Genomic DNA, 144179 nt, shown 5'->3' with positions numbered 1-144179 from the left:
CAGAAATTATGAATGTGTTAATTTACATGGCAGAAAGAATTTTGAAGATATGGTTAGTTGATGGATCTTCCGATGGACAGATGATCTTGGATTGTCCAGGTGGGCACAATGTAATCACAAGCATCCTTATTAGAGAGAGGCAGCAGGGTCAGACTGAGAGGAAAATGTGATGATAGATACAGAGGTGAGAGAGAAGATATTTGATGATGTTATAATGTTGGTTTTGAAGATGGAGGAAGAGGCCACTAACCAAGAAATCAAGAAATGCAGGCAGTCTCTAGAATCTGGGTAAGACAAGGAAATAGATTCTACCCTAGAGTCTCCAGAGGAAATGCAGTCCTCTTGCTATCTTGATTTTAAGGCTTCTGACTTCTATAACTGTAATATTAAATTTGTGAGATAATAAACCTATAAAATAATAATTTATGGTAATTTGTTACAGTAGCAGTAGGGAACTAATAAAATGACTTTCAGTTCTCATCCCTGTGGGAAATTATACTTGCCTACCACATTGACAGCATTCTTGACAATGTGACTTGTTATAATTAATGATTCACGAGCAGAAGTGACATGCCACTTCCAAGGAGAAATTTTAAGAGCCATCACATATTTCCACCATGTTTGTTTGTTCTGCCTTGGCCACAAAACCAACAATGTCCCAGATAGGAATAGTTTCATTCACCTGGGCTCCAGAATGCAAATGTATGCAGTAAGACCATAACTGATCCACAATGGACCAAAAACATAAATGCAAAAGAAGCTATTGCTGCTGTAATTTACATGTTATACAGCTATAGTTTAATTTGGACAGAATGGAAATTTTTCTCCAAAATGTCTAAAGTCTGTCAAACATTAAAGATTTTTTTGTATTACCTTTCACATTTTAAAAATTCTCCCAGTACAATTGTCAAAAGCTTCATTATATATGTTATACACATTTCTTGAAAATTTCTCTAGATTTGTTATTATTCTATATATATATATTTTTAAAGATTTTATTTGTTGATTTGAGAGAGAGAGAGCGTGAGAGTGTGTGGGGAGGGGCAGAGGGAAAGGGATAGGGAGAAACAGACTCCCTGATGAGTGTGGAGTTCCACAAAGGGCTTGATCCCAGGACCCTGAGATCATGACCTGAGCCAAAGTCAGATGCTTACCAACTAAGCCGGGGACCCCTATTCTTTATATTTTAATGAGTAATTCTTGGTATGTAAGGAACACGGAACATGAGTATATTGTCATGTAATTTGAAGCCTATGTGTGTAAAAACAGATTATGAGCCCTTGAATTTCTTTTTTTTTTTTTTTTTTTTTTAAAGATTTTATTTATTTATGTGACAGAGAGACAGCCAGCGAGAGAGGGAACACAGCAGGGGGAGTGGGAGAGGAAGAAGCAGGCTCACAGCAGAGGAGCCCAATGTGGGACTCGATCCCGGTAGGCGGGGATCACGCCCTGAGCCGAAGGCAGACGCCTTAACGACTGCGCCACCCAGGCGTCCCATGAGCCCTTGAATTTCTTTAAATCTCTTTTGTGTTGGTTTTAATTCTGTATTTGGCATAAAGTCTCTGGGTTATATAAAAGGTGTCCCACTGACTTCTGAAAATTATTATATTAAAGAATACTCTAGCCAGATGAAATTCTATTATATGGATATATATAGTATATTATATATAGCATATAAGTTTCACATGTATATATTTTTTTACAAAGTTCAATCACAAATATGTTCAAGATTCTGGTGGTAGACTGAATCCTTTTTCCAATTCTTATCTCCTTGTTGCACAGTTATACTTCCACATTCTTGCCAGTAACTGTTAGGGGCATCATAGCAGAATAGATAGAGAATACATTCCTATCTATTGGCTTTGAGCTGAGTCATGTGTCTTGCTTTGATCAATAAATGTTAGTAGACATGATGTGAAGGGAGGCTTAAATGTGCTTGATCGGCTTGGCATTGATTTCTTGTACTTCTGAATTCCTTTATGAGAACACCCGGCTGTGTAGCTACTGATGCCACAAAGGAGATACACGCGGAGCACACCTGTCCACACTGACAGTGTGAAGCCAAGCTCAGCTGATCTTAGCTGAGTTCAACAGAGCCACATTTGATGTGTGTCAATAAGAAAAATTAATGTTGGCTGCTGTTAGCCATTGAGAGTTTAGGATTGTTGATCAAAGAAGGTTATTTTAGGATTGTTGATTAAAGAAGGCTATGAAAGCAACTGCTCATTCAATTGTTATATCATGTCATTTTAACCTGTTGGGTATATATCTTTTAAGCCATTTAAATTATTATTTTATTAAATTCTATTTTCCTGGTATTAAAATTATTTTATAAAAAATGTTAACCTTGCTTTGTTTGGCTCACACTGGCCTTGAATTCTATTTTTTTAATAAATTTGTCCATGGTATCAGTTTAAGTGTTTTTATTTTTTGGGCGACTCCTTGATGAATTATATTCACTATTGTTCTGGTAGTGGGGGTAATTCTTTTTGCACTCTTTCAGTCTTAGTTTTCTAGTGATGAGCTTTAAATATATTAATGCTTTATTCTGAATTAGTTCTACCCCAATTTTTATAGATATTCAAAATAGTATGCTTTTGTGTTTTGGTTTCTTATTTTCTATATTTTTGGGGGGGGGAGAGGGAGGTATTTTCAATGACTTGTTTACTTATGGATTGTTTTGTTCTCTATTTTGGTTTAAATGTTATACCATGTTTTCTAACACTATTGCTGTCGAGGTACACTGATTATAGCCCTGACAAAAACTAAAGAAAAATAATTTTGATAACATATTTAAAATCTCCATAAACAAATACCTGACCTGGTAAGAATAGAAGATAAATACAAAAGGCCAAATGAGATTGAAAACTGTGACCTTGGGATGAAAGGAAACTCCAAATATTCACTTTGAAGACACGAGGGAAATCATGCAGGAGTTTCCATTTTGAAGGCGTATCCACATTCCAGAGACAGTACAGAGCCTGCCCAAGGTGAAAAGTCTAATAGGAATGTTCCCCACAAGGCTGACAGATGAATAAGAACTAATCCCATCCACGAAAATGGGTCTTGACTTAATTTGGTGCTGAGTGATAATAGAAAAAAGAAAATTCTCTTCAGAATTTGGTAATAAAAGCTGGGATATCAAGAAAATGAAAGCCCAAATTTGAGCCACATGTGTGATTTCCAAGTATAAGCAAATCATTTAATTCAAAATGTTCCAAGATGGATAGGGTCCTCCTCAATACGAGTAAACAATCTCTGAATAGATGCAACCATAACTCATTCCTAAGGAACTCACACAAACAACTTCAAAAATTATGAGCAGTATGAAACTTGTTTAAAAAATGGGCACCGCACACAAAAGACAAAAGTAATACAAGCAGAGTTAGGCCTTCAAAGACTACATAATGAAATCATTAAACTGTAAGAAAATTATATTCAATAGGATTTCATAAATTAAATTTTGAAAGTATGATCAAGAGACAAGAGTCCAATACAAAATGACCAGATAGATTTGATACAGGACTAAATATTACTAGTTGAAATGCATGTATCTCTAACTATCTATATAAATCAATCAAAGAATTTCAAACTGATTAGTCATCACTAAAGAGAGAATAAGTGGCTGGAAGACAGATACAAAGAAATTATTCAGAACATATCCCAAAGATAAGAAAAATGGAACAAATTTTAAAAGGTTATGAAATATGTAGGATATAATGAACAAGTATAACATATAGCTACTTGAATGTCTACAATGATAAAACACAGACAGAAGATAAGAGAAAGTCTTTGATATTACAATGACTAAAAATTTTTTAGAACTGTCCAAAAATGTCATATTCAGCTTCAGAAACCTCCAAGGAGGGGCGCCTGGGTGGCACAGCGGTTAAGCGTCTGCCTTCGGCTCAGGGCGTGATCCCGGCGTTATGGGATCGAGCCCCACATCAGGCTCCTCCGCTATGAGCCTGCTTCTTCCTCTCCCACTCCCCCTGCTTGTGTTCCCTCTCTCACTGGCTGTCTCTATCTCTGTCGAATAAATAAATAAAATCTTAAAAAAAAAATAATAATAAAAAAAAAAAGAAACCTCCAAGGAATCTCTACCTTGGCATATGAAAAGAAAGCCACACATAGATTTATCCTTCAAAACTGCAAAAGAGAAACAATAGAGAATCTTAAAGACAGTCAAATAAAAATGCTGATCACCTAGGAACAAAATTAATCTGAGAGTTGATTCATAACAGCACCCTTTGGAAGCCATAAATCAATAGGATACCATGAAAAATGTGTTGAGAAGAAAAAAAAAAGCTGTCAATCTAAAATTCTGTACCAAGCAAAACAATTTTGCAAGTTCAAGAGAAAATAAATATTATTCAAGCAAATAAACTGGTTACATTTATTGCCAACACCACCTCATTTAAAATATATATAAAGAATGTGCTGCACAATTTTCTGTAACACTCTGAATATAAAGTATATTTCTTGTTCACTCCCTTCACTAGAGACTTTTGGCTTGAACACTTTTTTTAAAAAAAGATTTTATTCATTCATTTGGGAGAGAGAGAGCACAAGCAGGGAGAGCAGCAGGCAGAAGGGGAGAGAAAAGCAGACTCCCATGGCTAGATCCCAGGAATCATGACCTGAGCTGAAAGCAGATGCCTAACCATCTAAGAGACCCAGGCCCTCCTCCTCCCCCACAGATGAACACTTTTTAATAGTTTTATATATATATATAAATATATATATAAATATATATAAGTATATATAAATAAAAAATATATAATATATATAATAATACATAAATAAATATATATAATAAATAACATATAAATAAAAATATATATAATATATACAATAATATATATATATGCAATGTAAATGCCTTACATTAAACTTTTGATTGTGGAGGCATCCACTTCAAAGACATCCATCTTGAATAAACGCATCGCCAGATACACAACGAGATAGAGAGCCAACCTACCTTACCCGTGAAATTCCTGTTTTAGCCCTGGGTGACGCAGATTACTCATCAATTCATTGACCCTGCTTTTCCCTTCCTGTGCTTTAATTCCCATTCTTACATTTTAAATTCACCAAAAAAAGTCAACCTGTGAAACCCTAGGCACCCCATACTTGATTCCAATAAATGCAGACCCCAGGTTGCAACTCTCTCTCTCTCTACCCCATGACCTTATTGCATGTGCCCAAGTGTTCTGTGTATCATCTAGGATTTGTTAGTGATGACTCTTATTTCTGCAAAGCTCCCCAACGGTTGTTGCTAAGGTCTATCTTGTGATCATAAGAAGAACTACAAGGGCCAGTCCAGCCACAACCATGGACCTAGTTGGGGAAAATCTGTTGGAATTTGCCACAAGTAGTATGGTCCTAGTGTGTGTCTCAGGCATTCCAAGCTGACAGCACCAGCATGGACAGGCTGAGACTGATACAAAACGATATTTTATTGTGCACTTTTAAATGCCTTAAAAATTTCAAAGTTGATATAAAGTTTTCCCTTCTGAAAAATTATTTTAATAAAATAAGTGAGTCAATTGGGAAAAAAAAAAAAAAAGAATGTGCTGCAGTCATGAGGAAAATGATCCCAGATAGACAACATATGCATGAAGTAAAGAGTCATAGACAGAAAACAAAAAACACACAAAAAACAAAAAAACCTGCCAATAGGTAAATATTCCCAAGGAAATACTGGTTGAGTAACGAGGATGTTTAATTGTAAGTTTAAAAATCATGGATAGATATGGACAAAAATTACATATATGCAGAGAAATGACTTCAAAGTTAAAGGGTTCTAAGGAATCTAGTTTTGTTTAGAAAATATAAAAAGCTTTTGCACCGCAAAGGAAACCATCAACAAAATGAAAGGCAACCTACAGAATGGGAGAAATATTTGCAAATCCTATATCTGATAAGGGACTAATACCCAAAATATATTCTTAAAACTCATACAACATCATTAAATAGCACACACAAAAAATCTAAGTTAAAAAATGAGCAGAAGATCTGAATAAATATTTTTTTCCAGACAAGACATACAGATTGCCAACAGGTATATGAGAAGATGCTCAATATCACTAATCATAAGGGAAATGCAAATATAAACCACAATGAAAACTGATTGAAAATGAAGAAATGAAACTTTTTTTTCCAGATCATATGATTATCTATGCAGAAAACTCAAAAGAAATGACATGGAAATTTTAGAATTAATAAGTAAATGTGTCACGTTTTGTGGATTATTAATGTACAAGCGAATTGCAGTGTTAGATACAAGGAACAGGAACTTTAAATGTAATCTAACCATGGCAATCACATAACAATATTACAAATTACCTAAGATATGCAAACTCTTCTAGGAGAATATTTACTTAAAGAGAATAAAATGTTAATAAAAGACATTGAAGCAGATGTAAATAAAGAAAGAAGTTTACTATGATTTTGATTGCAAGGGTCAACACTGTGAAGTTGTCAATTCTCTCTACATGTGAATGCAATCATAATCACAACCTCGGTGGTATTTTTTAATTTTTTAAACTACAGTAAGATGACTCTAAAATTTATTAGAAAGGATAAAAAGTAAGAAATAGCTAAGCCTTTCCTGAAAAATAAAGAACAAGAGTATGGACAGTATTAAGAGTATGTGGTATTGTGGAAAGAGAAAACAGACAAAACATGATTAGAAGGTATTATAAAAGTGTATTCTCTCCTCCTTGGGTAGTAAGGATTTCCAAAATCAAATGTAAATGGTACAAACCAAAACAGAAAATATTGATTACTTTTTCTGTATCAAAATTAACAAACTTCTTTTCATTAAAACAAAACAAAACAAAACAAAACAAAACAAAAACCACTACCATATACAGAAGGGCTGGGATGTGGTATAATGAATATTCCCATTATACACCACTGATTTTAGACAGTAAACAGGTACAGTCACATTGAAAAACAATTTAGAAACCCTTAGTGAGGTTGAACCAAATGCACTGTCAAAATTCCACACACATTAAAAATTAAAATCAATTCAGTTAAATAGTATTTAATAAGAGTTTACTGTACAGAGAACAACAGTTTGAGAACAGGAAGTCTTCAAATGCAAAACTGATACGAAACTCAGACGCATGACAACACAGGAAGGCTTATAAAGTGAGAATGGAGAAGTTATTTAACCTTTATAATGACTATTATAATGGGGGTTTGCAGGTGGCAGGGGATTTGTTAAAAATGATTATCTTATATCATTTTACAGAAGATGATTTAAGTTTATTTTATGATTATCAGGGACATTTATAAGAAATGACCTATGTTTTGCCTACGTTCATGAAACAAGCTACATTCAGTTTCGCTTAGGTGGCTTAAACAGCTTTGTCTGCTAAGGGAATTTTCAAGTTTGGTGTCCATTATGTATTTTACTTTAATAGTGTCCTGTGGTAAAATCCCTACGAAAAATCTTGTTCTTGGGCACTAGAAGCCCTATATCTGATCAAAATAGGGGGAGGAAAAAGCAGCTGCCTAAATTTACATTAGTAGGATAGTAGAATGTATGGAAGAGTAGAACAAGGATTGCATTATGGTATAATCATACCACAGAATACGATGTAGCAGTAAAAATGAATGAACTAAAGCTGTATGCATGAACATGATTGATGCTCAAAATGTACTATAACTTTAGAAAGCAAGCAGGTTATATAAGTTACAGGATTCCATTTATACAAACTATAAAAAAGCAACAAACCTATTGGTGGGTGATAGATCAATCAACTGATACATAAAGACATATGTGTCAGAACCATAAAACCAAGCAAAGATTAAGAATTCATGGTTATGACTATATTCCAAAGTGAAGGAGAGGTATGAATTAAGATCAAAGGACTATAAAGGTCCAGCTAGTGTTTATCTTTTAATTCGGGAGGGGAGAATATGAATGCTCATTTTATTAGTATTCCTTAAGCTGTGTAATTGTGTGTGTGTTTGCAATTCTTTTTGAAATGTGATGAATTTCACATAATTAGCAATTTTTAAAGGTAAATTTTCACGCATTATATTCTTCTAATTTTTTGACCTGCTTTTCTACTTTTTTCCTTATCAATGTTAAAACTTATTATGTTCACTGTCTACATTAAAAACCTAACATATCTTTTATATTTTTCCAGTGATCCTAAACACTCATGTCTGATGTTTATATTTGTAAGTCATTGCCTATTTATAAAATAAACGATTTTTTTCCTTCCAGATATGTTCTATGTACAGTAAGTTTTCTGAGAACTTGAATGCCTGAAGTCTCTTTACTTGGCAGTTATGCATTTAAACGATACCGTAAAGTGCTTTACTTACAGCAATTTAGGGATATTGCTTCATTTTATACTTCCATTCAGTGTTGTCTTTGAGAAACCTGATGTTGATCTTATATTCTTTCCTTTTATGTGATGTATTTTTGTATTCTTTCTGGGAGATTGTCGCTGATATTCCTAAATTCCCCCAGCATGTGTATAACACAAGTTATTTCTTGTTTCTCCTTTTTGGGTTTTATGAGCCAGCCATTTCAGTGTAAAGGTACTACACACACTTTTTAGTCCTAGATAGCATCCCCTCGATTTCAACAGCAGTGACGGTAGACAGTCTCTTGGTGTCTTGGCAGCTACTCATCTCAGGAGCCTAGCATCTCTGCTTCTCCGTCTTAGGGAAAGGGCTTATTCAGACCGTAGGGCAATCCACAGGTTTCAGGAGTGAACCCCGAAAAGGCCACTCTGGGAGTTGGTGGCTGTAAGTCCCAACTTTCTGTCTTTAGGAAAGACATGTCTGAAGGACGTTCCATGGAGGTCCTCGGGCTCTCCATTAAAAAGAGGCCTCAATGGCTCAATAGCAAAGCAGCTTCTCCCTGTCCCAGCTCACCCACTTCTTTCCTTTTGCTTCCTGGGATTGATGCACCAATTTGGTTTCGGGGACTGTTTTATGGGGAACACAAACTGTGACATTTATATTAAACTGCTTTTCTGTACCTCTGGAATGCTATGCTTGGTATTATTTCTATAAACACACACGATCCTTTCCTGTTCCTTCCTTTATTCAAAGGCTCCTCTTAGAGAGAAATTAATCCTTTGAATCATATCCTTTGTATTGATTATTTTTCTCGTATTTTGTTTCTAAGATTTCTTTAAAAAATTTCTGAGAGAGTTTCTCACCTCAATTTTCCAACTCACTAATTTTCACTTTGCCTGTAGCTCATGAGAATTTTAATTAAAAAATGAGCTTTGAATAGCTGATGTAAGGTCTGACATAATGTAATTTGTATTGTTAACATTACATAAAAGATAATCATTTGTCAAAAAGAAAAATGATGTGCTTTAATTTATTCTTTGTCAAAAAGGAAATTATTGTGTCTCAATTTCTTAGGCCACTTAGAAATTCTAGACATCCATAACCACCATAAATTTTTTCATATCTTCAATTATTACAGAGATTTTAGAATTTTCTCACATGTTCCATTAGGTTCTTCAAACACACATATGTTTGTATGTCTGGGTGTGTATGTGTGTATGTGTGTGTTTATGAGTGCATTTATATATCAATTTTAGTAGTCCTATTTTAAAAAAAACTCAAATTTTTTGATTCACATGACAGGATTTTTTTTTTCCTGGACTTTAGAAAATTATCCTAAAGAATTATGTTTGAATCATATTTTATTCATTGAAATCTCAACTGAGATCTCAAAGAAAATCATACTTGAATGCCCGAAAATATGTATTTCAATTGACCTGGAACAGTGAAGCCATTTCATATAGTATAGTTTGTTATTTTTACCCTTTCAATTTGCACTGCTAATTTTAAAGAGCTGTTTTGAAGCATAATTGCACGACTCTCCTTTAAAGCTTTGGCAAGGGGGTAGAATGGAGTAGAAAAATTCATGTAATTGTAAAAGAGAGCATCACATACTTTTGCCCTATGGCTTTTGAACAAAGTTGCTTGGGAATACTTCTCCACACTGTGAATCTGCTGCTGATTTTATCAGTAGCCTTTGCCATAACCTCTGGACTTCCCTATTTGTCACCTGAATTATGGAGATAATAATGCCTAACTGCTTCACGGCGGGGGGGGGGGGGGGATGGAAAAGGAAGTGTATTCTTATTAATAAAATGGAGAAAAATATGTATTCATAAAATTAAAACTATTTTGCCCATGTATTTTACCTTTAGATGTTCAAATTCTTTAGAGTATATCAAAATCCACCAAAGAACCTTGAAACACAGTTTCAGTAACTGACTTTGTTATGTGTCCTGTCTGTGCACTTCAGCTATAAGCATTGTCTCAGAAGGTAAGTTTCTATGTTCAGTGCAGCATTAACCTTAATTTTTTAAAACTTCTACATTAAATTATTCATGTTAATTCAAGTTTGTTCACCTTTGTGTGTCATAAAACAAACAAAACATACCATTTATAAGTCTGGGAATTTTTAATTTTATAGTGAATTATTATATAGAATTGCAATTTCAGGTTTTATTTTTCTATCCAAAGATGTATTGTGTTTTCTATCAAAATCACTTAACTTTAAATATTTAAAAACTCAATAATTTAATGGCTAAAAGTGGCAGTATTTTGATTGGCAATCCTAACTACAGAGGGAATAATTAAACATAAAACTGACTCTCGTTTTGCAATATCACATCAGCTTATTACTCAAAAGGTAATTTCACCTTGAGTCAGTGCTCATACTTCATTGAACTTTAATCCATCATTGCACATTGCACACAATAAAATGAATATATATATTTGTTTTTATATATATATATATATATATTTGTTATATATATGTAATTTGAATAAATAAATGTATGGAAGGTGATAAGAAATGTCAGGACTTGTGTTGTTTGGTCAACTAAGAGCTCAAAAAAAGAGTTCCTGTTTGATGGGTGCAAATAGCTAATTGAAGCAGCTATTTCCATGTACATGATCCCCATCGATGATTTAGTGCGACATAGCTATCTCTTCCATTGCATTTTTCTCAATTACCTTCTTTTACTGCATTTCTGAATCATAGGTCATGCTATATAATCTACTTCTATTCAATGTAGATTTTCATGAAACACTTCAGTATCACGGATCTGGATATCTCCATTCTTTACTAAAATCTTTCAAGGACTGTTTAAACTTGACACAAATCCCTGGTGAAATTCTCACAACTCTACTATGTATAATGGCAATAAAAATCAAGATTTAAAAGATATAGCACATATTTACAGCTGTACTTACAACATTGTGTAAAGAGCATCTTGACATTGAAGTTACCAGCAAATTGTGCGTGACATAAACAAAGTATATCATGTGTAACTATTTCTACTCCAAATCACTTTGCACTGTCTCCATCTATGAAATCTGTGGTCATAAGGGCATCATTATAATTCCTATGCTCAAGAGCTTTAGTTTAGCATTCATTTTTTAAAATGAGATTTTACTTAGATTTGGGCGTTTATACTTGGTCATATGAAGCCCAACTTTTGTACCATGGCAAAAGAAGAGATCAGATGGGATTTGAACTAAGAAATCCAGGATGCCCTAGTTTTCAACCTTTCCTTTTATCCATACAGGTCTCACAACTCCATTACTTTAAATTCTCCATTCTGGTTTAAGCAAAGGTGAAAGCACAAGTTTAGCTAAAGGGGAATTGTACTTAGTTTGGTATAGATTCACTTACGGGGTATGTTAAATATGAAAAAAAAATTAACGCAATGATAATAATCACTTTGTTATTGCAAATTTTCTATGCAACTCAGGGAAATGCTTCAAAGAGAAGTTTGATTCTCAAGGCAAGTCCTATTGAAAACCTGCAACAATATTCTTTCTCCTGTATTTTTAGGTTAAAAAAAATGAGTTTCAACTAAAAATATGCCCCACACAGGTATTTCCCCCCCTAGTTTGAAAAATGTACTTAATTACCTTTAGGATATTTCCTTTCAAATATGCCCCCTGAGGTTCATCCACTTATTCTATACTTGTCACAGAAAGGTCAGGTCTCCCTAGTTTTTGTGGATACTTGGTTCCACTTAAAGAGTTTAAAAGTCAAAGAAGAGAAAGAAGATGAAAATAATACTTCTTTCTTGTAAGATAGCTCTTTCGTTTTTATCCTATAAAAATATATTTATCTCAAAATAAAGTACAGATGATTTTTGCTTACTGAATGCTTGAAATTAAAATAAATATTTCCAAGTTACATAAGTGAAATTATGTGCTACTATTAACCAGTTAACGAAAACACTCTATCGACTGCAAGAATCCACTTAGGCTGAATCACCCAAAATCACGAAGGTGAAAAATAACACAAAAATTACTTATTAAAACCCATTTTCACCCATTTCATACAATATGCTTCTGTGACAAATTCTGAGAGAAGGTACTGCATAAATTATCATATCACCAGAATTTTTTTAATGAAAATCTAAGAGCTACTAAAATCAGCAAGTTATAAATAAAAGTTGTCAATATCTGGGAAACACTCCTCAACACTTGCATCAGTTTGTTTGTCTGCTGGTTACAGGCATTAGAAATTGACTCTGGCGGGGTGCCTGGGTGGCTCAGTCGTTAAGCGACTGCCTTCGGCTCAGGGCATGATCCCGGCGTTATGGGATCGAGCCCCACATCAGGCTCCTCTGCTGGGAGCCTGCTTCTTCCTCTCCCACTCCCCCTGCTTGTGTTCCCTCTCTCGCTGGCTGTCTCTATCTCTGTCGAATAAATAAATAAAATCTTTAAAAAAAAAAAAAAAGAAAGAAATTGACTCTGGCCATATATGTAGAAAATCAATTTAGAAATATACGAAGTTGTTCATAGAGTAAGAAGCAGATTCTGAAATCTCACTGGAATCAGAGGCATCAAGAGACCAGAAGCTTGGCAGCTCAGCACTGGCATGGTTAGAATGTTTTCATTGTTGCTGGCACTACCGGACGTTAGCCATTGTCAGTCCTGTCTTCGATTCCAACAGAGCTGCCAGAAGAAACCTAATGTCATTGCCTCTTTGTATCCCACCTTCTGATTCCATCTCTGTGAGTGACAGCGTTGTATTGACTCTGCCTCTACCAGGTGCCACTGCACTACTTGAGAGGAGATGCCTGGCTTTGAAGATTTCTGTAATCATGTTACCAACTAAATCATACAGTGCTGCTTTCTCTAAACAAAAAGAGTCCTCACAGCCTTGCAAAAGATGTCCTCTCCAGAATAATCTTTCTTTTTCTCTCTCTCTTTCTCTCTCTTTCTTTCTTTCTTTCTTTCTTTCTTTCTTTCTTTCTTTCTTTCTTCTCTTTTCCTGTACTAGAATGCAGACCAGTGGATTTAGCAATATTAAATTTTTGGTGAAGTTACATGGCCAAAGAGAATGACCGTGGGATCATTCCTTCATATCCTCATCACATTTGTAATTAAGTTATTAAGTTATGGTAAGAAATAAGGGAGAAGGGAGGGAGTTGTTTGACATTCAAATGCCTTTTTATTGGTTATGCACAGCAGTTGCCTACATAATCTCACCATCTGGACAGAACTTCTGGATTGTGTTCAGTGTTTAAGCACTTCTGTGACTGCGCATGAGGAAAATGGAAGGGGTGCCGGATGAACCTGGGTTTTATGCTCTTCTTATGTCAGCACATTTTCTATCATTTATCTCCCCTTTTTGGATTTTCAAAGTCTTGATCATTTCTATATGTTGTAATTCTGAAGTTCCTTGCTTAACTTTCCACTCTTTTCCCTAGCCTTTATATTCTATCTATAAGGAAGATAAATGGATAGGTAGATAGATAAGAGACTCAAACCTTATACCTTAAATCTTATATCTCAAAACAATTTGATTTTTATTAAAGTGATCCTAACTTTTTCTAGCCTTTCCTAACATATTCTAAGGAAACTTATATTCATAAATTCTCTGTAAATAAAAATATTCTCTCCCATTTTCTGAGTCTTCATTAAACTGCCTAAAAATTTTTTGCATGTTTTCCACTTTCCATGAAATCATAAAATAATCAATTCACCCTTTTTAGCTTCTTGAACTGATTTGTAAAGTTCGTCTAGTGTAATTGTTATTTGTATCAAATAGAATCTCGAGAATGATATTAACTGTTCAAAGAACTAACCTCATCATTCCACAGTATCCGAATAACCTTTGACAGAAAGTAATACACTCTACAATACTTGTTTTTGATTTTCTACTATATAGATTAAAATTTTTACAAGAACAATGTCTCATACAACTGCAAAAATAAGCACCTACAGCTGAAATGCTATAGAGTACTTGCAACTTCAAATAAAAATCTATTGACTTAGCTAACCTTTCAAGGACAAAACTTTTCTAAATGACCTCTGCAGAAAAAAAAAATCTTTAGGGAAAGTTTAAGAGTCTAGAAAAACTTTTCTCCTCAGACCTTGAAGAAATACCTCATCTAGATTCGGAAGCAGAACAGAGATTCTTTTACACTACAACGATACATTCAGATGCCTTGAAGATTAGACCAAATTCTTTCCTAGTTCAATGTTCACTCTCGCATGACCAATGACATCTTCAGTCAACTGTCAGATAGCAGTACTGTTTTAACCTTTAATATCCATCAGTCATCTTTTAGGTATAAAAAATAATTTCTTGAGTAGGCTGGACTTTTAGTGAAATCATTTCAAGCATGGAATACTATTGTAAGCATTCATGAAGCTAGAATCTTCATTTATTTTACAAATATATGTTTCTATATATTGTCCCTTTTAAGAAGTGGAGTGAAAGTCCACTGCTTCCTTTCCATGTGCAGACTAGCAATATACAAGCACACCTCTTCCCACAAAGCATGCACCACAACAAATAAAAATGATGTATCCTTAGACTCATTTTTAGCTTTGTATTCACATGCATCACTCTCTGTGCTGTACTTCCTCAAGTATGATGCCAGAGTGGTCTTTTAAAACATGTCAGATCGTAGTATTCCTCTGAGGAACACCATCTCCTTTCATATAGAGTAAAAGCCAAAGACCTCACAATGGCCTCTACGTGAGCTGTCCACATCCTTCTCCTGTTACTCTGAGACATCTCTATTATTTTCCCCTTATTCATATTACTGTAGACATATGAAGTCCTCCGCTTTTCCTCAAACAACCTCAGACATTGCCTTTGGGTCTTATTTCCCTCTTCCTCCAGATTCTTCATGGCTTATTCCTCATAGTCACTACTTCACCTTTTTTTTTTTTTTTAAGATTTTATTTATTTATTTGACAGAGAGACAGCCAGCGAGAGAGGGAACACAAGCAGGGGGAGTGGGAGAGGAAGAAGCAGGCTCCCAGTGGAGGAGCCCCATGTGGGGCTCGATCTCAGAACGCCGGGATCACGCCCGGAGCCGAAGGCAGACGCTTAGCGACTGTGCTACCCAGGTGCCCCACTACTTCACCTTCTTAAAGTATAGCATCAACTATTATCTTACTAGGGCCTACCCTGGCCATCTCTTTGCAAGTGCAATCTCCCCCAACCTCCAGAACTTCATAGTTTCCTTTCTCTGCTCTATTACTGTCCATTGAAATTTATCATGTTTTAACATACTGTAAAATTTAGCAAAATATAAATAAATGAATTGAAATTTAATTTAATTCTCCAAGTTTTTAAATAAAAATAAAGCTATTCGCAAATAATGAATCATGGAACATTGCATCAACAACTGGGGATGTACTGTATGGTGACTAATATAACAAAATAGAAATTAAAAAAAATAAAGCTATTCATGATTCTAGCATTCAATGTCATTCTGGTTGCTGAGATTAAGAACCAGTATCACATTTTACACGTTACTTCAGCAATCCCAATCACAGGTATTGAATGCAGAAGAAATCCTATACATATAGAAGAGAAGACATGTACAAGAAAGATGACAGCAGTACTCTTCACAAGACATAACACAGTGAACCTAAAACAAGTGAGTATATGAAGAAACTGTGATATAATGCAAGATAATATGGCAAAGTGAATGAACTAACATGGCACGCAAAAATAGGGAGAGTTCTCAGTAACATAACATCTAAAGAAAAAAGAAAAAGAAATATCTGTTCAATTTACAAAATTTTCCTCAACTGCCAACTTCAGTTGAGTAGAATACTTTGGTAATTACCGAATACCCGCATACTGGGACAAATATGGGTAAACAAAAGGACTTTTGACCCTTCCAAGAAAAAAATACTTCGTTAAGAAAGATCTATTTCATTCATTCAGAGAAGAACGTGATCTTATTTAAGCTCTTTAGCTGTTCGATCCCTCTCTGCACTCCAAATTAGAGTCTATCTTCAACTAAATTGATATCTTCATATCAATTTTAGTTAAGATAATTAGTATATATTATATATAGCTCTTAAGATTCAACAAGGGTGGAACCATAAGCCAAAAAAGGTCATGGCATTTAGACATGTAAATTTTTGTTTTGAGGACAATGGGCAAAACATTTGAGAAACATTTTTATGGACCTGAAGGTCTACAAGTTGCTCTGAACCATCACTGAATACTGAATCCCCAGTGATAGAAATATCCATGTGAATTTAAAAATAAATTTCTGTGTATGTGCATGTTTATGTGTGTTTTATAACTTAATATGTGGGATTTTCTTTCTTAGTCTCAGCACTGCTGAAGCATAACTCCCTATACATCTGAGCAACATTTCCCCAAGGATTTTTTTTTTTTTTTGCATTCCTTTCCATAAAAAGAAGGATGTACACCAAAGTACAAAGGAATCATTAAATGGAATCAGGATCTTTTTTTTTTTTTTTTTTTGTCTTATTCCAAGTTAACCTAAGCACTCACTTAACAAGCTAATACAGTTTCTGTTTTTTGTTTGGTTGTGTGATGATCCCACAGAGACTTCAGAAGTGACTAAATGATAGGTAGCAAGCTAACGTTACTGTCTTCTTCTAAAAGAACAATTTCCATAGTGAAATTTGATGGAATAGAGGAAGTCAGTGGTAATAAATTATTCAAGATAACAATAATCTTAAGGCATCCATAAGTTATCTTTTCAAATAGTAGCCTGTAGCTGAGCTGCATGTCAGAATATAGTTAACTTTGTGCTTGGGGTTGAGATTATCCTGTTGGTAAGGTTAAATAACAATTATGCCATTTTTCTTAACATCATATATTTTTCTACCTTTAATTCATCATTAAACAGGCTGACCAAATTAAGACCATACATTCAATGAAGTAATTTAACTAATATATCTTTTAGCACCCTGTATTGTTAGTCAATAAAAAGTTACTCTACATGGAGTCATTGGTGGACTACAACTTCAAGCAAATTACAAGGTATCTCTAACGAATCAGATTTCTGAGAGCAATACTTTAATTTGTCCTAAAATTCCACTTTGAAATTTCCAATTAACTCTTCTGTTTGACCCCTACCTCAAGAGGTGCAAGTAGAAAAGCCTTTAAGGTCATTACCTTAATTGGATACACACTTTCTAAGCTAGAAGTTTGAAGAAGTACTTTTATAGCTAATTCTTTGGAAACAGACATCTATATATAACTTAGGTGTTTTAGTCTAATTTCTGTATTTTGCATTATAAATAGCTGACCTTCTTTATGGTTTTCTCTTTGAAAAAATGATTTTTAAAAATCATGTCATTTCAATTAAGAAAAATTATTAATGTTTGTCTCCAATTTACAAAATGAAGACGGTAGGAGAGGCTAGAAAGCCATCTTTGTTGTTAATTTCTTTCAGAGTTTTTTTTTTTTTCCTGCTGTTTTTAGAAAAATGTTAGAATGAATAAAGTGTTATAAATGCAGTTATAAGGTGGTATGATGGTTTTCTTATAATGACTAATCTGGTTAAAGATTTTGCAGAAATAATGACATAATAAATGTATGGTTTGATTACAGCTCCTACTTCAAACATATCAATTTTAGTTAAGATAATTAGTATATATTATATATATCTCTTAAGATTCAGAAATTATATCTTTGTATATTAGGCAAAAAGGGAATAAATAAAGTGGTGATTGAGACTGAGCAATGAGTCTACTGTGCATACAGAAGGAAAGTGTCGTAGTGGTTTGAATCAAGTAGGTTAGAAGGGGAATAGAAGGGATCCATTTAAGACTTGTCTCGAGGTGTGGAGCTGGGATGTGCTTGCATTGTTACTCAGTAAGTAGCCTGCGGCTATAGAACTCTGAACCTAGGGAAGAAGGATAATGCAGAAATAAACAATAATTATCAGCTGTCACAAAAATTCTACCTATAACATATGACTGTCACTGTGAGGCTAGAAAAGTGTAATGTGACAGGAAAGTAGTTGTCTTTGAACATGGCAACTCCATAATCCCTATATAAAAAGGGGTGAGCACAGAAGAACAGACTGAGAAAAACAAAATAAAAGTGAACTGGAAAAGTAAATACTTCCCACTTAAATGAGCATGCAAAAGCAAATAGAAAAAAATCCAATTGTATGAAAGATAAGTAATTATAACAGAGCACTAACATGTTTTTGCTCATGAATGCTCATGTAAAGAAAATTCTAGTATTTTAAATTCATTATCAAAGAAATAAATGAAGACATCACAACCATAAAAAACAAGAAATGATGAAACACAAACACAATTGAATGAAGCAGGCTAATTGAAATAAGAAAGTGAACAAATTAAATTTTTTCCACATGAAAAATGTAGCCTTTAAAATTTAAAAATGCATAGAAGGAATAGACTTTAGACAGTATAAAAAATAGCAAATTGGAATATAAAATTGAGAACAATCACATTGCATTAAGTATCAAAAGATAAAAGATTAAAAATGTAAAAAGTAAGAAAGAGGAAGACATAAATTCAGAAGCCAATATTTTTCTGAGAAGTTTGAGGACAGAGAATGGAGGGAACAGCAAAGAAGTGATATGCAGAGTTAAAACTCAATTATTTCCAACATTAGTGTTTTTTTAGGAAAGCATGATGTTGAAATAGCACTTTGTATATAATAGTGAAAAAGATCCACATAGGCAGTCGTGTTGAGAAACTGAGCACAAGGAATAAAGAAGCATTTTAAAACAAATACCAGAAAGAAAAAAAAATATTAACAAGTATAATGATAACTAGGCTTACAACATTGTTTTTACAGCAGCAATTAATGCTGGTAGATAATGGGGTTACATAAAACAATAATGACAAAAATGGATAGCAACATAGGAGTAATTACCTTGCTAAACAGTCATTTAGAACATACAACAAGCTTCCACCTCCTTAGACAACACAGTAATTAGGGTGGAATTTACAATTTCCACACCTACTTTTAACAATTAAAAATCCAGATTTTTTATATGAACTATTAAAAAGAAGCAAGAGGCCCAAATCAGAGTTACCTATGTTAAGCAAACTAAGATTTAATACCTGACCTAACAGCAGTTTCAGTCTTCCCCAGGAATATGATCTTAGCCAGTAAGTCTGGAGTTTTCACCAGCAGAAATGAGGTAACCTGCCACATAGGCCCTTTCTACCAGCCCCCCACCCTCAAAGGAAGATGAGATAATCTCCCTAATAGAGCCTTTGGTCCCCCAAAGAAAGATACCTCACCAGACACAATCCTTTTTTTGTTTATGACTTCCTTACCCTGCCTTTAAAATGTTTTTCTTTTCTGTAGCCTTTTGGCATTCCTTTCTATTGTTGGATAGGATGCTGCCTGATTCATGAATCATTCGATAAACCAATTAGAGCTTAAAAGTTTACTCAGTTGAATTTTTGTTATTGTGGCTTTCCAGAAATTAGAATTCAGGCAATGAAATATAGTGATAGGGAATAAACAAACAGAGTCCTACAATTTCTCTAGTTTACTGCCTACAGATATTTGAGGTCATGGGATAGACCCTGGACTCCTGGACACTGAACTGAGTATGTTGGCAAGTCCAGGCATCTACAGTGTGCAGGTCCAAGTACAAGATGAGGAAAAGTACATGGAGAAAGAACTCCAGAAATCTACAGAGGGTCCCCTTCAAGTACACAATCCTGGCTGATCAGCACAACTGTGTAAGGAAACAGAGGTTGGCAAGTGAAACACCTGAAAGGATTATGGGGAATAGTGTCTGACGTTCATACAAAGCTTGGACTAGTGCCTGTACCCTCTGACTGGAATGCAAATTGCCCAGTTAATGACACAATAAAAAGAGTAGTGAGAAGATTTTTGTCTCAGTAGCAGGGAAAACACCCTACACTTACACTATATCTGCTTTGATCTGACCTAAGAACACTTACAGGCAAGACCCAAAAGAATGAAATTGTTTCCACATAAATTAGCAAACAAAGCTCAAGAATCTTTACAGTATTAAAAAATATCCAGGACACAAACATAAAATTAACAGCATCTGGCACTTAATTAAAAACTATGAATCAGGCAAAAGATATAGAAAATTGTAACTAATCGTGGGGAGCAAAATCAATCAAAATTGATTTAGAAATGGCACAAATAATAGAATAGATAAGCACTTTTTAAAAAACATTTTATTTATTTATTTATTTGAGAGAGAAAGAGAGAGGGAGCATCAGCCGGTGGGAGGGGGGAGGGAGAGGGAGAAGCAGACTCCCTGCTGAGCAGGGAGCCCACCATAGGGCTCAGAGGACCCTGAGATCATGACCTGAGCTGAAGTCAGATGCTTAACCAAATGAGCCACCCAGGCACCCCCTAGACAAGGACTTTAAAAACTAGATTATTACTCTATTGTATATTTCATCAAGAAGCTATATCAAAATGGAACATGTTACACAGAGATATGAAAGAAATAACAAAGGACCCAAATTGAACTTCTAATCATGAAAACTACAATGTCAGAGACGAAAATACACTAAAGATGGGGCACTTGGATGGCTCAGTTGGCTAAGCAGTCGACTTTTAATTTCAGCCCAGGTCATGCTCTCAGAGCCTGGAGATGGAGCCCTGTGTTGGGTTCTGTGCTTAGTGTGGAGTCTGTTTGAAATGCTGTCTCTCCCTCTCTCTCTTCCCCTTTCCCTGCTCACACATGCTCTCTCTCTCTCGCTAAATAAATAAATACGATCTTAAAAAGAAGAAATAGAAAATACATTAAAAGTGATAAATACTAGATGAGATACATCAGAAGCAAGATTAGTGAACTTGAAGATATAGCAAAGAAATCTAACCAAAACTGAACCAGAGGGAAAAAGATTGCATGGGAAGAAAAAATTGAACAAAGCATCAGTGAAGTGTGGAACAACTGCAAGCAGCCAAGTATGTGGATAACGAGTTCTACAGAGTGTGTTTGTGAGGGGTGGCATGGTGGGGGTAGCAATAAATATTTAAAGATATAATGGCAAAATTTTCCAGTGCAAGTGAGAAGACAGTAGTACAACATCTCTAAAATACTAGGAAAAAAATGGAAAAGTCACCTTATAATCTTGTACTAAGAGAAAATATCTTTTAGAAAATAAAGGTGAAATAAGGACTTCATTCAGACATACAGAAGATAAAAAAAATTCATCACAAGCTAACCTTCTTTGAAGGAAATATTAAAGGAAATCCTTCAAACAGAAGGAAAGAAACCACATGAAAACTTGGATCTATATAAAGAAGCAAAGAGCATCAAAAATAGAAAATCCATGAGTAAATACAAAGATTATCATTATTATTTAAATACTTAAAATTTAATTCACTGTTCACACATACACACAATCCAATGTATTGTAGGGTTCAACATCTGTTGAACTAACATGTATGGCAACAGCAAAGTAAAGGCTGGGAAGGGATACACAGAAATATATTCTTATAATGATATTATGTTTTATGTTAAGTAGCATACTATCTTTTGAAAGTAAATTGTGAGGAATTAAAATGTATATCATAAATATTATAAATACCATATATACCAAATATATAAATACAATAACTACTATATAAATAGCATAAGCCACAACTACCAAAATAATACCAAAAAGGTATAAATCAACACAGGAAATAAAAAAGAATCAGAAAAAAATACAAATTATTTCCAAAGAAAGCAGGATAAAGAGAAAATGGAACAAAAAGTAGATGGGAGAAAGAGAAAAATGAAAGACAATACAGTAGTTTTAAACACAAACATATCAATAATCACGTTACATGTAAATGGTCTTACCATCTCGTTTAAATGGCAAAGACTGTCATATTGAAATTAAAAATAAGCACCAACTACATGCTGCCAAGTAAGAAACCTACTTCCTGTAAAGACACAAAGTGGTTAAAAGTACAAATATGTAAATAGATACACCATACTAACATCAGTGAAAATAAAATTTAGGTTGGCTCTATTATTCTATTAATAACAAAGTAGATTTCAGACAATGATAATATTTCAAACAATGATAATAGAGAAAAAGAAAATAATAAAATCATGCTCAATTCTCCAGGAGAACATAGCAATCCTAATCATTCATTTAGCAAGTAAGAGAAATATAAAATATATGAACCAACTCTTATAAAGCTGAAAGGAGAAATAATCCACAATGCCTCGCTCAAAATAATTGATAGACTACGTAGACAGAAAATTAGGATATAAAATATGTGAAAAATATTATCAACCAACACTTCCTAATGACATTTTTTAGAATGTTCCACTCAACAATCACAGGATACACATTCTTCTCAAGTGCATACAGAACACTTGCCAAGACAGATTCTAGTTTGGGCCACAAAATCAATAATTTTAAAAGGATATAATTTTTACAAAGTAGGTTATCTGACTATAGTTGGGTTAAATTATAAGTCAATAACAAAAAGGATATCTATAAAGTCAGCCAATATTTGGACATTACATAATACCCAACTGAGAGCTGAGTCACTTTGGGAAGCAACCAGCAATACTAAAGGAAGCTGAAGATGTGCATAGGCTATAATCCAGAAATTCTGATTCTAGATAAACACTCAGACCCGTAGAGAAGATACGTACAATAATATTCACTGTAATATTAGTTAGAAGGGGTAGAAAACATTAAACCCATCTAAAGGAATAAAGAAGTTGAGGTATTGTCATCCCATGAGTAAACTAGGATAAAGTGTTGTAGTTCAACTAAACCTATAAACAGCAACACAAGTAACTAAAAAAAAAAAAAAAAAAAAAAAACAAGATGCAAAAAAGTATAGGTTCAAATGCACTCCCTATCAAAATACCAACAGCATTTTTCATAGAGCTAGAACAAACAATCCTAAAATTTGTATGGGACCACGAAAGACCCTGATAGCCAACACAACCTTAAAAAAGAAAAGCAAACCTGGAGGCATCACAATTCCAAACTTCAAGTTATACTACAAAGCCGTAGTGATCGGGACAGTATGGTACTGGACAAAAACAGACACAGGGATCAATGGAACAGACTAGAAAACCCAGAAATGAACCCACAACTAGTCTTTGACAAAGCAGTAAAGATTATTTAATGGGAAAAAGACAGTCTCTTCAACAAATGGTGTTGGGAAAACTGGACAGCAACATGCAAAAGAATGAAACTAGACCACTTTCTCACACCCTACACAAAAAGAAATTCAAAATGGATTAAAGATCTGAATGTGAGACCTGAAACCATAAAAAAATCCTAGAGAACACAGGCAGTAACCTCTCTGACATGAGCCGTAGCAACTTCTTTCTAGATATGTCTCCTGAGGCAAGGGGAAAAAAGCAAAAACAAACTATTGGTACTACATCAAAATAAAAGGCTTCTGCACAGTGAAGGATACAAGCAACAAAACTAAAAGGCAACCTACAGAGTGGGAGAAGATATTTGCAAATGACATATCTGATCATGGATTAGTATACAAAATATATAATGAACTAATAAATTTCAAAACCCAATAAACAAATAATCTGATTAAAAACTGGGCAGAAAATATGAATAGACATTTTTCCAAAGAAGATGTCCAGATGGCCAATAAACACATGGTCAACATCACTCATCACCAGGGAAATACGAATCAACTACAATGAGATATCACCTCATACCTGTCAGAATAGCTAAAATAAAAAATGCAAGAAGCAACAAATGTTGACGAGGATGTGGAGAAAAAGGAACCCTCTTACACTGTTGGTGGGAATGCAAACTGGTGCAGCCATGTGGAAAACAATATGGAGGTTCCTCACAAAGTTAAAAATAGAACTACCCTATGATCCAGCAATAGCACTATTAGATATTTACCCAAAGAATACAAAAATATTAATTCAAAGGGATACTTGCACCCCAACGTTTATAGCAGAATTACTACTAACAGCCCAAGTATGATGAATGGATAAAGAAGTGGACTATATAGTGAAATATTACTCAGCCATCAAAAAGAATGAAATCTTGGCATTTGCAACAACATGGATGGAGCTGGAAAGTATGATGCTAAGCAAATTATGGCAGGCAGAGAAAGATAAATACCACATGATTTTACTCATATGTGGAATTTAAAAAACAAACAAACAAAGGGGGAAAAAGAAACAGAGAGGGAGGCAAACCAAGAAACAGACTCTTAATTCTAGGCAACGAACTCATGGTTACTGGAGGGGAAGTGGGTGGAGGGATGGATGAATTAGGTGATGGGGAATAAGGAGTACACTTGTAGTAATGAGCACTGGGTGCTGTATACAAGTGTTGAATTACTATATTTGTACACCTGAATTTAAATTACACTTTATGCTAACTTACTGTAATTTAAATAAAAAAGTTAAAAAAATAAAAAAATATAGGTTCAGTACAATGATGTTTACATAAAATTTCAAAACAATATAAATAGTGTTTATGAATATGTATACATATGGGTATATAAAAACTATGCAACTAATACAAAATGGTGATTTCCTCTGGAAATGGATATAATGGGATTGCAGAGGATTGATTTTATCTGAATTGTTTTTTTTTTAGAAAAATCTTAAAGAAATACGGAATATGATCAGATTTGGTTTAACTGGTTGATGGGTATGGAATGAAAATAGGTATCCTCATACTTCCTTTTTCCTCTTTTAAATATGTCATCATGAAAGGAGAGAATATATGAAATATTGGTTTATCTTATCATTTGAATATAAACAGATAATATTTAAGGGATATTATGGCACCTGAATGAGGCATTTTAACTAATGAAATTTATATTATTAACTCATTAAAGAAATATTTATATTGGTTGAATATAATTTATACTCCCATAAATGCAATGTGAAATTTGGCTTTTTAATATGTATAAGCTCCATACAATGCATCACTGGTCTTAATTTCCTTTTCTCTATAATATTTGTTGAAATTGAATTATGCTGTAAAACTATTCACCTTCAATAATTATAAAATATTTTCTTAAATAGTTATAAAATACTTTCTTAAGTATAATGAATATACTATTTCATATAAAGAAAGTGGATTTTTTTTGCAGCAAATGTTCCTACAAGTACTTCTTGAAATTTATTCATATATCTAAGGCACTCTTATTTGATATTTTTCAAATTCATCAAAAACATTTATTTATCTTGAAGTTTAGATTTATGAAATACATAATAGGGATATTAAAAAATAAGTAAATACTTAAAAGATTAAGTGATAAATGTATTTTCAGACAATTTGCCCATGCTATAGTCATACTAAATTATTTACAATTGACTTATAAAAACATTTTAATAAATAAGAAAAATTTATGTTTTCTAGTGAAATCTGGATACATTTCATATAGTTGAGAAAATCTTATTTAAAGGACAATTTAGATAATAGGAAAAGCATAAAAATATTTAGTGGGCTAAAATTTTATTTTCCAATGTTTTTGTTTCTTGAGATCATCTTCACCTTTGGTTAATGTTTTAGAAATTTAAAAGAGATTTTTTAAAAAGTTTCATAGAGATACTCCTCACTTTAGCAATATATATTTTTTCCTAAAAGCTTCCCCCCTCCACAGTCACACACACAGAGCTGTCTCTTATTATGGAAATGTTAATAGCTGTTATCATCAATAGTGAAATATCTTTTACACATTATTCATTAGTAAAAATTCTAAACTCTAACTTTCTTTTGTTAAGTAATCAGAGTGACATTCATGGATGACTGGAAATATTTGAAGTGATATCTTCTATATTTGAAAATTAGCTTTTTGTGTTGATAATATAAGCTTAGTGATGCCAGACTGCTTTAATCATGAAGGCTTTTCAGCAATGAGACTATTCAATCTGGGCTCATGATTTCCCTCTGTCTCAATCCATGAGCATAGTTTTGGAAAAAAATTTCAAATAGGAAAGAGAAGGTTAAGAACAATGAGTGCATGTATTTTAATGTTTAAAATAGTTTTAGCACACAAAGAAATAAATTTAATATTTTGTGGGCGTCTTCTGAAGGCTAATTTGTTTTATGGAGGGCTTCGTATTCAGTGATATTATTCTAATTAAACAGAAAAAAGTTTGAAAGATCTTACAATTGTAATTAAGAATAGTTATTTTTGTGTTTTAATATTGTGGCTTGAAGGAAAACAGAAACAAAATGGTAGAATACATGAGACAATCAAAAGTGACCATCAGCAAAATTGATTAAATTTCCATTGTTCCAATGGCATTGGAGAGGGTCCCTAGGCTTGTCCTTGTTAAAAAGACTTACGTATTTCAGTTTGTTGGCTAAGACGACAGTGATGACATGATCAGACTTGGGTTTCAGTAAAATTATAGCTTCTTTTTTGGGGGAACTCAGTGAAGTTGCTACAGCGCTGTACAGAGGAACCAAAGGCTTGGTAAGGTTTTCCTCAACCTGTTAACTACACTAGTGCAGGTGATATTTGAACCTAAGCAAATGCCTCATGTTTGTAGCCTTTGATTGATCAACCATGGCTGGATATGGCAACATCAGCAGAAATCTGACTGGCTAAAGCATATATTAATTTTGAGATCCTTCTAATGCCAATTAACTATTCTTTGTGTCTATTCCTTATTTCTACATGAGGATTGTTCCTATTTTGTAAAGCATAATAGAAAGGGGTTAAAGTAAAGCACTGGGTTAGTTCAAGGTAAGAGATTCTATTTGATCTAGGGTGGTGATAAACAGGACTTGATACATCATGCAGGGGAGAGGGCATGAGACAGGTCCTCAGAGAAGCGAAGAGTGGACAGAAAACGGAAATTCAGAGCACAAGTAGAGGGAGTCTTTAGTCTGATAAGGGCTGTCTCCTCATTAATGCACTTTTAATAAAACTGTTACAATTGAGATAGATAATGGAATCTTTCTTTTGCCACTTACTGGCTTTGCAATTTTTGGCTTGCTGAAGCTGTGTGACTTCGGCAAGTAATTCTCCTTCTGAATCACTTTTTCATTAATATGGAGGGAATTATAGTGCTATTATAGATTTGTTATGATCAATAAAGCTAACATTTAAAGTGCTTCAAACAACTCCCAGTCTGCAGTAAGTACTTAACAAATGCTATTTATTATTATAATTATCATTGTATTAGCTTCTAGCCTATCTTTCATTTTTGTTGTCCGCATATATATGTATATATGCATACATTCATATCCATACTTAAATATATAATATTCATAGAAATTATGCATTCTCAATAATAATAATGTGAAATTTATGTACTTACCCCAAACATATAATGTATATTATATGTATCTTTGAAAAATCCACTGTACCCACTATGATTACTTTTCCAAACTTGTCTCAAAATACCCACAATGTTTACATTTCTATTATTCATCCCTATGTTTTTCTTTTTTTAAAAAATTACATTAGTCACCATACAGTACAACATTAGTTTTTGATGTAGCGTTCCATGATTCATTATTTGTGTATAACACCCTGTACTCCTTGCAATATGTGCCTCTTTAATACCCATCACAGGGCTAACCCATCTCCCCACAACCCTCCCCTCTGAAATCCTGATTGTTTCCTGGAGTCCATAGTCTCTCATGGTTCCTCTCCCCCTCTGATTTCCCCCCCTTCATTTTCCCTTCCTTCCCCTAATACTCTCCATCCTGTGTTTTTCTTTTATTCATTTATTTATTTTTTCAGTGAGAGAGAATGGGAAGCAGGGAGGGGCAGAGAGAGAGGGAGAGAGAGAGAGAATATTTTTATTTTTTTAAAGATTTTATTTATTTATTTATTTATTTATTTATTTATTTATTTTTAATTTTTTTTTTTTTATATTATGTTAGTCACCATACAGTACATCCCTGGTTTCTGATATAAAGTTCCATGATTCATTAGTTGCGTATAACACCCAGTGCACCATGCAATACGTGCCCTCCTTACTACCCATCACCAGTCTATCCCATTCCCATAACCCCCTCCCCTCTGAAGCCCTCAGTTTGTTTCTTAGAGTCCATAATCTCTCATGCTTCATTCCCCCTTCTGATTACGCCCCCTTTCTTTATCCCTTTCCTCCCCTACCGATCTTCCTAGTTCTTATGTTCCATAGATGAGAGAAATCATATGATAATTGTCTTTCTCTGCTTGACTTACTTCACTTAGCATTATCTCCTCCAGTGCCATCCATGTTGCAGCAAATGCTGAGAAATCGTTCTTTTTGATAGCTGAGTAATATTCCATTGTATATATGGACCACATCTTCTTAATCCAGTCATCTGTTGAAGGGCATCTCGGTTCCTTCCATGACTTAGCTATTGTGGACAATGCTGCTATGAACATTGGGGTGCATATGGCCCTTCTCTTCACTACGTCTGTATCTTTGGTGTAAATACCCAGTAGTGCAATGGCTGGGTCATAGGGTAGCTCAATTTTTAACTTTTTAAGGGACCTCCACACTGTTTTCCAGAGTGGCTGTACCAACTTGCATTCCCACCAACAATGTAGGAGGGATCCCCTTTCTCCACAACCTCTCCAGCAATTGTTGTTTCTTGCCTTGTCAATTTTGCCATTCTAACTGGCGTAAGGTGGTATCTCAGTGTGGTTTTGATTTGAATTTCCCTGATGGCTAATGATGTTGAACATTTTTTCATGTGTCTGTTAGCCATTTGTATGTCTTCATTGGAAAAGTGTCTGTTCATATCTTCTGCCCATTTTATGATTTATTTGTTTCTCGCGTATTGAGTTTGAGAAGTTCATTGAAGATCTTGGATACCAGTCTTTTATCTGTAGCATCATTTACAAATATATTCTCCCATTCCGTGGGCTGCCTCTTAGTTTTTTTGACTGTTTCCTTGGCTGTGCAGAAGCTTTTTATCTTGATGAAGTCCCACACGTTCATTTTATCTTTTGTTTCTCTTGCCTTTGGAGATGTGTCATTAAAAAGGTTGCTTTGGCCGATGTCGTAGAGGTTGCTGCCTATGTTCTCTTCTAGGATTTTGATGGATTCCTGTCTCACATCGAGGTCTTTCATCCATTTGGAGTTTATTTTTGTGTATGGTGTGAGAGAGTGGTCAAGTTTCATTCTTTTGCATGTAGCTGTCCAATTTTCCCAGCACCGTTTATTGAAGAGACTGTCTTTTTTTCCACCGGATGTTTTTTCCTGCTTTGTCAAAGATTAGTTGCCCAAAGAGCTGAGGGTCCCTTTCTGGGTTCTCTATTCTGTTCCATTGGTCTATGTGTCTGTTTTTGTGCCAGTACCATGCTGTCTTTGTGATCACAGCTTTGTAGTACAGCTCGAAATCTGGCATTGTGATGCCCCCAGCTTTGTTTTTCCTTTTCAACAGTTCCTTGGAGATTCAGGGCCTTTTCTGGTTCCATACAAATTCAAGGACTATTTGTTCCAATTCTTTGAAAAATGTCATTGGTATTTTGATCGGGATAGCATTGAAAGTGTAGATTGCTCTGGGTAGCATGGACATTTTAACTATGTTCATTCTTCCAATCCATGAGCATGGAATATTTTTCCATCTTTTTGTGTCTTCTTCAATGTCTTTCAAGAGTGATTTATAGTTTCTAGAATATAGGTCCTTTATGTCTCTGGTTAATTCCAAGTAAACGTATGGTTTTTGGTGCTATTGTAAATGGGATGGATTCCCTAAATTCTCTTTCTTCAGTCTCATTATCGTGTATAGAAATGCAACTGATTTCTGAGCATTGATCTTGTATCCCGCCACATTACTGAATTGCTCTAAATGTCTAATAGTTTGGGCGTGGATTCTTTGGGTTTTCCACATACAGTATCATGTCATCTGAGAAGAGATACATTTTGACTTCTTCTTTGCTGATTTGGATACCGTTTATCCCTTTTTGTTGTCTGATTGCTATTGCAAGGACTTCTAGTACTATGTTGAATAATAGTGGCGAGAATGGGCATCCTTGTCGTGTTCCTGATCTTAAGGGAAAGGCTTCCAGCTTTTTCCCATTGAGAATGATATTTGCTGGAGGCTTTTCATAGATGGTTTTTATGAGTTTGAGGAATGTACCCTCTATCCCTACACTCTGAAGGGTTTTAATCAGAAAAGGATGCTGTATTTTGTCAAATGCTTTTTCTGCATCAATTGAGAGGATCATATGATTTTTGAATTTTCTTTTTGGATAAAATCTAAGACACTGATAGATTTGCAAATGTTGAACTACCCTTGCATCCCTGGGATGAATCCCACTTGGTCATGATGGATAATCCTTTTAATGTAATGTTGGATTCTATTAGCCAGGATCTTGTTGAGGATTTTGGCGTCCATATTCATTAGGGAAATTGGTTGTAATTCTCCTTTTTGATGGGGTCTTTGCCTGGTATGGGGATCAAGGTAATATTGGCCTCATAGAATGAGTTTGGTAGCTTTCCTTCTGTTTCTATTTTTGAAATAGCTTTAGGAGAATAGGTATTATTTCTTCTTTGAATGTTTGGAAGAATTCCCCAGGAAAACCGTCCGGGCCTGGAGTTTTGTTATTTGGAAGGTTGTTTATCACTGACTCAATCTCTTCATAATTAATTGGTCTGCTTAAAAAAATCAATTTCTTCCTGTTTCAGTCTTGGTAGTTTATAGGTTTCCAGGAAGGCCTCCATCTCTTCCAGATTGCTTAATTTATTGGCATATACCTGCTGATAAAAGTTTCTAATAATCCTTCCAATTTTATTGGTGTTGGTTGTGACCTCTCCTTTTTCATCCATAATTTTATTAATTTGGGTCCTTTCTCTATTCTTTTGGATAAGTCTTGCCAGCGGTCTGTCAATTTTATTGATTCTCTCAAACCCAGCTTCTCGTTCTGTTGATCTGCTCTACTGTACTCCTGGTTTCTAATTCATTGATTTCTGCTCTAATCTTAGTCAACTACTTCCTCGTGCATGGATTAGGCCTGTCCCTCTGTTGCTGTTCCAGCTTCTTGAGGTGAGAATATAAAAACTGCATTTTAGATTTTTCTATTCTTTTGAGTGAGGCTTGGAGGGCTATGTCTTTCCCCCTTAGGAATGCCTTTGCAGTATCCCATAGGTTTTGGACCGTTGTGTTTTCATTCTCGTTGGTCTCCATAAATTGTTTAAATTGATTTTTGATTTCCTGGTTTATCGAATCATTCCTGAGCAGGATGGTTCTTAGCCTCCTAGTGTTTGAGTTTCTTCCAAATTTTTCCTTGTGGTTGAGTTCCAATTTCAAAGCGTTGTGGTCTGAGAATATGCAGGGAATAATCTTTTGGTATCGGTTGAGACCTGTTTTGTGTCCCAGAACATGGTCTATTCTTGAGAGTGTTCCATGGGCATTAGAATAGAATGAGTATTCTTTGGTTCTGGGGTGTAGTGTTCTATATATATCTACGAAGTCCAACTCATCGAGTATGGCATTCAAAGCCCTTGTTTCTTTGTCGATTTTTTGCATGGTTGTTCTATTTCTGATAGTGGAGTGTTGAGGTCCCCTACTATTAACATATTTTTATCTATATGTCTCTTTATTCTGGTTAAGAGTTGGCTTGTGTATCTTGCTGCTCCCCTGTTGGGGGCATATATATTTATAATTGTCATATCCACTTGTTGGATACATCCTTTAAGAATAATATAGTGCCCTTCTGTGTCTCTAACTATAGTCTTTAGTTTAAAATCCAATCTGTCTGATATGAGAACTGCTACCCCAGCTTTCTTTTGAGGTCCATTGGCGTGAAAGATGGTATTCTATCCCTTTACTTTCAGTCTGAATGTATCTTTAGGTTCAAAATGAGTCTCTTGTAGACAGCAAATGGATGGGTCATGTCTTTTTATCCAGTCTGGAATCCTGTGTTATTTTATGGGAGCATTTAGGCCATTTACATTGAGATTGAATATTGAGGGATATGATTTTAATGATGCCATGTTGCCAGTAAAGTCTTTGTTTGTATCGATTGTGACTTTCTGTTCTGTATCATTCTTGGAGCCTTTTTACCTTTATAGAACCCCCCTTAATATCTCCTGTAGGGCTGGTTTCGTGGTTACGAAATTGGTCAATGACTGGCGATTCTGGAAGGTCTTTATTTCTCCATCCATTCTGAATGACAGCCTTGCTGGATAAAGGATCCTTGGCTGCATGTGTTTCTCTGAAAGAGCTTTAAAAATGCCCCCCCCCCCAACCCTTTCTCTCATTCCAGGTCTGTGTAGACAGGTCTGACGTAATTCTGATATCTTTGCCTTGGTACATGAGAGATTTCTTTGCCCTGGCCACTTTCAATACTGTATCCTTGGATCTAATATTTGCGAATTGCCCTATGACGTGACGTGGCGTAGGTTTCTCGTGGTTGAGCTTGGGAGGGGTCCTCTCTGCCTCTTGGACACGAATATTTGTTTCCCTTGCTAGATTAGGGAAGTTTTCAGCTACAATTTGTTCAAATATCTCTTCTAGACCTCTCTTTTTCTCCACCCCCTCGGGGATGCCGATGATTCTGACATTGCACGTTTCATGGAGTCAGTAATCTCCCATAACCTACATTCTTGATAGTGGATTTTTTTAAGTCCAGATTCTATTTCAGCTTTGTCTTCTACTAACCCATCCTCCAATTCGCTGATACGGTCTTCTGCCTCATTCACCGTGGCCGTCAGAGCCTCTAGTTTTGACCGCATTTGGCTCATAGAATTTTTAATTTCTGACAGATTCGCTCTCATTTCTGCCCTTAGATATTCTATATTCTCATTAACATTTTCGTTAATACTTTTTTCAAGTCTACACAACATCTTGACCATTGTTACTCTGAATTCCATTTCTGATAATTTGGTTATATCCATATCCATTAGTTTTGTGGCAGAGGCCACAGACTCATTGTCTTTTCTTTGCTGGGGGGGATTTCTCCTTCTTGTCATTCTGATGAGGAGAGGTTGCAGGGTTGTCCAGAGCCCAAATTATTGACCGGGACCCAGGCCGTGCGCCCTTGTTTTATAGGGATCTTAGGGATGTGGGCTTCTTGATTTTTCAGCCTGCCTTCTGGGGGAGGGGCCTGCCGCGCCGATACTCAGGCAACCCTGTTTGGGTAGAGTCTCTGTGTCCCCTGCGAAGGGGGATGGGGGTGGGCACACTGTGAGCCGGTATTTCCAGGCTTTTGTTCTCTGGAGGCTTTCCCTGGCGGTTTGCTGTGCCTCTTCTGAGAGTCAGAGCAGTGGTCGCCAAATCTTAGCCTCTGTCTCAGAACAGAGGGATCGCGGACCATTCTCCACTGATGTTCTGGCCATTTTAACTCTGTTTCTGTTGGTGCTGCTCAACCCTGCAGTGTCCCGGGATGTGCACCCCACATCCGGCATCCCAGCCCTCACTTCCAGGGCTGGTGCGTCTCTGTCCTTTGTGTTTCTAACACCGCCAGCCACCATCTGCCATCCGCCCCCGCGCGCTCCCAGAGCTCCCAGTCTCAGTCTGGTTCCAGTGAGCACACCAGAGCTCCCTTTAAGTCTGGTGGCACGCGTTCCCCGGCTCATGGTCTCAGTCTGCTCTCTTGTGGGTGCCCATCCACCAGTCCGCCTGCTCCTTCGTGTAGGTGGCTACCGCTTCCCGGCAGCTGAAAACGGCGGCTCCCTCCCCCTTCCGTTTATCTTCTGATATCTGTGCACTTTTTCACGGCTCCCCGCTTCGTACCTCAATACTCAGCACTGGTAATGTTCATTTGTAGAGATCCAGATGTATCTTCCTGCGTCTCATGCTGACTCTGTGGATGTTCAGGCTGGTCTGGTACCTATCCAACTCGACTCAGGGGACCAGCTGAAAAAGGGGTCCCCTACTCCTCCGCCATCTTAGCTCCCCTCCATATTTTATTTATTTGAGAGAGGAAGAGAGAATGAATGAGCACAAGCAGGGGAAGCGACAGAGAGAGAGGGAGAAGCAGGCTCCCTGCCAGAAGCCTGATGCTGTGGGGCTGGATCCCAGGACCCTGAGATCATGACCTGAGCCTAAGCAGATGCTTAACTAACTGAGCTCCCCAGGTGCCCCTAGAGAGAGAGAATCTTAAGCAGATTCCAAGCTGAGTGCCGAGCTCCCGTCCTGAGATCATGACCTGAACTGAAATCAAGAGGTGAATGCTTAACCGACTGAGCCACCCAGGCGCCCCACTATGTTTTTCTTTTGAGATTTTATAACAAAGTGGTTTCACCTACAGAAGAAATGTGTGCTCCCTTGTTCGGTATAAAGTTATCTCTAGGCAGTGGCTGCCAGTTCAGGGACTCTATCTCCCAGCTCCCTTGTGTGTAGGTGGGGTGGTATGACAAGCCCTTGCTTAAACTGTTAATGGTTGGATTCCATATGGATCATTTCTGAATCATGGTGGTTAGGAAGTGGATGTGTCTCTCCATGTTCCCTTTTCCCATCAACCAGATGGATGAAAATAAATATGTAACTCTAGAGGATGATGAAGTCACAATGTAAACAGAGTCACCATGCAAAGTAAAGCTACCCGTTCAAGAGGAACGCATGTTCTAGATACTTAACATGAGAAGGAAATGAATTCTCAAAGTTTGGGTTTTGGGTATTGAGGGCAGCTAAAAGTAAGCTAACTAATAACAGGTTTATAGTCATAAGGAATGTGTTTATTTTTAAAAATTTTGCTGGTTTTCTCACTTTACAGAAATACTTGTAACATGGATCATTCTGAAGCTTGCTTTTATTGTTCAGAGTTACATTTTTGCTATTTGACATTTTTCATGCAGTCGTCTATAGTTCTTTCACTTTTATTGCCATATGCTATCCTGTTGTATAAACATACTACATTACAGCTATTCACTTTATCTTTTGATTCAATTGGGAAAAATTGTCATTTTTATGATAGTTAATGGTATTTCTCTTTCATATGGTTCAATAAAGTTTTATAATTTTGTTCCTAAAGGCCTCTCCCATCATTTGCTAGATTTACTCCTAGATACTTCATATCTTTTATTTCTGTTGTAAAAAATATTGATGTTGACAAGTATGGAAACATACTTTGGAAATGTTAGAAAATAAAGAAATAATTGTTGACATGTATTGATTTTTTGTTAATCGATCATGCTAAACTCTGTTATTAACCCAAATAATTGATAAATTCCTGCATGTGCTAAGTATGCAAGAATTCCATTTGCAAGTGATTATAATTTCATTTCACCCTTATAAATCTTTCTTATTTTTTTTTCCTGTAAATTGCCTAGGATTTCCTGGGAAAAAGATGAACAGAAGTGTAAATAGTTTGCATCTGTGTCTCAATCCTAATCTTTAAAAAATGCAGTAAAATTTAACTAGGAAGTATAATATTTGTAGTAAATTTTGTGATACAGTCTCTACTTCATAAATAAATAACTTTTATTCTTTGCTTGCTGAGAGATTTTTATCAAAATTGGATATTAGATTTCATTACCCTTTTTTTGGTATCTGTCAGTTATATATATATATATATTTTTTTTTAACTAATTTTTAAATCTGCCTGCTTACATCATTTTGTTTTGAATTTTATTTTGAAATTTGCATTCTTGGTATGACTCTAAATAGATCAGGAAGTAATATCTGTTTTACCTGTTGCTGTGTTCATTTGCTAATAGTTACCTTAGTATTTTTGCTTCTAAATCCACAAATGAGATCGGATTATAATTTTTATGTGTTTTAATGTCCTTGTCTGGTTTGAGTATCGAAAATGTACCCATCTCATAACATTTTTGGAATAGGTTCCTTCTTTTATCTGGGGAATAGATTCGGTAAAATCAGAATTTTCTGTTACTTTAATGAATGGTAAAACTTGTCCTTAAAATTGTTTGGCCTGTTACTTTTCTTTGTGAAAAGATTTTGACAAGAAGTTCAATTTCCTTAATGATCACAAAATTGTTTTGCTTTTCTATTTCATCCACGTCAGCTTGAGTGAGTTATATTTTTTCCCATTTTAGCTTTTCAATTAGATAAAAATCAAAGACTCTTTTTAAGATTTGAATAATTGTAAACTCACAGTGAAGCCTTTTATATTACTTAAAATAAATATCTTGTACCTTATTTACTTTTTTCTTTATTAATCTTGGAAAAATTTTTTTTATATTTTCTTAGTCTTTATGAAAAGAAGTCTGTGCTTTTATTTTCCATTTGTTTTCACTAAGTTTGATTCACCATTATTATTTCTTTCTTTTAATTACCTCAGTTTATTCCTACTCTTTTGTTTCCTATCTTTTTGTTAAAGGGGATAGTTAATTATGATTTCTCTTCTTTTCTTATATGTTTCCTTCATTTTCCTCAAAGTTGTTTCAAATTTTTCACAAGTTTTGGTTAAGTCCATTATACAGCAGCCATTTACATTTACTCCCTTATTTTAACTGAGACGTAATTTTATAAAGCAAAGGGCACGATGTTAAGGTGCATAGTCTGAACAGTATTTAGGGATATAGATCACCATGGACCACACCTTCAGTACTCCATCAGGCCCCCTTTGGCCCTGTCACATCCAAGCCACAGTGCCTGAAGGAATGACTATATGGAACTTAATATCCAAGGAATTGCATATGTTCTCTTGTGCCTGGCTTCTTTCACTACATATTTTGTCAAGTTGTCTAGATCCTAACTGTCACTAGGTATTGTCCTTTAAGAAAGCATGAAATCTTGCCATTTGCAACAATATGGATAGAGCTACAGTATTATACTAAGTGAAATAAGTCAGTCATAGAAAGATAAATACCATTTGATCTCACTCATATGTGGAATTTAAGAAACAAAACAAATGAGCAATGGGAAAAAGAGAGAGAGAGAGGCAAACTGAGGAACAGACTCTTAACTATAGAGAACAAACTGATGGTTGGGCGGGAAAGGTCAGTGGGGGATGGGTAAAACAGGTGATGGGGATTAAGGAGGGCACTTGTTGGGATGACCATTGGCTGATGTATGAGGGGTGTTGAATCAGTATATTGTACACCTCAAACATATTACACTGTATGTTAACGAACTAGAATTTGAATAAAAACTTCAAAAAAAAATATCACACATTCTGGTAAAGTCTTCTACAAGTTTTAATTGGTAGCACATTCCTTATTATTAAATTCTAACTCTTTAATTTTGAATTATAATTTTATTGTGATCTAAGAACTAGAAGAGTGCTTTATATTTCATATGAATGTGATCTCTCTAGGTATGCGTTTGTTACAGGATCATTTTCTTTAGGACACCAATAGTATTACATTTATATATCTTCCTGGATTTTTTGAATTTTTTAATCTTACGGTAGTGATACATACGATGCTAATGCTTTTGCTTTAATTTCTACTTTGTTGTTGATAGTTATGTATCAGTATTAATTTAATTAATATAAATCTAGGATAATATTATTTAGAATTTATCTAAAATTTTTGATGTTATGTTTCAGGTATATCTCTTGAACTCAGCATTTTTACTTCTTTTTAAAGATTTATATATTTATTTTAGAGAGAGAATGTGTGTGCATGCATGTGTGAGCGGGGGCGGCGGGGAGGGGCAGAAGGAGAGGGAGAGAATCTCAAGCAGACTCCCTGCTGATCACAGAAGCAGATGAGGGGCTTTATCTCATGACCCTGAGATCATAACCTTGACCTAAATCAAGATTTGGACCCTTAACTGACTCAGCCACCCAGATGCCCCTTGACTTCTTTCTATTATCATATTTGTGCTGTTTTTCCTTCTTTTCCATTCTGTTTAATTTTGAGGTTCATTATTCTTTCTTAAACCATTTTCACCCTATTTTATAAGTAGTTGTCCTGGTTAACTTTTACTGGCTACTTGAAATAGGAAAAAAAAAATCTCAGTTTTGGGTTGTCAGATAATGTCTTTATTCTGTGTTTGTTCTGTCCTTGTTCTGTTCTTTCTCTTGAAAGATAATTTCACTGCTTACAACATTCCAGGTTGAAATGTGTTTTCTTTCAGCACGTTAAAGATATAACAATTTCCTTTACTTCCCTTCTTGCCCTTGAAAATTCAGCTCTTAGGTTAAATGAAGTTCCTTTGTAGGCAGCCTCCTTCTAGGGCCAATTGCTTTTAAGGCTTTCTCTTCCTCTTTGGTTTACAGCACTTCCATCATGCTTTGCCTAGATGAATAATTTCTTCCTCTTTCTCTCATTCTTATTTGTTTTATTCATTAATTTGATTAAATGGTATTCCTAGATCTATTCCTTCTAATATCTTATTTTAAACTCATGTTATTTATATGTTAGGCCATCTCATTTTTACCATTCATCTTTTTCAAGTATCTTTCCATTTGTTATTCATGCTCTGGGACATTTAACTTCTCAGATTCTTCCAAGAACTCATCTCTTGTCAGATGACCAACCAGGTTAGCAATCTGCAGAGGGAAGCGTGTGTCATCTGGTGATTCCTGGACACATTCCAAAAGGGACATGGACATAACTAGTTCTGTGGAAACTGTCAGATCCTTAACTTCCATGTGTAGTTTTTCTGAAGTTCATTTGCTTTAGAACATACGTTTGAGCAAGGTTTTACAGGGTTCTCCTTTTTCATTCTTAGTTCACATTTATCCTTTACCTACTCTCTAGAATATAAAGGCATTTTAAATCCTATTATGATAACTTTCCTAGAGATGCAAATGTGAAACAAAGTGATAGAACTATTACTGTCACAGAAGTCTTTTTTTTTTGGTTCAGGCCCAATTTATTATTCCCTTGACAATCTCACTATTAGTTGCATTTCCAAAAAGCCATGTTTTACTGTTTTCTAATTACTTATATCCTCACCAACACCTGTTGCTTCTTGTGTTGCTAATTTTAGCTAACTATTCTGACAGGTGTAAGGTGGTTTCTCATCATGGTGGGAATGCAAACTGGTGTAGCCGCTGTGGAAAACAGCATGGAGGTCCCTCAAAAAGTTAAAAATAGAACTACCCTATGACCCAGCAATGCACTACTAGCTTTTTACCCACCGGACACAAAATACAGATTCAAAAGGGCACATGCACCTGATGTTTATAGCAATGTTATCAACAATAGCCAAACTACAGAAAGAGCCCAAATGTCTATCAAATGGATAAAGAATATGTGGTGTACACACACACACACACACACACACACACACACACACACACACACAGAGTATTACCAAAAAGAATAGAATCTTGCCATTTGCAACAACACAGATAGAGCTAGAGAGTATTATGCTAATCAAAACAAGTCAGAGAAAGACAAATGCCATATGAATTGATTTCACTCATATGTGGAATTTAAGAAACAAAAAGATGAACATAGGGGAAGGGAAAAAAAGAAAGCGATGCAAGCCATAAGAGACTCTTAACTGTAGAGAACAAATGAGGGTTGATGGAGGGAGGTGGGTGGGGGATGGGCTAGCGGGTGATGGATTTTAAGGAAGGTACTTGTTATGATGAGCACTAGGTGTTTCATGTAAGGGATGAATCACTAAATTTTTCTCCTGAAACAAACAAACAAACAAACAAACAAACAAAAAACAACAAAAAACAAAACAACAGAGTACATTTATTGTGATGAGAACTAAGTAATGTATAGAATTTTTGAATCATTATATTTCACACCTGAAACTAATATAACACTGTATGTTAATTACACTCCACATTAAAAAAGAGAACTAATACACTTAAAAATAATAATTACTTATAAAAATATATAATTTATGCATACATTTTGTTGTGAAGAAGCCAAATAGTGTAATTGATAAAATACTTCAAAGTTAAAAATATGTTAGAGTAAAATACAACTTTACAAAAGATGTGTGATACCAAAATTTTAATATAAGTAACTTATACAACAGAAAAAAAATATTGTCCTGAATATAAAGAAAGTCTCAAATTTAGAGGAAAAGGATAAAATCTAACAGAAAATAAAGAACATATATAGACAGACCCTTTATAGGAAAATTAATGAAAATGAAACTTATACCGATAAAAATGTCAACCACATGTATAATAAAAGAAGGGTGAATTAAAACTCCATTAGATATCAATTCTTACCTGGCATATTGTCAACAGTCCAAAAAACTGTCATAAAATTCTGCTGGTGAGAGCCCGAGGAGGCAGTACCCTTTGCAATATTAATGGGTACCATGGTATAATGCCTGCATAAAATAGTAAAATTCCTATTAAACTAGTACAACTTCTATGGAAGAAAATTTAGAAATAGTTAGCAAAACGTCACATGCATTTACTTCTTGACTCACTAACACTATTCCTATTATTCTATTCTGAGTGTTAACCTGCAACAAAGCTGCTGCCCTAAGTGTAATAGCCCAACGTAGAATAAAACCTTTGCTTGTCATTAGGGGACTGGTTAAATAAACTATGATACACTATAGTAAGCAGAGTACTATTAAGTTTTAATGCAAAATACTACAGAATGGTATTAGAAGAAAAGTAACATAACAGAGTATAAGTACAAAATGCAAAATGGTGAAAAGTGCATAAGTATCCTCCAATTCTCACAAATGGGTAAGAGAGGGAACTAGATGGAGCACACAAAAATATAAGATAGATATTTCTGAATATATTTCTCTTATATTTGTTTTGGGAACCATAATAATATTTTACAAAATTATGATACAATATTATGACTTTTTTTTTTCAAAAACAATGTCTACAAATTAAAAGCAAAGTAAAACAAAAGGATTCAACTATATGGTAAAATGACGGCATAATCATACAGAAAGGAACAATTTCAGATGACTTGAATAAACTGGTAAAATGACATGACATCCACAAGGAGATGTACACTGAGAGGAAAAATGTTAAAAAGTGCAAAGCTCTAAAATGCAAATTCTAACCCAGTTTAGCTATTACAATGTTGGTGATAGTGTCAGCATTTGGAAGCCTACTAAGCAAATTTTACCAACAATGCACCTGAATGCAAAGAAAGTTAGGTTTAGTAAATTATTGCAGAAGAAAGAACACACTAGAGGAACTGTGGAATATCTCAGCAAGAGGGAGTTGGATAATGTTTACTGTACGATTTGGGATTTTCTTAAAGATTTTGGAGGATGTCCAAGAAAACAGTTAGATGTTGTCTGACTAGGTAGGACAATTCAGTGATTGGTTTCCTTAATACACTTTATTAAAAGACCAGAAGAATATCACCTGGCCAGGGTTATCGTTGTTAATGCGCTAGCAGTAGCTTACATGAGCAGGAGGAGGGATGGACTAGGTTATTAATGTGATTGTATATGGACTTTGTTCAGATGGGATTACTGAGCAATCCTATTTTCATTTTGTTCTTGCATGATCAAGTAGGGAACCCTGTCTGATTATTGTCAATGCTCCCTGGAAATTATTCCTTTTCAGGGTGAAATATCATGCCCTAGCTGCCCTCTATTGGTTCCTAGATTAATTTTTCCCTTCTCATTCTTCCTACTTTAACCAAGTAAGGGCAGAGGAGTTTCCTGTAGGGTTCGGATCTACAGTGTTCTTCATATTTTGTGGTTCAGGGATTGTAAGAGAATGTTGTCTGCAGTTGGACTAGACTTACACCTTGCTTCTTTTGTTGCATGATTGTTCAATAGTCTGATGTGGTAATGTCTGCTCTAAAGTGTTGGGAGACAATTTTCCATGGGTGTCTTTCATTTCTGCATGTCTTGTACGAAGAGGCATGGATACTTTTTTGTATTTTTGTACATTATTTTCAAGAACATTTGTATAAATAGACAACCTATGGAAAGTAACAAAAATCGCAAACCATACATCTGATAAAAGGTTAATATCTAAAATATACAAAGAACTTAAATCAATAGCAAGAAACCAAATTTGACCTGATTAAAAAGTGGGAAAAATACATCAACAGACACTTTTCCAAAGAGGATATAAAAACAGACAACAGGTACATGAAAAGGTGCTCACCATCACTCATCATCAGGAAAAGTGCAAACCCAGAGAGATGTCACCTCACACTTGTTAGGACTGCTATTATCTAAAAGACAAGAGATAACAAATGTTGGTTAGGATATGGAGAAAAAGGAGCCCAGGCACTGTTGGTGGAAATGTAAGTTGGTGCAGCCACTGTGGAAAACAGTATGGAGATTCCTCAAAAAATTAGAAATAGAAGCATCATATGACTGGCAGTCCTACTTCTGGGTATATAAACAAAGGAAATGAAATCAGGATCTCAAGAAATTACCTGTATTTCCATGTTCATTGCAGCATAATAGCCAAAATATCAAAACAATCTAAGTGTCTGTCAATGAACAAATTGATAAAGCAGCTGTGATACATATAAACAATTGAATATTGTTCAGCTTTAAAGAAAAAGGAAATCCTGCCTTTTGTGACAACATAGGAGGGCATGAAGGGCATTATGCCAAGTGAAAAAAGCCAGACCTGAAAAAGACAGGTACTATATCACCTCACTTAAATGTGGAACCTTAAAAATAGAAGTCAAGCTCATAAAAGCAGAGAGTAGAACGGTAATTACCAGGGGCTGAGGGTGTCAGGGAAATAGGGAGATATTGGTCAAAGGAACAAGGCTGCAGTTAGGGAGGACGGATAAATTTAGAGGTCTAATGTACAGGAATGATGACTGTACTTAGCACTGTATTGAATACTAGAAATATGCTAAAAGCATAGATTTCAGGTGCACTCATCACACACAACAACCAGTAATTATGTGAGAAGATGATATGCTAATTAGCGAGACTGCATTAACCATTTCACTATGCATATGTACATCAGTCATTATGTTGTGTACCTTAACTATATAAAATTTTTATTTAGAATTTTTATAAATAAGTGAAACAAAGAATATCTGTATAGCAAATTGCCTTGAAAGATAGAGATAGTGTCTACCTCCATAGCAGCATGCTATTCATTATTAAGCAAGATGTTTCCTTATTGGGCAGAGTTTGTGAAGATTTGCTTGCATTCTCTTAAAAAAATGCCTGGTGTTTCCTCAACAAAAAGATTCTCATCCTTGATGAAAACCAGTGGTGCGTGTGCCATTCACGTGGGCCAACCTCTATATCTTGGGTGCAAAGGGAAGTGATATGAATGTGAAACTTTTGTTGTGTGCTATGCCCTGAATAATAAAGTCCTTCCTCTCCGACTTGGGAGTCTCATGTCTTCTGCCAGTATCCACAAAACTGTGGCAAGCTATCTTGGTTAGCTTACAGGTAGGATGAAATGTGAGATTCTTCACAGTGCTTGACAAATAGCATTTAAGACTTAAAAAAATGTATATAGCATTACAGGCAATTACCTCAACAAAATTATTATGAGTATTCATAATAGCCTGTAAACCAAGGGTCTGAAACCTAAGTTACGAAAATGAACACACATCCCACAGTTCTGCAACAGTTCTAGAGAGATGACTTTTCTTTTCATCTAGTCATGGATATTTCATCTGATTTACAAATGATCGGTTTGTCTGTCTATCTATCATCTATCTATCTATCTATCTATCTATCTATCTATCTATCATCCACTTCTCTAAATTGTTTACAAAAGTACCTAGGCAAATGAATTTTAATTACTTTATACAGAAGTATTATCTACCAGAGAAGTAATGCATTAGTGTGTTTAGTAATGTCACAGATAGTATTGTGTGTGTATTGTGTGTGTGTGTGTGTGTGTGTGTGTGTGTATATATATATATATATATATATATATATATATATATATATATATAAAATTTACCATAACAAGAATGAGTTAAATATCGTTTGCTTAAGCCAGGTAGATTTTCTGAGCGGACTTAAATAGTTTTTGATCAAAATCCTGGAGTGAACACAGTGGAATGACAGAACAGATGAGCCAGTTTGGGTCCCCACCTTAGGTGAGTCTGGTTCTGCTTTAATGATTTTAGCAGAAATATTTTATTTGACTTGTAATCAAAATTTTTACAATAGTGAAGTGTTGGATTAATAATGTGAGGGAAACACAAATTTTAGAGGAAGCCTATGGAAGAAAATCCATCTTTGAAAAAGACTGTCAGAACTAAATTTTGTCAGAGAACATCAAATGGAGATGACGAGTTTAGTAATTGTTCAAAAATGTTATAGAAAAATGCACCTGAATCTTGCCTTTCCTTAGATGGTTGAAGAACACATTAGGTTATTCAAGGTAAAGAGCTAAAGACAGGTGCAAGCATTAAAACAGACAAACAAAAAAACCACAAGCAACAACGTTTAGATTGCTGAGGAGTGGTCACCACATAATACCAGGTAAGATTAGTAGTAAACCAGAGGAAAAAGAAAAAAAAAAAAAAAAGGAGCAGATATACCAGAAAAATAATCTAGATACAACATCTTGGGCAAAATTTGTATACATCAGGTCAACATCTGCTTGATAAAAGCATTCAGGGTTATTTTTTTTTTTCCTCCCAAAGTTTATAGGCTTCTGGAGGATTCCTAAGAATCCTCATCTTAACTTTTCATGAAGAAATGAAAGGCCACTGATCTATAGAGAAGAGCAAATACCTTTTAATTTAGGGAGCATGAATCCAAGGATTAGTATCCTGGAGCTATAGTATTGTGATTGTTAACAGTTCTCGGGAGTTCTTTTCCATTGAGACTCTTAAGTGAACTCTGGGATGTTTCTATCATGGGACTAAGTCTTTCAGTTTCAGGCTATTTAGGGTCTGCTTAGGTAAACATTTAAAGGTGTCTTGAAAATGCTTTTGTGCCAAATGATCATACACCTGTATGCACCATCTGAGTTTTTACAGGAGTTAGCCATACTATTTTACATTAGGGCAGTCTAAGATCAGTAGTGAAATCCCCAAATTCATGATTCAGCCTGTTATTAACTCACAAAAGAAGAGCTTTATGTCAACGGGTTTAGGCCACAGAATTCCAAAGCCCCTGGGAAATTTGCCACATTTTAGTTTTAATTCTACTCCTTTCTTGTATTTTTCCTGAAGACTATGAAAAAAAAAATGAATATTTTGGGTTAAAAGGCAAGGCTTTAAAAAGTTCCTCAATAATTGCCCCAGTGAAATGTAGCTCTCCAGCAATAAAATCCCTCAATCCATTCTTAGAATAAGCAAACCAAGACGGGAGGACATGGAACATACTGACTTTCTGGCTGAATATTAAATATGATTTCTTTTTCTAAGTGGAAAGTTCAGGTGAAGATAATAAAGCCAGTTGAGCTGATTTAAATTTGGGAGAGGGTTATATTTCAAGGACCTAAAGTCTAATTATTTTTCTTTCATCAGACATCAAGATGGAAAATGATGTTTTTCCTCAACAAACCCTCAATTGTAATTGATAGCTTCTTTGCTATGTGATATGACAAGAAACCCAATGTTTACCTTGTTTGTTTTCTGCCCCAGGTCTAGAGTCAGTTTCTCATAAGACTTTTGGTTTCTTGGGGCGCCTGGGTGGCTCAGTTAGTTGGGTGTCCAGCTTTTGGTTTCGGCTCAGGTCATGGTCTCGGGGTCCTGGGGTCTAGCCCCGCACTGGGCTCTGCGCTCAGTAGGGAATCTGCTTCTCTCTTTCTCCCTCTGCTCCTCACCCTGCTCATGCTCGCTCTCTCTTTCTCAAATAAATAAAATCTCTCTCTCGAATGAATGGATACATCTACAAAAAAAAAAAAAAAAAAAAAGACTTCTGGTTTCTTTTTTTTTTTTTTTTTTATTCGACAGAGAGACAGCCAGCGAGAGAGGGAACACAAGCAGGGGGAGTGGGAGAGGAAGAAGCAGGCTCACAGCGGAAGAGCCTGACGTGGGGCTCGATCCCACAACGCCAGGATCACGCCCTGAGCCAAAGGCAGACGCTTAACCGCTGTGCCCCCCAGGCGCCCCAGATTTCTGGTTTCTTAAATTGGAAACTGGTATATAGAGACCACAATCTGGTCACTAAATGAGTTTATTAATGCTGGCTTGATCCTTGTTTCTACTCCTATTCAGTGGATAGAACAATGAAATACATACTTTAAAGAAATTAAAATACACTGGGAGTTTATGCTGATACTTTCAACTCAATTCTTATCCATCTTACACTTGCATCTTCTTTTTCTCCACTAAGAAACTTAGTTAGAATTTAAATCAACATATTAATCATTTATATTATCTGGCAAACACCTTCCATAGTCTGACAGCAACAGTACTAAAAAGACAAAGCAAACAAACAAAAAACAATGACAACATCCCTGACAGCCAAGAGCAGGATAGTGGTAACCAGTCCCTAGGCCATGATGTTTTCTCTTAATCAAAAACTGTTTCTAAAAAATATCAACAATAATCAGAACGATTTTGACCATGGTAGAACACGAAAAATACAAGATGACTCTAATCACGTCTGAACACAGAACCACTGACATCATATAAATAAACATATTCCACTTCCAGCTACCATGTCTGACCACTCTCATTTCTGACAGCCCTAGCCTTAAAATGTTATTGCTACTTCTTGATAAAAATCACTGATACATGCCATCTCCTAATTGCTGCAATTCCCAACAGATCCCAATTCTTTTTTTGAATTCTACTAAAACCTAACTAATAATTATATAATAATCACCTCATAACTCTCTCTTATTGAGACACTCCATCTTTTCATTAGTAAATTCTTGTTTTCTATGGCAAGTTAATAAATTAATTTGATTACAAGCATGTTCTTAGTATTCTCTGACTGATGGACTTTGGCAAAATTAGAGTTTCCACTAAGATTTGTCTGAAATGCTTGCTGTTATGTTCGATAATAAATAGTGCATACATCTGAGACCCCTTGCACCTCTACTAGTTCAAAGGGAAAACCACCCTTCCCAAAACTTCAAGGGAATTTGCCTGAGTTCTGATGATTTCATTGAAACTCTCAGAACTGGTCTTATTTTGTTTGCCCTAGCAAAATATAAAACTAATATTCTTTAAAAATGTAATCTCTATTTAAAGGAAATTTTGACTTAAAGTGGACCTAAATATCTGGGTCACCTTTGGATCTGTGTGTCATTGTTAAAAATTTCCCAAATCCCAGGGCAAAAAGACAAAAGTTGATATTGATAGTCTCAGACTTGTCCTCGGTACTTCACTTCTCTCTTACCTCTACCAAGCTGTCCATTCTTTAAGTGGACCTAGCAGATATGAAAATTTTGCTGAAAATGGCTAGTTGGCAAGGCCATGAAAGTGATTTAGAAGTTAATGAAACTTTAAGGGGAAACAAACAAACAACAAACCCTCATCCTTTTGACATGGATACTTGCTAGTACTGTAAATAGAAGGGTTAGTGAAAATGTAGTTGTCACTTTCTTGCTAAAAGTGAAGCAAAACGTTAAATTTGTAATACTTTATGTATGCTTATTCCTCTCTAAATTTCTTCCTTCTAAAAGCTTTAACTAAAAGAAAAAAGAGGTTAACTATGATTTTTTTTTTTTTTTAAATTACGGCCTTGGTTACTAGATGTCAAAATAAGACAAGCCAGGCACGCAGATTTTGGCCTGATTCAGAGTCCTTAAAATGTGGTCATTAATTTAGAAGTTTATAAATTATATTAAAATAATATTTCATGTAATAGTTGAGGTACTAGATATTCAACATGGTAAATTAAAGTTAACACTATTGATTCAAAGACAATTCTATTTTTCTACCCTAGTTTTACTATATAAAAATAACATAATCACCATACTCTACTACAATAATAGGGTTAAATTACCTATGAACACTTTCCAAACTGTACTGATTTTATGAGTCAAATATGTTATAATCGTTTTCTTATGTTTAATGTTTTAAAAACTGTATATATTTATGTTCAGTTATAGGGAATTATAATAAAGGATATTTTGAAAGAGTTTAAGCTTGTGAAATCTCATAATAATACAAATAATTAAAAAAATAAAGTGTTAGCGAAATTGTATATACAGGTCTTTTGTTGACTTTAAAATCTTAGACAAGTGTTCAATTGAGTTAATTAAAATATAATCTTAGGATAGCTTTCCAATTTCTAAGTAAAAATAAGAAACAAATCAGTGATTGCTGAACCTAGTTGTAATTTATTCTTATTTAGTAGGAAAGCTATAAAACTTTACACAAATGCCTTTGAATATTATTATAATTATGCTTATTTGGCCACCTTAAAATTAAGTGATATGAAATGTTTGCTCATGAAAAAAATGTTTGTGTTTTCCTGTCTAGTTTTCTCTTGTGTTTGGATAAAACAAAGTAAATTGCTTTGGGTTAAAGATTTTAATTAATATTAATATTTGAAACTACACAAGTGTTAAAACCACAGGATACATTTGTTACAGGAAGTTATAAATATGTATACAACAAAATTATCTCCTCATTGAGGTAATAGTCATAATTTATTAAAACAGTAAATACATTATTAAATAATATTGCCTTATTTTAAATAGTTGTTAAATATGTCGATAGATACAGTTGTTAGATAGTTATTTAAAATGCTGGAAGCTTTAAATTGATCATCTGTATATTTATATAAATTTACATTCCTATATTATATATGTGAGTGTGTGTGTCAATTTATAGGTCTATGTGATTAACATTAGAAAAGGTGGCTTTTAAATCCTTTTCTGCAAATTTGTTACTTGAATAATATCCCAGAAAAAAAGAAAAATAGAAAATGAGAATTTTAGTTTCTACTTTTCTAAAATAAGTAGTTACTTTTTGCCTACATAGTAGAGTTCACTTTTTATCATCTAAATATTGTTAACTTTCTATTCTTTTGGCATGTTCGTGAATCCATATTTTTTAAAGGTAAACTTTGCAAATAATTGTCTCATATAACTGTGCATTATGAAAATATGAACTTCATTTATTTCTTTTAGATACTTATGACTTAAGTGCATACCTTGTCCCATTTAAAAACTCCTCATCGTGTCTTTTCCAAATTCAAACTCCAGATTCAGAATAATAAACTCTTTTGACATCTTTTATAACTAAACCATCTTTTAGTTTCCTAGGATGACTAGGAAGAATTATGTAAGGTTTGCTGATCCACCTGGTAAAAGAAAGCATGTTAAAAATAATTAATACCTGTCTGATGAGCTCTAAATTGTATCTAAGGCAAAACTACTATGAAAGCCCTTTTGCTTACCGAACTTAAAACAACTGATAAATCAAGAGAGAAATGTAGTCTGCCTCACGTTAACTAAGTACAATGAATTAATAGCAATACATTTCAGTAATTGTGAACTTGGGTTAAAAGCACAAGGACTATAAAATCACTTTCTTAAAAACATTTTATTTTTCGATTTCTTTCTAGGTTAAATATTTTGGCCAATCAGGAGCAATCATAATACACCATTAGGAAGAAGTTACAGGCCCAGGAGATTGGTTAATGCTCTCATTGTTTATTTGCCTTCACATATTAGTAACATCCTGAATTCAGCTAAGCTTCTGTTATCTGAATTAGAAAAAAAAAAATGATTGTTTAACCTCATTTAGTGAAATGATCTTTGCTATTTGGAGACTCCTGGACAACATGACTAGCTAGTTAAATAAAAGGCAGAAAACGGTCTGTCATGCCAAAAAATCGCAAAGCTATTTGTCAGGTGACATCAGTTGGAGGATTTACGCAAAATACAGACTTTTGAGTAAAGTTTTCTTTTTTTTTTTTAAAGATTTTATTTATTTATTCGGGGGGTGGGCAGGGGAGGAGCAGAGGGAGATGGACAAGCAGATTCTGCACTGAGCACAGAGCCCAACTTGGGGGTCCCTCTCGTGATCCTGAGATCATGACCTGAGGTGAAACCAAGAGTCCATCACTTAACTGACTGAGCTACTCAGGCACCTCAGAAGTTTCTGTTTTACAGTCAGAGTTACGTAGATCTGAGAGAGGGTGTCCGGCACTTGTATTAGATGCTTCTGAATCACAGCACCATTAATTGTTGTGAAGAGAATAAGGCCCAACTCACCCAGGAATTAGCCTATAGGCAGTGGTAGTGTGAGCAGAAGTGAGAATAAGGTATTTCTTTTTAATCTGGTATTTATAAGAACAGTCTCCAAATAGTCACATGCATTTTATAAGGGTCTTATTAATCCCCAATTTTTGTTTGGTTTTGTTTTTGAGGATCAACTATATTCCTTAACTCAAATAATCTCTATCTTCCTCTGGATTTCTTGTATGACCAGTTTTTTCAAGTTCTCAGTCTATCTTCTACATTGCCCTCATATTTTCCTTCTTTTTGGTTATCCATATTACATTCTAGGAATTTTTTTCTGGTTCAGTATTTTAGCACATTAATTACAATCAACGGGTCCCCATAAATACTAACTAACCTAATAGTTACATTATATATTCTAACTACTTTTTCTTTTTAATTTTAATAAATATATTTTTCATTCTAAGATTTTCAGCTCATTACTTTTCAAAGTGCCTTTTTAAAATTTAAATTTGAAGGCAACTTTGTTTCATTCAAAGCCTCTTACCACTGTTTCTCATGAACTCCCCAACTTCATTTCTCTCTCTCTCCTTCTTGGTCATTAGGCTCTAGCCCTACCTGGTCTCTTTATCCCCTTAATGCACCAAGCTTGCTTCTGACTCAGGGCTGTTTCAATCCCAACTTCTTTACATGAAGGCTCCAAAATGTCATGTGAATGACTTATCTGTCATTTGGACTTCTTTTGTTTTTAAGATTTTATTGATTTATTTGAGACAGAGAGAGAGAGAGAGAGAGAGAGAGCGAGCACACACAAGCGGTGGGGAGGGGCAGAGGAAGAGGGAAGAGCAGACTCCCCACTGAGCAGGGAGCCCAGTGCAGGACTTGATCCCAGGACTCTGAGATCATGACCTGAGCCGAAGGCAGACGCTTAACCAACTGAGCCAACCAGGCGTCCCTGTTATTTGGATTTCAACTCAAATGTCACCTCAGAGAGGCTTCTTTTCCTTCTCTGTTTTTCTATATTATTAACCTATTTGGTTATCTTTCTAGAACTTTTCAAGATACAAAATTATGCTCTTTATTATTTGCATATTTTATTAGTATTATTGCTTCTCCTCAAGGGACATCAGTTCCAGGAGAACCAGGGCTTATTTGGTGGGCTCCTTCTTGAGCCCAACATGCCTACATCTTTGTCCAGGACATACAGTGTATTCAGTAAGTATCTTTTAACTGCATGCATGGATTGTGACAGGAGTTAGAGAGAGTGTAATAGACATTGAAATCAAATTCTTGTGTCATAGAATTTGAAAACTATGATGGGAGGTCGGAAATATATTTTACTAAAATTAAAAGCCTAAGTATTATAAAGAGTGAATATAAGATTATACATAAAAATTGCTAAGAAAAAAGGACTCAATTAACAAAATAAAAAGACAACCTATGGATGGGGAAAAAGTATTTGCAAACCACATAGCTGGGAAAGGGTTAATATCCAAACTATATAAGGAACTCATACAACTAAATAGCAAAATAATAATAATAATAATAATAATAATAATAATAATAATAAAATAAAAGTAAATTTTAATCCACTTAAAATTGGGCAAAGAACATGAAGAGACATTTTTCCAAAGATATATGATGCACAACAGGTACTCAACATCATTAATCATCAAAGAAATGCAAATCAAAACCACAATGAGATACCACCTCTCACCCATTAGAATGGTTATTATCAAAAAGACAAGAGATAATAAATGCTGGTGAGGATGTGAAGAGAACCCTGTGTACTGTTGGTGGGAATGCAAACTAGTGCAGCTGCTATGGAAAACAGCATGGAGGTGCCTTAAAAAATCAAAAGAACTACCATATGATCCAGGATTCTACTACTGGGTATTTACCTAAAGAAAACAAAAACAGGAATCCAAAAAGATATCTGCACCCCATGGTTATAATGGCATTATTTACATGGAAACAGTCTAAGTGCTCATCAATGAATGAATGGATAAAGATGTGAGCTAGCTAGCTAGCTAGATACACACACACACACACACACACACACACACACACACACACACGAATAATAGTCAGTCATGAAAAAGACAGAAATCTCACCATCTACAACAACACAGATGGGCCTTAGAGGCATTATGTTAAGTGAAAGAAGTCAGAGAAAGACAAATATTGTATGATCTCACTTACACGTGGACCCTAAAAAACAAACAAACAAACAAACCCCAAGGGATCAAATTCGTGGTTATTAGAAGTGGGAGTGGGGTGGGAAAAAGCAAAATGGATGAAGGGTGTGAAAGGTACAATCTTTCATTTATAAGATAAAAAAGTACTAGAGATACAATATACAATGTGATGACTACAGTTATCACAACTTCATGGTACATTTGAAAGTTAGAGAGGAAATCCTAAGAGTTCTCATCACAAGAAAAAAAACAGTCTTTTTCTTTCTTTCTTTGTGTATTTATATGAGATGATGAATATTAAGTAAGCTTATTGTGGTAATCATTTTATAATGCATGTAAATTGAATCATTATGCTGTATACCTTAAACTTACATAGTGCTGTACGGCAATTATACCTCGATAAAATATTTTTCAACAATATATGTTCTGGTAATAACATTCATAAGACTAAGATATAATTGTTAATAGAATAAAGAATAATCAATAGAATGAAGAATAACATTTATATAGAGTAAGAGAACTCGCTAGTAAAGTCTACATGGAACATACTTCGGAATCAGTGGTGAATTATTCATGGTGTTAGTTTATTGTATGTTTTCCTGAAAATTTTACACAGAAGATTCATAGCTCTCTTCAATTTATGGAAGCCTTTATCTCACTCAAAGATATCATTATTATTCTTTCCATTTTACAAAAAAAAATAAGGCATTGTCAGGATGAGTAAGTTCATACTGAGCAAGGTATTGAGAAAGGTATTGAGAAAGATGATCAAATACGGTCTGAAATTCATGTATGAGAGTCCTTAATTTTCTGATACAGTCAAGAAAATCACCTTTCAAAATGAGTAGGTGTGTTCCCATCAATAGACACCTGTTTAATTAACATGTAGCCTATTAAATAGAAAAAGAAGGAAGGAAGGAAGGAAGGAAGGAAGGAAGGAAGGAAGGAAGGAAGAAGGAAGGAAGAGAAAGAAGGCAAGAAGACAGAGGACACATGTAGATGCTTAAGTGCAAGATATAATTCAGGATGGATATGAAATATGCATTCTAATCAAAGTGTAATAAAAAAACTGAAATAAGATTAAAGTATACATTAAAGTTGATGTATAAAAATATTGACTTTTATCTTGACCTTGATCTGTATCATTTTGAAAAGTATTATTTGTATATAATTGTAAGAAACACATTAATATGATCCAAAATTCAAATAATTGCAATTTCAAAAATCTTTTTACATTGACTTTCCTTCAACATTGCAATGACTATAAGCAATTGTCTTGCTACTTGGTGAACAAATGCATTCCCAAAAATAAACTTTGGAATAATTTAAAAATATGAAAAAAAGAACTATGAACAGATTCTAAGATTATTTGATAAGGCTAGTGATAATCCAGGGTTCATTTTTCTAAGAATAATTATCATCCAGGTTTATATGTTTTTATTTAAGAGTCCTGAATAAATGTTTTTTAAGTATGCTTATTTTCCTTTAAGCCTCATTTTCTATGTAATGGTAATGTTACAGTAATGCTACAATAACTTACCTAATTCTCTAATTTTGAGGCTTATATTTTTTAGTGTAATGTTATTTACACTTTCTTAGCTTGAAAGGACATTAGAGGTTAGTGAAGTTCAACAATTAAGACCCAAATCCTAATATTAACTTTTGTTCCATTGCCAGAGTAATTAATGCTTGCCTTGACTTGTCTGTGTCTACTGTTCTTCAAAGTCAAACACTATAAAGATATCAATAGTCAGTCTGTCACTCATTAACACCTTTGAAAACTCTAGTGCACTATGTGTGCTTATTTTCACGTCATTGTACCTACTAACCTGATTGAATTCCTAAATGTGTTCATTATTATTATGAAATAAGTAAGTTAGCATTTTATGTTATAACCAATGAGACTGGAAGCAGTGGAATCAGAGTCCAGTGAAAAAATTAAACTCTTGTGTTTCCCTTGCATGGTCTTAGATGTCATAGGACTTCCAATGTGGAAGAGTCATCTCCTCAGCATGTTCAAAACATCTGTCCCAATAATTGTACATGGTGGCTGTAAAGATTAAGATATTCAAATACTCAAAATCTATAAAAGATAACAGAGTAGCGTTTATTCTACCCTTTTCATAACTAAATTTATTCATCAGTAATTAAGTATTTTGCACCTTAAAGTGTGCATTTTACAGTAATGAAAAGAATAACATTTTATTTATAATCAATAAGTAATAAGCTATATATAAATGTGTATATATTCATATATGGCATATATACGCTAATCTGCATACATATGTATGTGTATGAACTCTGTATATCCATATATACAAACATAAAGCTGCATATATATGCATATATACACATAAATAAATTGATAGAAATAGAGATCTTTATGTATATACATCTATCTATGTGTATAAAATGAATACTTAAAAAACAATGGATTGAAATATAGAATAGTCATATGGAAAAAAATGCGTCTTGATCCCTCTTCTGTATCATAAAAAAGTTAATATAAACAGATTTTATACCTAAGCATTATTTCTAGATGTGAATGTTAATAAACCTCTGGATAAAAATACAGGAGAATATTTCTATGATTGTTAGGCAGGGAAAGACTATTTAAGGGGAAGCCAAAAGCATTATTTATTTAAAAAAATGATAAATTGGACTTTATTATAATGAAGAATCCATGTACCTCCAAAGATACCCTCAAGAGAGCAAGTAAGCAAACCACCTTTTAGTGGAAAAAAAATGTATATATCTTATATCCACAAGGCATGTTCAAATCGATAAGCAAATAAAAGAAAATCCAAGAGATAAATTTCTCAGACTACTACAGGTACTGCATGAAAGATGATACACATATTGTAAACAGGATAATCTCCTTAACCACATTCATCACCAGATAATTGCAAATTAAAACAATATGCTACAACTCTACACCCACAGAAGAGCTGAAATCAAGAGATGATAGCATATGGTGCTATTAATAAAGAACTGAAACACTCCGTATTCTGCTGATGAGATCACAACTTCATACAAACATTTGAGAAAACTGGCAGTATCTACGAATGCTGGAATACATGTCTTACGGCCCAACAATTCCCCTTTAGGAACACACTCCCCAGAAATGTGTACATAAGTCCACCAAAAACACATGCAAGGGGTTTCACAGCAGTAAAAATTATTAAAACCATATGCCGGGACAACCCAAATATCCATCTACAACAGAACGGATAAACAAATGTTGGTATAGTCATACAGTGGAATACTATAGAGCAATGTAAATTAACAAGCTACTGTTAAATGCAACAAATTAGAAAATTTCCAAACAAATGTTGAGTGAAACAAATGTAACACAAAAAAAGGACATATTTTATGATATCATTACATAAAGTTGAAAGCAGGAAGAGGAAAAATAAAAAAAAAACCTAACCAATAATAATAGAAGTCAGCATTGTGATTATTTCAGGGGCATTTGCATCTGAGACAGGGCATGAGGGGAAGTCTCTGTGGTGGTGGCACAGTTTTACTTCCAAAATATTGGAAAACTGGATCATGGTTACATATTTGTGATTATATCGCAAAAATTAATTAAGCTGCAAATGTCATAGGATTTCTAAAAATTGTTTTACTTTCATAAAAAAATTCTCAAAAACTTGTTGCACACTTCTCTTGAGGAACCAGTTGTTCCCAGTACATTTTGAATAAGTTAGGTCCTAAGAAAGAAACCTACTCTCTTTCAGATGGCTGATCTAATTACAAAGAAAATTCCAACTGAATTTCCCTGTAAAACATCAGTAACACCATGTCCATGATTTTCATTTACCTGTTAACTAAGAGTTGGCATCAAAATGTTCATTATTCTAGGCTTCTGATAGCTTGCGCTGGTCTAGATAGTTCTAGAAAAATTTTTCTGAACAAAAACTGATTTTTAGTCAGTTTCATGTTTTGCTTTATTTTTGAATTATGTATTTTGTTGCATATATTATATCATTGTAAGAATAGTAGATATTTATTGTAGACAATTCTGAAAATATAGAAAAGCACAAACATCAACATCATATATTAATCTGTTATAGCCATCTTACAATTTAACATATAATACAAAAAATATTTATATGCAAACATAGAGATTAATAAAAATGAAAGCATAGTCAATGTATCATGTCACCTACTTTGTTTATTTAAATTATATTAAGAATATTTTTCCCTATCATTATTTCCTAAATCTGATTTTTATCAGTTGTTGACAATGATCTCAACGGACTGTATTACAAATTATTTATACAATTACTATTGTTGCATATTTACACCAACTCTGATATAAAATCTCCTTGTTTTCTTTCCCCCTCAGATTTCTTTGCAAATTTCTTCTCATGTCCCCATCCTCTTATGGTGTGAATGCCCAAGGTTCAGACTTTGTACTTTTCATGATTTCAAACATAATCATATTATATGCTGTAATTTGCTTCTCTATTTTCTTATTTCTATTTCATCACTGGTTGAGCAGGCATGATTCAAATTAAAGGCTTTTCCTGAAATACTGATTATGGGAAAAGTCTGGAAATAGCTGTACTATGATACTATTAGTAATCTCTTTCTCTCTTTCTGTTTCTCTTCTTCTCCACCATGTAGATATACACACATAGACAAATTTAGGTTTTTTTTTTTTTTCCTGGCACATTCTGTGCCCTTTATATTCATAATTTTTTAATTACTACCATACTATTTCAATCATTATGTTTTTCATGTTTAATATTTAACAGTGTAAGCCTGCCTATACAATTCTAATTTCCTAAAAACACATTTTCAAAAAAAAAACCCAAAACACATTTTCACCTGGAGATTTATTTTCACAAGTTTTAAAAGGTTATGTTTTTGATAAAGTTATAAATTCATTTATAGAGAATTCCCTTTGAATCTGTCAGGGTCGCAACAGGAAGCAGATGGCATGCTTAAAGAAGATATTGTGAAGAATTTTTACATGTTAAGGATTACATATAGAAGAGAGGATGCTTGGAAATGGTAGTAGTAAGGTTTGCCATCCTCAGGCCACAGGAGAGAAGTGAGCTGCATCAAGTTAGGGTTCATAGCCAACTTAAGGTGAGTATGCTGGGAAGGGTCAAGGCAATACATATTAAGACTCTCCTTTCCCTGCCACTCTCCTGCCAGCACTTCTCATTGGCTAAACCCAAACAGAAATCACTGGATAAGAAAGCCCTGCGGATGTAGTCCATATTCTGGTTCCCCTTGTGAAGGGCAAGAGGCAAGAGGAAGGTGGATCGTAAGGACAAACACAAGAAAACAGACATGGCTTTTTTTTAAAAATACAATGAATATTGATTTTGTATCCCGCCACATTACTGAATTGCTCTATAACTTCTAGAGTTTGGGGGTGGATTCTTTTGGGTTTTCCATATAGAGTATCATGTCATCTGCGAAGAGAGACAGTTTGACTTCTTCTTTGCTGATTTGGATACCTTCTATCCCTTTTTGTTGTCTGATTGCTGTTGCAAGGACTTCTAGTACTATGCTGAATAATAGTGGCGAGAGTGGGCATCCTTGTCGTGTTCCTGATCTTAAGGGAAAGGCTTCCAGCTTTTCCCCATTGAGAATGATATTTGCTGTAGGCTTCTCATAGATGGTTTTTATAAGATTGAGGAATGTACCCTCTATCCCTACACTCTGAAGGGTTTTAATCAGGAAAGGATGCTGTATTTTGTCAAATGCTTTTTCTGCATCTATTGAGAGGATCATATGATTTTTGGCTTTTCTTCCATCTACAACAGAACGAATAAACAAATGTTGGTGTAGTCATACAGCAGAATACTATAGAGGAATGTAAATTAACAAGCTACTGTTAAACGCAACAAATTGTTTTTCTTGTTGATATAATCTATCACACTGATAGATTCGCAAATGTTGAACCACCCTTGCATCCCAGGGATGAATCCCACTTGGTCATGATGGATAATCCTTTTAATGTACTGTTGGATCCTATTAGCTAGGATCTTGTTGAGAATTTTGGCGTCCATATTCATCAGGGAAATCGGTCTGTAATTCTCCTTTTTGATGGGGTCATTGCCTGGTTTGGGGATCAAGGTAATATTGGCCTCATAGAATGAGTTTGGTAGTTTTCCTTCTGTCAGTTGCATTTCTATACACAAACAATGAGACTGAAGAAAGAGAAATTAGGGAATCCATTCCAGTTACAATAGCACCAAAAATCGTATGTTATCTTGGAATTAACTTAACCAGAGATGTAAAGGATCTATATTCTAGAAACTACAAATCACTCTTGAAAGACATTGAAGAAGACACGAAAAGATAGAAAAATATTCCATGCTCATGGATCGGAAGAATTAACATAGTTAAAATGTCCATGCTACCCAGAGCAATCTATACTTTCAATGCTATCCCGATCAAAATACCGATGACATTTTTCAAAGAACTGGAACAAATAGTCCTTAAATTTGTGTGGAACCAGAAAAGGCCCTGAATCTCCAAGGAACTGTTGAAAAGGAAAAACAAGGCTGGGGGCATCACAATGCCAGATTTCGAGCTGTACTACAAAGCTATGATCACAAAGACAGCATGGTACTGGCACAAAAACAGACACATAGACCAATGGAACAGAATAGAGAACCCAGAAAGGGACCCTCAGCTCTTTGGGCAACTAATCTTTGATAAAGCAGGAAAAAACATCCAGTGGAAAAAAGACAGTCTCTTCAATAAATGGTGCTGGGAAAATTGGACAGCTACATGCAAAAGAATGAAACTTGACCACTCTCTCACACCATACACAAAGATAAACTTCAAATGGATGAAAGACCTCTATGTGAGACAGGAATCCATCAAAATCCTAGAGGAGAACATAGGCAGCAACCTCTACGAAATCAGCCACAGCAAACTTTTTCATGATACATCTCCAAAGGCAAGAGAAACAAAAGACAAAATGAACGTGTGGGACTTCATCAAGATAAAAAGCTTCTGCACAGCCAAGGAAACAGTCAAAAAAACTAAGAGGCAGCCCACGGAATGGGAGAATATATTTGCAAATGATGCTGCAGATAAAAGACTGGCATCAAAGATGTACAAAGAACTTCTCAAACTCAATACACAAGAAACAAATAAATCATAAAATGGGCAGAAGATATGAATAGACACTTTTCCAATGATGACATACAAATGGCTAACAGACACATGAAAAAATGTTCAAAATCATTAGCCATCAGGGAAATTCAAATCAAAACCCCATTGAGATACCACCTTACGCCAGTTAGAATTGCAAAAATTGACAAGGCAAGAAACAACAATTGTTGGAGAGGATGTGGAGAAAGGAGAAACCTCTTACACTGTTGGTGGGAATGCAAGTTCGTAAAGCCACTCTGGAAAACAGTGTGGAGGTTCCTTAAAAAGTTAAAAATTCAGCTACCCTATGATCCAGCAATTGCACTACTGGGTATTTACCCCAAAGATACAGACGTAGTGAAAAGAAGGGCCATATGCACCCCAATGTTCATAGCAGTATTGTCCACAATAGCTAAATCGTGGAAGGAGCCGAGATGCCCTTCAACAGATGACTGGAGTAAGAAGATGTGGTCCATATATACAATGGAATATTACTCAGCTATCAAAAAGAATGATTTCTCAACATTTGCTGCAACATGGACGGCACTGGAGGAGATAATGCTAAGTGAAATAAGTCAAGCAGAGAAAGACAATTATCATATGATTTCTCTCATCTATGGAACATTAGAACTAGGAAGATCAGTAGGAGAAGAAAGGGATAAAGAAAGGGGGGGGGTAATCAGAAGGGGGAATCATGCATGAGAGACTATGAATTCTGAGAAACAACCTGAGGGTTTCAGAGGGGAGGGAGATGAGGGAATGGGATAGGCTGGTGATGGGTAGTAAGGAGGGCATGTATTGCATGGTGCACTGGGTGTTGTACGCAACTAAGGAATCATCGAACTTTACATAAAAAACCAGGGATGTACTCTATGGTGACTAATATAATAAAAAAATATTATTATAAAAAAAATAAATACAATGAATATCATTTGTCTAATCATATGTTTCTTTAATATCTGGTCTCTAGCTAATACCCTTTAGAATACTTGAAAAATATTAATCTTGTCTTTCTTCAACAATTTTCTTGCAAACTTACCTCAATATAGTTACATTTGTGGTATATTTTTGTATATTATAGTATACATTCTACCTGGGAATTAATGATAAAATGATACACTAAATTTATTTTTGGACATCTACTGAAATGTCATGCAAATTCCAAGGTTTTTGTGTACTTGTTTGTTTTGTTTTTCAGGTGATTTTTCTTTGTTATTTAATGCAGTGGGTGACTGCTGTTTTTAACTGAACACTTGAGCCCTCCTATGGATACTTATGTTTAGAAATAACTGTCCAGTTGTTTTTGTAGGACTAAGGCTGGTTATCTCCTACTCTTCCATCTTGCTAACATTCTTCTTTTTATAATATATTTCTATGCAATTGCTTTTCTCATTTTTTGATCTAATCAGGTAATTTTTTTCTAGAACACAGAATTTTACATAAAAATTTTAAATTATTTGTAATAAAGTGTTGGTATCATCATTTTAAAAATAAGATATATGTATCTTCTGTATCTATAATAATACCAACATTATTTTTCCAAATATCTTTTATGTTTTCTTTCTTTTTTTTTTTTTATACTGGTTTGACATGTGAGTATATATTTTTAGTCATATTAGAAACAGATTTGTAAGTAATACATAGTGCCTCTAATTTTGTTCTTTATAGTATTAATTTCAGCTAAAATTCTTACTAAATACTTTAAAATATATTTTAGGCTTTTTGCTATTCCAGTTTTAAAAATGTGAGTGAGATTTTTCTTTTATTGTCATTCATGCTACCTCATAATCTAATAATTTAGGACTAGCATGCATTTCTGTTAATGGTTATGTTCACACTATATACATTTTAAGTTAGTATTCTTTGAGGGGTGCCTGGGTGGCTCAGTCATTAAGCGTCTGCCTTCAGCTCAGGGCGTGATCCCAGAGTCCTGGGATTGAGGCCTGCATCGGGCTCCTCCGCTGGGAGCCTGCTTCTTCCTCTCCCACTCCCCCTGCTTGTGTTCCCTCTTTCACTGGCTGTCTCTATCACTGTCAAATAAATAAATTAAGTTAGTATTCTTTTTTTTTCCTTTGATTTCTAAATTTTAAAACATGGTAATATTGATTTTAGTACCAGAAGTCCTCTTTTTCTTTCTAAAATTAATTTATAAATTTTGTTTTATTTATATCACATGGTCAGTGAACAAGTCTACACGATTTCTCTTAAATAAATTCTATGAAAGCATACTTTATAATCTAATTTATTTCATTTTTCCATCAAGTGATTGAAAATAAATATGCATTCTCAGAAAGGAAGTACGATATTATAGCTATAATGTTATTCAGATCCCCTACATTTTGTACTTTTAATTATCTAACTCATAACTGATTTAAAGAAAATATTAGTGCTATGTGATAGAGTTTCGTTTTCATAATTTTTGTAAATTTTTCTTTTATTTCTTAGAGTTTATTGTTTATTATGAATTATACAATACAGAAAAAAATTATTGCTCTATATTTTATCTTGGTGAATGTTACATATCTTCAGTAAAGAATGAAACTCAGTTTGTGGCTTTCTGCGTTTCTTGTTTATATTCTATATCAATATGTATATCATAAATGTTGCCAAACCTTCCTTCTTTTTATTTGCATTTTCTTGATGTCCTTCAAACTTCTTTTCCTTTAACTTATGAGTTACATATTTTCAAATTTGTTTCCTATCATCAATAGATAGTTGTACCTTTTTCATCTCCTTGTAATTAAAAAAAAAAACTACAGTGAGATTTTTGTTTATGAAGGCAAGAAATTAAATCTTTACCTCAAGACTAAATGTTGAATGTGTTTACCAAAACTTCCCTCTAAATTCTCTGAAATACCAGATAATAATAAGAAAATAATATAAGAAAATTAATAAATTCATAATGATGCCAGAGCATACTAAGTTATGTCACTGATGGAACTGAAAGTGATAGAAAATTTTAGTTGAGATTTGATGGAAAAGCAATGCAGAGTAGACAATATCCCACCCAAACCTCATAAAATTAAAACCGTCTTTGGACATCATTCCTCCCATTAGAGATAGAGAGAAACTCCCCTGCTATCAACAGACTAAAATGAACAGAAATAATTGTGGGAAACTAACTCTGTTCCTTAGGTTATTAATTATAAAGTACATGTGTGTAGAAAAGTTTCTCCTCCCCTGCTTTTAGAGAACCTGCCTTTAGAAAGCTTTGCTACTGAAATGAAGCCCTCAACTCTAATTCAGGATAATTTCGTTAAAAGCGAAAGAGAATAATAACTGCTAATGATTTTGCATTGCTTATGTAGTTCCAGGCACTATGCTTAAGAGCTTTACATAATGAGGAATCCCAGAGGTTAGAAAAGAAAAAGTAGACAGATGTGAATACATACACTTCTGTCAATGGAATAGCATATTCAGAATTAATGCTTATGTTACATATTGGCAAAACATATCTGCAACTTATGCACCAGTATATAGATTTACAACTATAATTTAAAATGAATTCCTAAACACCAATAAAGTAAAGCCATCATCCCCAAATAAAATATAAGTAGTAACAAAGTAGGAATTCAAATGGCTAACAAACTCATGAAAAGTTGATTAATCTTACCAAATCAGAACAACAGAAAGACATGCCTTTGTCACGAAAAAAGACTGGCCACATTTTTAAAGTTTGATAATACCTAGTAATAGTGATAACCTAGTAGATAAATTTCTTACACTAGTGGTAAGAAAATGGCTTCTTGTTGTAGTTGTCACGTTGAGGAAAATGGATACATTTACAAATACAAACTATGTTTATGCCATAGAAACAAAGAATAAGCACAAATTTCCAGTTACCTTGGACCTTACTTATTTTACCCATTCAAAAGCCAAATACTATACTGATAGCTTAAATGATTTTTCAAAAAAAAGTCTTAAAACTCATTCCAGCTATATTTTTACATTGCCAGAAAAGAAAGACGCAGCAGTGTTAGAACTGATGCCACAGCCTGCTGAGACCTGGCCCGGGTGATAAGCCCCAGAGGCAGCTGGGACACAACTCTAGACCATGAACAGGAAACCAAATCCAAAACACCCTGCGTGTGCTCATTGGGTGGCAGATACAGAGGCAAAAGTCACACTTCCCTTTTGCTTTTTTTTTTCCCTAAAAAAAAAAATCATAATGTTCTACTCACAAAAAAATAGCTTGTAATTATGACTCAAGTATGTATTGGACCTGCCATTTTTTGTAACTAATACGGGACTTTGATTCTCAGCTCCTACCTTTCTAAACTGAGCTTTCTACAACACCAACCACACCAAGTTTTCATATGGAAAAACATAGATGCCAGTGAAGGTGACTATCCCAGAGCTACCGCACAACGGGTGCAGCATAAAGACTGGTTGTAATCATGAATCTGAAATGAAACAGGCAAGAAACAAAGTGATTTTGAGGTTGCCTATGTATTTTTTTTAATTGGTTGATGGACAAACAATATAATCACAGATTCCTAAACATAATATTTGGACAGATAATATATAGATATAGATACATAAATATACATGATCCTTTAACATTTAATACACTGCCACTAACATAATTCCAATTCCAATAATATGGCAAACTATGAATTCTGAAAAAATTTAGCGCAACAAAATTCCCAAATTCCTCAAATTCTGAGCTCATAAGAAAGTAATAGAACTCCCTCCTTTGTGGGGTGGAGGTACTGCAGGGAAGCCAGAAATCAAGTTAGACATTAAGTACATTAATCTCTCAAAACCAGTTGAATTACATTTGGATTATTAAGTAGAGAACACTCAGCTAGCGGCTGTTAGAAAAATCCGATGGAATAATTAAAACTGAATCTTTATTTAAGAGGCTTAGCAATTGTGCTCCAAAAAAATATCCTAGGTAATTACCCTTTTTCAAATTCTACATATTAGAAAATCAGCAATTTTTGCTGTTTTCAAAAGGAGGCACAAATTATTGCACCACCATACTATGCATCTTATCATCTGCCTATTTTAATAGTAATTACCACATAAGCAAAAGTGATTTGAGTACCAGTATGGATAGGTTATATTATGCTGCAGTATAAGCCATCCCACAATTGAAGTGTCTTAAACCACTCTTATAAAAGACCTATCTGTCCATCTCTGGGTAGCACAGATGGAATTAGAACACCAATATCAGAGCTGTGTCCATCCTTTTCCAATCTTAACTTCCTCCTATATACAACAGTGGAACACCTCATTTACCTTCTTCCTAGAATTGTCAGAATCTTGGTACAGTAATATATGACAAACCACTTTACAAATTATAAACCATTATTTAAATGTAAAGTATAATTAAAAAATAGACAACTTCAACTTTAGGCTCTATTCCTGGAAATATGAGACATACTTCTTGGTACTTCAAAACTCAAGAACAGAAGCTTGAAAACATTTTTAAAAATCTCCATATAACATTGACTCCTGAAAGCAGATATACCTTGATTTTTCAAGTAATATCTACCATTTTCTTAGTTTTCTGTGGATTTTTATACAGTTCCTATAAATAGTTTCACATACTATTACTACAGTGTTATTTTCAGAACACATTCTGAGAGCATATGAGCCAGTGGGCAATAAATACAAAAATCGTAGGGTAAGTATGCAATAATTTATGTTTTCTGGAAAAACAATTGTTTCTAAGCGAATGAACTAGACTAAAAGTTTCCATATTCTTTTTCTGGTCTTAACATCTTTAGTACAGTTTATTTTTACTGAAGAGGGAAATTCAAATCCAGTAATGAATTAGCAAGTGATCAAGTTTCTTTTTCATAATGCTCATAATGAGCTCTGTCACTGAGTTTGAAATCTCAGACTAAATGTGATCCATTCAGACTAAATGTGATCTATTCCATTTTTCTTAGAAAAAGAAACCAGTCACACGTAATATTGTCTCCTATTTAAAGTGACTCTCATGTCTAGCCCTTTCTCAGTACTTTTCTGTTTCACCTAAATTAAGAAACTTGTTGACTCCTACCTTCTGCTTACTTATCAAAATTTTTCTAAATGGTCTCCTTAGTTGTAAACTAAACTTCTTCAAAAACACCTTAATGCTGCAGTGGGACGAATTTCACAGGCTCAATTGAAATGCCTTTAGGATTACAAGAAACTGAGGTCAAGATCACACCATACTCATATTGGTAGACACTGTACTTCCGTTTTTATTATGGGTACTATGTGTCTTTAACAAAGGTTTTGGCTATATGAAAAACATCTCTCTCAAGATAAATGTACTATACAAATGCATTCATTATCTTAGATCAAATGAGTATTAAGATTTTATTGGTATATTTTAATAATTAAATGATGACTGTCAACATTAACACCATCATTCATCCAAGTAGCTTAAAAAAGAAAAAAATAACCCCCCCAAATAAATTAATAAAGATAGGCCCCTCAGATTAAAAAAAAAACAAAACCAGGAAACAAATATAAAATACATTTAGAAAAGTAATACAAAGGCTGTTTTTTTTAAAGTCCAAATTAGTAAAACAAAAAGTCCAGATTAAAAGGATACTTAGTCAAATCTACTTTAAAAAATGTTTAAATAAAGAATAAAAAAAATAATAGTAACACATAAATAGTACAAACAAAATAGTGAAAGAAGGAACTACAATTGTGAATGCAATTTAAAAAAACGATAATCATTTTATATATAATTACGTAACATTAAATTTAGATTAAAAATATTTTCTTCAAAATGCAAATTATCATAAGGTACTAAAGAAAAGGTAGAAAAATTGAATAGATCAATAACTACGAAGGATATTCAAGAGCGTTTAACTACCTATACCTAAAAGCAGACTCAGGTTTTTATTGCTCTATTATAAAAACACCTTTCATAAATAAAGATAAATCTTATGACAAGCTGTTCCAAACAAAGAGTAAGATGGAGGCTAAAACTAAGTAAATGATAGTCATACAACTACTCTAGACTATTACATATCTGTTTTATTTGTGAAATTTCAAATGAAATACTGAGAAAATCAATATAGGAGAGTATTAAAATGACCAAACATGTCTTATTCTAGGCATTCAAGGATAGTTCAGTTTTACAGAATACACTACTCAATCCATAGTTGTACAAATTTATATAAGGAAAGGGGCGCCTGGGGGCTCAGTTGGTTAAGCATTGCCTTAGGCTTAAGTCCTGGTCTCAGGGTCCTGGGATGGAGCCCTGCATCTGGCTCCCTGCTCAGCAAGGACTCTGCTTTTCCCTCTCCCTGTGCCCCTGTTTGCTTTCCTGTTCTTTCTCTCTCTCTCAAATAAATGAATAAAATCTTTAAAAACATTTATACAAGTAAATAAATCTGAGTGAGAAACCAGAGAAATAAGAAGAAAATGAGACCTATGGGTATTAGATATTAGGATTATCATTTCAGATACTAAATTAAATATGCATAAAATGATGGAGCAATACAAAGGGAAATAGAAACCATAAGGATGACTATTTGTGAAAAAAATGAAAATCAGATTCCCACAATTAAAAGTATTCTAAAGGAAATAAAAATATAATAATTAAAATTTAAAATCCCATTCTTTTTTAAAATGGCAGTTTGAAATCACTAAAAACAAATCAGTGGTATTTAATATATACCGAAACATATTACCCAGCCTGCAGCACAAAAGGACAAACATATAGAAAACATCTAACCACATAAAAACATATAGAAACATCTAACCACATAAAAGTCAGACAAACCGCATATTCATAAATAGTCACGAATCCACAGAGAACTTAGATTATGAGGCAACCAAATCCTCTCCTATACCTGAGGAGAGAGTGGTACGCTGTGGAGAGATGGGAGCTCTTCTGGAGCAGAAACAGTGAGATGCAAGTACAAAGAACCAAGCTGGAACAGGTGGCCCATTGCTGGAGACTGAGTGCATGAGAGCAGAATGCAGAGAACAGAAAGATTCTGAGGAGGGTGATTTATAAATTTTCGAAGACTTGTTCTCTACAAATCCTACCTAGAACACATACAGACTCCTGGGAAGAGTGTCTGGAAAGCTTTGCTTGTGGCACAAGCCTTGGGCAGGATAGGAACAGCCACTGCAGGAGCCTCACAAAACTCCAATCTACCTCTTTGGTTTTCATGAATTAGTTCACTCAGGCTGCAATAACAAAATACCCTAGGCTGGGTGGCTTAAACGATATACATTTACTTTCTCACAGTCCTGGAGGCTGGAAGTCCAGGACTAAGGTGTTGTTGGCACAGCAGTATTCATTCTGAAGCCTTCCTCCTTGACTTGCTGTTGGCCAGTTTCTCGCTGTGTCCTCACATAGCTACTCCTCTGAGCATGCACACAGAATTTACGGGTATTTCTTCCTCAATAAAGACACTAGTCCTGTAGGATTAAGGCCCCAACTTTACAACCTTGTGGTCCTAACTCCAAATATAGTAACCCTGGGACTTAAGGCTTCAAACTGGGGGTGGGGAGAGTGTGACACAACACACAATTTAGTCTATAAAACTCTCCTGTGAAACAAAAGTCTTAACAGATGGGGGAAGAGGCAAGAAACATGGCCACTCTTAGAGCACAGTGAAAGCTGATCATGGCTAAGAGAAATGAACAAAATAAAACTGTCCATCACTAGTGGTAGGGCAGGAATTCCTGCTGGGACCAGAACTACCATGTGGAGGAAGGGCAGGAACACTTGAGAAAGCCATATCCTTAGGCCAACGGCCCTGTCTCAATCAGGCTTAACCAGTGGCTTAAACAGAACAACACATAACACCTTCCAAACCTCCACTACCAAGCTAATAGACTTTCAGTAATTGGAACAGTGGAATACCACTGTGATATCTGTAAGGGGATGACACTCTCTGAGGTTCAGCGCAAAAGGAATACCTAAATGTGAGCTTGCAGGGAACACTGAGAAACAACATTTAGATATCCAGCCTTCACACTAAATACATGGAATCACTAAAGGGGTTTGAAAACTGTAGTGTACTGGGGGTAATCCTAGTGACAACAAACCTGGAGCCAAACTCAGCTGTTGACTAGATTAACACAAACCACCATATTGCAAGTCTTGCAGGAAGAAAGGCATGCCAATTTCTAAGAATAAAAATTGTGTGTTTTAGTCTGTGCTGTCTTACAGGACAGTCAGCTTTCAGAAAACATTATGAAGCACAAGAAAAGGTGATCAAATGCAACACACCTCCAAAAGAGAAAAGAATCAATGGAATCAAGTGGAGATATGATGCAGATGTTGGCACTGTAGGATAGGAAATTTAAAATGCTATAATTAATATGTAAAGACCCTAATGGAAAAAAGCATGCAAAATCACTTGAGTAATTTCAACAGAGATGCAAACTACATGAATGAAATAGAACGCTAGAAATGATAACATAATGAAAGAGATAAAGGATTCATAGTAAAATAAAGACAGACATAATATAAAGGAGAGAAGAATCAGTGAACTTGAAAATAGGTTTTAGAAATTATTCTGACACCTAAAAGAAAAAAGTAATGAAAAGGCAGAATAACCAAGTATATGGGACAAATAATCTAATAAATTATCTCATCTACACAATATAGGAATTCAAGAAGCAGAAGACAGAATGGGGAAAAACAAAACAAAACAGAAACCCTGAAAAATAGTTAGAAAATAGCTAAAAAGCTTTAAGATTTCAATCGAAATATTTCAATAATAACATTAAATGTGAACCATCTAAGTGCAAATTCAAACCTGAGACTGTCCAATGGGATAAAAAAACTAGACCCAAGATTATAAGAAACTCATTTTAAATATGAAGACAAACATTGGTTAAAAGTGAAAGGTTGGAAAAGGATACATAATGTGAATACTAACCCAAAGAAATTTTGGCTATTTAATATTGGATAAATGAGATTTCAAAATAAGGGATATTATCACTAATAAAGAAGGACATTGCATAATGAGAAGCAGATCAATTCTCCAATAAAACATAAACATTCTAAATTTGTATGCATCTAACAACAAAGCTTCAAAATATATGAGACAAAGACTAAGAGCACTGAAAGGATAAACAGACAACTCCATAATTACAATGAGAGAATTCAGACTCCTCTCTCAATCATTGATAAAATGAGTAGGAAGAAAATTAGTATGGATATTGGAAGACCTGAACAACACTCTCAACAAGTTGTCCTAATTGATATTTATAGAATACTCAATAACAGCAGAATACACATACTTTTTAAACACATGGAACATTCAACAAGTGTGACTGTACTCTAGTCCATAAAGAAAACTTTATAAACTATAAATATGTATATGTGTGTATATATGTATATGTATGTTATTGGATCATAAAAGAAATAAGCTAGTAATCAATAGTAGAAAGATATTTGGAAACTCCCGAATAATTTAGAATAAATAAAACATTCTAAATAACTCGCGTGTTAAAGTAAAGGAAAATTAATTAAAATGTTTTTCTACTAAATTAAAATATAATATACCAAATTTATCAGATAAAGTTAAAGCAGTACTCAGAGAGAAGTTTTTTTAGCATTAATTGCTAAAATTAAAAAATGAAAAAGATCTTTCTTAAATCAGTGTTCTAAGCTCACGCCTTAAGAAATGAACAAAAGAACGAATTAAAAGTAAAGTAAGCAGAAAGAAAATAAAAATACCAATGAAATGAAGAATAGAAAATAGAAAAAATTGAAACTGAATGTTGACTCTGAAAATATCAATAAATTTGATCAAACTTTAGTCAGACTTACCAAGAAAATGATTGAAGAAACAAGTTACCAACATCATGAATGAAAGAGAAGACATCAGTATAAATTCTGCAGATACTAACTGAATGATAAAGGAATCTACAAATAATTCTGAGTCCATACAGTCAAAACTTAAGTTGAAAAATACCAGTTCATTGAACGATACAAACCACCAAAACTTCAACAAGAAGACTTATGTAAAAAGCTCTATATCTACTGAAGAAATAGAACTCTGACTCAAATACTGCACCAAAAAGAAAACTATTCTCTGGTGAATTCTACCAAACAGTTAAGAAGAAATAATACCCAGTCTACAAAATGTTTTCAAGTATACACAAGAGGAGAAAACACTTCCAACTCAGTTCATGAGGCTAGCATTACATTAACAAAACCGGACATTAAGAAAAAAAAAATTGTAGACCACTATCCCTTATGAATCAGATGAAAAATTGTCATCAAAATGTTAGCAAATTGAATCCAGGAATACATACAAAGAGATACATCACAAGCTAATGGGTTTGTCCCAGGAAAGCAAGGTTGGTTCAACATGGACTATCAAATAATGTAATTTACCATAATAACAGATGAAAAAAAGAAAAAGTAACATATGATCCTGCCAAGAATGCAGAAAAATCATTTGACAAAATTCAGCATCCATTCAGGCAATCAGCAATAGAAATCAATCTCCTTTATTTGAAAAAAAAATGGTATCTACAAAAAGCATACTTTAATATAACCTGCATTGTGCTGACTCTGATAGCTCTGCTCAAATAGTTTTTCCTTCATTTTATCTTTGAAGTTGACTTCCTAGGAACCACTCTTGAATCAAGGTCATTTAGTGGTCAGCCAGTGATAGGTCAGAGATTGTGTTTAAACTCCCTGAACTAGATAGATTTTCACTAATCATGTTGCATCTAAGTGTGCCTTAGAGACCGCGTTTCCTGTTCAAGCTCTCAGCCTCCATTAATTGCTCTATTGTTTCAACAGTCTTTGGGACATATATTGATCCACAGTCTGACCCAAATATAGTCAGTTCTTTTAACAGGGGCAAGATGGTCTTAAGAGCCCCCTGAATAGGCTCTCTCTGCTATAGAAGAGAAGCCAATGTGTTTTGTGGGGAAGGAAAGGATAATTGCTCTTCACTGGCAGCTCTACCCAATTCCTCCTACGGAACAGACATTTGTGTTTGGTGGTAGTTGTAGAGGGATGCCTCAGCCTGCCACCAACTCTAAGGAGTAATAATTAGGGTTTAAGGAACAAAGTAGTAGAGTGATGTCAGAGAAAGGGGCAGAGTAAGAAACACTATAAGTCCACCCTCCGTAAAAACAGTGACAAAGGTAGCAAAACACTACCTGAAACTCTTTTTTTTGGAGGAGGTTGATACTCCTAGAACCCAGCCAAAAGCTTGTAGGCATCTGATAAAGCATTCATTTAAAAAACTAACAAGCAAGCAAACTAACCAATCCCCCCCCCCCACAAATCTCAGTTGATTCTCTGTGAGAGCAAAAATTGTGGTGTCTTAATTTCCCTATTCCTATCCTATGTTCTCCATTTCAGTAGAAGACTTAAAACAATAATTTGCATATTTCTGGTCCCTGCACCTGAGGAAGCAGGACAGACTTCATTGATAGAGAATTCTTATGTGATTTGTCTGGAGACTCCCTGGAAGAACAGCTCAAAGGGTGTGTCTTTAACTCTCCTGATTGGGAAATTATGTAGTGCTTAACGCTACTGTTTGAACATTGCCAAAAACATTTACAGAAAATGTTCTGGCATTAACTGCCTAAAGCAACAGATAACAATTGGGGCAAAGAGTAGATCAACTAAAACATTTGGGAGAAAAGGCTTTAAAAAACTCTGACATATACCTGGGCATCAAGGAGGTCATGTGTTGTCAATGTTCACCCATGTTGTGACACATTGCTGTATTTCCTTTGTTTTTTAAGGTAGAATAGAATTCCACTGTATGTGTTTACCACATTTTCTTTATGCACACAGAAATAATGAACATTTAGTTTTTTTTTTTTTCTACATCTTGGCTATTATGAATCATGCTGCAATAAATATAGGAGTACTTATATCTCTTCAAGATCATGATGCCAGTTCATTAGGATAAATACCCAGAAGTGGGACTGCTGTATCATATGGTGGTTCTATTTTAAATTTTTGGAGGAACTTCCAAGCTATTTTCCATAGCAGTTATATCCTTTTGCATCCCTACCAACAGTATACAAGGGTTCCAATTTCTCCACATCCTTGCCAAATAGTCGGTATCTTTTTTTTATTTTTATTTTTTTATAATTACCATCCTCACAGGTGTGAGGTAATATCTCATTGTGGTTTTGATTTGCATTTCCCTGATTATTAGTGGTGTCCTCTTACCCCCCTCTATTTAACATTGCAGTGGAAGTTCTAGCCAGTGTAATTGGTAAAGAAAAAAATAAACAAAAGACATGAAGATTGCAAAGGAATAATGAAAACTAAAAAAATATTAGCAGAAAACATGGCTTTATACATAAAACCCCCAAAGAATACACATGCATATATACATGATTAAAGCTGATAAATGAGTTCAGTCAAGTTGCAGGACACATGATGAATACTGAAAAATCAGCTGTATTTGTACACGATGAATAATCTAAAAAATGATATTAAGAATACAACACAATTCCCTCTGTAATAGCATTTTAAAAATTAAAATACTTAGGAATAAATTTAGCCAAGGAAATGCAAGACTTCTAGATTAAAAACTATTAAACATTGTTGAAAGAAATTGAAGAGCAAAATACATGGAAAGAGATCTTGAGCTCATGGATTTGAAGACTCAGTACTGCTAATATTCCCTAAAGTGATCTGCAGACCTAATACAATCTCTATGAAAATTTTAACTGCCTTTTTTTTTTTTACAAAAATCAAAAAGCTGATTCTAAAATTCAAATAGAAATGCCAAAAATGTGACTAGCCAATATAACCTTGCAAAAGAACAAAATTGGAGCATCACACTTCCCGAATTCAAAGCTTACTGTAAAAGTACAGTGATCAAAACAGTGTGGCACAACATAAGGATAAACATATATATTAATGGTATATAATTGAGAGTTCAAAAATAAATCCATAAATATATAAAACTTGATTTTCAACAAGTATACTATCACTATTTGAGGGGGGAAAATCATCTTTTCCACAAAGGTGCTAGAACAACTGGCTCTCCACATGCAAAAGAATGAATTTTGATCCCTACCATACATAAAAGTTAAATCAAAATGGGTCAAAGATGGCACCTGGTCAACTCAGTTAGAAGAGCTTGAGGCTCCTGATCTCAGGGTCATGAGTTTGAGCTCCATGTTGGGTGTAGAGAGTAGTTAAATAAACATTTTTTAAAAACGGGTCAAAGATCTAAATGTAAGAGCTAGTATTATAAAATTCTTAGAAACAAACATAGGTGTACATCTTTGTGACCTTGGATTTTGTAACACTTTATTCTATAGGACACCAAAAGCAAAAGCAACAAAAGGAAAAAATGAGAAATTAAGCTTCATAGAAAGTAAGAACTTGAAAATTTGATGAATTAAACTTCATAAAAAGTAAAAGCTTTTGTGCATCAAAGGACACTATCAAAAATGCAAATGACAACCCAAAATGGGAGAAAATATTTGCATATCTGATATATGATAAAGGTTTAGGATCCACAATATAAGAAGAACATTTACAGCTTAAGAATAAAGAGACAAATAAGCTAAACTAAAAATAGGCAAAATATTTGAATAGACATTCCTTCAAAGATGATATATGAATGGCCAATAAGTACATGAAAGATACTCAACATATTTATTCATTACGGAAATGCAAAATCAAACCACAGTGAGATACCACCATGAATTCACTAGGCTGGCATTAATTATATATATATATATATATATAATTATACATATTTTTCTACACCCTATAGCACTTGGTTTATATATATATATATATATAATTTATATATACTTATATAATATTTTATATATAATATATAATACATATTATATATAATAGTATATATTTATTTCACTGCTGGTGAAAATGTAATGTGGTACGATCTGTGCAAAACAGGTTGGCAGTTCTTCAAATTGTTAGGCATAGGGATTTCATATGACCCCATCATTGTACTTCAGTATATCCATTGTACTTCTATACCCAAGAGAAATGAAAACATATATAATATCAAACTTGTGCACACATGGATATAGCAGCATTATTTATAATAACCAAAAAGTGGAAATAAACCAAATGTCCATTAATTGATGGACAGATAAACAGAGGTGGTATATTCATATAATGGAACATTATTCAGCCAAAAAAAAAAAAAAGGAATGAAGTATTGATACATGCTACAACACGGATGGGTACTGAAAACATGATGCTAACTGGAAGACGCCAGAAACAAAAGGCCATCTATTTCATAATTCCATTTATATGAAATGTCCAGAATAAGCAAAACTGGGGCAGAAAATAGATTAAATGTTGTCAGGGGTTGAAGGAGGAATTGGGATTGACTAACAGGAATTCCTTTTAGGGGTTAATTAAATGTTCTAGAATTAAGTAGTGATGATGGTTGCAAAATACTGTGAATACACTAAAAACCACTGAATCATACACTTAAAAATGATTAAAATGAATTTTACAATATGTGAATTTTTTCTCAATAAATAAAATAGGAAAGAAACAGTGAAGTACATTTGCTCGTAAAGGATCTGTAGTTCCAGTTTCAAGCCTCTGTGCCTTTACATAGTCTATTCTTTCTTCCTATAATTTCCTCAAATTTTATTTAATTACTGAATTACCAATTATTTTTCAAGATTGAGTTCCAAAATATATGTTATTTGAGACACAGTTATCATTGATCATTTTCTTCTAAGCTATGACTCAACCTTGTACAAATTTCTTTAATACAATTGCCCACATTATTTGTAAGTGTGTTTTTAAATGTGTCTGCCTGTCCTTAACTATTTAAGGGCACATAAACCATTAAACAAGCTTTGTGTCTTCAGAAATTTTGTAGTGCACGTAATATTCTTATATATTAATCAATAAATACTGATTACTTTTATAAGCGGAATTTTAAAAATAATTTATTTTAGAAATTACTGAAAAGTATTGCCCAAAATTATTTTATATATAAATAAATTTTTAATTCAGAACTTATACCTTAAATTCCAGAGATTTTTTCCTTGAAAAGCCTTCATTTATGTCTATTAAGGCTGCATTATTTTTCCTCTTTTTATATCTATAAAATATAAAATAATGTGCTTAAAAAATTTTGACTCAGGAAGGCATTCTTTGACCTCAGTGGTGAATACAAATCACTCTTTTTTTTCAGTCTAACTCTCCTGAAAAATCAATGTTCACAAAATGAAAAAATAGAAATGTAAGGAAACTAAATCCAAACACAGAAGCTGTGGAATCTTTGTCTTCATCAGACAATAAGAATTGGCAGAAAGAAAAAGACTGGTGTAACAAATGACAGGGTGCCCAGCAAATACGCAAAATGAAAGTGTTTGTAGGGGGAAAATATTCTAAGTGCTCGCTAAAGTGGCCTGTGTATTTTCTATGTAGAGGGAGTTTAAAATACATTGATTTTTTTTTTTTAAAGGTTCTTAATGAGTCATTGATTCCGATTGTTGCAGAACGGATTTGTTTATATGTTCAGACAGTACAGGTTTAAGGATAGATTCAAAGGCACTAGTTTTCATTGCTGATTTCATCACATAAATGATTTTCTTTAAGTCCTTAATTAAACAAAAGTTTATTTTCTGGCATTTAATATCACAAAAATTGCCATTTTCTATTTTTCTATTGCATTTCCATGGCTCTAATGAAAGCAACTTGCATGATGATTCTCAAAAACTAGACTAAGATTAAAGCTACTTTTTTAATCTGAAAGGCTATTCTGAAACATTCATCCTTTCAAATACGCAAATCTTATTTCTCATGTTCAGTGATGACATTGTGTAATCACTTCTCTTTCATATTATTTCATTTATAAAAGAAGCTTAATTAGTATTGTCTGTTTTCAAGCAGTGATGTTACAAAACGTCACATACAAGTTTGTTGTTTGGAACTTAGAACACATTCTTTCATTTGATTAAAATAAGTTGTATGGAATAGTAATTAGATCCTTTTGTTAGTTTCTCCAAAGTTTATTTGTGTTATATGAAATTAGATCCTTAACTTGGTTAATATTTTTTTTTTACAGTAATGGTAGCGAAATAAATATATATAGTGAAATTAAATAAAAGTGAAAATTTCTTATGTTGGCTTCGCACATTACTGGGGCAAAGAACAGAATATTTATGAAGTATAAGAGAGATTTCTAAGAACTCTTATAGCTTATAATAAAAATAAAAGTAGTAACAACGGTGATGATATCAGTTCTCGTGCCTGATTTCACAATACCAATATAATTATTTCACCAAGATACATTTTGTCTTGTTTATTATTTTTACTCATTATTTTCCATGCAGATTGACAAGCTACAAAAATAAAGATATTCCTTTCCTTCTGGACAAGTTTTAAATGTCCGAAGGAGAACTTATTATATATTAAAACTTAAATTTTATTTTATTTTATTTTTTTTAAAGATTTTATTTATTTATTAGACAGCCAGAGAGAGAGGGAACACAAGCAGGGGGAGTGAGAGAGGAAGAAACAGGCTCCTAGAGGAGGAGCCTGATGTGGGGCTCGATCCCAGGACTCTGGGATCACGCCCTGAGCCGAAGGAAGACACTTAACTACTGCGCCACCCAGGCGCCCCTATATATTAAAACTTAAATTTTATATAAATAAAGTTTTCGATGAAGAAATCTGGGATCTTACTCATTTCTTTGTGTTACGAGAAGCCATTACTTTCTGATTCTTCTCCATTCCCTGTGCCTCTTAGTCAATTTTTTAATTCGTATTGATATATTGGATTATTTGTTGCTGCCAGTGAACAGAGTCTAATGAGTTGATATATCAATCATTGTTCTTTGTTACCAGTGACACAGAAAAGTAATCTAATAAGTAGTGACATTATTCCACATAATCTCTGGGAAGGCCCACATCAGGTCTGAACACTGTATCACCAGGAGTAAGACTCCAGAACACACCACATGGCTGCAAATCTCATATTACTGCCACACAGTCCAATTCACCACCGTTTGTGGCTCCACAGCTGTTGATTTGGGCCTAGATTTCTGCTGGTAGAATCACTGCCACTGTTGCCTCTGAAAATGAAATGTCCCCACTCCCATAGCTCATGCCACATCCCTGGTGTATAGCCCAGAGAATGGGCTGGGTACATCTTATTGGTGAAGCACAAAGTCACTTCCCCATACCCTACCACAAAGGAGACTAGGAAAGTGAGTATCTGGCATCTATGATCTGTGGCAGAGACTAATGATATGAGAAATTCTCCCAAACATAGGAAGAATGTATAAGGTGGAACGTCACCAAGAGAAATTACACATGGCCTATCTGAGGTATCAAATTTATTTGAAAAAATGTTCATTTAAATATTTTTCATCAAGTAAAGAAGTTTTTCTGGTCATTTAATTGCTCTTACACTTACAAAAATAAAGTGTTTAATATGCACATACAACTTATATTCACACTATATATGAAATAGGTAATTGGAATCATCATAAATCAGAATGTGTATATTAATAAGACTAACAACTAATATGCACTTAGAATTATGCTATAATTGGTATATAATAGTAGATACCATAATATAGTTATATAGATAATAAAAAAGGTAAAAGATTGCTTTGGATAATCTCACTCCAGGGTAAGGGGGATGACAGTAGTTAAGGAAAGCTATTAGTTCAAATTTAGTCCTCCATGGGTCTAATGAGCTAAAATGTGTACTTCAAAAATATATGTCAAGTCTGAACCCCCTACTTGTGTATGTAAACTTATTTGTAGAGATAATGAAGTTAAGAATCTTGGGATGAGATCATCCTGCAGTTAGGGTGAGTCTTAAATCATGTCCTTGTAAGTGAAAGGACAGGGAGACTTGACAGGCCCAGGGAAGAAAGCCATGTGAAGATGGAGGCCCAGTTTGGACGCATGCTACCGAAAGCTGGACTAGCCAAGCCTTCTCCCTTAAAACCTTTCAGGGAGTATAGCTATGCCAACATCTGGATTTCAAACTTCTGGCCTCCAGAATTATGACAGAATGAATTTCTGAAGTTTCAAGTCACCAAGTTTATGTTAGTTTGTTGTGGCAGGACTAGGGAATTATTCCCAGTGGGATAAAATAGATTTCCTACTGGCCTTTGTGTGGGTGTAAGAAGAAAATTTTTTACTGGCTACTCACATAAACACATGAATAATAGTTTAGGTTACTCAGGATGTGCCTGTAATTTGAGTTGTTCTAGCAACTTTATCATTTTACATTTATATACAATTCTATTTTATATAAATCTTTAAAAGTTTTACATAGTTTCGTGATAATAAATACCCCATTTTTAAAAATAAAGAAATTGATCATTTTGATACCTAGATGTTTTTTAATATTTTATAGTTTAAAAAATGCTTGGATAATTCAAAAAGAAATATGGAAAACGAGAATGGGAAAAATGGGAAAATTTAAACAATGAAAATTTACTCCTATGAAAAATCATGTTGTAAATTTTTAGAAATGTATAAAGTTTTCCATTTAACTTTGCAAAGTAAATTTAGTTTGAATTCAATTGGTAATTACACATATAGCAAACAACAAAAGTAAGGATGAATAAAAGTAACAATGAGGTCGAAACTGTCTTAAACACTTTGACTTTTAGATGCAGTAACATTAAGTTACAGTCCCTCTGTTGGTTGGGTCGTATTTTGCAGGTTAGACTGCAGAAGAGAGACCAAAGATTGAAATGCATTTAGGACATCCATATCCTTTCAGCTGTCCTGAAATGCTGTCCTGCGTGGGGATATAAAAAACAGAAGGGATTAGAACAAACCTAAGATACATTGTAAGGAAAGCACCAGAGGACATGAAAATTACACAAGGAGTAAGAAAAGAAAATTGTGAAAGACTGATACATTCCTAGCTTGGCTGATTGGAAGAATGACAAGGTGACTGGCAGGAATGGTAATATAAAGAAACTGAGAAAGACTATTTGAACTCTTACTAAATGACTCTCTTTGACAGAACCTACTAAGGAATAGCAAAGCATTAAACAAGTTTAAATGTCTTTTCCCCTGGTCGGTATGATACCATGCCTAAAATAAGTCAATAATGCCAGTTTTCATTCAAATTGATGTACAGGTATCTGGATGAGATGATTTATGAGATATCCAGAGACAGTGTCCCTGCCAGCACCTCTGCCCCCCACACCCCCCAAAAATAGTTCCCTTTTGTTTTAGGAGGTGCAGAGGCTCTTGCAGAGTGAGAGGAAATGCTTCTTCTTATTTTGGGCTTTAATTTCAAAAGCTTGTAAGAGGTGAAGACTGGAAGATTTGACAGTACACATTATGTGACAAAACTGTTTTCTCCTTGCCTCTCACATTATATTTTTCACTGCCAAGATAAAATACTTTAAGTTTTGTTTTGGAAAGAGTAGGGTCTGGAGAAAAAGCAAGATTTTCATCATGGTTGAATGAGGATAGGACTGCAGTATTTTTATGGTTGGGGAGAGGATATAGTTTTCAGAATATTATGAGAACATGACAGCCAAGAATACTTATTATCCAGTTCTTGTTGGGTCCTGGGAGGTAAGGCAAGAACAGTGGGCCTGTTCAAGCTGCCTGGGGACAAAGAGGAGACTAATGCACCTATCCCAAATATTCTGCAACTACCAACAGGTGAGAGAACAACCAAAGGGTTCTTTATCCCAAGGAAGCAGAAGTTAGCTGAAAGAGTTAAAGATGGTTAACTATAGGAGATCTCAGAGTTGATGAATTCTCCCTAATTCAAGATTCAGTTTTAATTTTCTCTATGCAAACTTTAACCATAAATGAGACTCGGGTTTACTAACTCCTCTGGGCTCTCATGGTCTCTTATACATTGTATTATAGATATTCTGTATTATTTCCCATATGACAATGTAAAGCTCTGAGAAGTAGAGTTTCAGTTCCTCAGCAAAATAATCCTCATATATACCATTTGTCAAATAATCAGTACAGATTATGCTATTCTAGATTGCCTGAAGTAGTAAATATTCATTTCTGAGGTAAACCAGTGATGACCTCTTTTTATGGGCCTCCGTCTCCCTTCCTACAATCCTTTGGAATTTCTTCATATTTTCAAGTACGCTTTCCATTCGGTTTTCATTGCCAAGTCTTCCTTAACACAAATAAGGCCTATTATAATAGTCTTCAGATTTTTCCCCCGTTTCTAGTCTTTTCTGCCTAAGTATTTTCTTACCCTTAAACATATAAATTTTCCAAAATCATACTAGTCTTAAATTTCTCCATGTTAACTAAGTAGTCACTCTCACAAGCATAGCCCCATATATTTGCACCAACAAACCCACTTCACTCTATTGCTCCATGTCCACCCTCACAATCCATGGATGAGAAACAAGGTTCCTTCTAGAAACTCCACTATCTCTCAATCTTTCTCCCCATCTAAGAATATTTCCTCTCTCTTCAATTCATAGCCATTCTTTAAGATGTAGTACACTTTACATTTCACTTATGAGTCACTTCCTAAATGCTCTCAAACAGCGTTTCCAGACCTTGGCAGAACTGCCATTTGGGGCTGGATAATTCTATGTTGGGTGAAGGGGCTGTCCTGTGCATTGCAGGATCTTTCACAGCCTCCTTGGCCTCTACTCACGAAATACCAGTAGCTTCTCCACACCCCGAGTTCTGATGACCAAAATTGTTTCCAGACATTACTAAATGTTCTCTGGGGTATAAAATGTCCTTGGTAGGAATCACTGCTTGAAATAACAATAATTTTTTGAAATTAAAAAAAATCCTACCTTTGTATAGCTCTGAACATTTTACAATGTACCTTTTATTATATACACAAGTTATAATAATACAAGATGTTATTTATCATATGGGTAATCTCATTTATCCCCTAACACCGTACCACAGTATCATGTATTATGAGGTCCTTACAGATGAGAAACTCAAGGACATGAAATTCCATAGATGGCTATTCTACTGCTCTTTGTTCCATTCAATGGCATATGGAGCCTGGATGAATACTTCTGACTTAATCACAGCCTACTTTGTGAGATATCTTGTTAGTAAAGTCTTAGATTATAATTTTGTTCTTGATGGTTATTGCTTTCTTCTTTAAATAGATTGTCAGCAAATTGAAGGAACTATTCATTACATAAAAACTATTGAATACCTCAGCAGAAATGTTATCTACTCCACTTACTTAATATTAAAGAAGGAAATAGTTTCTATCAATACATACCAGTCCCTCACATGTATTAACTGCCCCGTCAACATTTAATGAAATATTTAAAGAGTACTAATGAGCATCCTTAGGCGCACATGTAAATTAAACATCTTTCTTTGTTGGCAGCTGCTTTTCAGTTATTCTATCATGGAGAACATTCTCCCCTGCTTCTCTGTCCTCAGTGCCTTCTTGATCAGTCTGTGAATTAAAGGATGCATTCAGAACTCTCTGCTAAAACTTCCCATCACTCCTGATTACACTAAGGTTCTATATTTCACAAAAATCTATTTTTATCTAAAATTCATCAGAACTTTAATTTCCTCAGAATAGCTAAGCTTGGAGACTTGAAAGGAGTAAGTGATCAGATACTATGATGAGGTTACTGCTGAGTTAATTATTTAACAGTTTTAGGGGCATTTGAGATGTGAAAGGGAACCTATTTTGAACCAAAGTAAGAAATTTGGTTCCTCCAATTCTTCAAGGTAGCATTGGAAAAAAAACATTTTATAAGGAAAAATCAGATTACATAAAAAGCAAAAATGTTACTCAACTGAATCATTTTGAGATAGAATCATTGAAAAAAAGTAGATAGAAAGGATAAGAGAGAAATGGTTTAGTAACAGAGATGACTTTGAATTTAAGAGACAGTGACCACAAAAAAACAATGGTACTAAATAAAGTATGTTTGTAAAAATTAATTTACTTACATTCAAATTACTTGTTAAGCTGCATCAAGATTATTTTATATCTGATAGATGCATATGAGTAATAGACATTGAGAAGAGAGTTGCCAAACACATGATCCTGTCAAAACCTCTACTATGTGATATAAATATAATAAAATATATGAGCAGAGGGAAGTAAAAATGGAAAAAATAATAATTTCCCATTGCTTAAAGGGTTTTGCTTCTGCAAGAAAGAATAAAGAATTAAGTGAGCTAATGTATGCTTATGGGAATTCATTAGGAACAATTGAAAATTAAAAGTTAAAGAGTCTATTTCTATCAAAAATGTTTCTGAATCTATTCAATTTCTGACAGAAGAGGACTTTAATTATTATGTTGTGTCACTCACAAGGACGAGAGTATTTTCCAAGATGATTGATTGCAGCTGGATTTGAGAGCAATTCTCATTTTCCCCATTTCAGACTCCATGCTAAATCTAGGAAACAGACACAATAGTTTGTAACAGAATATTCATCAACATAGACTGACTTACAGAGTTTGATGAGGGATCAGGGGATTTATTCAACTTTCATCTTACTGAAGGAAATGATCTTGAATATGTCATTTGTAGAAAATTAACCTATGGTGATTGCTTGAAATATTTTGAAGATTCTGTGGCCATTTTTTTTTTTAATTTCCATAGATAGAAAGTAAGAATTGTCAAAAAGAATAAAGCAGTTGATGGAGTTGTAGGGATTATGTGAGTTAACTAAGGGTGAGGAAAACCGTCATGGAAAGTTCTCCAGTAAGTCAGACTTGTAAAAAGTCATGACACGAATAAGAAAATTTAAGACTGGGTTTCCCACATAATGGGTTTCTTGATATTATAGTCTATGTTTTAAAAAATGCAGCCATTTTATTCCTGGTAGCAGATTAGCATGATTTTAAATGCATAACCTTGGGCAATTGAGTAGTATTTCTTACTCCTTCTGAAGTATCTAGTACTAAATATACTAGAGCATTGCCATCCATGTTCCTTATGGGAAGGTTCAAATACTAGGAAAAATTGACTCATATTTTTGAAATCCCAATGGCTAGGATATGGTTAAAAACTCATTTTTTAGTGATTATGATGAAAAATGCATGCCCCAACTTTTCTTATCACTGAGGTCATTTCCCAAAAGCACTATTGCTTAACTAATTTACAATTTTGCTAAACATTAAAGAATAAGCCACACCAAATAATCCTTAACTTATGAGTTGAGCAAGATGGGCTGATTGGCCTTTTACAACTCTAATTTCTATAATTCCATAAATTCAATATAGTATATTAAAACTCTCAAAGGTAATGCAGTGATGAATCAATACAAATGAACTATAATGAAATGGAGCATTTCTTTTATTGTGTATTTAAGAGAAGACTTTCTGAGGTGATTGTGCTAAGGATATGTAAGGTATTCAATGTAGCTAATGCCCCCCTTCCTTAAGGCAAAAGCTTCAGTGGCACAACTGTGTTTCCCCATCTCCACACAGGACATTTTTAATTGGTTTTCTGGATGGTGCCCAGAAATTCCGAGCACTTTAAAGAGGTTTTTCAAGAGCATTACAAAGAGGCTGTATCTATATAGCTCTTGAGTTAACAGTTTGTAATTTTGAGGTCAAAATTGTATGCATTTTAAAGTACACACTCCTCATTTGCAAACCAGGGCTCATGATGAGAACAGGAAGTCAATTTTCTCCTTTCTGCATATGTCAAGAATGAATATTGCCTTGATCTAAATATTTGGAGATTCAAATAGATGACTTTAATTTATAATGCATATCTTGTAAGCCTGCTCTCGTTTGCTTAGATGGTTACTTGTAAATTAAAACAAACAAGAAGTAGCAAAAAATAAACAAATGGCCTGATAGAATCTATAGCAAAACTTTGGTGAATATTTTTCTCCTAAAACTTATGTGCTACGACAGACTTATAACAAGAACCAAAAGTAGTTTAATAATGTTTCTGTGTATTTGTTAAAAAATGTTTCACAAGTTGAATCAAGCCAATGTAAAAAAGCATTTGCTGAATTTATAGAGAATATCCTCTTGCTCTTTATACTATGAGTCTTGAGAACAACTAGCCGAGTGGCTGGAAATTTGGATGAGTTTAAATGAAGAAATTAATAAATAAGGATAAATATATAAATGAGTAAAAATATAAAGGTTAATGTATATGCATATGTCGTGAATTATTTTGATATGCCGCATTACTATATACAAATGTATTTACTATACATTATATCTATAGGCAAGAATATTTTCTATAAGAATTCCTTACTGCTCTGACATCCTGATGAATGGCCATTACATCATAAATTTACAATATGGCATAGCACACTGCTTTGGAGATAGGCTCTGAGCACAACGATGGTTTACAACTCATTTCAACCACCTACTAGCTGTGTTTCCGTGCGTAAGTTATTCAGACTAAGTTTCCGCTCCCTTACTTATCAAAGAGGAATCAGAGTTTCTACCCGCCTCTATTTTTGGGCAGATTCACTTACGTCTAGAACCTATGAAAACAAAAATCTTATCTCAGTCTCGAGGAAGTCCAAAAATGTTGACGTCATTATTATCATTGTATGACTTCATTTACCTCTAAATTTTGTGGTTTTTTTTTTTCTTCCTCTTCAGGTCAAAGGAGTTTGCGAGCGTTACAGGACGAAGACGCCCATTATGGCAGCGCGGGAGACACCTCAGCGCGGGGCTGGACTGTCCCGGAAGGCGGCAGTCAGAGCCGGGGCCCAGGGAGGGGCTTTGGCTCCGTCCCACCCCTCCTTCACCGGGTGCTGGTTATAATAATCCCGCTCTCTACCAGACGACGGTGGCACAGCCGGAGGAGGGCGGCGCAACCCAGCGTGTCCCGGAAGAAGCCACGTCGCCGCTGAGGGGCCCCGGGGACAAGCCGGGTGAGAAGGTGGTCTCAGCCAGAGGGGGCAGGGTGGGCGAGGAGAGGTCCGAAAAACGAAGTCCGAGATGTTGCCATCCTTATTGTATTGTTATTTATTTCTAAACTTTGTGTTTTAAGCAACGGAACACTTTTTTCCTTATTATTTACTGGATATTATTATTATTTTTTTTATTTAGAAAGGCCTATTTTTTCTTCCACTGTGGCGTTATGTAAGATTATATCAATCTCCTTTCTCACTATTGCATTAAAATGTACCCAGAAGTATTTGATATTAAATGAATGGTATTAATTGTAGATAAATGCTTCAAACACTTCGAAAAAAATTTTAATATACATATTTTTTTTATTTTGAGAAGACAAATATATCTTGTAATTATTTTGTAGGACTATTCCATAAATAAAATACTTTTGAGACTTCCTAACAGGACTACATATTAGTATATTATTTTAGGATATTTAATTTTTTGCTTTGTCCAAATCATAAATCTGTATTCTTAATATGTGTTCCTTCTAAAGTTATGAATTTTCTTTTTGCTACTTTGCTAATTAGAGATATTCGGGCCAATATTTTGAATGACGAGCATATAAGCCTCTGCTCTGATAGTTGTTTTCCACTTCAAAACCCAGGTGGAAAAACCTAAAATCAGGGTGTTTCTGACTTTTGTTTAATTCCTTAATAGATAGGAATGTGTTGCCAACTAAGTTCAATGAACTCAATTCCAAAACCCACTACTGGTGTTTATGAATGACCTACATTTAATTTTTACTCTAATTGTCAGGGTTGGTTCAATTGGTCCTTTGATAAATTCTGTAATAATTTTTATTTGGTAACAAAGAATGCCATCTTTTAAAGTTTTTTTTTAGATTTTTAAAAAATTTATTTGAGAGAGAGAGAACGCATGTGTGAGTGCATGCAGGAGCCAAGGGGAGGAGCAGAGGGAGAGGGAGAAGCAGACTCCCTGCTGAGCTGGGAGATGTGGGCCTCAATCCCAGGACCCCAAGATCATGACCTGAGCCAAAGGCAGACGCTTAACTGACTGAGCCACCCAGGTGCCCCAATCTTTTAAACTTCTTATAAAAGTTTGATTTCAATGACTTGCTAACATAATTGTATGTTAGTCACATGCTTGCATCTGAAAGTGGAACAAATAAAAAAAGTATATTAGAAAGAGTGGTGCCCCTATTAAACCTAATTATTTAAATATTTATTCAACATTTACTTAGAGACCAAGTGGTGCAAAAGCGACGGGCAGAGTAAGACCACTGGGGTCAGTACTCTCTCGATATGGTGTCCCTAGAAATTCCACTTTTGTTGAAAACTTGCATATGCCACTCAACCACAATAAAACCTTGCACTTTGCTGGACACATTATTTAGAAGGCTTTTCAGCATGCCTTGGATCGCTAAACAAAGCATTTGTCCCGTTTGTCCTTATTGAGCAGCTGAATTTAAACAGTAGAGTATATTTTAAAAAGCTTATAACGTTGCCTGACACATAGGAAACAGATGTGAGATGTACTTTGATAAATTCAGTTTTCTACATTTTCAGTAATATTTAGAATCCCAGAGAAACAGTACTATTTATAGATTGGCATTCCAGGAGTCTGCCCAGGTGATCTGTCTAGCCTTCTCTGCCTGAATGTTATCATAAAGAAGCAAAAGATAATATGTGTTCTATATGCAGGTGACTCTACTTTATGTTGATAAACTGGAAGTTGTGATGAAAATCTTTTAAGTAATGTTACCTAATTTTACAGAAAAGGCAAACATTTTTTCCCCTCATTTTAAACTGACAAATGTTAAACAAATTGTCCAAATTTCTACATAGCTGTTTATTAGTATAGAAATGGGATTAGAATCCAAGTATGTCTGAAACCACAGCCCACACTCTTAAATCAGTAGAATATACAGTTTCCAACTGACTGTAAGAAATAGCAGATATTGTCACCTAAATCTTGCCAAGAAAGAAAGTCTTCAGATAAATTATTCTGGACAAATGCCATTTCTCAAAATATAGAACTGGTTTATAGCAAAAAACCCTACACAGCAACCTATCATATTCAGTTAACTAAATGTGAACTGTCCCCCCATCGACTTAGAGTTAAAAGCTCACCAGAATTACCTTGGTTGATGTTGGGTGTTCTATGGGTGTACTCTTTTTTACATGGCTGTTGTGCGTATTTGCTGAAACCTGTTAAAAATTATTTAGATATAAAACATTTTCACTGTAATCTATTACCTAGACTTACCTGTTCAAATATGAGATAATGTGGATCCTAAATTATTTATTGAGGAAAATCTTGAACCTAACTACAAGTGTTCTTACATGGTTATGATTTGTTATTTTTTAAAAGATTTTATTTACTTAGTTGAGAGAGAGAGAGAGAGAGAGAGCGGGAGCAGGTGGGAGAAGGAAAGAGAAGCCAAAGTAGACTCCACACTGAACACAAGGTTCCATCCCATGACCTTGAGATCACAACCTAAGCCAAAACCAACAGCTGGACACTTAGCCAACTGAGCCACCCAGGCGCCCCTGATTTGTTATTTATTGGAATATTTATTAAGTCCTTATGTGTCTGAGACTGTGCTAGATTCTGAGTATATGTTGGTGAATAAAATAATGTTATTCTCCACAGAAAGCTTATATAGGAGAAGGGAGGCAATAATACATAAATAACACTTAAATATGAATTATGATTTTGATAAGCAATATGAAGAAAATAATGACATATCAATAACAGAAAAACCAAGAAGTCGAACCAACTTACAAAAGAGCTCAGGTAACAGAGCCCTGAGAAAGATATATTTAGGCCATGTAATGATGAGAGAAAGCCACCTATATCAAGAACCATCAGTATTCCAGGTAGAAGTAATACCTGGAATTACTTTGAGAATTCTCTTTGGAATACTCTGAGGTGCAAAACTCCTGCCAAGTGAAAGAATCTCAGCGTGACTGGAGTAGAGTGGACAAAGGAAAATGAGACCCAGGGCGAGGTTAGCTAATGTCCAGATTCATGGGGACTTAGATAAGGAATATACTTACTCTCCTAACACGGGTTTAGAACATCCACTGAGAGCCCGATGTTCTTAGAACTGAGGTAAAAATAGATAAAATTGGCATGGCCCAGCTCACGTGAGCTTGATCTAATGGGGAAGATAAATACCAATTAAGTAATCATATAGTCAGTATAAAATGGTAAGGTTAGAATTTCTCTAAGAGATTGATGATTGGAGCTATGGGAGCTAATGGAGAGATGTGACCCTGTGACAGAGATCGAGAAGGCTTCTCAGAAGACGTGGAGCTTGAGTTGAGAGCTAGGTGCTGAGGAGCCAGAAGAAAAGAGGAATGATGCGAATCATGGGCTTATGTACACATGGCATGGTGAATAATCTTTGGGGGAAAACTACTCCTTTTAATGTATGTGGACAATAATGAGAGCAGAGCCAAGAACAGATGTGGCTGATGAATTATGAAACTATTACTTTAGTCCAGGTGGAAAATTATAACCAGGGTGCTGGCAATGAAGTATAGAGGACTGGGCAATTTTGAGATACGTTGAGGATATAAAAAGTCTGACTTACTGATTCATGTGGGATGTACACAAGAGAGGAAACCATGGCCACTCCTTAGGTTCCTGTTTAAACAACATAGTGAAGAAGGCTACTATTTAAAAAAATGGAGTAGGAATTGAGATATAGCTGAGGAGAGCAATCAGGAGTTAGTTTGTGGACACATTAACTTTGGTGTCAACATTTCAATGTGAGACTTCCAAGACAAAATGCCAAGTGGACTATTGGTTATGTAAATGAAGAGTCCACTAGTGTGCCTTATCTGGCAGTCATTAGCATTTAGATGTTAGAGATTTGGAGGTTGTGTGGGCTTGTATTGAGACAAACACCCTCAAAGGGCTTTGAAATTTCCATAAAATACTGTCACCCAAATGATCAGGACTCTATAGTTGTCTTACCTGGCAGCATAGAATAGTCATATTACCAGTATGTAAGGGGTGCAATCCTGAACATTGTGTTATTCCACAATTTCCAAAATATTGGTTGTGAAAAATGTTTGTGAAAAAAAGAAAGCTGAAAAATCTTCCAACTTTTGAAAGCATGTGAAACAAAAGCTGTCTCTTGCATCTAACCAAGATTTCATAGCTTCCAGGTGAATTTATCTCTTTCATGCTCATAGAAACCTTTATTTTGGCTTGGATGTGTTTTTAATACAAGAGATATTTAATACAAGAGATATCTTTTCCTATTTATTAGATGCATATATTATGTGAACTGTGTGAAACGAGCAGTTCTGAATTTAGCATGCTTGGTGTTTTGTTTATTTCTGTTTTGTTTTGCAACATTGGCCAATTTAATAAGTGGTGTTGAAATAAATTTCTAGGTCCATGATGGGGCTGCTCCTGCTTGGGGTGCCATGTCAGCAAACCAAAACTCAGATAACTTCCATGTCCCCGTAATGCTCTAGTAGACCAGAAACACAGTATAAACGGCCTGTTCCCAAACACCAAGTCAGCTCTGGCCCTTCTCATCAAACAAGGTGGTGACTGTGGGATCCCAGCCTATCAGCTATTTTGTTTTTCTCTTCCTTTCTTTTGTTAGTCTTTATCCTATAAAAGTTTTTTGACTTCCACCCCCATTTTTCAATTCTTAAGAGAAACAACAACAAAAAACTGTATACTTCAAGAAGCATTAAATTTTGATTTTATTACCTAAATTGTCTTCTTTAATCATTTTTTTGAACAGTTTTTGGCAACAAGGAATGAGATTCAAAGCAGACCGTTAATGGCCTGTAGGACGAGATGCACGGGTGTGGCTCCTGCTGAGTCCTTGGAGTTCACCACTCTTGTTGTCACCAAGAGCTATGGGTAAGTCACTCTTGGATTTCAGTTTTTCTCACTTGTGTGCAGTTGTTCCAAATGTATATAGTTCCCAGAAAGGTTTTGGGGCCCCTAGAAAGGTTCTGGAGTTTATTAAATTCCTGGAAAGTTGCCAGGAATTGGGAGTCTGCAATGGGTGGCACCATGAGGGGACTCAGAAGGAATTCCAGTGTCCAAAAGTGGTGATGACCATGAGTAAGTCCACAGCATAAATCACAGAGGGACTTGGAGAAATAATTAACACAGGAAATTGAGACTGTTTTGACCACCAAAATCAAAATTTAAAAAAAAAGTGGGCAAAAGCCAGACCATTAAAAGCCATCAAGGTGTCTACCACTATAAGAAATCTTGTGAAAGGAATAATAAATCTTTTGCTAATGGGAATCTTGGAAGCCCAAGTCATCAAATTGGTTGGTGGAGAGCTTCAGAGCTGTTAGAGCGCTCACCACCTAGCTCTAAGACTTCTTGTGTTAGGATAAGTTGGTCATGGAACATGCTAGATTGACACCAGGCCCCCCGCCAACCTCAGGAAAATTTCTGTGAGACAGAGTGCACTGGGGAACACCATAATATCCTCAGCCAGGCAGCATATCTTTCCTAGGTATTAATTCAGGTCAGAGAAACCCAAGTCTTAGCTAGAGGAATGGGGTCCTCAAGTTTCAAAGAATTGAGTGTACTGTGCCACTTTCTGTCATAACGGCTTGTTTGATATCTGAGAACTGTGATCCTGGAGACTGTCGATATTTACAAAAATGGCAAAACCTTAGTAAGACAACCTAGAATTACAATGGCCATTATGGGGAACATTCTAATTAGACAAGATCTTTATTTAAGAAATGTCCTTGAATGCAAGGGCTCCCAAATCAACAAAGAGAATGGGTTGTTTTAACTGGCATGCAGAAACCTTCCAAGAGCTTCAAAATTCCAAAATAATTTCATTGAAAGATTTATCAAAAGACACAAGGGGTACCTAAGACAAAGACTGTAAGACTGATGTAACTTCTACTACTCCCCTCTTTCCACCTTTACCCGATTCCTCGGAGTCTACTAATCCTCTGAATTGCCTTCCACTCTAAGTAGACTACAGTATCATAAACAAAAGTCCACCAAGTTAGTGGTCTTATAGATGCTCCTATACTACCTTTGAAGGGTCCCAGGATGGGCCCCTCCAAGGGTTGATGGGATGATTGATAGGAATCTTAGGGAATCTTTGATAAACTGCTACTACTTATTCCCTTAAACAGCCAACGGGAAACTGAAATTGAAATTAATGGAAAAATACCAAATTCTGGTAGATACACAAGCTATATTCTCTATGATAAACTCTGCTTGCTCAAAGCAGATGAGATCCTGGGAAAACTGGCAGAAACCGGTGGAGGGTGAGAATTTACCCTAGTGAGCTCTCCTGGATTACTCTAGCGCCTGGTGCAGAGAGAAAAGTAAAATTTCAATTTGTCTCTTCATTTCCACGTTTAGACCCATTATTTGTTGATCCTTTCTCTCCCAAGGGCAGCCATCACCTCCTTGTCTGTCTTGTTGTCTATCCCGAGAACTTGGCTTGGCAGCTGTCAGGCTGGGAGCCTCACCAATATGGCCAGAAAGAAGTGATGGTTGCACTCCATTTGCATGAAGCTTGGGTCCTACCTACTGTTGCAGGCTCTCAGGGGAATTATTTTGTCTTTGTTTCTTTTGCTTAACTTTGGGAGTGGCTCTAGATCTTGGCGTGGTAGGATCTTTTGCACCTTCTTTGGAGATGCCTTGTGTCCAGGGGTTGTTCAGTACGGTCGCAAATACTTTACTGTTTGCCACAGCTGAAATCTGACAAGATATTTCAAAGGGATTTTGTTTTGCTTTGTTTTGTTTTGCTTTTTTAAAGTTAGCTGTATGGGTAGAAGTTGGCCAGATTAGAAGGTGATATTCAGAGCCTGTTCAGAACTTTTTTTTTTTTTTTTTAATGTCTTGTCTCCTAAACTAAATGAAACTGTATACCCAGAGGGAAAGAAAAATATTCCAAAGACAAACTGCTCTAAATCTAGAACATAGGGACTTTTGATTTCTATCTTAGCTGAGGATCTTTTCCTTGATACATAGAAGCAAAGGGTAGATAATATAGTTGGATTGCTGAGTCGGCATCTTGATATCTGTCAGGTTGCAACTCAATTCTTTGAGGAATGAAAAACAGCTGTTCTATAAATTGAGGACGACTCTTCAGAAGGAAAAAACAAAACAAAACAAAACTAGGGGAAAGGCTATTTGGAAACTTGGCAAAATTGTATTACTTTGTATCATTTCAACTGTCTGAATGCTCGGTAGCATTATTTATTCCTGTAGCTATCCTGAGGATGGTTCTTCAGGTAAGGTTGCTCAGCCAGTAGGGCACAATCTCAGCCACAGTAATGCAGCCTCCAGCCCTCATTACCAGGTACCCAAGCTTTGCTGTGATTGGCCATCACTGGAGAACATAGTACGTCTGTGGACTTTCTTCCTCTAAAATGCCTTCATTCATAGTCAAGAATGAGGGTTTTTCACTGTCCAGTTCCACTTTCAAGGACAAATCTTGGAGACTTGCACTTCATATCACCACTAACTTTCAGGTGTTAAAAAAACACCACCACTACTCAAATAACAAGAGAACACCACACTGTATTCCCAGTTCAGCCCCCTCCCTCCAACCTCAGGAATCCATTTCCATAGAACACCACAGGTGAGCTGTGAGGGCTGTCACTAACAAATGCAGCTAAGATAGCTCCTTCGCATAGTGAAATTCTTATCCAGTAGTTCTTATCCACAGAGGATGCCTGGAAGTAAGGATGATACGGACCCTGAACCCATGTTTTTTGCTATACACCCACGCTTATGATAAAGTTTAATTTATAAATTAGGCACAATAAGAGACCAATAATAATAACCAATAATAAAATGAAACAATGTTAACAATATACAATAGTAAATGCTGTATGAATGTGGTCTTTCTCTCAAAATATCTGATTGTCCTGTTCCCCCCCCTCACTTCTTGTGATGATGTGAAATGAAGCGCCATCCTGTTGAGATGAAATGAGGTGAATGATGTAGGCATTGTGACGCAGCACTGGGTGACTGTCAATCTTTTGATGATTCCTCAGAAGGAAGATCATCTACTCCTGACCTGGGGCTGACAGTGGGTGATGGAAACTGTGAAAATGGAAACTGCACATGCGGGGGTTAGCGGGGATTACTGTAGTCTCTGCAGTGCTGCTGACTTTCCCTCAGGCTGACCCCACGTGGTACTTGGCAGCCTGCAGCGAGGACTCTACATCCTCAGTGGTTCCACCAGGGCTGCTCTTTCCCTACTTCCCACGCCCCCTACCCTTCAGCCTCCTGCCATCTCAAGTGTTAGCTCCACCCTGCTCCCTTCTTTCTCTAGCCTCAGTGGTTATGGCCCGAAGGATCACTTCTATTCTTTTTGCCTCTGTAGTTGTGTAATATTTTATTATAATCTACTATTTAGGGCTTCCTTTTTGGCTTTACAAATTCAGTTTGGAAGACATAGAAAACAAAAAAGGAACACTAGCTTTTTTTTTGTCTTTATGCTTCCTCCAAATCAAACCTAGTTCTCTTCAAAGCAATGGGATGTATCAAATTGACTAGGAAAAAGCCAGGTACTAAAAAGAGTCCTAGAGATGGATGAAACAGGTGAAGGGGATTAAGAGTACGCTTATCTTGAGCACTGAGTAATGTATGGAATTGTTGAATCACTATACTGTACACCTGAAACTAGTATAACACTATATATTAACTACACTGGAATTGAAAAAGAAAAACAAATATTACCGTTTCGAGTTGCTATGTTGCTACACAGATATTATTCACTATTTATCAGTTAAACTAGCTTTCATTATGAAGATGCATGGGACAAGTACCTCTTAGACCTAGGACCCAGTATTAGAAACTTCATGCTACATTTGTGATTTTAGTCCATTGAATCAACGTCGTTTGGCTACTGGAAACCTCATCGCAAAATGTGTGGTCTATCTGTAGTAGTAAAGACAGAAATGACATTCAAAAGAGGAATGTTTAATAAAGACTATGACATGAGAACTCTGGAGGGGATGCCTGGCTCTATTGATCTGAGGCTCAGTTTAGAAAGTAGAGTCACTTTATATTACTTTGTTTTAGCTCTTAATCTCCATACTCAGAGGAAGTAAAAAATCCCACTCAATATTCAAATATAGTATCTGAAGATCTATTATATTGATGACTGGTGAATGATGATTCATTCTGCAAATATACCAAGAATTAACAGCTCTTCTGCTTTTGGACTTTCAACCTATTTCAGCATTTTGTTGTATCCTATGTACATGTCCCTTTCCTTAATAAATTCCTTGTTGAATGGTTGTTAACAACTTGTAGGTCTTGGATCCTGTTATTAAAATACTTTCCAAAATGTTCGATGTCCATTTGTGGTTTTACTAATCAACTAGAAGTTTGCTTTTTTTGCCATGACACTATACAAGGTTATAATTATTTTTAATTCTTTCTTATGTGGTAGATGTAAAAGGTACATTCTTTTAAAATACTGCTTTTTCTTTTTATTAGGCAAGCTGAAACTTTCCCCATACTTAATCACATTCTATATTTGACCTTTCAAAAAAAAAATCAAGACCAAATAAAATATAAACTTTTTTTTTTAAATTTTTATTTTTTTTAAAGATTTTATTTATTTATTTGTTAGAGTGCTCGCACAAGCAGGGGGAGTGGCAGGCAGAGGGAGAAGCAGGCTCCCGGCTCAGCAGGGAGCCCGATGAGGGACTTGATCCCAGGACCCTGGGATCATGACCCAAGTCAAAGGCAGATGCTTCACCAACTGAACCTCCCATGTGCCCCTATGCTTTTGCCTTTCAAATTTAGACATTTAATCCATCCAGAGCCCTTTTGTATGGTGTTAAGTGGAAATAATTTAATTTTTCTTCATAATAAACTGGTTTTCACAGCAGCATGTAGTAAGCAATCTGTCCTTTCTCCACTGATTGACATACTGCTTTTATGGTATGCTTGGTGCAGTATACATATATTCTATCTTAAAGCTCTCTATTCTGTCCCATTGGGCTATTTATCTCTTCTTGGGCTACTATCACCATTTTAAAATTTATGTAAATGGCTTTGGTATATGTCATAATGCCTAGGAAGGCAAGTTCTCTTTTTTTTTATTATAATAATATTTTTTTATTATATTATGTTAGTCACCGTACAGTACATCCCTGGTTTTTGATGTAAAGTTCGATGATTCATTAGTTGCGTATAACACCCAGTGAACCATGCAATACGTGCCCTCACCACCACCCATCACCAGCCTATCCCATTCCCCCACCCCCCTCCCCTCTGAAACCCTCAGTTTGTTTCTCAGAGTCCATAGTCTCTCATGCTTCATAAACTTCTAAATCTACTACATAGATTTGGCTTCAGACAAAGGCAAAAAAACGTTTTTACATCTCTAATTTTAGATACTGACATAAAATCTTTGTATGTTATGTCTTCTCCTAATGTAAAAAGCAGCCTAATGTATTATTGTTAAGGTATTCATTCATAAGGTAGAAATTTTTTCAAAGAAACTTAAATTTCTTAGGATATTTTGTTTCTTAAATGTTAAGGCTGTTTTTACCATGGACTAAGAATATTGCAGTTTTTTAAAAGAGGATTGGTCTCATTTAGATCTGTTGAAAATATTTAGAATTTTTACTGATCCAGTTGAATAAATAAAATTTACAGTGATTTGCAGAAGATTAGATTAGAATTTAGTGAAAAGACCCCTCTATTTCTGTGGGCTTTCATCTAGAAAAATGGAGAGAACAGACCCTTGAGAAACAGGTGTGTTTGACTGTGTTGCAGTGGGAATTTGTTACTAAGAATAGAGCCAACGGCAGAGATGATGTCATGAGAAAGCAAGAGGGATGAGGCACTTTTGTTCCATCTTTGGGCAGGCCAATTAGCCATGTCGAATGCCTTATTTTTTGTTCTGTGGCCTCAGTCATTATGTGGGTTCAAGTCTTACTTTTGTCTCTTTCTTATAATTGCCTTATTTCATTTGGACCATATCCTACGTGATGTATGCAAGAATTGTTGGTTAATGAGCGAGTCAAAGAACATCATGAGGATTTTCCAAGTAGATTAATCTACAGAATTCTGTCTGTAAATAAAAGCTGGATAGTGTATGAGAGGCAAAAAGCCCAGGTAGTGAGTAAACTAAGGGTAAGAAATCCTGCTAGAGGGAGAGAAGATGTGACACAGCGACAATCTGTATGTCTCTATTTAAAATAGAGTGCCTCTTTTTAAAAAATATGATCTGTGTAATTTGTCTGGCTTCACCAGAAAAAGTGAAGCAGTCAAAAGTTAAAAATGTGTAAAGTACATGTCCACATAAACTTAGAAACCAGCAGTTAACAGTTTACAGAAATAATTATTTTAATCACTTCCATTTCCATTTGTAACATATTTTTCAATATTAAAATTATTTTTGAAAATCAATTCTGTATTTAGTGACATTTTATTCCTAATTACATGACCTCTTGTAATGGTTATTCTGAAACAATTTTATATTCATTTAACATCCATATTCTACAATAACATATTCTATAAATTCATATTCATTTATATTTATATAAATTTCTTAAAGTAAGAAAATGATAAAACAGAATCTTTGTTAAAACAGAATGAATAGGGGCGCCTGGGTGGCTCAGTTGTTAAGCATCTGCCTTCAGCTCAGGGCGTGATCCCAGGGTCCTGGGATCCAGCCCCATATCAGGCTTCTCCACTGGGAGCCTGCTCTTCCTCTCCCACTCCCCCTGCTTGTATTCCCTCTCTCACTGTCTGTCTCTCTCTCTGTCAAATAAATGAATAAAATCTTAAAGAAAAAAAAAGAAAAAAACCCCAGAATGAGCAATATTTTTATTTAAAGGTAGAATTATCTGAAATTTAAAAGAGGGCTTAGTAGACTCAAATGGATGTTTGGTTGCTATCATCTAATTAGAGGTTTTAATCTTTGATTCTCACATTGAAGTTCTAGAAAATAAAATTACTTTTGAATAGCTTTTCCAGTATCAAAGACTTCAAGAAAATAGTAGCCTGATAAAGATCCTAGTGGATCAAAGGAAACCTGATCATGACTAGAATATCTTTTTAAGTTACCTGTGAGAGAGATTAAACCACACTTATGATTATAGTGTAGAACCTTTCAAAATAATGAAAATGGAAAAAGATTTAAAAAGATTAATATACTATTTTACTTAGGAGAACTAGAATTATTTCATATATATGAAATAATCAAATATTCTTATTAAATAACATTTTATAAACCATAGAAGTAAGTGACCAAGAGAAGAGTATGAGAATACAATTGCACCAAGAATAATAATAAAACTGAAGCAATAAATTAAAATGTTAGAGTAATTTCTTTATGTTTGCAGTATTAATAGTTAACATCTATTGTCTATATTGTGATATATTGATTATTCTGTAATTTATTCTTTTTCTTGAATGGGATATGTTATGGAATCGCAAGGAAACAAAACCTGGTAATTAGTGTCTGAGATAGTTTCAAAGTTCTAAAGAGAAGGTTCTTCTATTTGCTTCAGAGTTGAACCTAAGAATCTCACAGAAGCCTGAAGAGAAGCATAGAGGAGTCAAAACCCCAGGGAGTCAGAGCAACAAGCAATTTAAAACACAAGTAAACGGAACTGGGTGAACTAATTCCATACCTGCAACTTACCCATAAAATGCAATGATAATATGAAATAACCTGTCATTGAGTACTAGTTGTTTTTTATTATTTTTTCTTGTTTGTTTTTTACAGTATTTATATTAAAGTTTATTAAATTTTAGTTTTAATCCCAGTATAATTAGCATACAGATTTATATTAGTTTCAGGTGTACAATATTTTTCAGGTGTACACTTCAATAATTCTGTACATTGCTGAGGGCTCATCACAGTACATGTACTCTTAATCCCCTTCACCTATTTCGCTCCTCTGCCCACCCACCTCCCTTCAGGTAACCATCAAGTTTGTTGATTTTTTCCTTCGCTGTGAAGAAGTTTTAATTTTGATGTAGTCCCAATAGTTTATTTTTTGCTTTTGCTTCCCATGCCTCAGTAGACATATCTAGAAAAATGTTGCTTTGGCCAATGTTAGAGAAATTACTGCCTGTGCTCTCTACTAAGATTTTATGTTTCAGATCTCACATTTAGGTCTTTAATCCATTTTGAGTTTATTTTTGTGTGTGGTGTGAGAATTTTGTCCAGTTTCATTTTTTTGCACATAACTGTTTAGTTTTCCCAGCACCATGTGTCGAAGAGACTTTTTCCCTTTGGATACTTTTTCCTGCTTTGTCAAAGATTAATTGACCATATAGTTGTGGGTTCATTTCTCGGTTTTCTATTCTGTTCCACTGATCTAGATGTCTATTTTTGTGCCAGTACCATACTGTTCTCATCACTACAGCTTTGTAATATAACTTGAAGTCTGGAATTGTGATGCCTCAAGCTTTGCTTTTCTTTTTCAAGATTGCTTTGTCTATTCAGGGACTTTTGTGGTTCCATACAAATTTTAGGATTGCTTGTTCTACCTCCGTGAAAAATGCTGTTGGTATTGATAGGGAGTGCCTTATATCTGTAGATGGCTTTGAGTAGGATGGACATTTTAACAATATTTATTCTTCCAGCCCATGAGCATGGAATATCTTTCCATTTGTGTCCTCTTCAATTTGTTTCATCAGTGTTTTGTAGCTTCAGAATAAGGTCTTTCACCATTATGGTTATGTTTGTTCCTAGGTACTTGATTCTTTTTGGTGCAACTGTAAATGGGATTATTTTCTTACTTTTTTTTTCTTTCTGCTACTTCCTTATAAGTGTATGGAAATGCAATGGATTTCTGTATATTGATTTTGTATCCTGTGACCTTACAGAATTCATTTATCAGTTCTAGTTGGTTTTTGGTGGAGTCTTTGGTTTTCTGTATATAGTATCATGTCATTTGCAAATACTGAAAGTTTTACTTCTTCCTTACCATTTTGGATGCCTTTTATTTCTTTTTCCTTGTCTGATTGCTGTGACTAGGACTTCCAGTACTATGTTGAATAAAAGCAGTGAGATTGGACATCCTTGTCTTGTACCTGACCACGGAGGAAAAGCTCTCAGTTTTTCACTACTGAGTATGATATTAGCTGTGGGTTTTTCGTACATGATCTTTATTATGTTGAAGTATGTTCCCTTTAAAACTACTTTCCTGATGGGGTGCCTGGGTGGTGCAGTCGTTAAGCCTCTGCCTTCGGCTCAGGGCGTGATCCCAGCGTTCTGGGATCGAGCCCCACATCAGGCTCCTCCGCTAGGAGCCTGCTTCTTCCTCTCCACTCCCCCTGCTTGTGTTCCCTCTCTCACTGGCTGTTTCTGTCAGATAAATAAATAAAATCTTAAAAAAAAACAAACAAAAAACTACTTTCCTGAGGGTTTTTGTGAATGGATGTTGTGCATTATCACATGTTTGTTTCTGCATTGAAATCATATGGTTTTCATTCTTTCTCTTATTGATGGGATGTATTAAATTAATTGATTTGCAACTCTTGTTCACCATTGCATCCTAGGAATGACTCCCACTTACTGGCAGTGAATGATGTTTTTAATGCATTGTTGGATTCGATTCACTAGTATTTTATTGAGGTTTTTTGCATCTATGTTCATCAGAGATATTGGCCTGTAGTTCTCTCTTTTTTGTGGTGTCTTTATCTGGTTTTGGTATCATGGTAATGCTGGCCTCATAGAATGAATTTGGAAGTTTTTCTCCTTTATTTATTTATTTATTTATTTATTTATTTATTTATTTAGAATAGTTTGAGAAGAATAGGTGTTAATTCTTCCTTAAATGTTTGGTAGAATTCATCTGTGAAGCCATCTGGTCCTGGACTTTTGTTTGTTGGGAGGTTTTGAATATTAATGCAGTGGCCTTGCTGTAATGGATCTGTTCAAATTTTCTATTTCTTCCTGGCTCAATTTTTGTAGGGTTAAATGTTTCTAGGCATTTATCCATTTCTTTTAAATTTTCCAATTTTTTGGCATATAATTTTTCATAATATTTTCTTACACTCCTTTATATTTCTGTGGTGTTGTTATTTCTCCTCTTTCATTCGTGACTTTGTGTATTTGAGTCCCCCCCACTTTTTTTTTTGATGATTCTGTCTAAGGTTTATCAATTCTGTTGACTTTTTTTTTTTTCAAGGAACCAGCTCCTGGTTTCATTATTATTAATTTTTATAGTGTCTATTTCATTTATTTCTGCTCTAATCTTTATCTTTTCCTTCCTTATCCTGGTTTTTTTTTTTGTTTGTTTGTTTGTTGTTCTTTTTCTAGGTCCTATGGGTACAAGGTTAGATTGTTTACTTAAGAGTTTTCTTGCTTCTTAAAGTAAGCCTGTATTGCTGTATACTTCCCTCTAAGAACAGTTTTTGCTGCATCTCAAAGATTTTGGATGATTGTATTTTCATTTTCATTTGTCTCCATGTATTTTTTTTGATTTCCTCTTTGATATCCCAGTTGACCCATTCGTGGTTTATTAACATGTTATTTAACCTCTATGTATTTGTGTTCTTCCAGATTTTTTCTTGTGGTTGATTTCAAGTTTCATAACATTATGTTTGGAAAAGATGCATGGTATAACTTTGGTCTTTTGGAATTTGTTCAGACTTGTTTTGTGGGCTAACATATGATCTGTTCTGGAGAATGTTCCATGTACACTTTGAAAAAATGTATTTTTTGTTGTTTAGGAAGGGATGTTCTGAATATATCTGTTAGATCCTTCTGGTCCAATGTGTCATTCAAAGCCAATGTTTCCTTGTTGATTTTCTGTTTGGATGATCTATCCATTGATGAAGTGGGCTTTTCTGTTTCCCTGCTATTATTGTATTACTGTCAAATAGTTCCTTTAAGTTTGTTATCAGCTGCTTTATGTATCTGGGTCTTCCCATGTTGGGTGCGTAAATATTTATAATTGTTATATTGTTGGATTGTTCCCTTTATGATTATATGGTGTTCTTATTTGTCTCTTGTTACAATCTGTTTTAAAGTCTATTTTGTCTAATATAAGTATTGATATCCTGGCCTTATTTTCACTTCCATTTGCATGATAAAAGTTTTTCTATCCCTTCACTTTCATTCTGCCTGTGCCCTTAGGTCTGAAATGAGTCTCTTGTAGGCAGCATATAGATGGGTTTTGTTATTTTATTCATTCCGTCACACTGTGTCTTTTGATTGGAGCATTTAGTCCATTTACATTCAAAGTAATTATTGATAGCTATGTACTTATTGCCATTTTGTTGCTGGTTGTTTTTGTAGTTATTCTCTCTTCCTTTCTTCTCTTGCTCTTGTCTCTCATAGTTTGCTGGCTTTCTTTAGTGATATACGTGGATTCCTCTCTATTTTTTTGTAAAGCTATTATCTGTTTTTGATTTGTGGTTTCCACTAACCTTATACAACATCTTATGCGTAACATAATAAGCAATCTATAATAAGTTGATGGATTGGCATGTGTGGTGATCTTCCCGTCTCCCTGAGGCAAGAATCACTTTGGAGTGGTGCTGCTCCCTGTTGGGGCAGCTTGCACACTGCCACACTTCTGGCGCTGCTTTGGATGAACTCCTGCCAAAGGTGAGCTTGCAGGAGAATGTGGGACTTGCGGTGTTAGCAAGGCTTGCCCTGTCTGCTGTGAGAGGGGACTTGGAGCCACTTTAGGCAACTCCCGCCTCAGGGCCCAAGTGGGAGTCTGCAGAAGAACATGGAGGCAGAGCATGTGGTGCCATCAAGGTCTTGCTTGTCCACTGAGGGAGGGGAGCTGCTGCCACCTGGGAAAACCTCCTGCCAAGGCAGCCATGTTTGGAGGGGGTGGATCTGCAGAGGTGCTCAGGGACAGTTGGTGTCCTTAGCAAGCTAGGTGGAGAGTGTTCCAGTAGAGCTGGTTCCCGCAGGTATTCCTGTATCTAGGTTGGGGGGGTAGGGAAGGGAAATGGTGCCTGTCAGTTCTTTTATTGTTGAAGAAGTCTCCCAAAGATCCCTGCCTTTCCAGCACATGCTCTGAGATTAGTAAACAAATCTCCCTCCTATACCCCAGGTATTTTTTTCAAACTATTCCTTTTATGCTGTACCTCAATGGGACTGTTTTTTGTGCTTGGTCTCTTTAAGGGTGGGGCTCTGTTTCTTCTTGCCTTCTGACTCTCCCAGAGCCCAGACACTTTATTTTTAAAGTTCCAGGTGTTAAGCCCTGCTGATTGTAAGAACTAATGAAATTAGGCCCCTCCAGTTTTCAAAGCCAAATGTTATGAGGATTCATCTTCCCAGTGCGGATCCTCTGTGCTTGGCATGGAGTCTGCTCCTCTCCATTCAGGATGTCCTTGGTGTCCCTCCCTTCCAGGAACAGTTCTATGAGTCACTTGGGGCCCAGGTGTGTCTCTGCTCTTCCTACTTTCTTTGATATGGTCTCTTCTCTACATTTAGCTATGGTCTTTTTCTTGTTTTTTTACACTAATGGAGATGTTATCTAGTTGGATCTGTGGATGAGGTGAGCCTTAGGGTCCTCCTACTCTACCGTCTTTCCCAGAAGTCCTGTGACCTTTTCCTACTAGCTGTCTTTTAAATAGCACATTTATTTCTGCTGTCAGCACAGGGGGGGGAGGTGGCTTCCTGAGTACACATTACATGACATGGATGACAGGTGTTAGATGGCAAGGCTGGCATTGAAAGAGAAAAATTCGGGGCTCCTGGGTGGCACATTGGTTAAGCATCTGCCTTCGGCTCAGGGCGTGATCCGGGCATTATGGGATCGAGCCCCACATCAGGCTCCTCCGCTATGAGCCTGCTTCTTCCTCTCCCACTCCCCCTGCTTGTGTTCCCTCTCTCACTGGCTGTCTCTATCTCTGTCAAATAAATAAATAAAATCTTTAAAAAAAGAGAGAGAAAAATTCATGTTAATGGAGTCCATATTAGGGAATTTTCTCACTCTCTGAAATTTATTTGTATCCCCCAAATTAATATTTTTGGCACTGTCATGGCATTTCGAGTATGCACAGAGTGGCAAAATATTTGTCACCCAGTATGCACATTGTCAGCTGAGACTAAATAAGGTGAAGTTCTGCATTCCTGTCTCACCTTTCATACTGTAAACAAGTGTCCTTTTCATGGTCTAGGTAGTGCTACATTTTTCATATTTATTTGCTTTTTGTTGGTGATTTCACTGTGAAATGCCCCAAAGGATAGTGCTGAAGTGCTGTCCGGTGTTCCTAAGCACAAGACGGCCGTGATGTGCCTCATGGAGATAATACATGTTAGACGAGCTTTATTTAGGCATGAGTTATAGTGTTGTTGGCCATGTGTTTAATGTTAAAGAATCAACAATAATATTAAAATGGGTGTCTTTAAACAGACATATATGTAAAACAGTGTTATATAGTGACCAGTTGATGAAAATGTAATGACCAGAGACTTGCAGGAAACTTACCCTGTAATTCCCCTAGGACTAATGGTCCAGGATTCTCTAATTCAGTGTTTACAGCAACTTTATAGAGAATAATTTCTGTGAATAACAAGTTTCAACTGTATTTGGGTGCATTAGTTTGCTGGAGCTGCCATAACAAAATGCTATAGGCTGGGTGGCTTAAACAACATACATTTATTTTCTCATAATTTGGAAGGCCCAAGTCCAAGCTCAAAATGTCAGCAGGTGTGGTTTCTTCTGAGGCCTATCTGCTTGGCTTCTAGGTGGCCACTGCCTTCCTGTTGTGTCCTCACATGGTCTTTCTTTTGTGTGCATGCATCTCTGGTGTCTTTGTGTGTCCAAATTTCCTCTTATAGGGACACCAGTCCAACTAGAATAGGGCCCACACTAATGGTCTCATTTTAACTCAGTCACTCCTTTAAAGGTCCCCTTCCCAAATTCAGTCACATTCTGAGGTACTGGATGTTGAGGCTTCAACATATGAATATTGGAGGGCACATAATTAAGCCCGTAACAGTGAATATCCAGCAACAGACAAATATTCACAAAGGTTTTATTGTTCTTTTCCTCTTTTTTTTTCTGTTTTAGAAAGTTCTGGTATTACTTTATTATTGATAATTATTTCAAGGAAATTGTTATTTTTTTAAAAATTTCAATTCTTGACTACATATCTACAGGTGTCTTTGAATTGCCACATCCTGAGAATAGAACTCTGGGTAGTAATTCCCATTTTTATTCACGTTTTTTTATGGAAAATATGAAATTAGAATATTTAAGCTATAGTTTTATTTCTAACTAAGTCTTGCATAATTTCTGCTTGGGTAACTTTTATATATTCAAGACCTGGGTATGGGTAATAAAATGTTAAAAAATAATAATATTCTTTCATCCTTGACTTCTTCCATCATATTTCTAGGCTCTCACCTGACCTAACTTTTTTTAAATAAAATCTCTCACAGATTTCAAAGTAGCTTATATGTTCTGTTGCAGGCATTTTGGTTTTCCACGTATATTGCAAGTTCCTACCCAACCTCCTGAGCTCAAGGTGGTACTCTGAGTTGTTGAGTTTGACATCATTTCCTTTTAACTGTTGTTGCCAACTACTATTATGATTTTAAAATTAATAGTTGGAATCTTGAACAGAGTGGACTTTCTTCTATTTTTCCCCCAGAATCCCTAGGGTTACAATTATATTTGACTTGTACTTATTGATTTTTTTTATAGTGCTTTATCTCAAGAAGTTCAAGTTCATAGTTCTCAAATTTTTAGAAGTGCACAAGTTATATCATAGAATATTGAGCCCTACAATTTCTTTCTCTACAAAGCTTATTCCCTGGATGATGCCCAAATACATTGACTTTTTCCCATTAAGAACCAAATTCATGTTCCCTTAGGATATGCCAAAAGGATTTGCTTATTTAATCTCTGCATCGAATTTCATTCTATGTCAACTTGATTCTTTAATTTTACGTCCTCAGGAAATTCTTATGTTTTAACATACAAATAGGATGGGCAACTATTATATGCTAGATCTGCATTTCAAAGGAGTTCCTGGTCCATTCTGCTCAGTGTCCTAATGTGGGTACATTAAAGCCCCACCCAGACATTCACTGTGTATATACTCACTGTGAAAAGAAACTGAGCCATTTATTGTTTTTCTATTATTAAAGAAATTATCTCAGTGTCTTTGGGTATTTAAGACACTCTCTGGTAAACTTTAAATTTAATATTTAAAGTTTAATGATTTTTAATTCTCTTTAAATTAATAATTTCTAGATCGTCTTATAATGGCTTAGCTTTAGATTATATTTCTTTCCTTAATGTAAAATAATTCTACTTACTCTATTCACCTTGGTTAAGCTAGGTGTTATCAATTTTCTATTTGTTTAAATTTATAATTAAGGAAATAAGCTACGTGCTTAATACAGTACAGTGGTTTGGAAATGTGAAATGATCCCCAATTCACTTCTAAACCCTTTTAAAATATATTAAATGCCAATGAGTGAGAAATACACAACTCTGTAAATTTCAAATTACAAACATTAGTCTTTAAAATATTGTGCCAAACCCACAATTTTCTTTTATATAAAAGATCATAAAAATGTTTATTGCATAATCAGTAGAGTAAAAAATAATATTTGGAAAGCCTCTGTAATAGTTCTTCTGCTTTATAATCAGGTTCCTCAGACTTTTCCTTTAGTTTTTAAATATTTATAGGAACTATTTAACACTTTGAGGTTAAAACAATCTTTTTGTACCTAATCAGTAATACTATAACTACATGTATGTGTAATATACAGAGATTTGGCATGTATTATAGCAGTAATTAACACTCCAAATCCAGTAAAATCCATTTTATAAACTATAAAGTGGCCAAAAAAATTGATCTTTACCGCAAGCCACATATTTGATTGCGTGACATCGGGATTTTTGGTGAGGTTCAGTATTACAAGAAGGACCTCTGTGAGTAATCATGACATTTCTGGCATTTTCAGAGTAACAGGAGATAGAAATATTGCACCAGTCTTATTACTTGGATTTTATTCCCTCTTGGCCTGGTATGACCAATTGAGCAGGATATGGATGTATTCTTCTGATTCATATGTAACAAGCAGCATAAAAGTGCTTACATACCCAACATTTTCTTGGTAACATGACCAGTTGTTTCCAGAGCTACTCTTCTTATCAAATCACCAACTAGATAAGCACACGATTATCTTCTTCAAATTCTGGTACCTGCAGACAGTCTATCAGGAGTTAGGAGGATAGTCATTTCAAGGATCTGGGCATAAGCATTAATGTTGCTTCCTATGATCCTTGCAAATACCTTGTTTTCCGCTGTTAAAATTAGATGGTATTGATATGATTTCACTCATATGTGGATTTTAAGAAACGAAACAGATGAACAGATTGGAAGGGGGGAAGAGAGGAGAGAGGGAAAAAAAACATAACTATAGAGAACAAACAGGGTTCATGGAGAGAGGTGGTTGGGGATGGTCTAAATGGGTTATGGGGATTAAGGAGGGCACTTGTGATGAGCACTGAGTGTTGTACGGAAGTAATGAATCACTGAATTCTTTTGAAACCAATGTTGCACTGTATGTTAACTAAAATTTAAACAAAGGGATGGTATTGGCTCTAGTTTAAGGGTTTTTTTCCTTTGACTTTTTTGTTATCAGTCCAGTTATCTTTTTTTTTTTTTAAGATTTTATTTGTTTATTTGAGAGAGCACAAGCAGAGGGAGGAGCAGAGGGAGAGTGAGAGTGAGATAATATTCTGCAGACTTCCAACTGGGTGGTGAGCCTAATTCAGGGCTCGATCTCACCACCCTGAGATCATGACCTGAGCCAAAACCAAGAGTCAGACCCTTAACGGACTGAGCCAACCAGGCACCCCTCAGTTATCTTTTTCTCTTAAGTTTTTTTTTTTTTAATCTTAACTTGTCTTTCTCTATTTAAGAATTAGTACCAACTATTGTTTTACTAAGCTTATCAATAATAATTTCTTTCCATTGAGAAAAACTACCTCTTTATACTAGATTATATCCTTGATGTAAAAGTCAGTATTTCTTTTTATGTATTTAATCTCATCAACAATCCCTAATATGTTAACCTAACTTCAAACTTTGTACAAAATTTTATATTACGTGAATTAACTAATAAATCTGGAGAGATACCACTGTTATTCTGATATTGACATATAGAAACACTGTGATAGTCAAGCTTATTCTGTAAATATTTCACCTTAATCTTGTAATTGTTTACCCAACCCTTATTATATCTTATGATAGCTGGAATGTTGTTCACTAGTTAGCAGCTAACATAGGAAAAAATATATCAAAATAAAGAATTCAGGATAGTGTTAGATATGGTATTTGTCTTATTAAATGGTAATATCAGTCTTATAAAGGTATGAGTTAAATGTATAGATGATTATAAATAAACTGTCCTAAATAATCAATGAATAAGTGATAACCTGGCTTAAACTTATACAGTTTATGTTACAGGAAGTTTATGTAATTTCCTTTACATTAGTGTAAAAATAGTTTGCCTGAGATCCTACTTTGCATATTTAGTATTTAATTCTATCAAAGAATTTATTTTTAAATGACATAATAAAGTGGAGCAAATATTTTAGGATGAATATAAAAAATGACATTAGTTCCTCTCTACCCCCTGCCAGTGATTCAGATAGCCATGAATCCAATTATTTAAGCTGCCCTGAGGAAAAGGAAGCCTTGAATAACTTAGAGTGATTTCTTTGCTTCAGAAAACACTCTTTTACTCTTCTAAATACTTAGATCATTCTATGCCTTTAACCTTTAAACCTTACAAAGCAGAATTATCTCAGGTTCCAAGATTCTTTGATTTTATACATTCACAGAAAAGATGTGTCAGTGCCCAATACTACAGAAAGTTTGGGCATTGATTTAGAAGGTTAAATAGCTTTTTCTCTGAGAGCTTAGAGGTACAATGTTTTAACATTTATGGTCTTTGCAAAAATAAGATATTGAAGTGACTATTAATGATTCCATGACATCCTGGGTAAAGGGAATCAGAGTACACTTTTCAATTTCATTATATTTGACCTATTTTTGTTTAAATGCCATTTAAACACTTTTGTCATTTAAACACATGTTTGCTCAAGATCCAAAGATCAACTTTGTCAAAATTTTATTAATTTTACTATAGATAAAATAAATCTAATATTTATGTAGAATTAGTAATCCAGTTTCCTCCATGTAAAATGTTCCACCATGTAACACACGGTGTTGTGACATTTTAATGTATTACTAAAATGAAAACCACTTAGGACAGTGTAGGCTCACCATAAGTACTGTACAGGGTTAACTTTTATCATCATCGTCATCATTGTCATTAATATGTCTCTCACATTATGAAACTAGTCACACAAAATGAGAATGGATACAGAACGCTCATCTGATGTCGGTTATGGCATCTGTCCCTGCCTCCTTCCCACCACTCCCTCCTTTTCATCTTTGTCCCATTTGTCATTATCTAATGGGGTTAAAAAGTAGGAAAAAAAAATGTTTGAGGTGAACTCTGAGACTCCTGTTTCTGTGTGTTTATTCTGTTTATCTTTTCCCTCCGAACTCCACTTGCCTTTTAGTTATGTCTGGAAGGCATCTAATATGTCTGTATTTTAAGAGAATCCAATCCATCACAGTCCCTAAGATGGGCTCTCTCGTGTCTGTCCTTCACAGATGCATTTGGAGACTAGCTTTGATGAGATCAATACTTCCTCTCTTTTGACAATCACAAATTTAAGAAAAGTCTGAAGATACATGGGAATAAGTATATACTGAATTGTCAAGCATACAAACATGTCTATCAAATTTTTAGTGGCATTTATTTGTAAGACTTGCCAATGAGATTTTCTTTCTTGCTCTTGATAAGCTTCCTCTTTTGATACCTTCAGTTGAAGTTCTAAATTATTCCAGATAGTCTTCATTGTTCATTTGGTTGTTTATTCACTCATTCATTTATTCATGTATTCATTCATTAAATATTAGTTAAGTGCAGATACTGAGGAGAGGGTGATATGTAAGATAATGTGTATGACTTGATCTCAGGTTAACCTTATGTGGAAAAAAATGAGGGTAGAAATAAACATAAAATTAGGAAATAAGTATTATTAAAAATATAAGATCTTATGAGGTAATACAATGGGAAAATCTAATTTGAAAGGGAGGCCAGAGAGTGCTTCTCCGAGGTGATATTTAAGCTGGAACCACAATATTGAGCAGAAGTTAGCCCAACACAGATGGTACAGTGACCTTTGACTGAGGAATAGAATGTGTGAAGGGTTTCCATGCAGAGAAGTTCTGACTGCTTTTGGTAACCAGGTAAAAAGCTAGTGTGTGATAAAAATAAACAAGCAGAAGGAAAGTTGGTTGATGAAACTGGAGAAGTAGGCTGTGATCAGCTCCAAGCCTGATAGCACATGACCTTGTTTCTTCTTTCATGGGTACAAAAGGATCTATCAGGCATGGGATCCTTCAACTTCCTTTTGCACATATAAATCCATGTGCATCATTACTTTCCTTCTGACCTCAAAGGACAAAGGTACCTCTCTCTTCTAATCAAGACTAAGTCATTCTCTGTACTTCTTTCAACATTTTTTATTTCCTCAGGATTGCCTCTTTAACATGCTTTTTCTCTAAACCTTTCTACCTTTAAAGAAACAAACAAAAAAGTTTGTGGAGGACCACTGTCTTTGAAACAGTTTGCATTTGGGACATCCCAAATGCCAGAATATCTGGCTAACATTTTCAAGGTGCGAAGAGATCCAAAGCAGCACTAAACTAGTTCACCATAATTACAACCAGTAATATTCTGGAGTTGGCTCTTGCCAAAGCCAGCTGTTGTCATGCCCATCTCATCGCTTCTAAACTCTGCCTTCAGTGATGTCATGTCCATAGCTTGAAATAGGCTGTGAGGGAAATATGTACTCGAAGGATAAAGCAGAGATTACAAAATGAGTTGTTTCCACCCCTACACTGCCTCCTCCAAAGAGAGAGCAGTTGTTAAACATTTACTAGTAGACCACTGATTACAATATAGCACTTTCTCAAAGTTGTAACCTACAGTGTCAAGGGAAGCATCCCAGGCATTACTTTATTCAATTAGCTTTACACTTGAATCATGTTCTCTCATATATTCGTAAGATGAAGCTTATTTTATTGAAATTTTGCTTCATATTTTAATATCCCTATTATGAGATGTATCTAGTTGTACCCTGCTGTATATTTTATGACATGAACCTCTAGTTCAGTGTCCTAATGATAGACATTGCTATAACAATGTAAGTTATGTATGTATGAAGTTATATATAATATATAGTGACACACTTAAGGCTATTTCAGAAAATGTTTGGGTATAAAAAAACTGAGAAACATGGACCTTGGTTTTTGCCTGCATTACCTACCATGCTAATATTCTCCCTTCCTTCTCTGTTAAACTTCTTGAAACTTCATCTGTAGTGATGATCATTATATACTTAACAACTATTTATTTCTTAATGCACCATAATTAGGCTTTTTCCTACTTGTAGAACTTGCATTAACTCTGAACTTTTGATTTCAAAATCTACCACTATTATGACTGGCCCCTATTCTTTCAGCCGATTCATTCAAGTATTCCCACAGCCAATCCACAAAGATGTTGAAACCATTGATACACCATATTACAATAATCCATAAGATGCCTGACATCTACAGTACGTCTCTTTCTATGGATTGACTTCTACCCAAGGAAGCTGCCTTACCCCGAGGTTAAGCCCCCTGCACAGGATTGCCTTATTAAATGACTAGTCCGTCAAGGGTCCAAGTGCCAATCCCATTGTCTCCATTTGGACAACTCCAAAGCAGTTATCCACTGTCTACAGGCAGAATTCCTCCTTTTCTGGGAAGCCTCAACTCTGCTCTTGAGTCCTTGCAACTGATTGAATCAAGTCCACCCACATTATCTAGGGTAGTTTTCCATACTAAAGTCAGCCCGTTATGGACTTGAATCACATCTATGAAATACCTTCAGAGAAAAACCTACATGAGTGTTTCATTGAATAACTGGCTTCAGTAGCCCACCTGAAGTGACACATAAAATGGTCTATCACACTCCTTAAGGACTGATACCATATCTTTTCATCTCTTTATAAATCTAGCTTTTGTCATACTGCCAGGGTTTGTCTATAATAGCACTTCCCTGCTGGACTGAAACTAGAAATTTGATTAATTTTTTTTGGCAATGCCCCTTTCCACATGCAGCCATTCCTCTTACTTATATAAGTACCAAGGTGTATCTTAAAAAGAAAAAAAAAAAAAAAGACCTGACCATGACTGAAATTCAGAAATATACACAACCATGATAGATTTGGTGGCTCCAACACAAGTCTCTGTCCCCAGATATAACTCATTATAAGGAAGAAAAAATATAGGGCATCAATCCAGTCTCAATTCCAAGATGTAAGAATCAGATCTTTTCATTTTGATGAAAAGTTAGATGAGTGGTAATAAAACTCATCATGGTCCTGTCACCCTCCCTGCTTGTGTATGCTTATCCAAGGAGATAATGGCCTTTGTATTTAAAGAGATATAGCATCTGGCATCCATTGGGCCACCCATTCTCAAAGTTTAACACAGAAAGAGATATTGTGTCCTGCTTCCCTCAAAAGCATTCTTACTAATGTGGTTAAACAGTCTACTGCAGTAGAGATACAGTCTAGTGCAAAATCTTTTCAGAGTATAAGTACAGGGTGGTAGGTAAATGTGTATCCTGGAGATTTAAAATTGCCAGAGGTAGAAACAATGTCCTAAGTGACACCTGAGTTGAGATGGGAAGGAAGAAGAGGTAGTTTAGAATGACTGTTTTAGGCAGATGTTTTAGATGGTTCCCAGTCATGGAGCTGGGAATAGACCTAGAAATGATTAAGATATGGAAAGAGTTGCATGTGAATAGTTACTGAAAACAAACAGAAGAGTGATAGAAGAAAGCTCTAGGTAGATGAACAAAAACAAATCCTGTCAAACCTTGTTCAAAACATTGGACTTCTAAAGCCAGTGGAAAGTAGAAAACTTCTATATGATTTTCAGCAGAAGTATAAAATAATCAGATTGTGTTTTAAATAGAATATTCTTGTTACATTATGGAAAATAGGCTGTGTAAAGGAAGGTACTAGAAACTATTGAAATAATCAAAAATAGTTCTTAAATCGTGGTTAGGACTAGGCAGAAGGAAGGTGTAAATGATATTTAAGAGGTAGTATCACAATAGCCAAACTGTGGAAGGAGCCGAGATGCCCTTCAACAGACGAATGAATAAAAAAGATGTGGTCCATATATACAATGGAATATTACTCAGCCATCAGAAAGAATGATCACCCAACATTTGCATCAACATGGATGGGACTGGAGGAAATTATGCTAAGTGAAATAAGTCAAGCAGAGGAAGACAATTATCATATGGTTTCACTCATTTGTGGAACATAAGGAATAGCAGGGAGATGGGTAGGAAAAGGAAGGGAAAAATGAAGGGGGGGTAAACAGAAGGGAAAATGAACCACGAGAGACTATGGACTCTGGGAAACAAACTGAGGGTTTCAGAGGGGAGGGGGCTCGGGGGATGGGCTAGCCCGGTGATGGGTATTAAGGAGGGCACGTATTGCATGGAACACTGGGTGTTATACGCAGTGAATCATGGAACATTACATCAAAAACTAATGATGTACTGTATAGTGACTAACATTTCATAATAAAGAAAAAAAAAAGTAGTATCAATGACTGTGAGAATGTGCATAAAAAGTCCTATGTTTTGGGTTGAAAAATTTTTAGGACAATTGTACAATTTAATGATATACTATTTAAGGAATAGAGAAGATACTAGTTTTGAAAATGTTGCTGTATTTGAAGTATTTGCATCCATCTGCAGATGTCTGTAACAGCTGGATCTACAGGTTAGCAGAGGGATCTGAATTTGAAATACTCATTTGAATTGTTTGTGTCCAGATCATCAGAAAGCCCATAGGAGAAAAGTGGATTGATGTCCTTGGATGAAAAACTGGGGTGGGGAGGTGGAGAGAAAAAAGGTGAAAATCAGATGGAAATAAGACCTAAGATGTAGACATAGGAGCTCATCATTAGCGATAAGTTAGAAAAACCCATACTGGCAAAGAAGACTGAGTAAAGTGAGCGTGGCTATTTGGGGAAAACTTGGATCATGGAATATCATGGAAGAAAATGGTATCTTAAGTGGAGTGAACAAACAATAGGTCAACTGCTGAAGTGTATAAATGGTGAAGTACCTGGATTCAGTGATGTGGATGTCAATGTCTTTAGTGAGAACAGAATTAGTGAAGTGGAGATTAAGATCAGATGGGAGTGATAAGTAAGAGTTGAGTAAGACATTCAATTTGGAAAATATGCTCAATAAATACCACAGTTTAAGAGGAATATCAGGTGCAGTTTTGTGTGTTTGTGTCTGTCTGTGTGTAGGAAGGAAGGAAAACCTTGCAGGAATCTTGGGTCCAGCTTAGTTAATTGTGGTGAATTTTGTATTTTGTCACTCATTATTGTATTCTTGGGAAGAGAAACCCTTGACTCTATCCCTCCCAGCAGGATAAACCAGAAGAAGCACTCACCTTATATTGCTGTAAGGATGGTAGCAGGAGATCCCATGGATGCTTGTGAGTGGAAATTTGGTGATGCAGTCAGGCCTGGGACTTCAGTGAGGATGTGAATAATTTCTTAATATAACCATATACGGAACTTTTTATTAAGTATTTACATGGGGTAGTCATAAAATAATGGACTTCTTACAACTAAAAGCATGGGGTTTTAGAACATGATGGTTTCATGAATAACATTAAATTGCACAAATAAAGTCTAGATAATCAGACACATAGTAGATGCTCAGTAAATGATCACTGAATGAAAGATTTATTAATTGATCCATTATAGGACACTTATTCTATATTCTTTCCATACTTTTTAAAAGATTTGTTTATTTATTTTAAAGAGAGTGTGTGTTGTGAGTCAGAGTAGGGGCAGAAGGAGAAAATCTTCAAGCAGACTTACTGCTGAGTGCAGAGTGTGATGCGGGGCTGGATCTCACAACCCATGAGATCATGACCTGAGCCAAAACCAAGAGTCAGACACTTAACTGACTGAGCCACCCAGGTACCCCTATTCTTTCCATATTTCACCCAGAGAGTAGAAAAATTAAATTGAGAAAAAAAAAGTGATCAGAATAAATTAGAAACAGTTGCGGGAAAAGTCAAAAATTTCAAGTCCAGACAACCATAGTTTTGTTTGGAGTAATATGACAACAGAGGCTCTTCAGTGTCAGAAAAGTTGATTCAGAGACACCCAGTATGGTTTCTGTTTACTTATAAAATTGGAAATGAAGCAGATTATCAGAATTTATTAGTCACGGAATGTCATCTTCTGGTCCAATTATCTTTAGTTTTGGGCATTGCTGGCCTTTGTATTCTATATACTTGATTTTATCTATTCAGGTAAATAAGAGTTAATATTAAGAGTGTCACTTTGGCCCCAAATGATAATTAGTATAATTTGTTCTGTATGAAAGCTGAGTTGGCAGACTTGGAGTGTAATAATGCCCATGGTATGAAATCAACAATTTGTCTTTGTGGCTGAAATATGCACAGATGGACACTCAGTCCTCATTTTGGAATTTGTTTTTCCAGAAGAATCCACGGAGATGATACTTCTTTTATTTGGGTATTCATATTAATAATAAAAGCTGGTGACTGAAATGTTGCATGTCAACATAGTATATACACCATTCTCTTTTTTAGCATTATTAAACTTATACCTAACATACATACTATTTTTATATTTCCTATCTTTAACCTCACATTTGGGGATGAGCAGAGAAACGCGAGGGAAGGGCTAAAATTGTAACCAATGATAAGGTCACCTTAAAATATATTATTTATATACATATATAGCCCTACTCTGATACAATTTGAAGCACATTAGTGCATTTTTAGTACATAGTTTTTGTATATTTTGTAGGTATGTTTATATAATTGGCAAATTTTATAGTAGCATAAACATACAACTTTATAGGTATGGTACATACAAAAATTGTCTTTATAAATATTATAGTGGAGATGTTTATGTTAAGAGGCTCCATATTACCATTTTAAAAGACAGCAACTACATAATAGTATCTTTAATATATACTATCTTTAGTATATAGCCAACCAAGGGTGTTATCAGGTATGTGAATAAAATTGAAACTTCTGTTTTATAAAGCTTGTCTCAGGGGCAAGCTAAAAGGAGATGCTAGGGGAGGAAGGCTGTATTTCCAGGAAATGTAACTGACCATATAACGGTAGGCTATAGCCTACTATTCATGAATTTGGTACTAATAATCTATGGATACATTTCCATTATCACATGTCATAAAACATATGTGTAATATATATTTTTACACTCACAGCTATGGATAATGTAAATTAATTGTTCTTTCTTTCTCTCTGGGGCTTGAACTCATGACCCTGAGATCAAGACCTGAGCTGAAATCAAGAGTCAGACGCTTAACCAGCTGAGTCACCCAGGTGCCCCTCTTTCTCTGCCTTTTTGTGCATTTATATGCAAGTGGGCATTTGTATGTGAACATACCTTAGCGAGTTTTATGAAATAGAGCTTTATAATATCTCTTATATTTTACTTCTTTCTAATAGACCTCAGAATTTTATAATGTGCCCTGGAATGAAAGAAGTAAAAAAAAGATGTATTGTTTAGACCACTGCTCTCTCTCTTGAAATGAAGATATAAGTTATTTCCAGTAGAAGAAAGATTTATTAAAACAACTATGAAAAGGTGGTCCATACTTTTCCATATTATAAGAGTTCTTTGGACTGGAGAAATAAATAAGACAGATTGGCTTCAGGTTAAGCTAACTTTCTTTAAAAGGTCTAAGGCAGAGGTGGCAGGAAGATACAGAAGGGAGAAAGAGAAGGGCTTGAAGCAGAAGAAGGGAGAGAAAGGAGAGGGAAGAATGAGAGAGGAGAAGTAGGTGGAGGGATAGTGAAAAAGGAGAAGGAAGGAAGGGAGGAGGGAAAACAGGATGAGGGAGGAGCAAGATTGACAGAGACAGAATCTCAATCCATTTCCAGTCCTCCCCTTCACAGTACAGTCTGTAGCTAATGTGTCAGAAACTGCTCAAGCTAACGAGGGCCTTACTTTACACATAATAAGGAATACCTTTTGGGCTCTGGAGTGCTGTAGCAATATTGTTTGTGTAGCATGAACTTTCCCCCTGAAAATTGTGATCTATCTCCAAATGACACCTCAGAAAATGTGGGATAGCAAATCATATGTGACTAGTGATAATCTTCTATTATGTTGGGAGACCCAGGAAACTGACAGGGTAGGTACAAAATTCTACACCTAAATGGGAGGAATAAGAACATTTCCCTGTACAAATGTCTGACAGCTGGAAATACTAGCCACCTTTTTCACTGTTACTTTATATGCCACAGTTATACCAAATGGAGTTATACCATAAACCTGAAGTAAACTTCCTAATTAAAAGTACCTTCCAGAACAATCTCTATCTCAGAATTCCACAAGGTTCAACTACTTTTCTGAGTATAGTGAGCCCAGGAAAAACTGTTGGTATTAGCATAAAATTATTTGATATCTTCATGCTTTATTCTACTTAAATAAGCATGAATCAAAAGGAAGATTAGGTCTTTTCAATTCTGGTACCCATGTCCATTTGTTCTCTAGGAAAATGTGGTGTCTAAGAAAAGAAGACTAAGCAGTCTTAAAAAAAGCCTTTGCCTTTTAGTTCTAAAAATCTATGTGTTGTGAAGCACGAAGTTCTGGTAAGCCATATCTTTAAATCACATACTGAAGCCAAGAAAAAGAGGGGTGTATCCTCTCCACAGTTCGCCCTTCGTTCTGCACATTTTCACCTCTCCTTGCAGATCTGCAGAGAAGGTGCTCCAAGTTCCTGCGGGCATCTCTTCTAGAGAAGGGCTGAAGAAGGCAGTTAGTGAGATGCTATGGATCCCCCAACTCCACAGTTGGACTTGATGCTGTAAATGGTACCCATCATTTCCTTCTTGTACTACCCACTCTAAATTCACCCTACCTTCAGCGATCAGCTAATCTTAGTTGCTTAACGCTAGTATGGACAAATTCATTCCAGACAGGTCTGAACTCTTGGCAGTCATGCCCTTCTAATGTCAGTTTGGTCCACATATCCATTCAGTTATATTTGGTCAAAGGAGTAAGAAGGGGCACCCAAGTGAACCACATGGGCTCCAAACATTTGTCTCTTTCCTCCTACTTGGTAAAAGCCTCCCTATTTCCTCCTGGTCAGAATCAATTACACTGCCATAGTGATTACTCTTCTTCTCACTTGCTAATTCCTACACAGAAAGACTACAATGCTCAATGAGACACGTGTGCTATGAAGTAGGTTGTTTAGGAGTGTTTGGATATTTTCCCATTGTTTTTCAGGTATTGGCTTCCATTTTGATTCCATTATGTTTGTAGAACAAACTATATGATTTAAATTATTTTCAACTTGTTGAGACTTGTTTTATGGCACGGGGATATGGTTAGTTCTCAGTAATGGTGGAAGTTCTGACTCTCCCTTGAACCTCTTCTGCCACCACTGTAGCAGGGATGGATGGGTTCGGTTGCTTGCAGGTTAGGGGTGAAAGTCCAGACTCCTCATGTGGTTTTTATGGGCATAACTGGATGGGTGTGATTAAGGATATTGTAATTAGTAAGTCCTAGCTCCCTACTGGACCTTCTCTGACACTACTCTGGAGGGTGTTATTTTTCTTATTACAGTCTTAGGAAGGTCAAAGTCTAGGCTTTGCTGGCATGGGTAGAGGTAAGGCTACAATTTTTAATGTGGTGCTTGGCTAAAGCTCTTATCTAAAAGTTTTCTGTATTTGTAGCTTATCCCTTTCCTTGTTCTTTGGCTAGAGAATGGGCTTTTCATGTGGATATTTTTATCTGCTGTCATTGGTGTTTCTGGGTTGCTGGCTTCTGCAGCTAGCTCTAAGTGAGGAATATTATAAGGCAAGAAGAAAATCCAGAGAACTCATCATCAAGTCATGTTCTGAGGTATCTAGTGGATCTGCCTTTTTTATGTTTTATTTTTTTGGTCAACCATTCAGAGTCTCCTTCTGTTTCATATGTAATGTCTAGGGTTTTTAGTTGTTCTTAGCAGGACAATGATGAAAAATGCATCTGTACCTATTTTCCAGAAGTAAAAGTCCTTTCTATGAAATTTTCAATTGTTTTGTCGGTGGGTAAAAGGAAACAGGTAAAATTAATTTCAAGGGCATATTTTATTCAATGTGATATACCACAAATATTATAATGTTAACACGGAATATTACAAAGATTATTGAGATACTTTTTTTTCTTACTAAATATTTAAAATTTAAGGTTTATTTCATACTTACACCAGATCTCAATTTAGACTAGCCACATTTCAAGTCCTCAATAACCCTAAGAGACTAGCAGTGACCATATTGGCCAATAGAGTTCTATTCAAACACATTTGGAAATGTATGTGAAATAATTATTTTGTTAAGAAAAATCAGGATCAATTAAGCTTGGCCTCCAATGAACTGCAAAGTTTAGCGGTGTCCTCTTATCTGTTTCAGATTTAATTAGGAGAAGTGGTCAGAAAGTTGGGGTGGCAGGACTCCAAGTAGTAGAGGTCATGCAGTGGCACTCAAGTGCCAGCAGTTCCTGGGACTAAGCCTGCAGAAAGTTGTAGAGATATTCAATTGAACACAGCACCAGTGGGGGCAAGAATGGAGATACAGGAGGCTAAGGGCAGCTGTCTAATAAAATGTCATGATCCCCCACCAGGACCAGCTTCCTGAAGGTCTTACCTGTGTAGGCACACTGGGTCCACACTCAGAAGGGCCCTGCACTTGGAGGTGACTTGTACGCCATAGGCTTGGTTACACACATGTACTTAAATGATGGCAGAGAAACCTTAGGAAGATTCAAGACATGTCACCAGGGAAGTTATCTAATTTCAGTGGTGGGGAGTATGTCAGCACATACTCTCCAAAGGAAAAGTCAAATTGCTGCCTCCTGCATCTGCTAGTAAAGAAGGAAGAGCAATGTCTGATTGGTGTTTTGGATTCTGAAGGCACTAAAAGGAGAAAGAGAGACATTTTTGTAGAACCATTTTTAATCTAATTTTTATGTGACTGCATCAAAATATACCATTGACCATTTAGTGAAAAACAAAAATAATAAAAAAATCAATATGCTCATGCCCATTCATCAGGTACTTTGTGCAAAATAAACAAATGGGGGACATACTAAGGCAGTAAGGATGTGGTAGTATCAAATTATTTATTAATTGAGGATATATCTTGTTTGCAGGATGAGAAATATGAATTATCAAGTTCTTTTTTTTTTTTAGTATCTAATATTGTCTGCTACTAGAGCATACCAATTTTTCTTTCATCCTCCATTTCCAACTGTGCTGATGTGTCTGTTTCATTGATTTGCTGCCCATCAAATCTGAAACTTACCTGACTCATTGGCAAACTATCATTCACAACAGACTTTCATTAATTAAATTGTGTATAACCTGCACTGTAGAGCCATTCTGCCCTGCCACCTGCAAATTAATAAGATTGTTTTCTCTGTCTTGAACCCTTCTTTGTTTTTTTCTTGGCCATGGTAGCATGAGGTTCCCAAGAAAGGACCAGTTTCTCACTGCACTGGGATATTAGTAGCACCAGGAGACGCAGAACTCAGAGATAGCCTTGATGAAGCTTGTTTATTTTACCCTTAAAAGTAGTTTGAACTTTGGCCTATAGTCCCTGAGGATAATGCCTTTGTCATTAAATTTGAAAATTTTGCTAAAATATATTTTACATTTGATCATTCTTGCTTAAGTTTAATTTGTTCTTCCTTTGAGACAATGTACTCTTTATTCTTCATTTCTTTCCTGACTTTAATCAACCTCCATTGTATTTTTTTCCTGCTGGTTGTGTTTTCTTTTGTTTTGTTTGTTTTGTTTAGTCCATTTCGGTCCTGGTTTTGGCACATCTGACTTTATTTGTGTGTTTGGTTTTTTATCTCCGTGTGCTTATTTAAAGATAATTCGGTTTGGAATGTGATATTTCTTTTGCTCTTGTTTTATTTTTATTACTTTTGGGGAGTATATGGGGTTATCAATGAAAATGCTATGGCTTATATTTCCAATTTTTTTCTTACAGTAGTGCTGTGGTTTTTTTTTTAACTTTTCTTTCCTTCTATTTCCACATTTTATGGTAGAAAAAATGCTCTTTTCTGCAAAGCAGTGATGTTCAGTTTCTTTAACAGATGAAGTTGGTCATGGTGGCAAGAGGAAGAGCAGGACTTTTGGAGATCTGTGCTTATCTTTGATTTCTGCAGATTTCTTAATTTCCTCCTTTCTTCTTTTCTTTCACTGCCATGTCTTCAAGGAGCATCCTTCTCTGTTGATCTGCTTCTGCCTCAGAAGCCTTCATCCTTTATCCTTTCATCCTTTCTGATGGCTGAGTAATATTCCATTGTATACATGGGTCACATCATGATTACCCAACATTTGCATCAACATGGATGGAACTGGAGGAAACTATGCTAAGTGAAATAAGTCAAGCAGAGAAAGACAATTATCATATGGTTTCACTTATTTGTGGAACATAAGGAATAGCATGGAGGACATTAGGAAAAGGAAGGGAAAAATGAAGGAGGGGAAACAGAGGGGGAGACGAACCGTGAGAGACTATGGACTCCGGGAAACAAACTGAGGGTTTTAGAGGGGAGGGGGATACAGGGATGGGCTAGCCTGGTGATGGGTATTAAGGAAGGCATGGAGCACTGGGTGTTATACACAAATAATGAATCATGGAACACTACGTCAAAAACTAATGATGTACTGTATGGTGACTAATATATCATAATAATAAAAAAAAAAAAGACGACGCTGCGCTTCATCAAGGCCGTGAGTCACTCCCCCTCATTGTCAAGCCCCTCCCCTGTAATCAGTATGGTGAACTCTGTGTCCTGGGACTGTCTTGACCATTTCCATGCTTAGTGCTGAACTTTCAGGGGATTACTTTGTGCTTTCCCTATGTGATTTTTCCCGCTCTTCCGTTACCCTGCTGTACACACTCACAAGGTTTGCAGTGGCAGTGAGAACTCTGTTAGGTTTAGGCTTTATTTCATTGCTCATAGGTATTTGGGATTTTGTGATGCTCTCTGGCTTCTAGTGATCCTGAAGGCTGAGGGATATATGGTTTTACTTGTACTCCCTGTTGAATTTGCGGTCTTTTGAGCAGATGAGTCAAGAAATTTGGATTCAAGTACTTATCATGATCCTCCATTTCTGAAGCTCCCTGTTTTCATATTATCTTGCTAAATATGTTCACCTTGTAGCAAGGTGCCTTTTTCTGTTTTAATTCTGTGCAATTTTGTCCTGAGAGTCCTCTTATTTATTTATTTGAACTCTTTATATGGTAAAAATACTGATTCTTGTTTTTTTCAGTTGCTATAACTGTGTTTCAACAGTCTGTGTCCTTTTCCATTTTGATTATCTATGCTATGATTCATTCATTAGTCATTAAATAGTAGTTGACCTAGCAGTGACCTTTTGGAGACTTAATTTTTGGCAAGGTAACCATGGTAAAAATGTAAAATTTAGGTTCCATCAGACATGCATTACAGAGTCAGAAGGCACTAATTTTTCTCATTATGTTGCTTGGATATATATTCTTACATTTTAGAATCTAGTGTAATTGTAAAATAGTCCTTTTTGGATTTCACCTTTAAGTTGAGAATTGGTTATTGGTTAAAAAGTATATTCCCAGGGATTCCTTTTTCCTTTGCTTCTTATTTTGTTATACAATGTAATTTTATTATTTTGCACAAGGAAAATGACATAATTTTATTATATTTATTTTTTCTTTGTGGTCTAATTTTGAGACTTATTTTTTCCAAAACTGCATGATTATTTGACAAATGGGTATTTTTGAAATTAGGGCATATATGTTAAATAAATCCTATTATTTGTATATCATTTATTTACTCAATATTATTACCCCAGGTACAAATTCTACATGCTCTAAGTTATATTAGGGTTTAGAAAAATTAAAAAAAAATTGTTTACTTCTTTTACCCACTCAACAGATATTTATTGAGCATCCCTATGACATAGGAGGGTTGAAAGTACAAACTCAATTAAAATGAGACACCTGCCTAGATCTCATGTTCCTCACAGACTAGTGGATAAAACAGCCTCCTGTCCATAATCTCACAAAGAGTTATTTTTATCAATCGTGGTAATGCTTTCCTGAGAGAATGGAACAGTGAAATCTCTTGAGGCTTCCTGGAAGACCAGCTATTTGAGATGCACCCAGGAACGGTGGGCTGTGGGAACTAAAAGAAAGACCTGTAGAGTAGACTGAAGAAAACCTGGAGGAAAGTATTGATAAATAAGACTGGAGAAGTACTGAGGAGTTAGATCACACAGTTTTGTTTTGTTTTTGTTTCTTTTGTCCCACCCACAGAAAGTCTTTTTGTTGTTGGTGTTCATGTTAAGGAGTTTGGGCTTCATCATAAAAGAAATGGAAGCTGCTTAAAGTTTTTAAGCAACAAAGTGATTTAATATTTTAATTTCAGGGGCACCTGGGTGACTTAGTCGTTAAGCATCTGCCTTCGGCTCAGAGTCCTGGGATCGAGCCCCACATCAGGCTTCTCTGCTGGGAGCCTGCTTCTTCCTCTCCCATTCCCCCTGCCCGTGTTCCCTCTCTCACTGGCTGTCTCTCTCTCTGTCAAATAAATAAATAAAATCTTTAAAATTTTTTTTTAATTTCAAAAAGATTGTTCTTATTACAGAGTACTTTCTCAACAACCAGTATCTCATGTGCTTGCACAAAAGATGCAGACATGGGCCGAGTGTGGATAATAACATCATTTAGAAATATCAAATAAGAAAATAAATAAATGAATGAAATCCAGAAAACCAGTTAGTAGCATGGTTGTGAGAATGCTCCATAGCAGAGGTCATGGAGAAAGAGGATTTAATGCAATGGCTGGAGAGAGAAGAAAAGTGAACAAGTAAACACTGAGAAGTAAATAGGATACATTTCAGTGGCTTGGATAAAAATAGGAGTGTTGTTGAATTTAAGGTGATAATCAACTTTGTAGCTCCGGGGAAATACCTCGACTAGAATAATAGCTCCAGCGAAGGATATGATAAGGAACCAATATTTAATGCCCTAAAAAGACTCAGGGAGGAATAGGTCAGATGGTAGGAGTATTAGGGAAACTTGAGCCTTGAAAGCTTAGAGAAGAATATTTCCAGAAGAAAAGCTTAATCATAAAAAAATACTTTAGGATCAATTATAGAAATTTGAATATGGACTAAGAATTAGATCATTTTACGGGATTATTACTAATTTTGCAGAATGTTAAAATATTGTATTGGTTATGTTTGGATTTGTGTGTGTGTCTGAAGAATCATGCTGAAGTATGTAGGTATGGAATATCTTGGTATAAACACTTTAAAATATTTCAGAACATTGTAAAATAAAATGAGTTAAAATTAAGGGCATACTCATCTGTACTATATACCATTGTGAATCTGAGTTAGGTGATGGTTGAACAGTGTTTTCTGCATTTAACAACAGAGAATAAAGATCTCCTTTGGTAGAGTGGTGAGAGAAAAGAGGAAGATAATGGCGTAGGGTGACAAATTAGGAGAAAAGTAACTGAAAATGGCAAGTAGTCAAAGTAACTTTCAATATAACTTTTAGATAGCACAGGAGAGGGAAAAATAGTTTTTGTTCATTTTTTTTTTTTTGTATATTTAGTTTAAAAAAATCAAGCATCTTTAAAAGGTGATGGAAGACATCCAGTTGGAAAGAGAATAATAATTACTAATGTAGCCAGTTTTTTGACGAACGCATTAGGAAATAAACATGAAATAAATTTATTTTGCCTAAGATACCACATTTTACTAGGTCATGTGGAATCTAGATTTCCCACTGGGTTGTAGGTTGCTTAATGACAGCTTCCTCAGATTCCATAAATTTCCTGCCACTTTCAACTATTACTAAGTCTCAGTCTTACTCATTTTCAAAAGTTCAATCACAAACCTCTACAAAATGAACTTCCATCTTTATGGCCAAGTATTCACCTAAAGCTTAAGGGGCCCACAGGAACACAGCCCACATTGTTCTCATATTCAAGGAAGGTCTGAAGAGGAAGCTGCACCATGCTCTGAGCCTCTGAGAGTGCCATCCCAAGATTCACCTGGGCACACTACTTCATTGGTGGCACCAGGGTGAGCATGTGCACCCAGCAGTTCTGCAAGCACCCAGAGGTAGGATGAGATCTATATATCCTGTTCTAGCAGGGGCACATCCAACTTTCTGTGGTTCTCTTGGACCTCCCTTCAGTTGGTTTCAGGGAACAGTGAGCCTCTCCCTATTGGCCCAAAAGAAGAAGCTACAATGGCCTCTTTCCAGTGGGAGGGAAGGGATGGGGGGAGAGTTGGTAGAAATGCATCAGTTCAGCAAGCCTTGGTGGGGAATTTTGGTCCAACTAGTAGTATCAAACTAGAAACTTTCTTTATGGTATGCCCTCAATGTCTTTTGTTTCTCAATCCTGGGCATCTTTACCTATACCCAGTAGTATGCTGATAAACCACTCTTGAGCAGAGTGGTGTGGGGTAGGGGTGAGGGGATATCTTTAAGCATTTGTGGAATTTTTTTTGGGTAAGTATGCCACCATGCCCTATTTCAAGCTATTAGTGTGATGTCATTGAACACAGAGTTGGGAGAGAGGCACACAATTGGCTTTTAGGAGAAAGCCACCATTGCCTCCAGCTTCCCGTGGCAAGAAATTTGCCCAGTTGTATTACATGCACAAAACAGTTGCTCCAATGAGTAAACTAGGATGTTAAATGTATATTTAATGATATCTATACTGTATTTGCTCGTGGGTTAAGATTTTAATGTTTTTAATTGGAAGTTCTTTACATACAGCCAGCAATTTTTTGAAAATGGGATAGCAAGAGAAATTTTGGCTGAAGCGTCTGTTTTCTTCCAAGTAAAGCAAAAGAATTCTACACTTACTTGGTAGTACTTTGACATATTCTTTGGTTACTTATGGCCTAAAAAAGATTGATTTATATATGTACATATATGTATTTTTTTAAAAAACTTTATTGAGATGTAATTCATTTAGTGTCTTCCAGTAAATTCACAAGTTGTGCATCTATCACTATAATTAGTTTCAGAAACTTTTCATGATCTCCCAAAGAAACCCTGTTTTCCTTAGCAATCACTCCCAGTCTTCCCAAACCCCCATAGCAGTAGGTAAGCACTAATTTACTTTCTATCTCTATAGACTTGCCTATTTTGGACAGTTCATTTAAATGAAATCATGCCAGGAGGTCCTTTATGACTGGCTTTTTTTCACCTGTCGTGCTTTAAAGGTTCATCCATGTTGTAGCATGCGTCAGTACTTCACTCCTTTTTAATGGCTGAATAATATTCCATTGTATGGCTCTTCTGTATTTATTTATCCATATCCATTTTATCTGTACTTATCAGCTAATAGACACATGTTTTGTTTCCACTTTTGGCTATTGAGTGATATGCTCTGAATATTTGTGTACATTTTTTGTGTGGACACGTTTTCATTTCTTTTGGGTCTATACCCAGGAATGGAATTTCTGGGTCCTGTGATAACTCTGTGCTTAGCTGTTTGAGGAACTGCCAGAATGTTTTCCAAAGCAGCTGCACTATTTTACGTTCCTTTCAGCAGTGTGTGAGGGCTCTGATGTATCCATGACCTTGCTGACACATGTTGTTATCAGTCTTTTTGATTATAACCTCCCTAGCACTATGAAGTTGTATTTCACTATGGTTTGATTTGCATTTTCCTGGCTAATGTGTGTATGATGTTATATGAATGCACAGATGTGTCCATATTATATATGCCTTACCTTGAATGCCATCTTCATTTCACTTTTCCTTTTCACAGGTCTTACATTACCCTGTCTTTGCCCCAATACCTGCACGTCCTGCCTAGTATCCGTTCATACGTTTAGGTACAAATATATATGCTTTGTCATATCACACACATTTTTCTGCATATCACTTTCTTCACTAAATAAGTCCCAGTAAGAATCTCTCCAAGTCAGTTGAGATCAAATAAACTCATTATTTTTAGTAGCTGCATGATGTTCCATAGTTCAAATTTACCATAACTTTCCCAGTCACTGCCTTATCCATGGATATTGGGAAGATTTTTAGTTATTTTTTCTTTGAGCAATGCTATAATCATCATCCTTGAACATACGTCTTACATACCAAGGTCTTCATTTCTATGGGTTGGGTTCTAGGATTGCATAGCTGAATCCCAGGGTCTGTGTGTTTTTAATTATCCTAGATAATGCCTGTTCTCTTTCCAAGCTCATAGCACTGCATATTCCCATAACAAGATATGAAGACATCATTTCCTCATATTCTAACAGCAAAATCAGCCAAAGGAAATTCTCCCTTCCTGTTCTTTATTCATACATTTCCTTACCACTGTTATTAATTTTTCTATATAAATTTTAATTTATTTTATCCAATTAAAAAACTATTGGGATTCTAATTGAACTTGGATTACATGCCTATATTAATTTTGGGAGAGTTGACATTTTTATTATTTTATGTCTTTCCATCAGAGAACACATAATACTTTTCCATTTGTTCAGATATTTTGTGACCTTCAATATGTTTTATACCTTTATTCATCTTTATTCATATAGTTTCTAGGCTTTCTTATTAAACTTATTCTGAAGTACTTTATATTATTTAAGTATTTTGTCGAGATTTTTTTCACATTTTTAAGTCACTAAGGAATTAAATTATATCTAATTTATAAGAGATAAGTAGATAGACATTCTAGAAACACAGTCTGTGCTTTAAGATGAGATTTATCATGACTGCATTGCAAGGACTGAGACAGGTAAGGTAAATGTTGGTAGAATGACTTGTACCAATTAAATATTTGTCTTCTTTCTTCCCGTGGCAGTCCAGTAAGTTGCTTTTTACATAAATTATGTGTACCTCTGATATAATGCCACTATATTTGAGTGGTTGTCTGCAATGTCATTATCAAGCAACAAATGCTAAAACAACCTTGAGAAAAATCTAAGTTAACAAAGAAAAGAAAATATTGGTAGACCTGAAGTAGAAGAAATGCTTATTTTTAATTTGCCTATAAGTCTCCACAAATCCTAACTCTATATTTAATTTTAGTAAAGAGAAATGGAATGGCTTATTGTGTGAGAAAGAGCTACTCGTTTACTCATTCATCCATTCAATCATTTACTTATTTATCAAGTAATTATTTAGCACCTACTATGTATAAAGAGGAAGCCCTGGCTTTCTTGAAGCACTTATTTTAACCTAGGATTGTGGGGGGGGGGAAACATGTAATAAAACAAGTGAAACAAAGCTTGATGATGATAAATGCTGATGAGGAAAACAAAATAAGGTAGAGGAACGGAGCGTAGAGGGAAGTGGGAAGGAGGATTCAGTCTCTGGTGAGGTGTCTAGTAAAGGTCTCATGGAGGAAGCCATGTGAGTGAAGACCTAGAGGAGGTGAGGGAGTGAAGCATGCAGATTTCATGGGGTTGGGGGCGGTTTTCAAGCAGAGGAAACAGCACAGGTAACACAGGATATTTTGTGTGAATAGGTGTTCAGACTATTTATTACTTCCATTTGGTTTGCTGTAAGGCATTTTCATCTTTTAAAGGCATTACTACAGTGATTGCTTCCAGATGCTTTGATTCTAGCTTCCCTTGAAAGCCTTCAGTTTCTCCTCAGAGATTACATTAGGAAATTTGCTGTCAATACTTATTTATTCTAATTGTATTGGAATTGGGTGCCTGGTGAATACTGAGTCTTAATCTTTATGGAGCTAGACTACATGTATTTAAAAGTTGCCACAATTTAGGTCTCTAGTGGTAGAGAGAAATTCAATGTACCTTTGGCAGATTTCCTTTTGTTTGGGGAAAATCACTAATTAGGTTCCCTTAGTTACACAAATATAAAGTCAGTAGCTTCATTGTTCTTGGAGGAAAATGTAATGTCACCATTGACCAGAATTTAGTAACTCGAATTAGGTTTATTAACAGAACTATGTCTCCAAAATGTTGGAAATTTATTTTCCTTCCTTAAATGTGGATGTAGTGTGTGAAGTGCTAAAAATACTATGTCTGTTATTGGTAAAAGTACATGCTTTTTGTTGGAGTATTCAGTCCGTAACTTTGGGAGACCAGACCAAGACAGTCAGATTTATTGGCTTGTGTGTCCTGATGGTCTCTTCTCACAGTGGGGGATAAAACAAGTCAAGGAATTGACTGAACGTGGTGCAGGACTGCCTCTACAAGAGTGACCATTTCTTGATTCATTGTGAATGTCAAAATTGTTCTAGTTAAGAGGTCTTGTAGGAGGGTGAATGTAGCTATAGCATGAATATACACTTTTGACAGCTGCTGATTGGAAAAATGCCAGCTGAGTGATTAAGATTATTTAGATCACTCCTTGCTGTGAACCTCACGTACCTCAGCTCAGTTAAGGGCCGAGTAGCCTCTCTCGTGTGGTCCCACATTGGGTGTTTACCCCTCAGCAGTGTGCAGAGGTCCAATCAGAGCATGGCTGGCATTCTACAGCACAGTGAGGGGTTGCCTTTGAGAACGACAGGTGCCCGGGCTGTGTCTAAAGGAGACAACATGCAGTAGGAAGAATATTCACAAAGAGCCCTGAGTGAGGAAAAAAAAAAAAGTGAGGTAATGCTAAGATCTTAAGTAAATATATGTGTTTATAAATGTGACCTAAATCACTGTTGATATTTAGATGTATTCCATTTGGTTGATTTGTAGGTGACCTGAAACTTACAATGGATTAATATTGGTCAAATTTTTAAAAGCCATAGGGACTCCTTATATTTAATTTACAGAGTCCCAATTTTAAAGATTTTATTTATTTATTTATTTATTTATTTATTTATTTATTTGAGAAATAGCATGAACAGGGGGAGGGGCAGAGGGAGAGGAAGAAGCAGACTCCCTCCTGGGCTGGATCCCAGGCCCCTGAGATCATGACCTGAGCTGAAGGCAGACAACCTACTGACCCACCCAGGTGCCCCAACAGAGTCTTCATTTTTCGCTGAAAAGATACACAACAATTTTTAAAATTCAAAATGTGTATGGTTCTTATGATATAACATTGTTTATAAAACTACCTGTTTTAAAAAAATAAAAATAAAATACTGTAGAATTAAACACAGAATGAAAGGGAGCCTGGGTGGCTCAGTCAGTTAAGCTTCTGCCTTCCGGTCAGGTCACGATCTCAGGGTCCTGGGAGGGAGTCCCATGCTGGGCTCCCTGCTCAGAGGGGAAACTGCTTCTCCCTCTACCCCTCCCCCTGCTTATAATCTCTCTCTATCTCTCATGCTCTCTCTCTCAAATAAATAAAACCTTAAAAAAAAAATAAACACCAAATGAAAGGTCAACAATACCAATTAAGCGTCTCTTTATTAATAACCTCAGTGGTTCTGGAACAAAGATTGGCAAACTATGGCCCATGAACCAAACCTGGCACTCCACTTGTTTTTTTTTTTTGTTTTGTTTTGTTTTGGTTTTTTTTAAGATTTTATTTATGTACTTGACAGAGAGAGAGTGAGAGAGAAGAGGCAGGCAAAGGGAGAGGGAGAAGCAGGCTTCCTGCTAAGCAGAGAGCTCGATGCAGGGCTGGACCCCAGGACACTGGGATCATGGCCTGAGCCAAAGGCAGGCGCTTAACCTACTGAGCCACCCAGGCACCCCAGTCCATTTGCTTTTGAAATAAAGTTTTATTGGAGCACAGTTCATTCATTTCTGTGTTGTTTATGACTGTTTCACACTATATAGGCAAAACCATGCATTTGCTGAAAAGACCTGTATTGTTGGCAAAGCCCAAAAATATACTATCTGGACACATAGAGGAAAAATTTGCTCGTAGCTGTTCTAAGATATTTTATATTTGCTTCCCAGGATAAAAATTCTACCTTTTTATTTATGAAAGTAAAAAGGGGTATTCATTAGCAATAACTGTTAATTGACATATAGGAAATTATAGGTTATAGCAACTATTTTCACTTTTTTTCCTGTTTTTTTTTTTTACCCTGAGAATTATATTTTCTGTGTCATACCATGTTGTTTTTTAATAATCTCTTCTTATGGTTTTATCTAGGATTGTTTATTTCTGCACCTCAAATCTTCTTTTCTAAGTCTCTTTTCAGACAGTAAAGTTTCCTGGTACCCCATTTTTCCCTGATATAGGGAGAAATTCTTGTCTATTGGCTATTGCCTGTTACTCTGCTATCATAAATTGTGAATCAAAAATACAGATGCCTGCTCTTCAATGCTGTCTTCCTCACCAATGATCCTCAGATTGCCTTTTTTTCTGTAGTGTGAATACAATTCAAGGAAGAGTTAAAAATCTACCCCTTCCCCTCTTCCCAGACTTCGAAGCAACTAGAAATTCCAGTATTTATCTGATTTTAAGATTCATACCCAAGTAAAACAGTATTGAAATCTTTCCAATTCTTCCAGGAATATAGTGTTTTCTGTGTAGATTTGTCCTGAAATTAGCCATCTTATATTATCTGTAAATCAATATTTACATTGAGAATTATAGCAATGTGAGAATAAAAACCTACAATGCAATTTTATTTTCCCCAGTTTTGATTCTTTAGCACAGATTATTTTCTGTTGCTTAAGACTGTCTCTACAATTAAAATGGCAACAGAGAGACAGTGGTCTTTTCTGCTTCTATCATAAACTCTCCTTTAATGTTTCCCTATCTTCTTTCCATTTATGTTTCCTTGCACTTGGGAAAATATATTTTACAAAGAGCTTCTCTGCATATCTGTCATCTTTGAATATCTTGGAATGTAAGCTCCTTGGAGGGAGGACCTGTATCTTTTACATGTTAAAGGCCTGACACAAAATGAGCCCTAAATAAATGTTAAAACATCATAAGACCAAATACTTCAATCATTTCCCGTTTAGAACAAGAGGACGGGGAGGTGGTGACAGCTGGGGTCTACTTGAGATGTCGATACCTTGGGGTGCCTTTGTCAGGCTACAGCCTGAGGCCCCTTCTGTTGAAGAGATAATAGAAAATATTAAATGTACTGACAGGTGTCTTAAGCAAGAAAGGAAGAGAAATGAAGGAAAGTGCCTCTGGGGCAGAACATTTGAAAATAGTTTGTTAGGAAGAGAAGAAAAATCATACACTGGAAAAAAATTTTTTTTTTCAAATTTTGTGAAAGGTAAACAAAATAATTATAATTAAATTTGAAGAGAGAATGCACATTACTTTGAACAAAGAACAGCACTACTGGCAAAATGATGGCTTATAGGATGCAAACTGCTGCCTTGGACGTGCAGTAAAGACTGCTGGATCCTGGGACAAAAGAACCCCTTCAATACCACAAGCATTAATTCTGTGAGAGGTCTGTGATGTATAAGAATTGTATGCGTATGTGAAGTAGAGGTGTGACCGATTTGAGGAAATCCGTGGTTACAAAAATAAAATTAAGGGAGAAAAAAAATCATGGTCCCTGGCTATAATTGGTTTATTAATGACAGAGCGAATCTAGAAGAGTTTGAGGGGTGGGAGGCATCAGAAATGGGGAAGAGTTGGTATTCGTAGGTGGGAGGAGGGAACTCGACACTTGTGCTGACATACACACTTTTCTTTACCTTCTCTCTTGCTTATATTTCCATGATTTTTCAAACGAAATATACTAGGTTTCCTCATAAAAAGCCAGTATATAATCAAGATACGAGGCTGAAATTGAAGAATAGCAATAATCTTCTGTCCAATAGCTTTTAAATTGAGCTCTGTGCATTAACTGACAAATGGATCTGCGCATGTCTAAAGCACAGGTCTTTGCTTCCTGAGAGGGTTCTATCCACCCTCAGAATACGGATCTTCATTACTTTGCTTTTGCAAAAGAAAAATTTCATTGTCAATTAAGAGTAAAGCTCAGAACCACCAGCCAGCCAAGACTGAATATCTATCAATCAATCAATTGATCTGTCCATCAGTCTTTCTCTCTATCAAAATCATAATATTGGTGGGTAACACTCAAAACATAATTTTAAGAAAACAGGAAATAATTTATATTAGAAGCATGCTTGGTTCTTGGGAATTTGGCATTTCTTACAACTTCCAGGAAGAGGTTTCTTATTGATTAAGGCCCTGCTGACAGAAAGGGGCAAGAGGGCATGTCTTGATAATGTGTTGAATGAGAATCCTTAAATTTTCATGCATACTTTTAGCTGCAAGAAAATTTTGTCTCATTGCAATCTGTGAATTTTCATATTCTGGATTCAGTTTGGGCACCAAATAAGTGTTAGGTAATTGTGAAAATGCAGTTTTTACGTATGTATTCCCTGTGGAGTAACAACCAATCTGGCATCAACAGGAAAAGGTAATGAGAAGTGTAATTACCTAATATAAATGAACTCAGTAGTGGCTGTTTTCCATTTGAAAATACCACCTGTTTCTATTAGCATTTCCACACTTCCCAGCTATGATGTACTGTCCAGAACTGAGTATTTACATAACACCTACCTGTAAACCTAGGAACTATGCTAGTTTTCAGTAAGTCATAAACACAATAAAGATAATATTAATTAAAGCTAATGCTGAAAGTTAATCTTAACAAGTAAGGGAAAAATGTATAATTTTATTGTGTTAGGATATTTTGTTAACTAGAAAGCCAAATTTATAATATAACTTAAGAGGAAAGATAAAACATTGGTACTGTGAAGCCATGTGGTTAATAAGTACAATTGAGAGTTTGACAAATTTCCCTTGTCAAATGAAGCTAGAATGCATATTCTTCAAGTTCCATACATTTTGTGGCATTTTAATTTTCCCCTTTGCACTTGCTAAAAGCAAAACTCTTTCATCATACCTTGTAATATACAGATGGCAGTTTTTCTGAATATAGACTAGATTTTCTATTGACAGATGAATTGAAGTGACCTTGAAATTAAAAAAAAAAAGACTTCACTGTTACTTGCTTTTTAAAACAAATAGACTTTATCGTTACTTTTTTTCCCTATTAACAAATTGAGCAACAGTGTCATTCCATTCATTCAGTAGGATAGCAAAATAATTGTATTACAATTTGGGATCAGAGTAAATATCTGTAACTCTTTAATACATTTTTATAGAAAACAGTTATGAAAATAAAAAAAGGCAAATATTTCACTGAACAGAGAATTTGGTGTGAATACAATGATTAACATTCATGGAACTCGGTATATACATTTGTGATGCAGGGCGTTTTCCTATGGCTGTGATTTGATAGCATTCTAACATTAAAATTCAACAAAGTAAATTGAGCACGATCGCAATAGTAAAATTTCACAGTTCAGTTAGGTATCTGTTTATATATTTAGCACATCTGTCTTGTTGAAGAAACACTTTAGCAAAGACCATATCACATAGGGTTTATGTTTTAAATGAATCTGATTACAAATGAAAAAAATGAGTTAACTTTAGTAGATAGCTTTAGTAATTCCTTCCCTCTTCACTCAGTAGTCAACCACCACTTATGAAATCAATCTTTCTCTTCAACATTTAATCCAATTTAATTGTGAAATTAAACCACACACTATCTCCAACAATAATAAAAGCAACTTCCCAGCTCTTCACCTTGCCCTCCAGCTATCACCCCTTTATTTTCCTCCCATTTTTAGCCAGTCTTTTGGGTAGAGTTGTCTGTACTAACTGTGGTATTAGTATTACCTCTCCCTTACTCATCACTCATTAACACATGTCAGTATTCCAGACCCTAGAGACTTTCTCCAAAAATAATTTCTGCTAAGGCTTCCTATGACTTTAACGCCATCACATTCAGTGAGCATTTGTCAGTCTTCTTACTTGAAATATAACATCATTCAAATATGTTGACCATTGATCTTTTTTTGAATCACTCTCCATCCATCTGCTCCTTGTTTTCTCCCTATGTTTTCCTCCTTTATCCTGTCTTTCTCCCTGCACATTTTATTGAGGTGACCGCTGTGTTAACAATACTTAGAACTTAGGCCACATCTTGGGTAAAAGGAGGAAAGGAAGTTTTCATCTTGAATTCATTCATCAAAAAATTTCACTTATCTAGAAATAACTAACATTGTGCATTTTGTAGAATAGGTGCTCAAAAATTAGTTGCATCATGAATTTTTTTTTTAAGATTTTTTTAATTTATTTATTCGACAGGACAGAGACAGCCAGCAAGAGAGGGAACACAAGCAGGGGGAGTGGGAGAGGAAGAAGCAGTCTCATAGTGGAGGAGCCTGATGTGGGGCTCGATCCCATAACGCCGGGATAACGCCCTGAGCCGAAGGCAGACGCTTAACCTCTGTGCCACCCAGGCGCCCCTGCATCATGAATTTTAAAATACCCAAGATAAGGGTTAGAAATATTGAACTCTGTAGAAGAAATGATATTCCCTCTACAAACCAAAAGGTTCTCACATGTGATCAGCAGAGAAACTGCCTTGGCTGCAACAAATTAATATTCTTTATTTACAGAAACAGCCGGTCAGGGACATAAGCTATGCTATTTATGATCTAAATAAGTTCAACTGTTTTTTTCCCCTCTAATTTGTACATGAGCCTTATTGTTGTCTTGCATGATACAAGATTTAAACTGAAGGTCTTATGGTGGAGTACTACTAAACCAAACACCAGAGGTGTTTTAGTGTGGCCAAATTATGATTAAAATTAAGAAAACATTATTCAACATTTTGTTTAAATAAACATTGTATCTCTGTCTACACACACACACACACACACACACACACACACATTCATTCAGCATTATACACAATCTCTGTGTTTCTCACTGACCTTTTAAGTTAAAGAAAATGATATTCAGAAAATCAATAGGAAAGGAAAGTGACAAGGCCACTAATGTTGATTGCATCAAATCCAAGAAGGACTTTAAAGAACTCATTAGCCAAGGAGTCAGTATATCTGCATTCTTAGATTTACCTATCTGATACTTTAATTCTAGTTAGCTAGGTAGTTGACTGTAAGGACACACATGGTAATTCAGAATGGTTTGATTTATAGGGTAAGAATTTAACCAGGGAAATCGTGCAGCCTCATATTCATTTACTCTTCCCCCCTCCCCCGGTTTATATATAAATCTGTAATTTCATTGTAGTAAACCACAAATTTATAGAAATATGCATATTACTGGTATAGCAAGAAATAGTATTTTTCTCTAAGTAAAATTACTTTATATCAATGGGAAATAGAAAGAAAATTATTAACTCTAAACTTATTGTAAAATAAGTAAAATAATCTAAATTAAATTTGAAAATTAAATTTGTAAATTATTTGTAAAATAATCTAAATTAAATTTGAAAATTAACGACTTTTCCATGCAACAGAACCAAAAGGACTTTTTAAAAAAAATTTTTTTATTATGTTAGTCACCATACAGTACATCCCTGGTTTCTGATGCAAAGTTCGATGATTCATTAGTTGCGTATAACACCCAGTGCACCATGCAATACGTGCCCTCCTTACTACCCATCACCAGTCTATCCCATTCCCCCACCCCCCCCCCCGAAGCCCTCGGTTTGTTTCCCAGAGTCCATAGTCTCTCATGCTTCATTCCCCCTTCTGATTACCCCCCCCTTTCCTTATCCCTTTCTTCCCCTACTGATCATTCTAGTTCTTATGTTCCATAGATGAGAGAAATCATATGATAATTGTTTTTCTCTGCTTGACTTATTTCACTTAGCATTATCTTCTCCAGTGCCGTCCATGTTGCAGCAAATGTTGAGAAATCGTTCTTTCTGATAACTGAGTAATATTCCATTGTATATATGGACCACAGCTTCTTAATCCAGTCATCTGTTGAAGGGCATCTCGGTTCCTTCCACGATTTAGCTATTGTGGACAATGCCGCTATGAACATTGGGGTGCATATGGCCCTTCTCTTCACTACATCAGTATCTTTGGGGTAAATACCCAGTATTGCAATGGCTGGGTCATAGGGTAGCTCAATTTTTAACTTTTTAAGGGACCTCCACACTGTTTTCCAGAGTGGCTGCACCAACCTGCATTCCCACCAACAATGTAGGAGGGATCCCCTTTCTCCACATCCTCTCCAGCAATTGCTGTTTCCTGCCTTGTTAATTTTGCCATTCTAACTGGTGTAAAGTGGTATCTTAGTGTGGTTTTGATTTGAATTTCCCTGATGGCTAATGATTTTGAACATTTTTTCATGTGTCTGTTGGCCATTTTATGTCATCATTGGAAAAGTGTCTATTCATATCTTCTGCCCATTTTATGATTTATTTGTTTCTTGTGTATTGAGTTTGAGAAGTTCTTTGTAGATCTTGGATACCAGTCTTTTATCTGTAGCATCATTTGCAAATATATTCTCCCATTCCGTGGGCTGCCTCTTAGTTTTTTTGATTGTTTCCTTGGCTGTGCAGAAGATTTTTATCTTGATGTAGTCCCACATGTTCATTTTATCTTTTGTTTCTCTTGCCTTTGGAGATGTGTCATTAAAAAGGTTGCTTTGGCCGAGGTCATAGAGGTTGTTGCCTATGTTCTCCTCTAGGATTTTGATGGATTCCTGTCTCACATCAAGGTCTTTCATCCATTTAGAGTTTATCTTTGTGTATGGTGTGAGAGAGTGGTCAAGTTTCATTCTTTGCATGTAGCTGTCCAATTTTCCCAGCACCATTTATTGAAGAGACTGTCTTTTTTCCACTGGATGTTTTTTCCTGCTTTGTCAAAGATTAGTTGCCCAAAGAGCCGAGGGTCCATTTCTGGGTTCTCTATTCTGTTCCATTGGTCTATGTGTCTGTTTTTGTGCCAGTACCATGCTGTCTTTGTGATCACAGCTTTGTAGTACAGCTCGAAATCCGGCATTGTGATGTCCCCAGCTTTGTTTTTCCTTTTCAACAGTTCCTTGGCAATTCGGGGCCCAAAAGACCTTTTCTATTTTCCTTTGGAAAATATATCTATGTTTTTAATTATGTCTAAATAAGAGAATAGCTACTTAGAAACCCAAAATTGTAGGCATATACTATTCCTCATATTTTGGAAAGTGTTCTTAAGTTCAGATAATGAAAGAATAACTTTGGAATTTCTGTGATCCTCTGGTAAGGCTTTGTCAAGTTTAGGGAATTTAATGTCTCCTGAAATAAATATACTTTAGCCAGCTACTCCTAGTCTTTTTCTTGTTACTTCTCGGATCCATTTTAAGCTGCTTAGATATAACTTGGGAACAATGGTTAGTTTATGAAAATTCCTAAAAGAACTTGAAACGCACCAAGCTTTCCAGTTCACCCCTAAAAGGTGACCAAGTTGTAATTAAAGTGTATCTCCAACTATATGTTTGGGTCCTAGTAATTCCCAGACCCACACTGGTCCCAACAGTAGCTCAATATACAGATCATAAAAGGAATTAACTAACCAAGATAACAATGCCCGACACTAGTTAAAGGGGTAAGGATAGATTTTATTTAGGAATAACTATTCTAAGAGGGAAGAGGATACAGCGTGAACTGAATTTGGCTTCACCAAACTGATGAGGGAGCAGAAGGCTGCCTGAAGACAAAGCATAAGCTGACACCCTGCAACTTTCCCTCACCTCCCACTCCTGGGTGGGACCGGTGTGACATTCTTCCAGGAAGCCCCCAACCATCTTAATGCTTGCTTAATGCCTTGCTAGAACATTAAAAGAACCTTAACTTGACAATGGCAAGGCCTTGGTATCCTGTGAGTCTTATTTAATGTATCAAAGTGCTTTCTCAACCTCTGTTTTTGCTTACCTCCCCCAACCCCATAGTATATAATCAGCCACCCCTCACAACCTGGGGCAAGCAGCTCTTTCTGCCCACGGGTCCTGTCCCCGTGCTTTAATAAACCACCATTTTGCACCAAATATGTCTCAAGAATTCTTTCTTGGTCTTCGGCTCTGGACTCCACCCCACTGAACCTCACCGATATTCCAAATCCACATCAAAACCATAGGCAGGAGATTGAAGGCTGGGCTGAGTTAAGGGTAAGGTACTGAGTGATGTAAAGACTGTTTGGCTCATGTGACCAGGCCAGCTGGGTTTCTTAACTGACTCACATCCAAGGAAGAAACAAACCCTCCCCCAGCTTTATGACAGGAGGCAATGGTGCAAGTTATAGCAGGACCCCCCTGAAGTCAGGCCCTTCTCCTCCAGCAGGGAGCAAGAGTAAGAATGACCCCCTGGAATGTCTTCATCTTAAATGCATTCTCATGTTCTTGAGAAGGCGGTTCTGATGGTAGAGGATTTCCATCTCAAAGGGGGCAGAGAAGGATTGATAATGCCAGCTTTCTGTTACTTGGGTTTTGGTTGGAACAAATAGTAAATTCTGGCTGCTTTGAGCTGTCGTAAGCAAGAACTTAAGGGTACTGGAGTCTTTATCCTGGGGATGTGGCCTTGAGTGGTTAGAAACTCTGTTACAGTGTTTGTCTCTTGGTATGTTGTGTATGCACGGGGTAGGGATGGGGGTTTGAAAAAAATCTTTTGTGGTTTGAGTCTGCAGTTTTCCCTCACCAAGGTTGAAGCCTAGTTGAGGAAAGAGTTCAGAGGAGCTTAACTAGAGTTTGGTCAAAGAAAGTGTCTTTGTCAAAACTCAGCTTTGTTACCTGTTTGCTTGGTTCTCATCCCAGATGCACCAAAGAATTGGAGCCCCAAGACCAGAATGAAGAGATAGTTTACACTTTCAAGAGTGAAAGTGGGCCACCGCCAGAGCAAGAGGGGTAAGAGAAGCTCTAGCTGCATCCTTTTAAGCCTGCTTTCTGCATGTGTAAATTTGGCTTTGATTGACATTTTTGATTGACGGTTGGAGGTTATATAACATTTTGGCTTCTGTGCATGCGCCTACCCATGATGCCTTCTGATTGTGTTTATGTATGTGTTGTATATTTATGAGTGTTTAACGAGCTTCTGTTGTGACCTTAAAGGTACTTAAGGGCAAGTTGCACCTTTTGTGCACGTGCTCAGCTCTTGGAAGGCCCCTGTGGCTTTTGAGCCAGCTCTGTGGCTAGGCCTTTTCTGTTCTATTAGCCCTTAGAGGTGACTCTGAATGTGTGGGTGTTGATCCTAGAGGGCGGTTCCAAGGGTGTGGCCAGCACCTGCTTTCTCCCTGCTCACTCATTCGTAACTGTCTGATAGCTTCACATATGTGAGATAATGAATTTCCTGTGATACAGGATGATGGAACATGTGTGTGGTGTATTGTCAACTGCAGTAGAATGAATGGGATTAGTAGTATGGAAATTTCTAGCACTAACTTTCTGAGTTGTGTGTGTGTATTGTGTGTATCAGTCAGAGTTCAATTAAGTTCAAAATAATACAATATAATTATATTTTTCACAGATAGATATTCTTATGCAATTATAGGAGCCAGTTGGGCATTCTATGTAAGACTTGTTTTTGTGTCTGAGGCTGGGTCTTGAAGGATGGGCAGTTGGGAAGGGAAGATGGAAGCAATGTGTGGGGAAGACCAGCAACAAGCTGGAAACCACCCCCCGCCACCCCCCCCCCTTCAACTGCAGCCTATGAGGATGGACTGAAGCCCATATCACTTTTGACTCTGACCTTGGTGGGATGTGTCCTCAGGAGATAGGGGACCACTGTCAAGGTCAACATCATTGCTGCCCCACGAAAAGGAGTGCTTAGGGGAAGGTGAAACAGTTTAAGGAGGTAAGTGAGCAGATCAGAAAAAAGAGTGTGAGCAACAAATCTTCCCAAGAATCTCTCTTGTGGACCGTTCTAACCAGAATCTTAAAGTATATTCAGGAAAATGTAGTTCAACCTAGCCATGTTGATACATTACAAAGTCATAACAGTCTACCTCTTATCAACTTGGCAAACACACACATCTCTTGAAACCACACTTAATTATTAAAGACAAAGTCACATTCTGCCTTATATGAAACAATTATCCTGCCTATAAATGAAAAAAAATGTTAATGTTGCAAAGATGATAAATGATACAAAGTCTCTTTTTTTGTCTTTGTGTGATGTTCATTCTTGTAGCTAAGTCATACTTCTCTTCTGATATCTAGTAACTTTAGAAATAAGATACAACATTAATTACTATTAGCACATCTCCTGTTGGATGATAAGGAGATGAGAGAATGGGAAAAAGTTAAATAATTGGTTAAAATAAACACAAACATAAACGTGTTAAAGTAAGGAAGAAATACTCATAACTATGTCCTTCCTTGTTTTGCAAGTGCTCATATGATTGCAGCTAATATTTATAACTCAACTACTTATCCCATATTCTCTTTGCCCTCAGTATACACTCAGGTGGATTCTTGCCTGGTGGTATTATCCAACCTTAATTTCCGGGGGATCTTTTCCAGTAGCGCTGTACCTTGAACTGGATTTTGTAGTCTTCCAATTATTTCATCATAGTGCATGGGAATACTAAGAAACCTAATGGATCCCTTTCACTCTACAATATCTGCTCTTGCCCCATATTATGTAGTAGAAAACCAATGTCCCTTGATAGACAGGATCACTCACCCCAGCCAGTATAGTGATCCCTTCTTTTCCTGTTGACTCGCTGGCATAAGGAACCCAAAGGGCTAGGTAACAGTCTCAAATCTAGCAAACATGGCTGCTCAGATATTTGCAAATTTATTAAAACTAAGGAACTAATTTATTTGCTGGAAAGATGTTTGCATACAGAACATTTGTTTAGTTCAGGAAGTTTTAACTTGACCTCCATCTGAGCCAAAGGCTTTGGCATGCATGTTCTCTGTGACAATTAAAAAAGTATTTTTAGTAGCTATTTGTTCCACAAGCAACCCACTGAGTTTAGTAAGTTTGCTCTTTCCGGGATTCAAAAAAAATTAATTGTAAAAGGATAAATCACTCCAGAATTTAATTTTGTTTTATATGCTCAGAGCATTAGCTATTGAATCATCAAAACTCATTTCTCCATTTCTGATCCCACGCACCAAAAAATATTTGAAAATACAATTCTATCTTCTGGTTAGTAAAAGAAAGTACAAATTAATTCCAATCAAGCTGAAATTATACCAAATCAAAATTGGTTAGAAGACAATATGTCTCCTGAGGTGACTACTTGAAAGGAGAAAAGGTAGTGATGTAATTCTCCATTTAATTGTCTGCTTTATTTGGAAGCATTTGTTATGGTAATTCTTGAATTTGTCTAAAACATGCTTTTCTGGCTTTGTATTTATAGCTATCCTAGGCAACACAGTTTTAAAAAGAGGGCTGAATATGTCTGTGACACCAGTAATGATCTGTAGCCTTAACTGAGAATTGATTTTCTTCTACATATTCTATATTTCTTTGGATTTGATAATAGCTCTTTCTCCTTTTTCTTCTTTTATTTCTTCCCTCACTTTTTTGTCACACTTCTGTTTGAAACCCTTCTGGGGTTTCTGATAGAGTGATTCTCAATCTTTAGTGATAATAAAATCCCTGTTGGGACAATCTGCACTTTTAAAGTATGCCCCACAAAAATTCTGATGCCACTTTTAAGAAACATTAATAAATCAATAAATCTGCTCATGAGGCATGTACCCCTTTTATAACGTGTTGCCTGTATGCCTTCTCTTGTCTCGTGACCTTGCCTGTGTCCCCTGTTGCAATCACATCAAACAATTTCTCTTTTCCTGAGGAGATTAGTCCTCTCATACATCCTTATTTTTGCACATGATGTTCCCTTTCAGATTTAGTTACTAAATTAATTTGATTGTGGGTCATTTCTCAAGCCTATCAGAGTAACTCAGAATAAAATTTATGATACTGAATACTGGAGGCAATAAGCTTCATATCCATAAAAATAAGTCATTTTATCAACTTGTAACTAGAATAATTAAGAAATTTACTAAAAGGTCATCTTTTATATGCTTTCCCTCTCTCTTTTTAGAACTCAATACTTTTTGATTGGTTGATTTATTTGTATAATAAACTCTATGACCTTATAACTTGCAATACAATCTTCCTTCTTTACCCACATCACTGTATCCAAATACAAAGGTATACAACATTATGACCTTGACACTAAAAACACCAAAAGCTTTCTACAAATACATTTTCCAACTAGTTACTCCATTTACCATTTTTGTTTGGTATGTTTATCTTTTAAAAATTTGGAACTGTTTTCATAAATTTTTATGTAAACATTATAGCCGTCCTGGAGTCATTTTCTAAACTCACTAATATGTTTATAATAGACCCTGATATTTTACTTTTATCATCAGCAGAGGTGGGTCCTGTTGAATAAGAATTGTAAAATTAGACGTAATTTTAAGGTTTTTGATTAATTTTTTTTTTCTCAAGGCAGTGGCATATTGTTGATACTTCAACATATAGTAGTTATTTAGGTCTTTGCTCTACTGAGTGGAATATGATGGTGTGTCTCCCTCATGTATTCATTAGGGCCTATTTTACGAAATATGAATTAAATGTGTGGATTCATGAATATCAGCCTGTTCATCCCTTCTCTCTGTGATTCAGGTAATCAAAGCATGTGGGATGGCAAAGAGTGGAACTGGTGGGAAGCGGGTAACAGGAAGGCACAGCACATGAAGGACATATAGAAGGGTACTGTGACTCAGTTCCAAAGTCTAGATCACTGCAAAAGAGTGTTGACTGTGTCCCTAGTCCCCTAGCCACATGGGAGTGTTTTAGAGGAAAAGCTGCATGGGGATAAAGTGGAAATGCTATAATATTCAAAACTACAGCCACTGAGACCTAGACAGTTCTCCATGGGAAGTATTAGTGGAAAATCTCTGGAGAATAGTGTCCTCCCTCATGCCTGCAGTGAGACTAAGAATGTGCATCAGGGCCAGAACCATTTCAAATATCTACTGGCTTTCAAATATCTATTGGTGGAAAATTGGCACTTTTCCCATAGTAGGAAAGATTCTCCTCAAGAAGCGATATCTCTGGTTATGATACCTATAAGCAGAACTTGAAATGCAAATTCTTCCTCAGAGAGTGCTTTTGGGAGAAGGGGAGTGAGAGATCAAAATAGGGGAGATGAGGGGCATCACACAGAGACGTAGTCTCTGGCCCCCTTCCATGGGGAGCTCTGCATCAGAAGCATTGCTTCTACCAAGGAAAAGGAGCTTTTTTTTTTTTTTTTTTTTTTTTAAATCCTCATGTCAGTAATTATTTGGCTGTTGACTTTCAGAGAGTGTATCTTGGATGGGTAGTGATTCCCTTTAAGCTCAGGGTAATTCTCCACAGCAGCTTGGAGATAAGAGTGCCAGCCTGGGAAGGGTAATCTGTACAGAGTGCCAAAGCACCCACTCCCACTCACTCTTGCTTTCTGACACAGAGATACCTTGTGAATATTAAGAACGACTGATTACTAAGTAGGTAGAAACAAACTTGGGGGTTTGATAATGTATGTGGAAAACAAAGATTAGTCTGCGTGAAGTCAGGATGTTTTAATTCAGTTTTTTTTAAATGACCAGTTGATGAGGTTCTGACTAACCATCATATGTTAAACTCCATGAGGGTGGAGTCAGAGGTAGACATTTTTTTTTGTTACTGTACTTGCAACTCTAAGTACAGAGCAAATCATAAAATAGGTACACAGTAAATATCTGTCAAATGAATCAAATAATAAACATGAATTATATGAGAGATTGCATGAGTCAGGGCTCTACAAAAGAAGCAGAACCAGCACACACACACACACACACACACACACACACACACACCCCATGTCTATGCATATGTGCTGAGAGGTTTATTTTAGAAAATTGGCTCCTGTGATTATGAGAGCAATAGAGTCCAAAATATGCAGTGTAAGCTGGTGGTCTGGAAGCAGAATTCCTTCTTCCTCAGTGAACCTCAGGTCTTTTCTCTTAAGTCCCTCAACTGCTTAGATGAGGCCCACCCACATTATGAAAAATAATCTTTACTCAAACTCTACTGATTTAAATGTTAATCACTTCTAAAAAAATACTTTCAGAGCAACACCTAGACCTGTGGCTGACAAAACAACTGGGTACCATAGCCTAGCCAAGTTGACACA

The 144179-nt window shown here is 35.5% G+C and overlaps 2 long non-coding RNA genes across 2 annotated transcripts; one reads left to right on the top strand and one right to left on the bottom strand.

Annotated features, from left to right (window-relative positions):
- Window positions 1-38352: 38352 nt before the first annotated feature.
- LOC130541901 (uncharacterized) lies at window positions 38353-84903 on the bottom strand. Its single transcript, XR_008955993.1, has 4 exons — window positions 84786-84903; window positions 82557-82643; window positions 42095-42164; window positions 38353-40326 (listed from the first exon to the last, which is right to left on the bottom strand). It is a non-coding gene; the product is annotated as an uncharacterized LOC130541901 (long non-coding RNA).
- Window positions 84904-85005: 102 nt separating this feature from the next.
- Window positions 85006-141318, top strand: LOC123001547 (uncharacterized). Its single transcript, XR_006410550.3, has 3 exons — window positions 85006-85098; window positions 89856-89977; window positions 138814-141318. It is a non-coding gene; the product is annotated as an uncharacterized LOC123001547 (long non-coding RNA).
- The last annotated feature ends 2861 nt before the right edge of the window (window positions 141319-144179 follow it).

The sequence above is a fragment of the Ursus arctos genome, unplaced genomic scaffold (assembly GCF_023065955.2).
Source record: "Ursus arctos isolate Adak ecotype North America unplaced genomic scaffold, UrsArc2.0 scaffold_27, whole genome shotgun sequence".
Taxonomy (NCBI): Eukaryota; Metazoa; Chordata; class Mammalia; order Carnivora; family Ursidae; genus Ursus; species Ursus arctos.
Note: the sequence above shows the minus strand (reverse complement) of the source record. Positions and strands in the feature narration are given on the sequence as shown.